Below are 144,179 nucleotides of genomic sequence, written 5' to 3' on the forward strand. Positions count from 1 at the left end.
AGGACTCCAATCCTTCTTGCTTCTAAGGCACTAGCCCCAAGGGTTCCGACCCAATCTCGTCAAGGCACGTTTGATAGTAACGTTCTGCTCTCATAACTCTTCATTACTGAGTTTTGTCTATTTACAACTTCATTGTAGTCTCCATGCTACAACATCAATGACAACCAGTCTTCTCATGAAGGAGTCTTTACAACTCTTCATACAGTCCACACAGAGTCTCCAATAGTTGACCTCTGATCATATCTCCACACAACTTTAGTGAGTCCACTATAGCTGCACTAAACTCTGCATAAGAACCTGCTTTCTGTTCAAGCATATGTTCTTATTGTCACAGTGAATGCTTCAGCATGACTGTTTCTCTTCTGGCTACTTCTGCCTTCAAACAATGTTAGATAAAACTCTATTCATTACATCACAGAATTATACTTCAGAATACATTGTATACCTGATTAATTCTTTCACAGGGTAACACAATTAACTGAGAAGCTCACCCTTTGAATGCCTCCTGTCCTGTTGGTCCTTCGGCCCCCTTTTTTTTTGTTCTGCTAGACCCTGTTGCTGCCTTTGTTTCCTCCAGCTTATTTTAACAACATAGCTACTACACTTAACACCCCTTATTCTCTGTTTTTGTTGTTGTATACGCTCCTGATTCCTCCAACTCTCGGTTTCCTCTTTTCGCTGGCTCTTTGGCTTCCTCAACACTCGCTTCAGCTCCCTCTGTGTTGGCTTACCCTTCGGCTTCCTGGCTTCTTGGTCGCTGTAGCTTCCTCTGTCTCTTCATGCTCACAGGACACATTCATTCATGAGAGAGGACCAAACACACAGAGCAAAACTGTTGCCTGTTCAAACTGTAACAGAGCCTCGTTTTTCCAATGATAATAGGCATACACAGAGACAGTTTTGTTTAACGGACGTGCCACATCCCAATCGCAATCGCAATCGGCTTGATTCAGCCTACTGAACTATCGTCTAGGCCTCCTGAACTATCGGGAGCGTTATTATAGGCTTTTGGCCTAAAAACCCCGCGCAATACAAATGTTTAAATACATAGGAAATATATGAAAAACCACGAGCGAAGCGCTAAGGGCGGACTTCAAAAAAATATTACTCCCGCATCTATACTGCATCAGGTCCGCAGTGAAATCGCAATCGGCAGTCGCAGCATGTTGCACCATCCCTTTATAACTTGCAATGGTCACTTCTGACATGGCAGACACGATATAGCATTAATTCAATTGTAATGTTGCATCGGGTCCACAACATTCATCGCAATCGGTGCTTGCCCTTGGCGGAGGTCCGATGCGATATCGCTAATCGCTATCAGCGATTGCAATGGGCCGCTTAGCACTTTATAACTCCCGCTCCCAAAGTGCCGATGCGATATACGTCGGCAATCACAAATCACAAAGGTTCAGGTCTAGACCTTAATGTAGACCACTCCCTTATAGCGATGCGATAATATGTGTTGGACCCGATAGGACTCAACACTCCCATGCATAAAATTTCAAGTCCGCTTTCCCGAATCCGCTAAGTGTTTTAGCGTGATTTCTCTGTGTAAAAGGCATTCGGCGATAAACAAGTAAATACACAGGGGTGATGCTATATGGGTTCTACGGACCCGATAGCATTAAAACTTCTGCCTCCGATAGTGTATTTACAATACACCCAAGTCTTCTGCCTCCGATAGAGTATTCTGCGCATACTTATATAAACTCTGCCTTTTCCGCTCCGATAGTGTATTTGCATATATGTATGGTTTTTTGCCGCGATAGTGTTAAATGCATATATATCTGGGTTTTGGCCTCCGATAGCGTTAAACGCATATATATATGGGTTTTGGCCTCTGATAGCTTTGTTTTGCTCTTTGCTCCTCCGATAGCTCTGTTTTGCTCTCTCCGATGGCTCTGATAGCTCTGTTTGCTTCCTCCATTGGCTTTGTCTGCTCTTTGCTCTGTTTGCTCCTCTAGTGGCTTTGTCTGCTCCTCTTGGCTCCTCTGATGGCTCTGTTTGCTCCTCTTGTTGCCCTGTTCTTCTTTGGCATATATATATGGCACCTCCTGTAGCTCTGTTATTCTGTAGTAGGTTTGATATGCCTCCTTTGTTAACTTCTCCGTCAACAAACTCTTGCTTATGGCATGGCTATCCTAATGGCCTTGCTCCTGTCTCTTCATGGATCTGCTCTGCTTCCCCTTGGCTTCATATCATCATCTAATATCTAGAATATTTCCATATTGACATCAATGACAACCTAGGTCAACATGTTTTTGCATGAATCTCTCATTTTCTTCTATGGCACTAATCAATAGTTCATCCATATTTCCTTCTGCTTCTTCTGGATTTTCATCTTCTTCTTTTGGATAATCTATTTCATTTGTGAAGGCCATGAATAATACTTCTTTGCTTCCTACATATTCTTCTTCTTCATCAAAGTTGTCACTATCTTGCTTGGACAAGAAATTATTTTTGCTTGAGCCTCTCTTCTTGAAAGTTCTTTTCTTGGGTTCGTTTTCATCATCATTGTCATCTTTGAAGGGACACTTGGCTGCATAATGTCCTATTTTACCACATCTAAAACAAATGAGAGGTAACTTACCTTTGAGTTTGGATTCTTTCTTCAGCGTCCTAACAAATTGTGTTATTTTAGTATCAGAATCATCACTGTTGCAATCACAGTTTTCCCCTTTCTTGATGAGTTTGATGCCTTGAATGTAGCTTCCTTGTGAGTTGAAACCTCATCTCATATGTTGTGAGGATTCCATCAAGTTAATCATTGATAAGTTATCCAAACCTTTTGGTTCTTCTATGGCACAAAATATAGCATCAAAACGATTTGGAAGAGATCTTAAAATGTTTTGGGAAAATATATTTTCCTTAACATATTCACCTAACCCTCTAAGATAGTTAACCACTTCATCTACTCGAAGAAAGATAGTCATCCACTTCATCTTCTTCATCATTCATCTTGAGACTTTCAAACCGGCTTCTAGAGGTTTGGACCTTTTCCATTTTGACCTTTTCATCTCCTTCATAGATGTTGATAAGCTTGTCCCACATTTCTTTGGTCAATTCATAATTCCCAACCTTGGTGAACTCTAAATTTGACAAACCACTTGTTTTAGAGTTCAAGGCCTTAGAATTTTCCACATATGTTTTCTTTCCATTTGTGTCTATTGGTAGAGGAGATGGGATTTTATATCCATCTGTAACTGATTGCCATACTTCCACTCCAAGAGACATCAAATAGAACTTCATCCTGATTTTCCAAAAAGCAAAATTTGTTCCATCAAAGAGGGGAGCCTTAGTTTCTTCCTTACTGCCCATTGTGAAACTAAAATCCTTCTTCCAATTGTTAGGTTGATTTGAAGAAGCTAGCTCTGATTCCAATTGTTGGAAATACTGAGAGGGTGGGTGAATCAGTATTTATTTCAATTGTTATATTATGTCAGTTAATATTTTTTTCACAATAGGAAGCACAAGATATACTAGAACACAAGAAACAAAATAAAAATAGTTTATATTGAAATAATTCAAATGATGAGGAAAATAATCCTCAATTTCAAGCTCCAACCTTTACAAAAACTTCAATTCTTACCAGTCTCCAACCTTTACTATTGCTTTAGTTCTTCAAGGCTCCAACCTTCAATGAGGACACCAATTCTCTTAATCAAATCTAGGCACCAACCTGGTCTATATGAGGACACCAATCCTCTTAGGCTTCAACCTATACAAACACTTCAAATATACTTCGAGAACTTTACCAAAACAGTGCTTCAAGATGTTATCCAAGTTGTTTCAATTTTGCTCGAAAAGATTCTCCAAAATCTACTCCAAATATGCTTGACAAGTGGTTCAAGGATTATTCAAATTCAAGTCCAAAAATTTTGCTCCAAAACTCTCCAAGTTTGCTCAAAATAATGTCTCCAAATTTGCTTCAAGTCTGCTACAAATATGACCTCAAGAATGCTTCAACAAGAGCTCCAAAAGTTTGCTTTAAGTCTACTCAAGAAGTGTCTCCAAGTTTGCTTCAACAAGCTTGTTCCAAGGCTTCTTCAAGTGTACTCAAATTCTAATCCAAAATCTAATCAAAGTTTTCTCAAGAATTTGATCCAAAGACTACTCAAGATTTGAACCTAAAATTGATCCAAAGTCTTCTCATAAATTGGTACAAGGTCTGCTCAAAACTCATCCAAGGTAAGCTCCAAGTATGGCCAAAACTCAGACCTGAATACCCTTCTTTCCGTCAGGGTTGAGGTTTGTCATAAGAGGTCAAAACTCTTGCCTCAAGGTTGAATTACCATATGGTACATAGGGGTCGAAACTCTTGCCTCAAGGCTGAATTTTGCTTGTCATAGAAGGGTTGAATTACGTCAAGCATTAGGCCAAAACACAGATATGGAATAAGTCAACCCATAGGCCGAAATTTTGTGCAAATGATGAGTTGAGATTAGGCTGATATCAAGCCTACAAGGGTGACGAGACTCTACTCCAATGATAGGCTCCAAGAAATTATCAAAGAATCACCAAAATACCATAACCCAAGAACCACAAAAACCAGAAACCAAATCCCAAGTGCTTCTTCTTCACTTTGCACAAGGTTCATGAGATATGAACCTATAAATCTCCTTCTACATACCCAAACTTGTCTCTTTTTCTTGCTTGGACGAGTTGGAGGTCAAATGGAGGAGAGGGATCGCTTATTTATACTTGTTCAATTACATGAATTTGACTATAAGATGGTCGACTTGACAAAAGGAGCAAAATAAGTGTGTTTGACTTTAAAAAAATCAATTTCTACTCAATGGGGAGGAGTTAGAAGGCATGCAATAGCTAATAGAAAGGTCTTAAAGTGTTATTTAAGCGTATCATGTTCTCCTTTTCAGCTAATCATCCTTTGACATCAATAACAATTATTTTCTCAACAAAAACTAGATAGCTTAGGGGAATCGATGGAGTTTATGGAAGCTTCTTTTAGAGAAGTGTGGACTTACCTTATGTAGCCACATCATTTTAAAGCCCTTATTGTATACAACATCATCATGGAACATGACATGTGTACTTTGGAGTGAAGCATTTCACTTGTGTTGGTCTACATGAGCTTATTGTAAGTTGTTTGTAAAGGCTTAGGTGCACATTGTATTATTGGCCTTCCTTACCCCTCATATATATAGGAAGAAGAATCTCTCATATCACATGTATATCATGCACTTATTCTTACTTTTGCTCGTATAGAGATGTGAACATGGAGAAAAGTGTGCCCTAAATCTCTATCTCTCCCTCTAATTGATAGGGTTTGTTTTCTTGTTGTGTCTTGGAAGTATAAGGTTAGGGCTTATTCCTTGGAGGTTAAAGATTAAGATTTTGTGGTAAAACTCTATAAAATATTTGGTGAAGAAAAATACAAGAAAATAATGTGTTGCCTTGGAAGAATTTTTGCATGTTGGAGCTCCTTGATTGAACCAAGGTTTTTATTTTTTCTCCACCTAGGGTTTTAAAGAGCTAGCAGCTTTTACTAACATTGAAAGAAAGCTATATGGTATGTCATGAATGTTGAAAAGTGTAACTAGGTTCGTTCTTCATAATGACATGTGTAAGTGTAATTTTTATGTAAGTAATGAAAAAAAGAAACTAAAATTATTTTGTGGATACTTGAATCATGGGTTTCATGATCAAGAAAATTTATTTTAGTTAAGGTTCCCATTGTGAACCTTTAGGATTTGTCAACTAGTCATAAAAATCAATTTGAGTCAATGTCATGTATGAAGGACCCTTCTTGGGCATGTTACATTTGTATATGAGTCAATGAAAGTGTCAAATATCCCTCCAAGACAAGCACAAGTTACCTCCTTCAAGTTGGCTTCAAAGAATAATGAAATCTCTAAAAAGGACACGTCGGCTCACCCTCAGTTCATGTCGGCTCATCATGGAGGCTCCAACGACTATAAATAGGCAGCTCAGCCTCATTTCAAGACACACAATTTTGGTGAAGCAAGTATGAAATCAAAAGGTGTGAAGATCCCTTAGGAAGGAGACTTATCATCAACAAAGAAGGGAGAGAAGGAGAGTGAGGTCTGGGGTATCATTTGGATCTTTTTTTGGCTATGTTTTATGACACATGTACGAAGAAGGAAGAGGATATTTGCTGCAAAAAGAGTCGAGAGAAATTACAGTCCTCTTAGGTAGCCGAGTTGGAAGTAGGGCAAGTTTAAGAGGAATTTGAGGCAAGCTAGGAGTTCCTATGCAAAGAAGGCCTAATTCAAGGAGGTCGAAACTAGTAAAGTTCTAAAGCATAAGGTAGTCAAAGTTGAAGAGAAGCTGAGAAGAAGGAAGGAGCAGAAGGTTGACTATCGTTGACTAAGGATCTCATCAAGGAGGCTTTATGTCTTGGTCTTGGAGTGGAAAATAGGTCAAGGGTCTTGGTCTTGGTATTCGTCAATTGAAGTCTCTATAAGAAGAATAATTTGTTTGAGTTTTCTTCTTAAGTGGGAGAGGTTTTGGCCCTGGATGATAGTCTATATTCTATGTCTCTTGTCTCTTTATGGTTATGCATTGGTAGTTGTTTGATGAAGAATAACACTATAATAACATAAGTAAAAGAAGATCCTAATCTAAGAAGTAAAAAGCATTCACAAGCAGTTATCAATAGAAGAGAAATCACTTAATCTCGATGCCTTAGATTTCTCAACATGGTATCGGAGCTAAGGAAACAAAGTTAAGGAAGGGAATCTTATCAAGGGACACTCAAGGATCAAATCTCGAGAAAGGAATCAAAGGTAAGATCATCTTGAAGTCAAGATATACAAAGGAAGCATCAAACCCTAGATCGAAGAAGAAATCTACACCAAAAGGGAAGCCTTGGGATCATCATCTACTCAAGTTGAAGATATCTACAAATCAAGGTAGCTTGAAGTTTATTCATCCAAGAGAAGCACTTCAAGATCAAGATCAAATCACCAATCAAAGAAGCATTCTTAGCATTCACTCTCAATCAATTTGAAGTTGAAGTGCCTTGAAGACTATTCATCTAAAGGAATTTAGATCAAAAGGTGTTGTCATCAATATTCTAAGGTGATCTCTCTCTTCTGTTGGGAAAAATATTGAGAGGGGGGGTTGAATCAGTATTTAAACTTTCACAACAATAATTCTTTTTCAAACTATATGTTAGTGCCTAAATCTATCTCAGGATGAGAAAGGTAGGATCTAGGGTAACATCAAACCACGCTTAACCTGGTAGCTAGCCCTACCAGGTCGGGAGAGGGCTCTCTCATTGTCAATCTCAGCAAAATATGATCAATGAGGGCTTGAGATGACTGATTTGAATACTGATCTTAGGCTAGGTATGTGTGCAGAAGAGCTTGACTAAATATGATGATGTTTTGTTGGCTCAAATGGAAAGGCAGATTTGGGTCTGGGGAATGAGGCTCAGTTTTGCAGAGATCTCTGTGGGGCAAGGTAGGCAACTGATTTGGCACTTCAAATTGAATGAAATGGAGAGATTTAGACAATTGAGGGGTTGAAAAGGGCAAGAAAACCTCAGGGATCCTCTTCAAACAGCTGAAAACATCAATAACTAAGCAAACCCTAGGTAGAGCACTGCAAATTCAATGGATTCTACCTTTATCCTTGTTTGTTTTAGTTAAGAAGAAACAAGAGAGATAATGGCATACATAAACACATATAAACTTACAATTTACAGAAGGAAACACAATAACAAAGCAAGATGCCACATGAATCCCATAAAGTGCTACAAACCCTGGTCTATTCCTTAGCCAAAACTGCTAATATGAATATACAATGAAGCTCCAAGCTTTCTCAAAAGTCCAACCATGCTAATGACTGTAAAATCACAAGATATAAGCAAACCATAACTCATCCTAACCTCTAGGGGTCGAGCTCATAATTTTAGGAGTTGTTCCAACTAATTCTAAACTGAGAACTAAAAATTAGGCAGTGGAACAGCTTGCCTCTAGAAACTAGGGAACTGATTCATTCAGTTGCAAACTACTTTTTGATAGATGAATCTACCTCCATGAGTGAAAATTTGACATAATTACATCAAGATCCATCAATTTACATTAAATTACATCATAAGTTTGACATTAAGAAGGAGAAAAGTCAAATTGTCAAGAAACTAGGCAAAAAACAAAGTATTCTTGGTCAAACTGGGCAAAATTTCCCCAATGTGTCGCGTTAATTTCCCTATGTGTAGTGCCTGTTTGCAGCCACTTTTGGAGGCCTTCTCGGTGTCCAAATCTGCTCCAAGTGTGCTTGTTGGAAAGGTCTGCTTGTTTACTTTCCAGAACAAGTGAAATTTTTGAATTTGGCCTCCATTTGCCCCTCCAAAACTGAGTTCTCCCAACACTGCTTCATGTGTGTCAAAATAGGGGCAGTAAGGTCATTTTTTGGGTGTTTTTGACCTTTTTGGGGGTTGAAAACCTGTCAAAATTTCTTGGCCATTGGTAGGCATGCATATTTTTCCAAGACAAATCCAAAGACTCTGTGTTTTTGTCATTTGGAGGCCTCCATCAAAAGCAAGCGCTAGGTGGCGCGGTGCATTGGGCAGAAAATTATGTGTTTTAGCCCAAAAATTTCAAAAATGCACAAAGTGTCCCAAATTTTTTGAAATTTAGGCTAAGTTTTCTCCATCAAGTGTTCTGTTGGGCCAAGGAAGCCTCAGCCAATATCTGAAATCTATCTTGCTCCTTTCGCCTCCTCGATGCCCTTTTCAACTTTGCCTTCAAGCTTCTGATTCTTGCCTTGTAACTTTTATTTCTCGCCATGTAATGATAGGCCATATGCCTCAACATTGTTTTCTCCCTGTTGGCCTTCTCTAACAACTTTTCCAAGTGGATATTAGCTCTCTCAAGCCAAGATTCTCAATCAACATTGATTTCCTGCTCAAGTGATGTGAACTTCACCTTCCTCCTTTTGGAAGCTTGCGGGTTTTCTCGTATGTTTTGAAGCTCCATAATCGTTTGTTGATCCTCTAGCTTCTTGTTTCTTTGCTCCAGGTACTTTATTATCCACTTAGCTCTTTCTAAGTTGAGGGACAAAGCATTGATGTCTGCATGTTGCTCTTGGATGACCTCCTTGAGCTTTGAGCTTTGTGGACCCAAATCCGTGTCATCATCCTGAATGAGAATGAAATCGGTCTCCTGCTCACCTGAAGGACCCTCATCATGTAAGAGCCTCTTACCCTTGTCCTAAACCTGTTGTGCTGATGAAGGAAGTGAGACCCCTTCCACCCCGGGTGGAGATAATACTCACTTTGCTACTGCAAACAACCTTCTAGTGCCCTTTTGATAGGTGACAAACACCGGCACACTAGTGATCTCTGTCTCATGTCCCTCCTGCTGATGTGAATGTCCACCTATCTCATGAAAAGCTTCTGGAGGTCCCTGAGGAGCCGTGAAGAACTCATGAGAAATGAAATCCTCCCATGAGATGCCCTGCAAACCAAGTTGATGCATGACCACAATTTTGATGAGTGCAAAATGATATATACTGTTAAACTACTGCTGAGGAGTCTTCTGTTGTACTAGGGTGGTCATCTTCTCAATATTTTGGCACATGAAGTAGGGGAGATTCATCATTCTCACCCTGATAAAGTGCATCAACAATCTGATATGATAGGCATATAGGCGAGAAAACCGGCCCTCGCAGCTGAAATACTTCATTATGAGTTTCATCAAGGGAGCATATGAGTCTTTCAGGTACCGAAAAGGAAAAACTCTGCTAAGCTGTCTCAAATAACCAGGCTTGATGTATGGCTCATAATGTTCCCTGTCAATTTGCTGCCTTTTATTCCACTACTCTCTGACATTTGGAATACCGGTTGCTAGAGAAATAGACTCTGGTGTCAAGGTGAATGTCACACCAGCTAGAGTGGTTTGGCCATTATGTAGATGAAGCACAAACAACTGGGCTAAATCATGATGATACTGGACTCTAGCAACCATCTCACATAACTAATAACAGGATTGGTGTTGGAAGCATGTGATAGCAAGAGGGCAGGCCTGCAGCTCGGCAAGTGAAGTAGGCTCCTCTCGTATATGTTTGCCACCCTTGTGAGGTCTCCTTGGTGCATGCATTTCTGTAGGAGAGTCACTGTGTGTCTCTTCATCTCGGTCATATGAAGGATCAGATTCCATGCTTGCTAATGTGTGAGTTTTCTTGATGAGTATGAAGAGATTTATGGTGATTTTAGTTTTCTGCCACCAAGGGTAAGAATGTATGAGGGACTGTGAAGGGAGAGGGTATGAGGGGTTTTGGGAATATTATGACAAGTTTTTTGGGAAATAGGGGGTTTAGGGAATAGTGTGTAAGCTTAGGGACAGCAATTAGGGTTTAGGGATTTTGGAATTAGGATTTGGGAAAATGAGATTTGGGGATAGGGGTGAATGATTTTTTAGGAATATGGGAGTTAGGGAGTGAGTGGATGAACTGGAAAATAAATGGAGTCAAAGAGCAAGGGAGTGGTGGAGTGAACTTGGCGGAAAAATCACAAATGCAAACCCTAGGCAATTCTTTTTGAGAAATTGCAAAGAGGTAGGGTTTGAGTTTTTTCACACTAAACCACCATAAATTTTAAGAAGAACTCTTTCACTAGCAAGGGAAGAGCTGTAGACTTACTTGTACACCATTGGATTGATCAACTTTGGAAATTTGAGGGAGTTTATGATGAAATCGGGCTTGGCAGCGCTATGTGTCGCGCCACAAACTCAACGTGCCACGCCTCCTGTATGCGTCGCGCCAGTATAATTTTAACACTGTGGAGGGTGGCCCAATGCGCCGCGCCACTTGTATGCGCTGCGCCTCTCACCCAATGCGCCACACCCACAAACTTGCACAGTTTTACTCCAAGCTTGCTTCCTTTGCTTGACACGACCTCCACTTGCTCAGTCTTTCTTCTTTAAATGCAATGAGCTTTTTGAATTGTGAAAAATGATTTATATACAAGATTTTTTTATTTGTCATTCATAAAACCCACTTTTATAATGTTTTCATTGTGACTTACTTTTTCAACTCTATTTTTTGGGTAGTTTACTTTATTTGTGCCTTTGATGAATTGAATGACTTGATTTTTTGTTTGCCTTGCAGGGGATGGAGCTGCTGAAGCTTGGCAAGGTGACCAGGGTTGCCACTGAAGTTATTACATATGGAAAAACTGAAATTACATCAAACTTATACAACAAAAACCTAAAATACTCTGTTTTTCCTCAAAACAGGGTTTCGAGGAAAAATACATTTCTGAGCATGAGATTGTGAAATTTATTGGTACTGGAACTTTATTCAACCTCCTCATGCGCCTGCTGACCATTATTGGACATTTTGAAGACCTTTTTGATGAAACCCTAGACCTAATGAAACTGAAACCCTAGAACTGACTCTTGCAAATTTAAAGACAAAAGGTGACTGTAGATAATCTTGATGAATGGAAATGGGCCAGCAGGTAAAGGACATGAGGGAAAATGTACAACAAGCCACTACCGTTAGATGATCCATGCTCCTAATGGAATGCATGACTGAACGAGACACCTAATATGCAATGCAACAAGAGAATTTGATCTCTGACGGAGGGATGAAGATACCAACTCTAACATTTCTCAACATGGTATCGAAGCTAAGGCAACAAAGTCAAGGAAGGGAATCTTATCAAGGGACACTCAAGGATCAAATCTCGAGAAAGGAATCAAAGGTAAGATCATCTTGAAGTCAATATATACAAAGGAAGCATCAAAACCCTAGATCGAAGAAGAAATCTACACCAAAAGGGAAGCCTTGGGATCATCATCTACTCAAGTTGAAGATATCTACAAATCAAGGTAGCTTGAAGTTTATTCATCCAAGAGAAGCACTTCAAGATCAAGATCAAATCATCAATAAAAGAAGCATTCTTGGCATTCATTCTCAATCAATTTGAAGTTGAAATGCCTTGAAGACTATTCATCCAAAGGAATTTAGATCAAAAGGTGTTGTCATCAAGATTCTAAGGTGATCCCTCTCTTCTATTGGGAAAAATATTGAGAGGGGGGGTTGAATCAGTATTTAAAATTTCACAATAATAATTATTTTTCAAACTGTATATGCAATTTTACAGAAACCAAACAGCGTATGTTCACGACTATAAAGAATTAAACCAGCGTATAGATAATAAACTTGTAAAACAACTAATTCATTATCTATTGAACTTAAATCAAAGTGTGATGCATTTACTAAGAAGTAAACAAATGCAGTAAAAACATAATCAACACACATAAGCAGCACACATGAACACCAGGATTTTTCAGGTGGAAACCTAATGTGGGAAAAAACCACTGATGTTATCATCTCAGTCTTCAATCCTCTTATTATAAAAAGTGTTTACAAGTTTTGTACTAGAGCGTACTTTTTCCAGTACGTACACATCTACCTGCTGAAGGCTACAACCTTCACTCGTTTTCCAGCTTCTATTGGAAGGGAGCTCCAACCCCCTAGCTCTTGTGATGGCTAATATGTTTATCAGTACGTAGGCGCTGACCTACAGAAGGCTTCCATCTTCACTCTTTCTCCAGGGACCACGTTTCATAAATTTTCAGACTGGATACTCCTGCTATACATCAACACAATATGTAGGCCGCGTTTCATCAAATTTTCATACTGGACCCATCAATAACATTGAAGCTCAAAATCAATCACCACTGCAATACAACCATTAAATACAACTGCATCAACCAATCACAGAAACCCATCAACTCTGAAGCAAAATACAATCAATCAACCTGAACAGTCAAATCACTGTAACCAAAACACTGCATCAATAACCAGAACCCACTGCAACGTCAAAAACCATATGTCAGAATGTACACGCTACTTCAATGACGACAACCTGCGTGTATACGCAACTTTCTATAACCCAACCTGCGTATACCTCTAAAGATACTAAATCATAAAACTTCTGAACCAAAAATTGTAGTAACCAAATACATTCTAAAGATCTATTGTCATATTAGAGGGTTCTAAACAAATAACAGCAAAGATCACCCTTCTTACTCAATCAATCAGTCATCCAGACTCAATCTCCTTATACAATCAGTTTTACTTCAGATCTAATGAAGACATCATTGGCAAATAGCAGTAAATCAGCGACATTGATCAAATAGATCAGTCATTTCTGAACAACAAGCCCTTCCTATGCATACGCTACTTGGAAGTCCCGAACCTGCATGTATACACGCCTTCACTGAGGCAAACCTGCGTATAGATCTGCAAATAATGACTTATAACTTCGCAGTATTTCAAGACTTTAGATATACCCAAATCATAGCATTTAAATGATAAAACATGCATTAGCACTTAGATCTAGCCTATCCATTATCAGATCATACAATGATAATTCATTTCAGGTCTCATGATCCTGATCCAACATTGTATCCAAGGGTGCACAAGATGTTTCAGATCTATACCATAACCATAACCCTTACAACACAAAACATGATTCAGATAGAAGTGTTCATGAAAAACTCTTTCACTTTCACACCTAGCCCTTTGATCTTCTCCTCCTTATATACTAGAGCCTTTGTCAATACCATGCACCAAAACAACACTTAGAAGCTATGGTATTCTTAGACAAGATCAAATAACCGTTATTCTGCTCAATATTGTGGGCTAATACCATGGAATGGACCATTGGTATTCTTTAGCCTTAATTTTCCATCCCATATGCGCTTTTCCTTCTGTGAAAATGCGTGCATATGTATATGCTACTTTTATTCTATGTAGCTGCATGTATGCACTACTTGGACTAGGGTAAACAGCGTATACAACTTAAACCATTCTCTTTCCTTAATTTCTTGATTATGATCTGTAATCATTTGTCCCATCATCATGTTCTTCTATACCATTACTTTGTTACCTCTGAATAGACTTGTTACAATGTGAGTTTCCCTTTATCATTTCTGAACTGACTTGTATGTGGGTTGCCATCAAAGACAACACATGTACCATAATGCCAACAATATCCTGCTTTGTACTTGATGGCAACCATATTGGTGTTGATCACTTCAAGTTGTCGAACATGTTATATATATCAAACAAAACCAAGATACTCTCCCCTTTTGACATCAAGGGAAAAGGGCGGACCAAGATATTCTCCCCCTTAGTACTTGCTGAGATGCACTACACTGTCCATGCTCCCCCTGAGCATATGCAGAGTCTGAATAAATACTTTTCAAAAGAATAACATGACTCTATAACTCAACTATGTGAGTATGACCTTCCTATCACCAATGACTCATACATACATCAATCACCCAACCAAGTGGGGATACACCAAATGTTCATACATGACTGAAAATTGCAATTATTACATCATCCTTCCCATGCATAGTGGGGGTACAAATTACATCATATGTCCAAAAGGACTCATTCATAATAAACTATGACAGAAAGAGACATATTATTACACCATAGATTTATACATGACCTTTTCAACAAATGACATTAATAACTGAGACCATAAATAAATTTAGCAACCATGATGCCAACAATGCATAATATTTTGACGGCTAATGCTCCCCCTGAACCTATGCTACCTGTGCATTGTCAACAATTCATTCATCAAGGCATCTTCATAAATAAACATCAATGAGAAAAGCATATCAACGGACTGTATCCATCAACTTCGCACTGAATAGTCATGTCATAAACTGATTTTTTAGTTTGACCAACTGTTTTTCTATCAAAAAAACATATGCGCTATTGCTAGCACAGAAACTCGCGTATATATGCAACTCTGCTTCATGAAATCTGTGTATAGGAAACAATCCTTTGAATCTGAATAAACTGGTTTTAATAGCAGGATGACGCAGAAACAACTCCCAGCTTTTGTCTGAGATATTAAAATGCTTCTCTAGGAAGAGGTTTTGTAAATATATCATCAACGTGATCTCTGGAGGGAACATACTCTAATTTAACCTTGTGTTCAAGCACTTGTTCACATAGAAAGTGGTACTTAATTGGTATGTGCTTGGTCTTGGAGTGCATAACAAGATTTTTCAAGATACTAATCGCACTTGTATTGTCACATCAGATGGAGATGGGTGGAGAACATGTAATTTGAATATCTTGTAATGTCTACATCATCCAGAGAAGTTGTGTGCAACAAGATGCAGCAGCCACATATTCTACTTCCATTATAGATAAGGCAATCAAACTTTGTTTCTTGTTGAACCAAGATACTAATCGTGATCCCATATAAAATGCACCTCCACTAGTGCTTTTTCGGTCATCAACATTTCCAGCCCAATCCACATCTGTATATGCATGAAGAGTGAGATCTGTATCTTTAGGATACCATAGACCAAAGTCTTGAGTTCCTTGGAGATATTTGAATATTCTTTTTACTGCCTGAAGATGTGATTCCTTCGGATTGGCTTGGAATCTTCCAACAATTCCTACTGCATGCATGATATATGGTCTAGTACCTATTAGATAAAGTAGACTTCCAATCATAGATCTGTACTCTGGTTGATTCACTATAGGAGATTCATCATTAGAACTGAGACTACATCATGTTACCATTGGAGTACATACTGGTTTAGAATCTTCCATTCCGTACTTCTTCAGAATCTGCTTGAGATATTTAGTTTGTGAAAGAAAGATGCCATCTTTTGTTTGTTGCACTTATAGACCAAGAAAATAGGTTAGTTCTTCACGTAAAGACATTTCAAATTCTTGCTGCATAACAGAAGCAAAGTTTTGACTCATAGATTTTCCATTACTGCCAAACATGATATCATCAACATAAACAACAATAATTAGTAGTTTAAATTTTCATTTTTTGTATATAATTTGTTGTCAGTAGATCCTTTTGTGAAGCCTTGTTGTTGAAGATATTTATCAAGACGATAATACCATGCCCTCGGAGCTTGTTTCAATCCATATAAAGCTTTTTTGAGTTTGCATACAATATTTGCATCATTTCCCATAATGAATCGTTCTGGTTGTTCAACGTATACTTCTTCTTCTAAATCTCCATTAAGAAATGCATATTTTAAATCCATTTGATAAACTTTGAATTTTCGAAAACTTGAAAGAGTAAGAAACATTCTTATGGCTTCAAGTCTAGCTACAGGTGCAAAAGTTTCTTCAAAGTCTATGCCTTCTTGTTGTGCATACCCTTTACAAACAAGCCTTTCTTTATTCCTAATTACCTCTCCATTTTCATTCAACTTATTCTTGAATATCCATTTTGTTCGTGTAACATTTTTATCACGAGGTCTAGGAACTAATTCCCAAGTATCATTCTTTTCTTTTTGGTCAAGTTCTTCATCCATGGCCTTAACCCAACATTCATCTTTGCTAGCTTCATTTACATTTTGTGGTTTTATGGAGGATAATAAGGCTATATAACTAGAAGATCCTACAAGAGTTCTTCTTGTTTGTACTCCAGACCATTTTTCTCCTAGAATTTGAGATTCTAGATTATTCTTTTGAACATAACTGGATGGAGCCTTTTCCCTGTCAGATGTATCTTCTTCTGATTTTCTTCCTTTATATCATTTCGATTTGATACGGGAGATAATTCACCGTCTTCATTATCATCATCTTTTGTTGATGTCACCTATTTTGAATTTCTACATGCTTCATCGATTACAACATCAAAGCATTCAACAATTTTTCGAAGTCTTTTATTATAACATTTGTATCCTTTACTTCTAGATGAATAACCAATAAATATTCCTTCATCTGTTTTGGGTTCAAACTTACCAAGTTTTTCATCAGTCTTTTTGATGAAACATTTGCTTCCAAAAACTCTAAAGTGTTTTACAGTGGGAGGCTTATCATACCAAAGTTCATATGGATTTTGATCATTATTTACATGTACATAAGATTTGTTGAGAATATTTACCGTAATATGTGCAGCTTCACCCCAGAAGGTGTCATAAGTTCCAGACTCATCAAGCATAGCTCAAGCCATTTGTTGAATTGTTCTATTCATTCTTTCCACCACACCATTTTGTTGAGGAGTTATGGCAACAAAGAACTATCTCTTTATTCCATGTTGTTCACAAAATTTAAAAAATTCATCTGATATGAATTCTCCTCCCCGATCAGATCTGAGACATTTGAATTTTAGATCTAATTCATTTTCAACTAAAGCTTTAAAGACTTTAAATTTTTCAAATGCTTCATCTTTATGTTTTAGTAAACCAATCCAGCACATTCTAGAAAAATCATCAATGAATAAAATGTAATATTTTTCTCCACGAGGTGACTTTTTCCTTGTTGGTCCACACAAATCAATATGAATGAGTTCAAGAGGCTTACTTGATGATCCTTCTTTGGCATTGAATTGAACTTTGGTTTGCTTACCAAATTGACATGGTTTGCAGATAGTATTTTCTGGGATGATGATATTTGGAAGATCACGAACAGCCTTGAGCCTGCATGATTTTCTTATTTGAGAAAATCTTAGATGCCCCAATCTTCTGTGCCATAACCAACGCTCTTCTGTTTTGTTTAGATAACTTTGTTCTTGACATTCTTTTAGTATATATAGATTGCTTAGAGTTCTTGTAGCTTTGATTATGGTCTTCCCTGTGTCAAGCTCACGAACCACACATTCTTTTGATTGAAACACAACTTCATTTCCTTTATCACACATTTGACTAACACTCAATAAGTTATGCTTTAAACCATCAACATACATAACATTTCCAGTTTTAACCTTCTCTTTTAGATAAACAGAACCTTTACCCTTAATGACAGTTGGTGTGTCATTTCCAAAAGAGACATTATTTTCATTTTCTAAAGCATTGTATGAAATGAATTTATCTTTATCACCTGTCATGTGTTTTGAGCATCTGCTATCAATGTACCACTGATTTTCTTGTCCTTCTACAAACAAAGCTATGCCACATCTTTCTTATTGTAGTTCCTTCTTTTTCCATACCTTGGATTTTGATGATGTTTGCTCCTTTTGATATGTTGGCCAAAATTTGCTCCTACATTCAGATTCTTCATGACCAAAGTTATTGCAAAATGAACATTCAATTTCATCTTCAAGAGGAGAAAAGTTATTATAAGAGCTCTTCTTGATTCTGGTCACACTCCTTTGTTTTCTTGCTTCTCTAGTCATGATAGTTTTGTAAGCAACACATTGAGCAGCCTTATGACCAAAGTTATGGCATGAAAAACATTGTCCATTAAAGAAGTTTTTGTGATCATAAAATCTTTTGGTATTGTTCACCTTTTGGTTGGTGCTTCTAATTGATGTTCGCCCTTAGAGTAAAATGAGCATGATTTGCCCGGATGCGGGTGCCACCAAGCATAACGTGTTAAGGCCACTTGGCACGGTCGACAGGACACGCGACGGACAGAGAGCATTAAGGCTCCTCGCCGCCACCTCCCATCAACCTGCAAGGCAGCATTCGAGCCTTAATGAAGGCGCAGGGTTCACAGCGAAGGCGGATGGCCGCATTCAATGCGGGGACATTCCGACGGAATGCAGAGGTCGTTAAATTTGCTAATTTGGACGCGGACGAAGCCCACAGTGATGGTGCTCCTGCTCTGTGTCCTGAGAATTCTGGAGTCTTTGTGGAATTGGGGGAGACTGGTCGACTGCTGGTCCTCCCTGGTTCATGCCTACAGTCTTTCGTCTGCCATAGTGAGCCGAATTGGGAGAAAGCTTCGTCGGAGGAAGTGGAATTTGGGAAAATGGTGCGTGATAGAATGCCATGCCGTCGGGGCAGAGGCTCAGGGAGAGCCAGATCCGCTCGCGGGCCTGCAACTGACCAACACCACCATTGTTGTTGCATTTACTGCCACCGACGAGGAGGTGCACCTCAGGTGCAGGCAAGTCAAGTTGTGGAGGTTGGAGGGTCCAACAATGGCGAGCAAACTCTACCAGCATTCGGCTCTGTCATCTTCTCGCTGTGCAATCCCAGAGAAAATCTGGGCATCAATGCTCATATTTCAGTCTTGTTTACCAGAATACCGGAAGAATTGGAAGAAGGCATGCCTCGGCCTTCTGCAATGGAGCACCCCGCGGTCACTGAAGAGAGACTCCACCCGGAGCGAGAGGAAAATCTGCCTCAGGCTATGGAGGCAGAGTGTAGGCTCGTGGATAAAGGCAAAAGGCCTGTGGGGGAGGCCTCAAGCTCAAGGGAGGCAGAATTGCGGGAGAACGAACCTGTGCTGCCGGCTTTCATGGACGGACTACCGGAAGGACATGGCTGGGCGTGGATTCGGGAAGCTAAACCAGGGGAGGGCGAGCCCGGGGATGACGAGAGAGAGGGCTAAGCCCAGATGGCTCTCATGCATGAAGACTGGACGCGTGTTGGGCTCGTGGTTGGTTCTCTCTCCTGCTGTCTTTAGTGGTTCTAGTATGTTTTTTCTGTTATATGTCGGTCATTCTCGGTCATATGAATCATCTACTGTTTCTGTGTCACTCTTCCGTTATGGAATTGAGTTTTGTTTGGCTTGGGCTATCTCCACAAGCTCTGGTACTATGTGACAATCTCTGCCCCTGCGAGGGCTTTACAGAGATGGTTTTTGTCTTTTTGTTGAAGGTATTAGGGAACAATTCAGGTATCTTCAGGTGGGTTTCTCAGAAATGTAATGGGTTGGGGGACTTTGCTACAGCTGCCATAGGGCAGCATGACACACTGCATGTAATTTTCCGCTGTAAATATTAATACATAGTAGATAATGTTGCTTAGAAAAAAAAAAAAAATGAGCATGATTTACTTGGGGAGTACCTTTAGGATTTTGTTGAGAATTGACGCATTGTTGACTGGTTTTCGCTGCATCAAGATAGCTTATGGTGACGGTTGAAGACTTTTCTGGTTGGGATGTTTCTCCAATGTATCCAAGACCGGTCTTTATAAAAGGAGAACATTGAACTTTGATGATTTCATCTAAGGTTTCTGATCCTTTAGCAAATCTAAGATTCAGAGATTTTGTCTTCTCAAGTTCTTTTCTTAGACTCACTACTTCACACTCTAATTTTTCATTGTGCTTTTCCCTTTCAGTGAGTTGATGTGTCAAAGTGTCTATGACCATATTCTTTTCTTCTAAGTAGATTTTGAGTTGAGCGATTTCTTCAAGAAAATCTTCTTCTTCTAAGGCATCCATAAACTTATCATTTTCATAAGCCGTGAGTAGTTTGATATCTTGTTGAGATTCATCTTCATCACTATTAAATAGGCCATCATTATCTTCATGAGTAATAATAACTTCTTCTATTAACAAATTGTTTCATATTACCTTTCGCAAAATTCTTTCCTTTGTCATGATTATCTTTATGGGGACATTTAGCAGCATAATGACCAACTCTACCACAAGCAAAACATTTGAAGGGAAGCTCACCTTTGAATCTTCTGGAACCCCGTTGAAGTTTCTTCACAAAGTTTACCTCCTATTCTTCTTATATATATCATGATTCCTTGAGGCCTTCCTTTTCTTTTCCCTTTGCAGAGGCTTTGAAAGCGGCTTCTCTGATTTTTTATGGACCTCCTTTCCTCATTTCAAAGGCAATTAAAATTCCATGAAGTTGAACAACAGTAACAGATTGTAGATCATGCTTCTCTTCAATGGCTGATACTTTTGACTCAAATTTAGAAGATAGAGATCTCAAAATTTTCTCCACTAAAGTAGCCTCCTTTATTTCTTCACTCAAATTCTTCATACAATTTACAATCTCATCTACTCGTAAAAAGTAACTAGCAATACTTTCATCTCTATGCATCTTGAGAGTTTCATATTGAATTCTGAGAGTTTGTAGTTTAGTACGTTTTACCTGGGAGTCTTTTTCGTAGCTCTGAATGATTTTGTCCCATATTGCTTTGGCTGTGTTGAGCTGCATGACTTTGACGAATTCTGATTCTGATAGACTTCCCAATAATGCATTGACGGCTTTGGCATTGGTTTCATATAATTTCTTTTATGCTGGATTTGTGGGGACTGCTGCCGGATATTGGTATCCTCCTTCCACAATTGCCCAAATATCAGCTCCAAGTAACTGAAGATAGGATCTCATTCTTATCTTCCAATATGCTAAGTTATTTCCGTTAAAAATTGGTGGTCTGATAGATCCCATTCCTTTGTGATTGCTCACCTTGAGAGATCTTCCTTGAAGCGATGAAGCTTCTTCTGAAGAACCAACTCCGATACCAATTGTTGGGAAAAATATTAAGAGGGGGGGTGAATCAGTATTTAAACTTTCACAATAATAATTCTTTTTCAAACTGTATACGCAATTTTACAAAAACCAAACAGCTTATGTCCATGACTATAACGAATGAAACCAATGTATAGATAATAAACTTGTAAAACAGCTAATTCATGTATGTTGAACTTAAATCAGGTTGATACATTTACTAAGCAGTAAACAGATGCAGTAAGAACAGAATCAACACACATAAACAGAACACATGAACACCAGGATTTTTCAGGTGGAAACCTAATGTGGGAAAAAACCACCGTTGTTGTCATCTCAGTCTTCAATCTTCTTATTATAAAAAGTGTTTACAAGTCTTGTATTGGTGCAAACTTTTTCCAATACGCAGGCATCTACCTGCTGAAGGCTGCAACCTTCACTCGTTTTTCAGCTTCTACTGGAATGGAGCTCCAACCCCCTAGCTCTTGTGCTGGCTAACATGTTTACCAATACGTAAGCGTCGACCTACAAAAGGCTACCACCATCACTCTTTCTCCAGGGACCATGTTTCATAAATTTTTAGACTGGATACTCCTGGTATACATCAACACAATATGTAGGCCACGTTTCATCAAAATTTCATACTGAACCCATCAGTGACATTGAAGCTCAAAATCAATCACCACTGTAATACAACCATTAAATACAATTGTATCAACCAATCACAGAAACCCATCAACTTTGAAGCAAAATACAATCAATCAATCTGAGTAGTCAAATCACTGTTACCAGAACACAAAGTTGAAACCAAAACACTGCATCAACAACTAGAACCCACTGCAACCTCAAAAACCATATGCCAGAATGTATATGCTACTTCAATGAGGACAACCTGCGTGTATATGCAATTTTCTGTAACCCAACCTGCGTGTATATGCAATTTTCTGTAACCCAACCTGCGTATACATCTAAAGATACTTAATCATAACACTTCTGAACCAAAAATTGTAGTAACCAAAGACATTCTGAAGATCTACTATCATATTACAAAGTTCTAAACAGATAACAACAAAGATCACCCTTCTTACTCAATCAATCAGTCAGCCATACTCAATATCCTTATACAATCAATTTTGCTTCAGATTTAATAAAGACGTCATTGACAAACAGCGGTAAAACAACGGCATTGATTAGATAGATAAGTCATTTCTGAACAACAAACCCTTCCTCTGCATACGCTACTTAGAAGTGCTGAACCCGCGTGTATACACGCCTTCACCGAGGCGAACCTGCGTATAGATCTGCAAATAATGACTTATAACTTCACAGCTTTTCAAGACTTCAGATATACCTAGATCATAGCATTTAAATGATAAAACATGCATTAGCACTTAGATCTAGCCTATCCATTATCAGATCATACAATGATAAGTCATTTCAGGTCTCATGATCCTGATCCAACATTGTATCCAAGGGTGCACAAGATGTTTCATATCTATATCATAACCATAACCCTTACAACACAAAATATACTTTAGATAGAAGTATTCATGAAAAACCCTTTCACTTGCACACCTAACCCTTTGATCTTCTCCTCCTTATATACTAGAGTCTTTGTCAATACCATGCACCAAAACAACACTTAGAACCTATGGTATTTTTAGACGGGATCAAGTAATCGTTATTTCGCTCAATATTGTGAGCTAATACCATGGTATGAACCCTTGATATTCTTTAACCTTAATTTTCCATCCCATACGTGCTTTTTCTTCTGTGAAACTGTGTGCATACGTATACGCTACTTTTATTCTGTGTACCTGTGTGTATATGCTACTTGGACTAGGGTAAACAGCGTATACAACTTAAATCATTATCTTTCTTTAATTTCTTGATTCTGATTTGTAATCTTTTGTCTTATCATCCTATTCTTCTGTACCATTACTATGTTACCTCTGAATAAAGCTGTTACAATGTGAGTTTCCCTTTATCATTTCTGAACTAACCTGTATGTGGGTTTCCATCAAGGACAACACATGTACCATAATGCCAACATCTTGTTGAAGCAAGGTCCTTACCATTGAATACATCACCATCAAAGGATCCAAAAAGATCTCACTCTCTATGGGATCAAGGATCATTCTTGAAGAAAACTACCTTTATCAAGTAGAAGTTTTATATCCTCTATATAAACATCAACATCAAGGAAGAAGCAAGAAGAAGGAGCATCCTATTAAGTAAGTATATTTATGTCCACATCTAAATTTGTCAAAATGACTTTTTGCAAGGAAAGCAACAAATTGGTTGGCGCTTCAAACTCTCTTGCATGGAAGAACATAACAGATTTGAATCTCATTGAAAATGAAGTTATAGAACATGTCAAAGGATCTATCACTAAACCAGGAAATGAAGATGCTCAAGCTTTTGCCAAGTATATGAAAGGGGAAGTTATGGCTCAAATGATTCTCATAGAATCCATAAAGGATCTCCTCATCCCATATGTATAAAAACTCGAAACTTCAAAAGTAATCTATGACAAACTAGTAGAGTTGTATTTTGTAATCATTGCTCGAGAAGTCATGTCATTATGGAAAGAACTCTATGAGTTGAAGATGTCAAGGGAATAATGGAATAGCCTCATACTTTATGAGGATATCTGAAATTCGAGATCAACTACAAAATCTGGGAAAAGTCATGTCTAATAGAGAAATGACTATAGTTGTACTAAATGCACTATCGGAGGAGTGGGGTAACTTTACTCCAAGTATTTATGGGAAGAAAGAAGATACTCCATTCCAGGATCTATGGTCATTGTGCAAGATTGAAAAATCTAGACTAAAGGCCAAATCTGATGTGGGAGTAGGTGAGCAAAATCAAGATTATGCTACAATGACAAGAAGAAAAGAAAATTTTGGAAAGTTTGGTTCTCGGGAAAATAAAAGGGACATGGCTAAGATTCAATTCTATGGGTGTCAAGAATATGGACACTATAAGAGAGATTACCCTAAGCTCAATAAAGACAATATCAAGAGGAAGAGAAGAAGCCCATACCACCGAAGAAGTGGAGGAAGTTGAAAAGAAAAAGTCCAAGAAAAAAGAAGTAAGAGATCTCTACTATGACTGAGATAGTCTTCCTCAAATAAGTTATTTTCAAGTTCCTAAGTCTTTTGTTGTAAGACATGGCTATCATGATTTATTAAAAAAAATGATAAGATGCATCATAACATCATAGAAGCATTGAAAACCAGAGCCCGAGACATCATCACAGAGAAGCATGAAAGATGGTTGAAATTGAAATCTATGGCAGTCATCTATGAAGGATAAAGCTCTTGGGAACCTCATTGGAAACATAAGTGGCACTTATGGAAAGAAAAAAAGTCATCTAGTACAAGGCTCATCATACATCTGTCAAAAGGAAACATCTGTTGGATGGGGATACTCTAGATCCTCAAGATTCTCTGATGGAATCTTTATCTAAAGGTTCACCAATCAAGAGGGGAAGCAAGTGTTTCATCAAGAATTATAAAATTGTAGAATTCATGGGATAATGGTATGATGACATAAAAGGTGAAGCAGATCAAGGGATTGAAGCTCTTTCAATCAAGGAAATTGCTATAAGAAGTCTGGATGACTCAAAGGAAAATGAGGTATGTATGCTTATATTCAATATTGAAGAGTCATGTCATATGGTTGCACATAACATGGATCAATGCTCTATCTTGAGAGCATGGTCAAAATAAAAAGGATCTCCTCCTCTGAAAGGATGCAAGAAGGCATGAGTCACACATTGTCTAGATGAAATCAACATAATATGTCCTCATATGTAATATAAGGTGGTTGACAACAACTGGAAGAATTATGATTGGAAGTTCCTGGAAATGAAATGTGTAAAGGGAAGGAAGGAAGAGATCGTGGAATGTGCAACCATGGAAAAGGAAATCAACATTTGAGAAACCAAGAGATCTTACTAGGATATCTCCAAGAAAGATATGTGGACTCCAATGAAGTCTGAAAAAGAAAGAGACCCTTGCCAATATATATCTTTGGGAGATGTGTCGATATGTATATAGAATGCTAATGCAAACTAGAAGATGTCATGATGAAAGACCATCAACAAAGGTAATTTTGACACAATGTTCAGTTCTTTATTTTTTAACAATATTTGGATGATCATATGTAAGGATGTCGAGGGAAGAGCTATGGATGTCTTCCACCATTGTTAACCATGTCGCAGGAAGGAAGTTACTTCAGGAAACATGGCATGGAAGTAGGCAACATGGCATGAAGGAAGGCCAGATATCGACTGATGGATCACTTTCTGATGATGACATGACTAACTCATAGATGAAAGTGATGGATGGTTTGTGCCCTATGAAGATGTGCCAAACATGAAGACCCCTGAATAACAAATATAAGTTCATGACATTGTGAGAAGGATTTCTTCAAGCAGCTAGTTGTCCTAACATCTCCGCCTAAGGAGATAATGTAGATCCCTAATTAAGAGGGAGAGATAGACACATCATTCTTGTCTTCACTTGGGAAGACAAAATGGAGGATTGGATAAACATTTGGCATTTGATGCTCTTTGAGGATGAGTTAGGGCATCCAAGATAAAAGTAGTTGTAGAGGACCACTATTCTTTGAGGACTGGGAATCCAAGATAAGAATAGTCTTGGTGGAACACATCCTGAAAACCCGGTAGGGTATGTTTTGAGAGAGACAATGATGAAGGTGTCTATACATCATTAGTCTCGCTAGCATTGTGCTCATATCTCGTGGAGAGATAGAGTTGTTAGTCAAGGCCTTGCCATATGACAATGATGGTTGATATGATGCTATACAGATGGGTTACCAATCTGACTTTTCTTATGAAAAATTCTTCAGATTGAGAATGATCAAGTACCATTATGAATACCTCCCTAGTTAAGAGGGAGTGTTGAAAAGTGTAATTAGATTCGCTTTTCATAATGACGTGTGTAATTTTTATGTAATTGATGAAAATAAAAATAAAAAAATTATTTTGTGAATACTTGAATCATCGGTTTCATGATCAAGAAATTTTATTTTAGTTAAGGTTCCCATTGTGAACCTTTAGGATTTACCATCTAGTCATAAAAGTCAATTTGATTCAATGTCATGTATGGACCCTTCTTGGGCATGTTACATTTGTATATGAGTCAATGAAAGTGTCAAATAGCCCTCCAAGACAAGCACAAGTTACCTCCTTCAAGTTGGCTTCAAAAGAATAATGAATTCTCTCAGAAGGACACGTCGGCTCACCCTCAATTCATGTTGGCTCATTATGGAGGCTCCAATGACTATAAATATGCAGTTCGGCCTCATTTCAGGGCACACAATTTCGGTGAAGCAAGTTAGAAATCAAAAGATGCGAAGGTCACTTAGGAAGGAGACTCATCATTCGCGAAGAAGGGAGAGAAGGAGAGCGAGGTCTGGGGTATTATTTGGATCTGTTCTTGGGTCTGTTTTTGGACACACATGCGAAGAAGGAAGAGGGGATTTTCTACAGAAAGAGTCGAGAGGAATTACATTAAATTATAATAAAGAGTCTAAGCCAATTAAATTATAATAAATTCACCTATAACATACTTCTAATTTTCATTTTGAGGACCATCATATTTTAACATAAAACACATTGAATTTCAACCAACATAGATCCATCTTAACTCTAGATCTACCAAACCTAAAGAAGGATCAAAAAAAATTCACTTTAAAAGAGCTTTCCATCTCAAGAAATTTGATATAATTATTATTTATATTTAATTATAAATATTAATATTAATTTCATGTTTTTTATTTTATGTTATTAATTTTTTTTCAAGTCAAAATGTTAAAGATTACATGTCTACCATAGTGGGATCAAATGTTTATATAAGAGTTGAGTTTACTTGTGAACCTCAAATATAAAGAAAAATTTTACTAAGATTACATCTCTATTCACATGTATGTCTAAGCCAATTAAATTATAATAAATTCACATATAACATACTTCTAATTTTCATTTTGAGGGCCATCATATTGTAACATAAAACACATTGCATTTCAACCAACCTAGACCCATCTTAACTCTGGATCTACCAATCTTGGAGAGGGATCAAAAAAATTTCGCTTTAAAAGAGCTTTCCATCTCAAGAAATTTGATATAATTATTATTTATATTTAATTATAAATAATAATATAAATTTTATGTTTTTTATTTTATTTTATTATTTTATTTTTATCTAGTCAAAATGTTAAAGATTACATCTCTACTATAGTGGGATCAAATGTTTATATAAGAGTTAAGTTTACTTGTGAACCTCAAATATAAAGAAAAAATTTACTAATAAGTGAATAGGGTGATGGGAAATCTTGGATAATATATAATATTACAATATTATGTTACCCAATATTTATTACCACCCACACCCAATAAAAAAATGTACATTTTACTCAATATTCCCCTCCAATCCTGCTAATTTTATAGTTGAGTATTTTTACTTTTAAACTTCAAATATAAAGAAAAACTGCATAATTGGACCAGTTCAGGAGAAATATTGGATAAAATGTAATATTATGTATTATATTTTACCCAATATAACCTAGTAAAAAGTGGTTGGAGATATGTATTAGATAAAATGCAATAATTACATTTTTACTAATATTTCCCCCACATCTGATCATATCCTACATACATCCACACAACTATGCCTCACGAAAACATTGCTCTCGCAAAAAGAGATTAACAATTAAAAAAACATACAGATATGATACAAATAGCCATGTGAAGGACATAAAAAACCGTCTGAAAGTACTAATGAACACAATGCCAATCACTTTCCCTAAAATCTCCTTTTAAATTGCCACTACTAGTCTATCGTAATTCTATTCACTAGAAAGTATGAAAATTTAAAGAAACAAAATATGTGACCCTACAAAATAAATATAAATCGCTAGATTTATAACCTACCAAACGTGAAATCGGGGATGCTTTATTTAAGAAAATGTTGGACAGCAGAATCTTGGGGATGCTTTATTAAGAAAATGTAGGACAGCAGAATCCTTTGATAGATAACCTGAATGAGAATGTAAGAGTGTAGTTGGGAATTTATAAAACGTCTTCACAAGAATATATAGAAAATTCTTCCATGTTTATTTATTTGGCATAGTAAATAAGGTTATTATGGTTTCACACCATCCTGACTACTGAATATGCAAGTAATGTGCACTAATACAGAATATCCATTAAATCCACTTACAATTTGCAAGATAGCCCAAAAATTTTAACCAGATTTCTTGGTACTATCAATAAAATGCACCCAGCTTAATATGTCTCCACACTGATTCCATCTCTACGCACTTCATATGCATCTCTTGATCGTGACTTTTTCATGCCGGCAGTAAAATAGACCTTGCTTGATTGCGGACCATCAACAGAGACAGAGGTAACTTTGGCCCAGATTACAACTTTAGTTTTCATTCCTTCAATATCTGTAAGTTTCCCTTTCTCTAGGTAGCCTATGACTGTCGTAGCATATCTTAAGACAGAAGAATCCTTAAAGCCTACCTCACAGATAGATGGAATAAATACTGTGAGCTTGCCTGTCTCTTCATCAAATTCATAATTTGTAGCATTTTGGGGAAATAGACCTTTAGGTAGATGATACTCCTGTAAGAGATCAGGTAGTGGCTTTTGCATCGATCCTACAAAAAAGTACCATCAGCTACTTTTAACTCACAAACTGTTTATCAAAAGATCTAAAAATTTCTGGACAATCCAAATAAAATGCATAAATCTCCAGAAAGACCAAATTTATAGATGCAGCTTTCCTGACAATCATTTCAAAAGAAGTAATAAATTTGACATGACTGGTTGGTGGTCAATAAGGGGATGCCATATGAGAAGATTACTACATCTGAAGTTTGGACACCTACAGGTAGTTTTGGTCGTACAGTTTTGATGTCACAAGACAACATGCCATTTAAACCAGCATACCCATTATGGTCACCAAATAAAAATCATTTATGTTATTTACAATGTTCCAAGTTTCCGGGACAGGAAGACGCACAGGGGGTAGGTGAGTGTGGGTGTGGGTGTGGGTGTGTGTGTATTTATATACACTATGTTGCACTAGTTTTCGGGACAGGGGAACCGTGGGGGCTAGGGGATGGCAATTATATATATATATATATATAAAGAATATTAAAAATTCAGAATTAACCCCAATCTGCTTAGCCACCATGGAGTTTGAAGGTTTTAGGAAAACCCTACACTGTCTAAAGGTCACCTCGTACCCCTTATCCTCCAATGCTGAAACTGAAACAAGGTTCTTCTTGAGCCCAGGTACGTAAAGGACATCTCTGAGATACAAAGGGTTTCCAGACTCCCTCTCAAATCAAACTGTACCAATACCCTCAACCCAGTATTTCCCATCATCTCCCATCTTAATGTTGAACTACATGTCCCTTTTTTGACAGTTTTCTGAAATACTTCTTATTTCCCATCATATGACAGGACACACCACTGTCCACATACCATAAACTGGTAGCCACTGAGCTTGCCATGCAAGCAATGAGTGAAAACTCCTCAAAATGAGAAGAGAACTCATCTATCTCTGCAGAGGCTGCTACTTGGTCCTTCTTGGACCCTTTCTTCCTGTTAGGGCATTTAGTAGCATAATGCCCAAACTGGTGGCACGAAAAGCACTTGATTTCGCTAAGATCATTTTTCTTCTTCTCGGCCTTGGAGCTCGGCTCTCCACCAACACTACTCTTTTTGCCTTTGGATCTGCCCTCTTTGCTAGCGAGGGCAAAGTTCTCTTCATCTTCTTCGATCTTAACACAACACCCAGACTGTCTGCAAATCTCCTCTTGGAAGCAGTCACCCCATAATCGCTCCCAATCTAGAAGCTTTTCTTTGGCACAAATACCATAAGTAAAGGCTTGTCGTGATTTGGTGAAACCCAACAGGGCAAAAACTTACCAAATCTCTATCTGGAATTGCCTCGCCCACACCAACCAACTTTTCCCTTACTTGGGTAAACTTGGTGAGGTAAGACACCACAAAATCTCATTTGGACATTTTAATGTTCCTAAGCTTGTCCTTCAATCCTAGCTTTCTGGTCTCCCTTGAACCCTGATAAAGCCCAATGTTGGTTATCCACATGGCTTTGGTTGTCTTCTTCCCAGTCAGGTGAGGAATAATGTGGTCTTTGACTCCTTCCAAGATAATTCTTCTTGCCTTAGCATCTTTCTTGTTATGTTGAGCCAATTATTGAGTGTCAATAGGTGCAACTGGGACATTATCAACAAACTCCCATATCCCTTGCTCCTCCAACACCATTGTTATCCTTTCACGCCATGAATAGAAGTTGGATGCTCTGTCTAATCTGTCTTCAAATCTAAGACCTAATACGCCATATTGCCAATTAGCACTACTCAAAACAAATCACATTGCCTAGAAGCAATGTGAGCTGCTCAGAAACCCTAGTGGCCAAATCGATCTAATAAACTCGCTCCCTCTAAATCGCAAAACCTGCTCCTAAAGATAAAATTGTGTTTGGTCTTCAACCAGAGGCTACGCTCTTCATTCACAATTTTTTAAGTGTAAAAACCATAAATACAAACAATAGTTGTTCCAGAAATTTAAATTGCAAATACACTCAGTTTTCTAACTTAGCATGCACAGCGGAAAATAAATAATAAATCTGAAGATAAAGCCATTCAACACATAGAACACAAGATATACTCTAAGTCACCTGACACGGGGATTCGGGATTCGTAGGATTCGGGGATTCGAGTGTCGGATTCGGACACGTTGACCCCCTGGAACAGGACACGTAGGATTCGTTATATATTATTTTATTAAATATATATATATATATATATATATATATTAAAAATTAGATATTTCTTACACAAATTTTAATTAATGATACAAATTTATTGATTTCAAACATAGATCTTCATCTATAGCATGCATAGTACATACAAAATTCAAATACATGTCAGTGGTCACATAAATCATGATTCATAATTCATAAATGAAAGACAACTTACAACTACAAGATAGTAAGATAAACACACTGACAACTGTAGTTTTCTCATTAAGTCATCAAATCAAAATGTGTTACATAGGTAGTGCTGGTGCAATGCCAATGGCAAATAGAAATAGAAAATATAAAACAACTACAGGTATACAAGCCTCAAGGCATCAATCCTCATCATCAGCATCAGAATCAGCATCAATGTCCTCATCATCATGGTCCCCACTACTCTCCTCTGCATCCTCCTCCTCCCCTGTATCCATAGTCGCCTCTGCTTTTGCTGGTGTGAAGGATGACCCCTCTAAGTCATCAAATCTAACAGGCTCTAGCACTGGATCATTGAGATCCATGTTGGCCAATGCCAACTCAACCCTACTGTCCAGATCCATATCATCAGGAAAGACATCCCACATCTTTGTCTTTCCCCTCAACCACTCTTCCCTCTGCCTGTAAATAAGACAAAGGTTGGTGTGCACATACACCATTGTCTCTGCCCTGGACTGCTCAAGCCTACTCTTCTTCACACTATTCTTCACACTATACAAATTCCCATGTGAGCTCCAATTCCTCTCGCAACAAGAGGATGAAGTCACCTGAGAGAGGAGCCTCATGGCTAACTGTTGAAGAGGAGGGCTTGTTGCCCCATGATTTGCCCACCAAGAATAGGGCTTCTTAGCCCCCCTATCTCTAATCACATCATAACCTCCAAATCGACCACTGCCACTGGAAAACTCTGCAAAGGCATCCTCCACCTCATCAAGCAATGCACTATCCTGAAAAATCCGCCTAAATGCCTCTTTCCTCCCCTGTGAGATTTCCCCATCCATGTGAGGAGGGAATCTGCGGGAAGGTCCACCTTTCAGCCAATCATGGCTGTAGTATTTGGGGTTCAATGAGTGAGCCAAACAATGTAAAGGTGTACAATTCTTGTCCCATCTGCTGACAAGAATATCCTGTATAGTATCACAGAAGGCCTCTGGTGATGTCTCATACTCGGGGCACTCACTCTGTAGAATAATGCTCCTCACAGACTCAACCATGGAATCCCATCCCTCATAAACCTCTCCTAGGATGGGTTTGTCTGTGTCTGCAAATCGAAGCAAAAAAATGATAGGGTCCATGATCTGAATAATTAGATCTACCCTCTCCCACCAAGCATCATTTAGCACTGTGTCATTCACTCTTTTAGAGGCTACCTGATCTATCTTTCTCCAAAAAGACCAAAACTCAGAAATACCATGGACCCAAGAGCGGTCTTGACCTCCCTCAACCTGTTCAACATCATGAATGAAGAGGCAAACCGTGTATCAATAATCTTCAACAATGATAGATTGGTGTACTCCTTGTAGATAGTGAGGGCATTTGTATGATTTTGCACAAAGTTACGGATATGTCGTGCATCCTCAATAATGTTACCAATCCAAAGCACATCAGAAGCAATGGATTTCAGTGCTAAGTTCAATGAATGGCAACGCAAGGTGTCCAAAACGCTTGTGGATATTTAGCTTCCACAATCATGCCAGCAGCCTTGCAAACAGGTGCATTATCTGTAATGATTTGCACACAAGAATCAACACCTACATCTTCAATAACTTTAATAAATAACTCACCAATAAATTGTGCATCCTTGTATTCTCCTAGTGTATCCACTGCTTTCATGAAAACTAGACCATTTAAGGAAGACACCATGAAGTTGATGATTGCGTGTCGTGTTGGATCTATCCATCCATCAAAAACAATGCTAACCCCAGATGCTGGCCATGATGCTACAATAGGCTCAAGCATTTTTTGCACCTCTTTTTTTGCCTTTGTCAACAATGTGGTTCTAAGCTTCTCTGAACCAGGAGGCACATACCATGATGGACACCCGTGAATTAGAGCTCGACACATCTCAATAAATAAAGGTGAGCATGCAACATTAAATGATATGAAGTTTTGATAGAAAAAGAAGGCAATGGTGAGATCAAGCTCTTCCCGTTTCTCTTTCTGAAAAATTTTGTCCATTGGACCAAGTGTAATTGCTCTTCTTTTTGTTGTTTGTCCCCCAATAGAACTCTCAAATGGAAATTTGGTGGTGGCTTTCTTCAAAAATGGAAGGCGGTCTTCATTCTTGGGTTTTCTTGATTTTGAAGCCACATTTTCCATACCAACAGTGGACTCCTTTTCCAATTCTTTTCTCTTTTGTAAAGGAACAGCTTTACAAGCTCCAATCCCACAACCCGGTAAAGCCAACAAATGGGCTTTCACACGGAAATATGTGCTTTTGAAAGCAATGTGACAAAAGTTGCATATCCATTGCACATTGCCTCCTCCCTTCCCCTTGGTGCTTGTCCCATCCTCTCTTGTAACAAATTTTCAAAAGGGATATTTCTCAATGTTGTCTTGAGGTCCTCCTCTTCCCTCAACATTACTTGCAGTAGACTCTGATGATATTGGGGGAGGAGGGGCATCTCCAATGGAGACATTTTTGCCCTTCCTTTGCCCCCTAACTGCTGCCTTTGATTGAGCCATGAATATTGTAAAAAAAAATGAACAAAACATGCACAAATTTGTAAACAAAAAATCATATACAAACTGCTGTAATAGAATAAGAAATGCAAAAAAATGGAGCTGAAATGCACTTACCTGGTGCTTGAATCTCCTTGCCGAATGCTCTACTCCCTTAGCTCCTTGCTCCAAACCCTTATCTCCTTGCAAATAGCTCAAACAATGCAAATACAAATGACAAACAGCGTGAAACAATAAAGGAAATGCGTTATTTTAACCCGCGGGGGGCACTTTTCTGGGATACGAATCCTAAAATCGTGATTCGCTGAGCATGTATGGGATTCGTACAGGATTCGTACAAATCCTAGTCGGACTCGTCGAATCCGGTTTTGCGATAAGATTTTCCAGCAAATCGTATCGGATATGCGGGATTCGGATTCGCCGGGGTATATTAACGAATCCAATTACTTAGGATATACCCAAGAAACCCCAACTTTGAGGAAAACCTGCAACTTTGTGTGTCTTTTATTATCTTTAGCAAAAGGCTTTTCTTCATAAAATTACAGCAAGGGAGAACTTCCCTTTCACCATAGGAAAACAATTGATCAACCTCCAAGGTAACTCGATCTTCCTTTTGCGCACTCAATCTACTAAAATACCACGCAAATCTGCCTATCTCAACACACGTACAAGAACAAATCTCTCCTCCTTGCGCACACGTGTGAATTGGAGACTACGCAAATGTTGTTTGCGTTGAGGCAATTCAGCCCTCACTTAATCTCTTCCTCCTGGAAGTTGAACCACTGCAATCTGTTGAACCCTAGTCTTTTCCTCTCGTTGATCTGACACACTGCTTGTGCTCAACTGACTTGCCACTTGCTCTATCTCCTCTTATAATTTTGACCTCAACCCTGTTGAAAAGTATAACTAGGTTCGGTCTTCATAATGACATGTAATTATGATTTTATGTAATGAGATGTAAAGAAGAAAAATAAAAATAATTATATTGACTTGCTTCATGGGTTTCATGAGCAAGAGATTTTATTTTTGAGCCAAGACTCCCATTGAGAGTCTGTTAATTTTGTGGTATGTTCTATGCTTAGAGCAGTTTACTTATCTTTCTTATTATTATCCACAGATTAGCAATCACATGTACATAAGTAAAGTGCAGATAGAACATTAAATGATCAACAGAAAACAAGCCAAGACAAGAGACACAAGATGTGGCGGCTAGCCAGGGACAAACCCCAATATGGGGAAACCCTTTGATCAAATCTTCTTTTATCTTCAATAATTCAGCAGAGAGAAATAGTACATAAATCTGATTTACATCAGCAGCAGCAAACCCTAGATCAGCGGCATCAGCATCATCGACATCAACGGCATCAGTATCATCAGCATCAGCCGACATCATCATCATCGGCATCACCGGCATCATCGACATCACCGACATCAACATCATTAGCTTCACCGGCATCAGCATCATCGGCATCATCGGCTTCACCGGCATCATCATCATCGGCATCACCAGCATCATCGGCTTCACCAGCATCAGCATCATCGGCATCACCGGCATCATCGGCTTCAGCGGCATCGTCATCATCAGTATCATCAGTATCACCGGCATCATCAGCTTCACCAGCATCATCGGCTTCAACTTAGAATCTCTCCTCCTACTAAAACCCAAAGACAATAGAGAGAGGAAGAGATCCAAGTGTGTGTAGAAATGACTTGAAGTCCTCTTCTATTTATACTAAAATGTAGAGGTTGAATAGACATGACGTTTGGGCTTCTTGAGCCTACATAAATTGTAGGTTGGCTTGATAATAATTCCATAATCAAAATAAATTCATATATCCATGAATACTTATCAGAATCGGATGATCTCTAGATCAATCCTACACCTCTCAACGAGAGAAATCTAATAAAAATATTATCAGCCATGAATAAGATGACCCACATGAAGTTTGGCCCTAGTTGCCAATTTTAACACTCCCTCTCAACTAGGGAGAACTTCATCTGCAATCTGTCTGTCAGTCGCTACTACTCATCCATCAAATTCACTGCCCTATACAGCTTGACCCTTGCCCTGCTCTGCTCTATTCTGCATTTTCTGCTTTGTCTTGTTCTGCCTTGTATTGATCTGTACTGATCTGCTCTGCTCTGCTTTGTTATGCTCTGCTTTGCTTTTGTCCGAATTATGAAGATGAAATGATCAAGGATGTATCATACTGACTCAAAGTCAGTCTCAGAGTATGTACCACTGGTCCCAAACCAGTCTCAACCAACCCAAAGTCAGTGACATAGTAAGTACAACTCCTACCACTGGTCCCAGACCAGTATCATCCTCCACTGACTCAAAGTTAGTCTCAGAGTGCGTACCACTGGTCCTAGACCAGTCTCAACCAACCCGAAGTCAGCATCATAGTGAGTACAACTCCTACCACTGGTCCTAGACCAATCTCAACCAACTCAAAGTCAGCGTCATAGTAGGTACCACTCCTACCACTGGTCCCAGACCAGTATCGCAGTCTCAGAGAGTGTACCACTGGTCCCAAACCAGTCTCAACCGACCTAAAGTCAATGTCATAGTATGTACCACTCTCACTAGTCCTAGACCAGTACTGCACTGACCAGAGGTCAGTCTCAGAGTATGTACCACTGGTCCTAAACCAGTCTCAACCGACCCAAAGTCAGCGTCATAGTGGGTACAACTCCTACCACTGGTCCCAGACCAGTATCGTAGTCTCAGAGAGTGTACCACTAGTCCCAGACCAATCTCAACCGACCCAAAGTCAGCGTCATAGTATGTACCACTCTCACTGGTCCCAAACCAGTACTGCACTGACCAAAGGTCAGTCTTAGAGTATGTACCACTGGTCCCAGACCAGTCTCAACCGACCCGAAGTCAACATCATAGTAGGTACAACTCCTACCACTGGTCCCAAACCAGTATCGTAGTCTGAGAGAGTGTACCACTGGTCCCGAACCAATCTCAACCGACCCGAAGTCAGCGTCATAGTATGTACCACTCTCACTGGTCCCAGACCAGTACTGCACTGACTAGAGGTCAGTCTCAGAGTATGTACCCCTGGTCCTATACCAGTCTCAATGACCCGAAGTCAGCATCATAGTAGGTACAATTCCTACCACTGATTCCAGACCAGTATCATTGATCCCAAATCAATGAAGGTGATCCTAGTATAGGGAGTACAGTAGATATAGCGATGCGTCTATCGGTACTACTATGGTCCCTATCCTCATTTCCCTGCTCATTGATCATATGAGAGGTACTTCCCATGAGTCCCAGACTGCATGAGTAGGATGCCTTGACTGGGAAACTTAATCAATCCTGTCCTCATAGGAGAACTAATCATCCTGCTACACAATCGCCATGGAAAACACATCATCCAAGCCTCACAGGAGAGCTAATCATCCTACTACATAATCATCATGGAGAACACATCATCCGGACCTCACAGGAGAACTAATCATCCTGCTACATAGTCGTCCTGGAGAACACATCATCCAGACCTCACAGGAGAACTAATCATCCTGCTACACAATTGTCATGGAGAACACATCATCCACACCTCACAAGAGAACTAATCATCCTGCTACACAAGAGAGCGAATCATCCTGTCCCACAAGAGAGCGAATCATCTTGTTCCACAAGAGAGCGAATCATCTTGTTCACAGTGCGCACCACCAGGAGAGGGTGAGTCACCCTGTGGTCATATGTTGCCCCAGTAAGAACCGCAAGCCCCCAAAGCTCCCAGAGCTCAATGTATGCAACATGTAGGACCCTTTTACAAGGGTCTCTCGACGACTCCAAGTCGTTTGGGAAAATTACAAATTTGATCTTTCCCCAGGGCTTTGACATGTACATCATCTCAGTGTGATGGAGCCTCCTTGCTCATCGACTTACCAGATCCCAGATAAGGCAGTATCTGATGTCTATCGGCTGGAGCAATCATTGAATACAGGATTCCTCAATAATCGAATCCCACCTCTGGTTGTCACAGAGAATCACAGTGGTATTCATCATGTGTACTCACTGAAGAGTTTCCACAACCAGGCAACTTCATATGAGGTCACACTCGTAGTTGTGTATCCAATCTCGGCGGTACTTATAACAACCGATTTTTTCTTCTTGCTCATCCATGATATCGAAGCAGAATCCAAAGAGAACCAGCACTGAGAAGTGCTCTAATGATCCTCCACAATGTCTGCCCAATCAGCATTCAAATAATCATGCAATTTTCATATTTCGGCGATATATCTCAATCCGTGAGAGATTGTGCCCCAAAGATATCTCAGAGGATTCTTGGCACCAATCCAGTGAGGCTCAACCAAATATGAGCTCACCATGCTAACTGCAAAACATATGTCCAGACGGAAGTTCACCAAGAACATCAACGTGATTGAGTTTATGAAACTCAGAGGCATTTCCCAAATCTGGTCCGACATCACTACCATATAACTTCTAAAAGTTAATATCCTTGAGGTAGTCACAGGCTTGCAGTTTATCATTCCACATTCGGAATCCAACTCCCTCTTACTTCTTCAAATGAGAGGGTCTGCACCTGTCAGAAATAGGTCATCCTTATGAGGTGCCAGTATGAGAGGTCTATCATCCACAACCTTCGGGTAATGGTTGGGATCGGTTGCACAAGTTCTTTAACATGTCTTGACTCTTGACCCTTACTGTATTCATCTCTGCAGCTAGCTACACTCATGTAACGTTGCTATTTCATATGAGTTGGTTTTCCTGGGGGAGTTCTCTTTAAAATGTGGCTTCTCTAGCAGTAGCCAGTAGTACTGGTGACTAGTGATGTTTTACAGTTTACTTTTGTTGTAGAGACCATTTAGAGCCTCCTTGGTTATGTGTTTTTATTTTGATCTCTATATCATGTATGTATTGGACAGTGCACTAGGTGCCATTTTGATATAATGGATATATTCATGAGCCTACTTTGATCATATGTTGTCTTCTCTCTATATTTTAATGCTTTGTGTGTGAAAACATGAATGAAAATTTAAAAATATGTTTTTTCATAAATAATAAAACTAATTTAAAGTATTTTTTACAATGACGGAGTCATTGAAATCAAACCGGCCGAGTCGATACAGAGTCGGAGTCGGAGCTGACCCTCGGCCGGTTCCTAACCCGATTCGAAGTTTTAAAACATTGTAATATAGAAGAGATTGTCCTAAACATAGTAGGTACTAAGGACAAGAGGAATAGGGAAAAAGACCACATTACTAAAGAAGTGAAAGACCCTGAGTCAAAGAAGTGTAAGACTAAAGAAGTAAAAGATATCTACTATGACTGAGATGATCTTCTTCACTAGAAGGTATTTTTCACTTGTAATTTCTATATAGGAATCAATAAAGATAGGATGCATCAGATTAGAAAATAGCATCATGATAAAAGCATTAGAAGTAAGAGCTCTTGACATGGGAAGCAAAAAGAATGTCTAGAATAAATTCTATTGAATATGTGCTCTTGGAAACCTCATTGAAACCTAAAGTAATACTTATAGAAAGAAGTAGAGGTCATCATCGACTGGGATCATCATACAAATAGCCAATAAGGAAACATTTGTCGAGTGAGGATATGAAAAATCCTCAAAGTCTCTCTGATGGAATCCTCATCAAAGGATTCACCGATCAAAAAAGAAAGCGAGAGTTTTATCAGAAATTCCAACTTGTGGGATTCAAGAGATGATGGTATGATGACATATCAGGAAAGCAGGTCTAAAGGATAAAGTTCTTTCGTTCAAATGAAGTTGCTACAAGAAGTCTAGATGACTGAAAGGAAAGATGAGGTATGTATGCTCACATAGATTATTATGAAAATCATGTCATATGGTTGCAAATAATATGGATCTCAATTTCCATCTTGGGAAATATGATCAAGAGAAGAAGGGATCTCCTCCTCCGAAAGATTGCAAGAAGGCATAAATCATACTAGATGAAATCAACATAATATGTTCTCATATGAATCACGAGGAAGTTGACTACAATTAAAGAACTCTGATTGAAAGCTCCTGGGAATGAAGTGTGAGAAGAAAGGAAGAGATCGTGAAAATATACAACAAAGGTAGAAGGCATTCAACATTCGAATTCCAAGAAGAATTGACTAGAATATCTCCCAGAAAGATATGAAGACTTTGATAGGAGTCAGAAAAAGATGGAGACCCTTGACAATGGATATCTTTGGGAAATGTGTCAATCTACATGCAGGATGCTGATACCTACAGGAAGATGTCATTATGAAAGATCATCACAAAGGTAATTTTGATTTAAGTGTTCATCTCTTATTTTTGAACTAATATCTGGATGGGCTTATGTAGCACTGCCAAAAGGAGAGTCTGTGGATGACTTCCAAGAGGATCATATTGAGGGACGTAAGATCCTTCCAGAAAATATGGCATGAAAGCAAAATGGCATAAAGCAAATCCAGATGAAAATCTGATGGATCACTTTTCTGATAAAATGAGGACATGACTAACTCATGGATGAAAGTGATGGATGGTCTGTGCCATATGAAGAAGTCCCCAAAAGGTGAGGACTCCATGACAAAAGAAATTGATGACATCGAAGAAGAGAGGAGTTCTTCAAGCAGTTTTGTTGTTCCACATAAAGAGTTGTTGGAGGTCCCTAGTTAAGAGGTAGCCTGAAAAGAAGTTTCTTACTTGGAAGAAACTTGGAAATTCCTAAGCCAAGAGGTAGCTTAGATACATTCCTTTTCGGTAGGAATGAGTATATTCCTTTATTGGAATATGTCCTCCTAGTTTGAGAGGGAGAGATAGACATGTCATTTTGATTTTCACCTCGGAAGACAAAATGGAGGGTTGGGTAATCATTTGGCATCTGATACTCTTTGGGGATGAGATAAGGCATCCAATGGAAGAGTAGTCGTGGAGGACCAATATTCTTTGAGGACTGGGGAGTCCAAGATAAGAATAGTCCTCATGGAAGACACCCTAAGTACCCAGGCAGGGATGTTCTGAGAGAGACAATGATGAGGGTGTCTATAAATCATTAGTCTCGCCAGCATTGAGCTCAGATCTTGTGGAGATAAGTAGTTGTTAGTCAAGGCCTTGCTATGTAACAATGTTGATTGATATGATGCTATACAAATGAGTTACCAACCTGAATTCTTCTTATGAGAATTTTTTCTGAATTCTTCTTATGAGAAATTCTTCTGATTGAGAAAGTCCAAGTACCATTATAAATACCTCCCTAGTTAAGGGGGAGCGTTGAAAAGTGTAACTAGGTTCAGTCTTCATAATGACATGTAATTATGATTTTATGTAATGAGATGTAAAGAAGAAAAAAAATATATATTGACTTGCTTCATGGGTTTCATGAGCAAGAGATTTTATTTTTGAGCCAAGACTCCCATTGAGAGTCTTTAGGATTTATTTGTCATCTAGTCATAAAATGATAGTCATTGTCATGTAATGAAGTCATGTTAGACTTTGTAAAAGGTCAAATTTGTCTATGTAAAGTATCCTCCAAGGCCTTGTCACTTATCCTCTTCAAGTCGGCCTACAACGATGAAAGAAACTGCTAGAAGAAGTCGGCCTAACCACAAGGGATCATGTCGGCCTAAAGGACATAAGGAAAGGTGTATATATAAGCCACACTCGGTCTCACTTAGAGAAATAAAAACTCGACTTGCATTCGATCAAGCAAAAGTGTGAAGAAAGCAAAAGTGCGAATAAGAGGTGAAACAGAGGTACAAAGAAGAGGTGAAACAGAAGTGTGAAAAAGAGGTCAAGAAAAAGTGCGAAGAAGTGATAAGAAGTTTCTTCTAGGCAAGCGAAGTTTCTTCTAGGCAAGCAAAGGAGAGGTTTCTTCTGCGCAAGCGAAGGAGAGGTTTCTTCTCGGGCAACAAAGGAAGCTTTCTTCGGGGATACTTGTTCTGGGTAACCAAGATTCTCTAGAGGAAGCAAGAGACCGAGTTTCTCTAGGAGAAGTCGAGAAGAAGCAGTGTGAAGTATAGAGACCGAGTTTCTCTAAAAGGAGCGAAGGAAAGCAGTTCGAGATCGAGAAGAAAGTTGAGGAAGGATAGAGGCAGAGCATCAAGGTTAGTGACAAGGTTCTTGGGAGGATACTAGAGTCAAGGGTCTGTGTCATGGTCTTGGTACTCGTCAATTGAAGATCTAGAAGAAGAATTTTGATCGGGTTTTCCTCTCAAGAGGTGAGAGATTTTGGCCCTGGCTGACAAGCCTACATACTGTGTCACTTGTCTTTTATTGTGCATATTGGTAATTGTCTTGATGAAAAGAACACAATAATAACATAACGAAGAACAAACTGTAAGCCAAGAATTAAAAGTATACCATAAACAATTATCAGGCAGAGAAATATTTTAACTATTCATGCCCTAGATTTCTCAACAAACCCTAACATCTCTCTCAACAGCTGAGATTAAATCATGATGAAGGGGTAAGATTAAATCATAAGTTAACTTAGGAATTTTTAATTTTCCCTAAGTCCAAATTTAGAAAATAGTTAAATAAATTAATATTATGCTAAAGTGGTTGTCTTGTGGGACCCCCTGCTAGCCTTAGCACTTAAGCAAGCAGAACCCTTACTTCTCTACTCCAATCAACACATGTGCCAAGTCTGAAAGGCACTCAATGAATCATCGATGTAGCGTGAGTAGACTGACAAACCAATCCACCTGTTAATATATCCACAAATCACAGATGTCCAATGGTGAACTCTGTAACAATGAACTCACCCCAAATGATATCCATGAATATGTATTGTAGATTACCACTCGAATTTACAAGGTCAAATTCAATGTTAACACTACCTATGGTGTTCATATTCTCAGATCCCAGGTATTTCTTCAAATTCCACCCTCTTAACTTGTTTGTTTACTAGATTTACTAAAGGTTTTCAAAATCCATGTTACTTGCCTCATCATTTTTCATGGCTCAAAAACATTTAAAGGTTCTTTTTTTACCAACACATTGTTTTTTCTTAGTATTGTTTGATGTTCTTTTTTTTCATTTTCTTTTTACCTAGAGCGTTGAAGGTGAAAGTTTAGTATTGCCTTGCCAATACGTCGAAGCCTTCAAACCCATTTTGGTAGTATGGTGAATCTAAATATGGGAAAAACTGACAAAGATTGTCTTGTAAATTATGTGGGCAACCCATGATAGGAGGGAGTAGCTAGTTCAAGTACCACTTGGCTAAAATCCCCAAGCACGATGTTGGGATTTGTACGACTAAACCCCAAAGATTATGCAAGTTTCCTAAAACGTTATTTATAAGAAAGATAAAAAAAAGGAAGATGCAACCCCTACCAAAGTTGAACATGTCACCAATGGAAGGACTAGATCCTCGAGAACCACAACCATATATGGGACTCAGGGCAATGACGAAAACTCCATGGATTCACCTTCCATGAGTATCTCACCTTTCTCTGTTCCAAGAACTAAAGATGGGGCACAACCTTCCATCCAATTAGTGGTAACAAAAGAAGCAACAAGCGGATAAGGTTAAGGGGAGGTGCCTTTGCCTACAGAGATAACTTTCAACATTACACAAATTAGTCCATTTTTCAATCAATATGTGATGTTATCGCTATTATTGTATGAGGGTATGAGTGCCCTACTTACAAAAAGTTGCAAGAGCCAATTCTTCAAGCAAAAAAGAATAAGATGAATACTATGAGAAGTCGTTGGATGAATGGTGATATCCAATGGTTCAACAAATGGGAAGGGTAGGACTCTTCTTAATTTTTTGGTACATTATCGCCCCCGATCGGGGTGGAAGAGGTGGCGACGTGTGGGAACATAATGAAGGCAGGAAGGTGGCAGTGCAGGCCACCACGAAATAGCATAATTATACAGGACGCTGTGACGGTTTGCAGGTTCGGCAGACTCCCGAGGAATAGAAGGGACAGAGTAATGAAGGAGGAAGGTGGCAAGAACGGCGGTGATCAAATGATGAAGGAGGATGGTAAGATCGGCGGCGATCAAATGATGGGGCGTCGAGTAGCTGGCACAGGATTAGTAAGGGTAGGAGAGGGCGATCCTAAGGACTGCATGCGCCAAAGAAAGGAGAAGCAGGGATTTAAAGGCTGGGTGGCACGTTCTGCAACCTGCCTTGGGAGTAGGAACGTATACGTGAATCAGTCCACTACCTATACTGAGATTACAGGCAGGAGTATAGAAACGGAAAGAGGTTTATTAGCTGCTGAAGACCGTCGAAAGGAGAAGGACTGGGAGCTCACCTATTTCAATATCAGTCAGAAGACAGAGTGTGAGAGCGTGGGGAAGGCAGAGGCCGACACGAGCAAGGGAGGAAGCCGGACAGGTCAGGATAAAACCATGCAAGGAATGTGGGTGGACATAGATCAGGGCCAGGCAGAGACAGAAGAACAGATGTTTAGGGAGGAAGAGAAGACCACAGAGAAGCTTCACCAAATCCACTCGAGGAAAGGAGGAGTAGGGAAAGTCAGAAACCTCGGGAGAGACCAGCAAGAGGAGAAAACGAACCTGGAAAAGAAAACTCGAGGGCCTGGAGGTGAGGAATTTACAGGGAATATATCCTTCGAAGTTGGACAGGGAAGCAGGACAGCCGCCCGGAACAAACCCACGCGCCCAGGTCGAGGAAGAGGACGCAGGGGCAAAGATAGAGGTCGTCAACTTGGCAGACAAGAACAGAGACCAGCATCTCCAGTTGGCCAGAGACGTGGCCAGAAAACCATGAAGCATATGGTACAGGAGGCCGAAAAAGCATATAACGAAGGCACCGACGCTGATATCTGCAGGATAATCCAAGAATTAGAGGCCAATGCACTGCATGAGGACTCAGGACCAGAGATGGAGGACTGGGGTAACTTGATTCCAAACCCGGGTAATACCAAGGGACGCTTGTCTCTTTACAAGCAGGCCCTTCATGTATACTGGGTATTAAAGAGATTACTGGCAAAAGCTATGGAACAGGTGGCAATGGAAATGGCAGAGATGGCTCAGGGCATCCCAAACTTAAGGAGAGAAATGAAGAACCTCCAGATCACTCTACTCATGCAGGACAGCAAGTTAGAAGAGATTCAACAACAACTGAAGAAGATAGTTCCAGTAACAAAAGATGAAGACATCCCTCCTGAAAACATGGTAGATTAATCCTTCAAGTTGTGCTCATGGTTTCCTTGATAGTTAGTCAAGAAGTAGCTCTCCTTTTGTTTATAGTTTCTAATGATGATAGGAAATCAATTTAGTATTTTTGGCAGTATAGTTCACCTGACATGGATAGACAGACTTATTCTTTTTTGCTATTGGTCGGCTTATAAAGACTTAAGGTGGCCAATAGATTTGGTTTCCCTGCCAAGCGGGTTGAGGCCACCAAATGCTTGTACTTATTTCAACCTGGTTCAATAGAAAATTAAAGGTCCTACTTTAGCTTACAAAAAAAAAAATTGCTACATTGTCCTAAGGGTACAATGTTTATTAAATTCATCGATGCATCAACACATGTTAAAGATGCAACGTTGTTATGTGAATTTATGGATGGGTCCATCCTAGAGATTGGTTTACAACATGTTGTGCAAATAAAAACAAATAATGCAACTAATTATGTGGATGTCAACAAATTGCTGATGTAGAGGCACCCCATAGTGTTTTAGTCTAGTCTCCACGTGTTGTCATTCCCTTCAGGATGTGGTAAAGATATCTTGTTGAGGAGACCATTGATTGAGCTAGGAGCGTCAAAAAATTGATATATAACCATACATTTGTTCTTAACCTCATCATGAAATTCACAAGAAACTAAGGAGTTGTTGCATCCTACAATCAAAGTTTTGCTAGTAGCTTCATTTCTCTTCAATCTATGCTCCAATGACAACTTGAGCTAAAAAACATCTTTGTTTGTGATGAGTGGCCTCCATGTCATGTCTCCAAGGTCACCTTGTCCTGCGTCAAACACTCATATTTCCATGTCTTTTGTGTCTTGCATCATCATGTCAAGTGACTTTGCTACTAAGTTGTAAACCCAACACCCATAAAAGGGGGAGAGCTATTGATACTAGATAGCTAGCTGCTAGATTTTTTATTGTAGATGACTTATGATGGTGAATTGCATTTATTTATTTGATGTCCATTTGTATTGGTTGTCCATTTTTTAGTCCTTGATCAAACAATTATCAAGGTTCAAGATTAGTGTCAACTTTGATGTATCATTTTTGCACTCGTAAAAGGGGGAGATGTCAATTATACTTGATAGCTAGCTGCTACATTTGTCATTGGATGACTCATGATGGCGAGATACAGTTACATATTTGATGTCATATTGTGAGGCTCAATTCCAGCTAGAAATGTTCAATAATGTTTTGGTATAACATATAAACAGATGTGCTACTAATAAAGTTGACAACCTTTTAAAAGAAGGCACAAATTTGAATGACAACCATCACTTAAGGTATAAAGGACACTTGAAAGAGTCCACCGATTTTGAGTGACCAAACCCAATTGAGAGTAGTCAAAGTATAACTACATCAAAGTAAGTTCGTCCTTATCCAGATGGAGGACATAAGTAGAAAACTTTGAATTTTAAATTTTAAAAGGATTCCATCAAGACAAGGAAGTGCAAGAAATGTGAGGCACAATCATGCAATATTGATCTTTAATAGAACTGTCAAGACATTTTCCCTTGCTAAGAGATTATGTTTTTCTTTTGATTTATCCCAAAAAGTTTGCTTGGCTTTAAGGATTGGAGCAAAACAAGCCTTTTAAGGAATGTAAAGGAGATGATTTCTTGTTCAAGAAGGGAAGAATCGATATAAGTTTGTTGGACATATATATGGAGGACTTCAATGAGGATTTAAAAGAGGCTTGTCTAGGAGCCCAAAAATAGATCAAAGAGAATATATCATGGTTCAACATAACCAAATGACCTTTAGCTATAATCTTCAAAATACTTCAAAGACAAAACATCCATTATAGGACAAGTAATTGTATATTGAATATTACATAAGAGAATTGATGAAATATGAGATGATTTGATTACAACTGAGGGTCTTGTATATATACCTAGGCAGGTACCCTTTCACGATTGGCCACGTCTTTAGAGACATGCCTCTTCATTACCTAATTACTAGCTAATTAATTATTAATTATGATTATTATTGTTTACATTAATTTTTATTATTTTTATATAAATTATATTCATAACATTTCTTCCTCTTCAAAAAGCTTTGTCCTCAAAGCTTATTGATGAAAGGGCTTGATCTCTTTTCCTGTTTCGAATATCTTCTCGTCTCAGAACTTTCATCTTCGTTGATACAAGACGATATGATCCTCTGAGTGATAAACAAAATTGTCGGACTGAGAATGGATCTGACCATCCTAGATTAATCTTTTGTGGAATCTTCCAATCACTAGAATTTTGTAATGAATTGTTATCATAGGACTAGATTTTGCAAACTTCAATATTCCTTGGAACATAAATCTATTGTTTCTGTTCTGAATGGTTCAAATATATAGATTGACTTAGTTGTCTGCTCTTATGGTTCGGATGTCGATAAGGAGTTCTTCTAGTTGGATTTTCCCTTATCATGTGTGTGGCAATTTCCTTATTTACTTCAGGTATTGTTGTTGTTGAGTTGGCTATGGAATCATCACTTGGAATTTCCATTGTTTGAACTGCAACATCTGAATATGTTTTAACTTTTGTTGGTTTCTCATCTTCTTGAGTTATGATATTGATTGGATCGGTATTTGTTCTTTTATCTTCAACTTGGACTATTACGACTAGAGACTTCAATACTTCTCCTTGAGTAAGTTGTTCTAACTTATCATTTAGTGACTTATTGTCACTTTTAAGCTTCTTTATTTGCGTAAGAAGGTTTTGGTTATGATTACTTAGACGTAAAAGTTCCTCGATTTCTGGATTGTTGACTTTATTCTTGGTATCCTCCTCATCTTTTAAATTTTTTATTTTTTCTAATAAACTTGATTAAGGGTTTTTAAATGCAAATTTTCTTCTTCTTTTTTCCTTGTATCTTTGGACTTCTTGACCTTCTCAAGTAATTTTTTTATTATGGTCCTGTTGACCACTACGTGTGAACGACCCATAGCAGTACACCCCCATTTTTCGCAAAACGGATAGTACTTGATCAATGTGTCCATGCCGTCCAGCTATTATCATCAGCTTGACTTCCAGGATGTTATGTAAACCCTTTCTGCATGTTTATAATGTAAATAATCTCAACAGATCCGTGTCATGTATGTAACGACCTTGGTAAACCTATTTTTCTAGTGACAATCTCCATTCTAGAAGGTTTTTTGTCTCACCGATCCATTCTTGGATGGTCGGCAGAGTTTTCCTCCAGTTTTTCCCCAAAGCTGCAATGGATTTTGTGGCTAGGATCTTAGGCGAGTCCTAGTGTTCGAGATCGAGTATATGTAAAAGTAATTTGGGAATAATCCTACCTATTTGGTTAGGTTATTTTATTACAAATTTCTTGGTCTGCTGGATTATATTTGTGTCACAGAAATAGGTAGTCTGTGAGGGTCTATTACAACTAGGTTTTACCCCTTATGATGTAAAAATAATATGAAAATCATGATGTAAAGTGTCTTGAGGGTTGGAAAAATAATTTATCCCCTCATAAGTTAATTAATTAATTAATTTTTCTGGGCAAAAAGTAATTAAAATCCTACGCCAGAAATTTAATTAATTATAGGTCGTAGGTAAATTTAAATTTTGCAAAGGCAAAATTCGTCGATTCTAAAAAATTAAATTTTAAAAGGTCCCGGGACTAAAGTAAATTAATTATTTTGTTAAATTTTAAACCTTTGATCCCTGGGGGTTAATTCAGAGTCAAATTTTTTGGGAAATTAACTCAAAAAAATTTATTTTTTAGTTAATTAAAATGCATTTAATGAAAACTTTCGAATTTCCCCATATATTTAAATATTTCGATAGATGAGATTAAAAGAAATTTTAATATTCATCAACGGTCAAAATTGCTTTGACGAGGATCACTCGAAGTAGCCGTTGAAGGATTTATCTTTAAATAGGAAGTCATTTGTCAGTCAATCCATCCGATCTTTGAGTCGTGCTTAGCAAGAAGCTCTTGTGTAATCTTTTTCTAGATAATAAAGAAAGACTTTGGGGTTAAGTTCTGTTGATGTTACTCTTCATGGGAACACTTTAAGATGTGTTGTTTTCATGCATAAATTTTTTTTCTAAAGCCATTGATGATAGCTTCTAAAGAGTGATTTGAGTACAGGTATCTTTCTTAGTCGTTGGGATTTGAATAATAATCTAAATTTTGAATGTAATAACAGGTATATCTATTTGACTGAGTTCTATTTTTATTTTCTCGCTCTATTTTTAATGGTTGGATCGAGTTTTGCAGGGAAATCTTGCCTTTAGATGCTCTGGTGTTAGGGGAAGTTTTCAGTTGGACCAGCCAACTCCCGGTCTGTGTTTTATGAAGAGCTCAATTAAATTAGCTTCGGACTTATCATAAGATTTTATTGGTGATACACGAAGGGTTTCGAGTTAGCACCTCCTTTAAAATTTAAATTTATTTTCTTTTGTGCAGTATAATGATAGTTCTGGCTTATTAGAGCCTGCAATTTGTAAATTTTGTAATTAGTTTTTAGCGTGCGTTTTTCTGGGTTTTAGTTTTTATCATTGTATCTATCATTTAGGTGTTTTCTTGTTGTTGTGCAACGACAGATCTAAGAAAGAAATTTGTGTAGAGTCTAGGTCTAGGCCCTGGAGGGTAAGATCTGAATCTTTGTGGTCTATCAACATAATTTTCCAGGGATATTATTCAAATTTTTTGCAGTCCAAGGGTTTTGAAAATTTTAAATCTGAAAATTTGTATAAGGGTTTCAAGGAAATCTGAAGCAAAAGGATTCAACATTTTAATCAGAATTTCTGGAAATGTTTTAAAGGGTTTTTTGGGTACCAATTATTTGTTGAATGAGTTTACCGAATTGCTGCGTGGGGTTTTTATTTCTTGCTGCAGAAAACTTCGAATTTTTTAGAGAACCCTCTATTCCCCCATCCTCTGCCATTCTCCATCTGTTGCACCTACAAATCGACATCCAAAGCGCTGCGTGCAAAACCCATCACAGCTCTATTGCTGCACTCCTCCGCGTAGACTCCTCCCTTAGCTCCTGCTGTCATATCCCTGTGTGCTTCCTCTCAAACTTGAAAACCCGCAGTTTCCTCATCACACATATCTCCAGCTCTCACTGTTGTCATCCCTTACACCTCTTTTTTGCGCTGCCTGCAGCCTTTTCCGCCTACAAAACCATCCTACTACGACTCCCTATCCTCCTCATTGCACCCTCAAACCTTTCCGCTCACAATTCTTCTCAACCCGCAGCTCCCTTCCTTTGCGTGCCGTACCCTACCTCCACGCTCCATAGCTTTTGTCCTTGCTGCCCGAGCTTGCATCCTTAACCTACATCCCTTTCCGCCACTGCCAACTCTCTCTCGACCCTACATTCCTGTCATCTCCCCCGCAGATCCCTCTTCCGAGTCTCATTGAGCTCCTCACCCATCCAAGTCCCTTCGCCCTCCATCGCTACCTTCATCAATTCAACTTTTCCTCCCTACCGCTCCAAGCATTGTTCATTTCTCCATCCGTCGTCCACCTGCACACACAATAAACTTTCGTTTTTTTCTTTATGCATTAGGTTTAGGTTTCGTTTTTTTATGTTAGGTTGGTTTAGTTAGATATATCGATTAGTTCTTTTTTTCTTTTTTTTAATGTTGGTCAGCTTCTATATTCACTTTTTTTATTTTAAATTCGATTTTTTTGTTTTGTTTTTCCTTTTTTTTAGTTCTTTTTATGACTTTGGTTTTGTTTATGTTTTGATTTTTATTTTTTTCTGATTTTGTCAAAAAAAAAATCTAAAAAATTTTAAAAACATTAAGAAAATCTAAAAAAAATTCATTTATGTGACTTTAAAATTCCTAGAAGAATTAAATCAAAAGAGGATTTACGCTTAAAATTTCAATTTATTAACCCTTTTGATTTGTTTTACTTTTGGCACATTAAAAATTTAATTTCTTCATTTACCACATTAAATTAATTGCCTAACGAATAATTAAATTGTTAATCTAAAGTTCCTTGGTGTCCTTTCGTGGTAGTGATTTCTCTATTGTCAGGTGCGATTAATGTTTTAAAATCATTGACTATTGGAGAATGATAAATTATTCTAGATCTAGGTTATTAATGAAAATCATTTTAAATCTAGAATCATTGTTTAGCATTTAAATTTCATAATTCTTAACAGGATTTAATTGCTAGAATATCTTGCATGATAAGGTTTTGGGCATTAACATTTAATTGTTCATGATCGTCGCTTTGCCATATTTATAAATTGCTTAGGATAACTTGTTTCTGTTTAGTCTATGGTTAATTGAATTTAAAGGCTGTTCTATAATTATTTTTATCTTGTGGTTGTGTCTTATTTTAATCTATCCATCTCAGTGGACCAAGACTTGGTCTAAATTCATCAAGTTGTCCATCTTTAAGTCTCCTAGAGCCTGTGTTTCACAAGCTATCATCATCTATTCACCTTAGGGACTACCCCCCTTGACTTGTCTAGGATAGAGTCTAAACGGAGTAAGGATTAGAGTGAGAGCCCTTCCTCTAAGCATTGTCGCATTGCCTAAACACTTGTGCAACAACAGGTCCCTTAGACGCCAAATTTCATTACTTTTTGTTAATTCTTCATAAAACCGGTCTTCGAGACCTTTATATTTCTTTTCTGATGCTTCGTTCTTTTGTTGAAGTTCTGCAATTTCTTCTTTTAATCTTTTAATTTGTGTCCGTGTATTACCTTGATAGTCCTTCAAAGTAAACAATCTTCGACATGTTGGACAAAGTATCGTGTGATTTTTAAAACTTGATGAAAACTCAAATTCTGTTCGACAAAGACATCTCATCCAAAACGTAGAATTTTGTACAGAATCCACAGCTCTTTCATTCATCTTCGAATTAGACTCCATCTTTTCTTCTTGAGAAATTGACCCCATTCTATTTTTAATTTGTTTCTTTTTTTAATATTCTTTCAACAATAAAAGCTTTAATTCCTTGGCTCTTAAAACTCCTTTATGTAAACTCTAATATAATTTCGTAGATAATCCTTCTATTAACCACCTTTTTTATAATTTCATATTAAATGACCTTTTAATAAACTTTCTTTTATATATATTTTTTATACCCTGATATAACACTTTAATCAAATTCGTTGGTTGTACAGTTCATTCACGAATAATCAAGGTTCAAAATAAAAATCACATTTAATGCTAGCGACAACGAAGGATTAATTGTTCGATGGTATTTTCTACAGTATCGCTGCTTACTGGTAGTTGGTTAGGAATGACGGGTTAATATAATTACTAAATTAGTTAATTAGAATCACAATTGAAATGTAGGGTTATGTCCTTACACAAGTAAAACTCTAAATTTTTAAATTGTTAATTCGTAATGTATCAAAATGGAGCCGTATGGTAGTTGATGGCTATTGGATTGCAAGTTCATTTGTACAGACATAAGCAGAGGTCATTTTACTTGATCGGGCCAGCATATGGTTGCAACGACGAAGGAGTGGCCATGCGGATTATGTGCGACAAAAGAAGAGAAAGTCTAGGCAGTGTAGCGATGGCGTGTTGACTGAACTTATAGTGTTGGCATATGGTACAGCGGAATAGTCAAGATTGTCGTCAACCAGGATTGGTTGCAGGGAATAGACGGTCGCTAGAGAGGGTAGCTTGATGCGATGGCTAGGTAGTCGACCATGCAGACAACAAACTTAGGTGGTTGCAGCGACAGCAATCACTGTGGTGACAAGCGGCCGATTGGGTGTGGATGCAGTGGGTTGGACGACAATGGGCGGAGCATGGATCCAATGACGGCTGTTGTGACAAAGGGCAGAAGCGACTACAACCTTTTTTTTTCTTTTTACAATTGTTCTTTTTTTCTTTATAATCTCTTTTTTTTATTTTTTTATTTATCTTTGTTTTATATATATATATAGAAATTAAAACAAAAAATAGCCCTAAGGGTTAGCTCAACTGGTCAAATCAATGCCTCGCCGATCGGGAGGTCACAAGGTCAATTCTCCCCGAAGCCCTTGGGGTTAGGCCTAGTTATTGGCCACGGGGCTTGATTCCCTTCGGGGTTGATCAGCCCAGATATTTCTGTGGACGTAGCAGCCACCCAATGACCAGGGTGTCCGTGAACCACACAGCCAAGAAAAAAAAATTATATATATATATATATAGATTTTCTTTTTAAATATATTTTGACTTTTTTTTATAACCATTCTTTTCTTTATGTCCTTTTGCTTTCTAATATATTCTTTCTTTTTTCTCCATTTTTTTCCTCTTTTTTATTTATGTATGGCCAAAGGCCTATATCACGAGTTGGCAGTATGGAGAAACTCCAGAAGCTCTATAATGAACGCTTTAATCACAACAACAACATTAATGGAGACTTTAATGGCCAATGGCCTAATGAGAAAATTGGAGAACCTCCAAAAGCTTGTGTAGCGAAAGCAATGAAGATGATGAAGAGTTGATGGCCAAAGGCCAGATCAAACTGGCTCTGTGCAACGGATGAGTAGCAGGAGGATCGAACAGCTCTGATGTCAATGTAACGAACAATGTTCATATACTTAGAGGGATGCTCTAATACCAATGTAATGAACAAAGTTCGTATACGCAACTATAATCTTCATAATACTTCGAAGGCAAAGACATCCATTGTAGGACAAGTAATTGTATATTGAATATTATATAAAAGAGTTGATGAGATATGAGATGATTTGATTACAACTGAGAGTCTTGTATATATACTTAGGCAGAGATACCCTTTCACGATGGGCCACGTCTTTAGAGACATGTCTCTTCATTAAATAATTACTAGCTAATTAATCATTAATTATGATTATTGCTGTTTACATTAGTTTTTATTATTTTTATATAAATTATATTCGTAACAATCTCATAGAGACCAATTCAAAGGTACCAATCTGTACATCCAACCATACATTCTCAAAGCATTAGAGAGACCAGCTCCAGATGGATCCAAAGTAGAGCACCTCTTGCCTGTCAAATTACCTCCCAAGTTCAAAGAAGCAACTAGAGGTTCATTCGGAATTTCCTTCTTTCAACCTCGGATGCTAGGAGTATCCCTCACTCATACATTGCCCCCAAGATCATACAACCAAGATCCCCAATGGTTCTATAGGACTCCAATAGCGAACCTGTGCCCAATTCGCCCCCCACACCCTCGGCCATCAAAGTCAAGAGACCCTGGCATCAATGGCCTCATCATCAGATCTCTCTCTCTCACTCTCTCTTTCTTGACAGGTTCTTTGGGTTGGGTTGTCCACCTTTTCAGTCTTGGACAAACTCACTTAGTGTTTAGTATCACCATATCTTTGACATCATCTTTCACATATGTTATGATGATATACTTACGTAGGTATCTTTTTTTGTATTATTTTCAAAATTTTCTAGAAAATGTGCTTGCACTCCCAAATTGTATTGATACTAGCTATACTCTTCAGTCACATTGACCTACCTTTGTGGTCACTAGTTGGACATTAATAAAAATTATCTTAGCATATTAAGAAAAAACATACATGTCCAGCGAGTTTGAAAAGTATGAGTGCTTTAAATCATCTTCTCTGATTGGTCTTCAAGCTTCTATGTAATACAGTAATAGCATTGAATTCCACAAAATTGTGCTCCACATAAAAGGCTCAATACTGTGTTAGGAAGGATGATTGCTTCCCTCTTTGATAAGTGAAGTTATTTTGGAACATCTAGAGAATTTAAATATAATGCATCCCATATTCCATACCAAAAATTCCATAAATAAGTGATGAACGAAAAGTCTAGGAACCTTTCAGTTTGTTGATCAGCCATTTTGTTCCTCCTTCAACACTGTTTGAAAAAGACTGCAAGAGAAACACAGAAAGCACAATCAAGTCAAGAAATTTATGAGATAAAACCAGGACTGAAAAATGTATCACAAACTATGTCACAAATTGCAATCAAAAAGTGCAGGGAAAATTCGGTTTCCAGCAAGTAAAGCAGACTGCCCAGGGGTATAATGACCCAGGTTTTGCATATAGTAATTGAGGTAGACTATTACAAGGCCAAACAAACCATAATGATATGAATCCATCAGAATAACTTATTTCAGCTCCAGCAGAAATTCAAACCCTAGCTAGTGTTCTATTGGTGTAAAAGCCACATAGAGGTCCACAGGTATCTTGCCTTGGTCACAGGGTTTATTTGATCAAAAGTGAATATAAACAATCATATAAAACTTAAATAGGGTCTATGATAGTTCAGTAACCACAGAACCTCCCAATCCATTGTATTAAGTGTAGTTTGATCTACTCTAATCAGGCTCAGAATACATTTATTGGGAGTTCATTGGCTGATTTCCTTGTCCGAGGAAACATGACATTTCCTAACCTTTGCTGAGAAATTCCGTAGATTCATGTGCCCAGAAAAGGACAAGATTGATATCTTTGTTGACTGCTCATGTCCTTTAAAACAGTTGTAAACTATTGTTAAAACATAGTTAATATTTGGGTCTATCATAAATGATAAAAATCAGAGTTAAATTCAATCTTTGTGCCTACAACATTTTCTTTGATGTACGTTGTAACTCAAGATTTCAAAAAGATTTGGAACAAATAGTAAATTTGGAACAAGAATTGGCTCAGCATAAGAAAAGAGAGCAAAAGCCAAAGTCAGAACTGATTATAACAGAAAATGTGTTTCTAAACAGAACATGCAGAATCCTACAAAGAGATGTCTTATAGAAACTCACTTAAAAAAGGGAAATTGGTTCCTAAAACAGGAGGATAAATCATGAAAAAAAATAGCTTTGATGGTAATAATGACCAATTCAATAAGTAACATGTCATATAGCTTAAGGTCAAAGATCAAAATCTAAGCAAGGAAAATGGAAAAAGTTGCATGACACTAAGCAATTTAGACCTATAAGACTTCCAGAATTGAAACAGCATTGGAGATAGCTGCAAGACAAGATACAGTACAGTTGGATGCTACTTTAAGACTTTTGATATCAACAAGAAGGAACAAATAAAACTTATTTCTCTTAAAATGATCCATGTCTGGTTGCATGGATCGCTTCCAAAAAATGGTTAAAGAAGACCAAAAAGATCCAATGATATAAAATGAAGACCTGAGGTAATTAGCTTAGATAAAGCCATATTTTGAAGCAACAAATTAGAATGAAATATTAACAGCATTTATGTTCATGCTGCTGATATGCCAATAAGGTTACATATATTATCTTTTCCAATTGTTGCAAATATCAGTGATATATCACAAACATTGTGATATATTGCGATTTGTTGGGTTGGAAATAATATCACTGAAAAAAATCACAATTTCTTATATTGCCAAAAAACACTATTAATGAAAAAGATCACTAGGTCAGTGGAAGATCCGCAATAAAACAGAAATTTTGACTTCTTTAACTCATTTTGAAAAGCAATTGAAGGGGATTGAGAGCAAAAGAGATATCCACCATCTTCCATCAAGCTAAGGAGTGGAAATAATAAATATATTATATAGTGTTTTCTTTATTTTCCATCAACAATTTATTATGGAGGAATTGATTCCCAACAACCATTTCCATATTTGCAGATACATATAATAATTTAACCATGGTTTTTGTTCATTTTTTGAGGTTTTTCATAATTTTTGCAATGTCCATTAATTTTCCCTCTTCTCGTCAGTTTTTCATGGAATATCTATCATTTATTTAGAGCTGATTCTATATTTGCAGCATTATTGTGTGCTGATTTCCATTTTCTTTTTTCCCCTAGGTTTAATCACTGCCATACAAAAATGTCTTTGGACTGATTGGGGAAATATGGTGAGCCCATTGAGCCTCGTAATCAACAAAAGTTATCTTGCGAGTTGTGTCTGAAGGAAACGATGGGGGTGTATCAGCTAGATGAAATACCACCTTGCCAAAATTCCAGTGCATAAAGTGGGATATTTGTGAGGCTTTAACCCTGGAAATTGTTCATATGCCAACAGTTACTTATTGCAATGGGTAAAATGAAGGATAAAAGGGAAGCATTCAGACTTGAAATTGTAGCACAAAGAGTTGCAAGATCCAGAGCAGTCTCAAACAATTTACGGGCGGAGGGAAGTGAGAGCTTCTCATTTACCTCACCTACCACATATGCCCTCAACAAGCACACATTTCATTGTTTCAAGAACTACAACTGGCTCACAGCCTTCTATTAGGTCAATGGTTGAAATGAAGCAAAAAAGGTTGAGGGTGGATGTTTTATATGGAGTGACATTCTTTTCAAGCTTCAACAATGTCAAGCACAACACTTTCTATTAGTCTATGTTTGAAGTTGTTTTTGTTGTTGGCCCAGGGTATAAGGCCCTTACCTATGACAGGTTGAGACTCAAGAGGGGTTGTAATCCAAAATTGAAGCTCGATTACATTCACAGATCAGAGGAGCTTAAGAAATCGTAAGAAGTCACTAGGTGCAATGTGATGTCAAACAATTGGATCGATGAGAAGGACAGGAACCTTATTAAGTTTTTGGTTAATGGTCCCAAAGAGACAATGTTTAGTAAATCTATCAATGCATCCACACATGTTAAAGATGCAGCATTATCATGTGAGTTGTTGGATGGGTTCATCCAAGCGATAGGTCTGCAAAAGTGTTGCCCAAGTCATAACAAATAACACTGCTAATTATGTGGTTACAGGCAAGTGATTTTGGACTCCAGCCACCCATTTTATTTATTTGATTTTAGAGGATATGGTCAAAATTCCTTATATCAAAGATATCATTGAATTGACTAGGAGAATCACAAATATTATATATAATCATGCATCTATTCTTAGTTTGATAAGAAAATCCATAGGTAAGAAGGATTTAGTGCATCCTGCAATCACACAATTTGCCACTAGCTTTATTAATCTTCAATGTGTCTTGACATGTATGTTGGAAGTGAAGAGAATGTTCCTTTCAAATGAGTGGTATGCTTTACATTTAGCGCTAAAACAAAGAGGCAAGCCATATCCAAGCTAGTGTCATAACAAGATAGTTTTTGGGGGAGGAGGTGTGTTCCATTAGTGAACCCTTAGAAAACATTCTTTGCTTAGTTTGATGGGGACAAGCTTGTTATGGGCTACTTGTATGAGGCCATGGATAGGACCAAACAAGCCATCTATTCCTATCATGAGGACAAGGGCAATGAGGGATGTGAAAAATATTTATTGATATGGAAGATGGTCAATCAAAAATGGAACAATACACTCCATTACCCCATTCATGCCATGAGAATCTACCAACACCACTATTCTCTTACCCATGTAAGTTTTGATTTGACACTAAGCTTATGAATGGATTCCTCTCAAGAAAGAGTAATATATAGGATGGCTACTGGAATATGACTTTGACATGGTTGTTCAAGGAAAGAATACCAAAATGCCAAGTAAACTTCATTTTGTTTCAAATTTCAATGTCTCTTCTTTCTTTAGTGTATTTTCTTATGTTTTTATTCCTCGTTGTATATGCTTCATGGGTAAACTATGGCACAAGAGAACCCAATTTACAAAAACTCACCATTCAAGTGCTTAGCCAAACTTGTAGCTCTTCACATTGCAAACACAACTAGAGTGTATTTGAAAAATACACACCAAATGGAAAAAAGCACAACTAGTTAAAAAGCTTCAAATTGAATTTTAAATTAATTCTAAATTATAATTTGTGCCTCATCACCCTTAAATTATGTACTATAATTTATGACCCTCATATAGGTTAATATCCCAATGCCTTGATGACATGGTCTAACTCTACTACGATCTTCGGCTATGGGTAAGTAGCTTGAGAAAGAACTTGAAGTGGAAGCCACTTTTCTGGATGGGATTGACACCACTGCTAAGGAGATGGTGGAAACTAAGATGCCTATCATGGAGTTGACCCTTGAGTGGTTGCAAGATTATGTGCCTCAGAAGGTGGCAAGGGGGAGTGTGTTGGGGAAGATTCTCTGAAGCGGACACCTTTATAGGATGTGGATATTGACACTAGGCATTCACAACCACCTTCACAAAGAGTGACAAAGACATGAACATAACCACAGACATAGGGAGTTAAACTTAGCACTAGCAAAGGACGTCAAAGTCGAACTCCATCCTGAGGACTTTCGTCTTCTAGATAAGAAAAGATAAGGTGACTTTACTAATGTCTGACAAATGACCACAAATAGGTCAATGGGACTGCTAAGTACATTCAAAAGAACACAATGTGGGAATGCTAAAGCAACTACTGAAAAATCATGATATAAGCAACTCTATCATATGCAGAGAAGAATCCAAAACCTATGTCTCAACCCTCCCAGAGGGGATGTCTCAGGGGATGTCTCACCTAGGGGGAAATCAACATCCTTTGGTAAGGTTGAAGTGAAGAAACTCTCAATAAATGACTAGTCAGATCATCTGGAAGAGCTAAGAGATAAGGTATGAGATATGTCTCTCTCTAGATGCAGAAGCTCGTAGACAAGACCTGGATAAATTACCTATTATTGCAAAATATAGCACCTTAGTAGTGCAAAGCCTCATTAAGTTGTTGGAATATTCAGTAATACTGAGAGGGGGGTAAATCAGCATTGTCAATTTTTAACAATCAAAAACTTGCAAATGTATCCCAAGATATAAAGCAAAGCACATAATAATAAAAATAACAATACACAGATTTTTAAGTGGAAACCTAAAGCGGGAGAAAACCATTGAATGCTTTTCTTGATATAATAAAGAGTACATCCAAATTTATCAGCACCAACTCCCTAGTGAACACCAGCTCACGCTTCTCAAGCACCAACCTGAAAGGAGACTACAGTCTCCTGCCTAGCATCACCCCATCACCCACACAAATCTGTTCTTAATCTACAGTTTGGTTTGCAACACAAATACCCTCCAAAGACTCGGCATTACTCTACTTTGATAGGCCTACTCACACCAGCGAATATACTCTTCTTCTCTGTCTGTACACCTGGCAGCTTTTACCCAACACTATACTTGTGCCAACACTTAGTTACACTTATCAGCTCACATTTGTTTAGGCAACCTTGATGAATTAGGTCTTGGCCTTAGAGACAGGCCTGAATTTGACCTTAATAGCACCTCAAAGCAAGACTGAAACTTGGCCCTGAAATTTGAAGCTAAACCTTGGTCTGCAAAACAGAATTTGGTCCTGCAATACAGCCTTGAGACTCAGCCCTAATAGAATACGGCCCTGCAACTTAGCCCAGAATTTGGCCCTACAACTTAGCTCAGAATTTGGCCCTCAAGTTTTGCCAAAACTCGGCCTCCCTTTGCCTAGAATTCGGACATGGGATAGGCCTGAAATTCAGCCTTAAATACACCAGCATTCAACTCCCAGAATTCAGCCCTCTAAATCAATTATCAAACCTCAGCCTCCTTGGATATAGCTCTCAAGACAGGTTTGAAACCAGCAATATGTCCATAACCCAGACCTCAAACAAACCAGAAACCATTCCCAAGAAAAGTGCCAAGAACCCTTCAAATAACGGGCCAAAATCCTTCCACAGAATGCGGTTTCAAACTCAACTTTACTTCACTCCCCGGTTCATGAGGTATGAACCTCAGAACCACTCCTTCGCTGCCATAGAACAGAAAAATGTATGCTTGAGCGAATTGCCTAGGTGCCTTCTCAATGCTTTTTTATATACTAATCTGTGGGGTGTGACTTTTCAATTGTGGCGCCAACTTGTCAGCAAGACAAAATATTCAATGAATAACTTCAAAAATTCATATCTTCTCAATCGTGAGGAGTTAGGAGGCATGCCATATATTGTCGGAAAGGCCTCGGAATGTACTATATGGATATGTAATCTTCTACTTCATTTGAACGCCCTTTATGCAATAGAAGGGTCTTCTAAAGTGGGCACCTCTGAAGGGTAAGGCACCTTTCTCCTGGGTGTAAAACACCATCCTTCTATGTTTGACATCTTTTGCATGCTCCTCATGGCTTTCACATCAATGATAACATTGGTCCAACATAAGAAACCTAGATTGAGAGCAACGATGGGGGAGGTGCCACTGTCACCTCAACAACTACTCCCCTCATTTCTATGGTTGGATACAATCCCCACAAGGGAGACTTCCCTAGTATAACTTAGGAATCATATAACCCAATTAGACTAAACCTAAATGTCTCCTAATGGTTCTACAAGATTCACCCAAGACAAATATGCAACAATTAGCATTTGGGTGATTTAAGGTATAATTTCAAGAGAGTGAATTCAAATGTCCCTATGGGGAAATCTAGAGAGTCTAGGTTAAGTTGTTAACCAATACAAAATCAAATAGATTCCATAGCACATGCAATCAACAAATTATACTTTGTTGTTATAAACGAGGGTTTCAACCAACATGCAAAGTTGATAATTTAGGCATGATAAATGGGTAAACAATAAAATAAATCACAACGATTTTCAATGGATGAAAAAACATATAATAGCACAATAAACCCTAGGAAGAAAAATGCATGTAAAATGATATTTTTACTTTTTCAAATGAATGCTACAAGTCCTAGCCTTAAGACAACAATATTCAAGGAAAATAATGATGAAAACAAATGATTATGTTGTAACTTAAAACTAATTTATCGTTAAAAAACATAATAATAAAGATATTTAGGACTTTTGAAGGATTGGCATAAGAGGTAAGACTTGTGTCTTTCTCAATTTAGTACTAATGGAGTGTATGAGTAAATATATAATTATATTACATAAGAAAAGAAAGGGATGTGGATTCAAAGAAATTGAGGAAGAAAAACTTACGTTCCTCAAATCTTTAACCCCAATGTATTTCTATCTTCTTTGGAGATTGGGAGGGAGGGGGCTAAACCTAGGTCACCTCAAGAGAAACTTGATGAAAATCTTGTGCAAAATATTTTAGAGCCATAAAACATCAACAAAACCTTGATGAAAATTTCATTACACCCTAATTCACCAATAAGAACAAGATGGAAGAAGAAAACTTGCATTAAAATAGCATGTATCATCAAAGAATAACCAATAATCATCCAAGAGAGAAATCATCAATGTAAATATCCTCCATAAGAAATTTGTTACACCAATGCTCCATAGCGCACAAGAGAGAAGAGATTAATATGCTAGTGCAAGTTATCTCCAAGTGCGGCAATGAATCAGGAGAAATTGACTTTCCTCTATTTATATGAGGGAAAACAAGTTGATTTACTCTAATTTAGCCCAAAAGCCCTAAAATAATAGTAATTCATGATTAGAAGTCGGATAAGTAACAAGTCGACTTCCCAAAGATAGTTGAATCAATGATATAACATAAAATTATGCCTCAAAAGGGTCCACATGTGTAAGCAAATTCCCTCTAAGGGTGACATCATCCTCCAAAACGTGTGTCTCTCCACAAAAGATGCAACAAATGGCTCCAAGGGGTGCATCTCATCTCAAAAGTCATCTCCTTAACAAATGGATGCCCAATCATCAAGCAAGGCTCCCTCAACCAAATATCATCCATATATGTGCCCATGCTATCTGTCCAAGCATCAAGAAGGGGATGTCAGACTGTTAGTGCATGATGTCATCATGAAGAACTATGTAACATCAATGTCAAAGGGATCCCATGTCATCATGATCATCAAATATCCTCAAAATAGGGCAACATCCATCGAGTAGGTGCAATTCCATCCAAGGGGATCCTATCATTTTTGGGGTACATCTACTCTCATGGTAACATCTTGGCTCTAGAGGGCAGCATCCAAGATACAAGAGGAAGGCGAGGGTATCATCAACTATGCTATATATATATATATATAGAGAGAGAGAGAGAGAGAGATATTGATTCATAATGATGTATGTAATACATATTTTGATTCATACATCATACACACACACACACACACACAGTGTAGGAATCTATAGAATTGTCTATCATATATAAATCAATATATATTATATATATTTTTTGATTCATACATGATGTATGTAATATGCATTTTGATTCATGATATATATATATATATGGGAGGTTGGAGTGGGAGGGGTTATATTTTGCCTCGACGAAAAAGCAAAGATTAAATATGCTTGGGGGCTAGGTATCTCAACCAACAATTAGGTCGAGTTCTTGGCCCTTTGGCAAGGGTTAGAGTTGGCTCTAGAAAAGAAAATCTGACAATTGATGGTTTTCGATGACTCGAAGTTAGTAATCCAGCAGGTTATTAAAGCTCAAGAGGACCCAATGCATATGCAATCTCCCATGTTGCATCGAATTTGTTTGTAAATCTCCAAGTTTCAAACAACTTCCATATCGAAAGGAAACACAATGTGGAAGTTGCTTTGTTGGCTAATCGTGGTGTCCATCTAGGAGCAAGAGTGTTGAAAATAGACAGCTCTCTATTATCCAAATATATTCCATGAGCTCACAAATTCTAAAGTTATTGAAATGGGTTCTTGCTCTTAAAGAGGGCATTAAAGAGAATTGGCAATGGGTGCAATCCCATAGGCAGATCATTAAATATCAAAAGGGGGATGTCGAAGCTCCAATCCTTGAATTAACGATCTTCAATTAAACTGAAATGACAAATTCATGGGTTGGCGTCCAAAGATCACATGGCAAAGGTTTGGAGGATAGCCAGGTAGAAGCAGATCCACAGTGTTGTTAGATATAAAAGGATGTGGAAATCAGTCAGTCATAACCTTGGAGCCACAACATCTCATGCCAAGCCCTGTGCATTTATGGATCCAATTTGCAATGGCAATTTACTCGAGTGCATGGGGCAAGAACTGACGTTGAGGAGGTGCATTGATGAAGGCAAGAATAAATCCATTATATCCGGGGGTATGTGATTAATCACAATTCCCACTTTCGAGACACAACAATCTAGAACTAAGATCCAGGAATTAATGGTGAGAGGCATTCATGACATAGGAATTAATACAAGGAATAATTGTTTGAGGAAAAGCTTGTACAAGGACCATCGGCATCCAGTCCCAGAACGAGACATATGCCCAGCAGGACTAGCCTTGTATTGCTATAAAAAGGATGTGAGCTCCATTGTTAATACAAAGCTAAGGTTGAAGAATTTCAATAGAGCAAAGGCTAGAAAGGTATATTGCAATTGCAAGATGGAGTCGTCGTGCGCAGAGGACAACGAATTAGCTTAGCACCTAATCCATCTAGAACTGAGATCCAGGAATTAACGGTGACAGACATTCATGGCAGAGGAATTAAGACAAGGAATAATTGTTTGAGGAAAAGCTTGTACAAGGACCGTCGGCATCCAATCCTAGAACAAGACATACACCCAGCAAGACCGGCCTTGTATTGCTATAAAAAGGATGCGAGATCCATTATTAATACAAAGCTAAGCTTCAAGAATTTCAATAGAGCAAAGGCTAGAAGACAACGAATTAGCTTAGCACCTAATCCATCTAACAGCGACTATGGAGTTCATAATAAATTTGATGTTTAAACAAGGGGAAATGAAACAAGAACATGAGCAAGCCCAACTTGTGTTACTGCACCAGAAAATTGGTTGGTTGCAGGAAAAAATGGAGCATATGCAAGTAGCTTTCAACCAGTTGATTTTCAAACTCGACCAAATTTTTACAGACTTGGCAATGTCAATGGCTGATGATAAGGAAGGGATGCTTGAAGCGAGTGAGAGACCCAACGTGAAGGCATTGGAGAAGCAGGCAACACAAGTCAACGAAGTGAGCAAGGACTTGGCCAATGTCCTGCAACTCCAACGCTCAGATGTGATTGAAAATGTTGATGTCTTTGTGTCAGGAGCAATGGTGGAAGGTTAATCTCCTCTTTTAGTTTTCTATTGTATGTAGAAATATTAGGGGTTTTCTAGAAGGTTTATAAGTTCAGTTGTGTTAGACTTTCAGTATGTAATCTAGTGTTTTAAGAGCGTTTTGGACTTTTGAGCAAAGCAGAAGAAGATTTGGTGTCAACTGCAAAAAGTTATGGCCTTCAAACCAACTTTATATAATGGAAAGAACCTACTCATCTCTTTAAAAAAAGATTCATACATGATATATATATATATATATATATCATGTGTGTGTGTATGTTGATTCATTATGTTGAAACTTACATTATGTTTTCTTTACCAAAAACCAGTGATAACCGAAAAAAGATCAAACAAAAAACCGACCAACCAAAAACACATAAATATTCCAACATTAAATAAAAACATGTGTGTGTGTACATCCATACAAATCAAAACCATTTATATGTGAAAATTTCTGAATTGAACAAGTCAGAAATCCTACTGTAGTAACCTGATTTGCATTACCTACTTGTGTTTTTCATTTAACAAGTTATTTTCAGAAATATTCAGAAAATATTAAATGCAAATACATTGCAGCCTACACCAACATACAAATCAAGTACTGAAAAATAAATGAGAAAATCATGCAAATGACACACTTATTTTTGGACTAAACGTCCCCAGAAAAACCCAATGCGAGAAAATCGGTGCAACAGCTCTAAGGGTTTTCTATTATTAAGCAGAAGTTTTGAATACAAATGTTGGTTGCCCTCCCAGCAAACCAGTGACAGAGAAATACAATGGCGGAAAACCAGAGTGAGTTTTACCTCACTTCACCTAGCAGATTCCAGCTGACCTGGCAGCAAAACTAGCTGGCCTCGACTACAACTGTGTTGCCCCTTTCCAGTAATTGTGTGGGCCTGCATGGAGCTCTCTGAGACTCTGCGTCAACTCTTCTGCCCACTACGTCAGCTTTCCCAACAATTCCGACACTCTGCGTGGAAGGCAGCGCTCTCCCTCTACACTAGCTTTGTGTCAAGGCTGCGTGGGCCCAAACTGGCCCAACATCAGCTCTCCTAGCTACTGCGCTGCCTCCACAAGCTTCTCTCCGCCTCTCTGTCTGTATTCCCGAACTATCACTGCCCCTCAGCTGTAAGATCTCCCCAATCAATTTCTCTCCTGAGAACTTCTCACCTCAGAAAATCGGTTTCCTCAATCTCTCTGTGTGTTCTCCAACTGACCCCAAGCCTCCCTTTATACTTTTCCTGTTGAGAAATCAACGGTTGTGATCTAATATCTAATCAACGACTAAGATTAAATTAGACTTGATCCTCGTCTGTTAAAAGCTTCTCACCCATATTTTCAATAATACCCATTAATATTTTAATTTTCCTAAGTTAAGACTTAGGAACCCCATTAAAAATATTAATTATTTTGATAAAATACAATCCGGGTGGAATATCACCAAACGATTTCTGGGTCTTGGAGATCTCATCTGCTCTAGCCCCTCCACAAAATTTCGAAGCTAGAGCACATCCGATGCTATCCAAAAATCAACATTATACACAAATATACAAAAGTTCTCATTTATATAGCAAATAAGAGTGCATATAAGCAAAATAGCACTTAGTGCAATACATTTTTGTTAAAATTGGCAACTAGGGCCAACTTCCACCTTAGGACAGCTCATATGATGGAGATGATTATTGCATTGGGTTCTTCTTTCCGATAGGTACAATTTTGATATAAAGATCATCTTATTTTGACAAGCAAAAATGGAATTTTGAATTTATTCTCATGGTCAAATTATCAAGGTCGGCCTCAGTCAAATGTAGGCTCATGGAGCCTATTGGATGTGTCTCCTCACCCTCAATGAATTGTATAAATAGGAGAGACCCTTCTCTCATTTGGACATCACTCATCTCATCACATCATCTTCTCTCTCCTCTCTTGATTGGTTTGTACAACTTTGAGGCTCTCTTCTTCGCACGTGTGGAAGGGTGGCAAATTTCTAGACTGGTTTTGGAGGCCGAAAAATTTTAGAGATTAGGGCAGCATTGACTTGGGCAGTTTGACCTTGTGTTGACTTCTGTTTTGGGGGCATAATTTCGATCTTTTCAGTCTGCATTCTTTAGCACGAAATTCAAGGTGATTGGGGACTATTTGACCGTGTTCACTACAACGTTGACTTTCTTATTTGACCACAGAGTTACAACAAACTTTGATTGGGTTGACCAAGCTTTTTTTGGGTTGACTTTGCCCCTCTTTGGAGGCTGCATTCTCCTATTGACCAAGCTAATTAAACGACGTTTTGGGGCAGCTTTGACCACCCTTGACTTTCTGGTTAGGGTTGCATTGACTGTTGACTTGGCAGATCTGTTTTGGGCATGTATTTCAGATTTTTGTACTCTCTCTCTCTACTGAACTATTGAAGAATAATAAGAAGATTTGATCAAAGGGTTTCCCCACATTGGGGTTTGTCCCTGGCATCCGCCACATCTTGTGTCCTCTTGTCTTGGCTTGTCTTTTGCATATGTTTTTATGTTCTATCTGCATTTACAGTCAATGTGTAAAAGTTAATGTGATTGCTACTAAAGATAATTGAATATTGTCATTGGGCTAATAAGAAACATTGAAGTAAATTGTGCTAAAGCATAGAACATACCATTGTTATCTAAGTATCAGAGCTCAGGTGAAGACAAAGCCCAAGCAAGAGTCAAACAAAGCAATCACTAAGGGAATCTGTTGAACAAGGACTTGGAACTAATCACAATGACAACTACATCTTTCTTCAAAACTGAGGACAAGCTTAAGGATAAATTTGACTATCATGCATGGAAGATGACTTTGGATTTGACTTTGGAAGAAAATGATGCCATGGCCAATGTCAAAGGAAGAATAGCAGAGCCTCCTTCAAATGCATCCGCTGCTACACAAACCAAGTACAAGAAAGGTGAGGTAAAAGCTACGTAGATTATTGTTGATTCCAATCATAAGCCTTTGGTTGCCTATATTTCTAATTTGCAAACATCTAAGGATATGTATGAAAAGATGGTTCGGATGTTCAAAGTAAACAATGCAAATCAAATTCTCTTTCTCAAGAACAAGCTGAAAGATATCAAGATGGATAGAGGAGAATCCATCCAATCCTACTTCATGAGGATTACCGAGATCAAGAATGATCTCCTATCTATTGGTGAAGTCACTGGTGACCGAGAGCTCTCCCTTATTGCACTTGGGGGCCTTACAAGAGATTGGGATGTGTTCAACACTACCATTCTCAACAATGACAGGATTTTGGGATTTGATGAACTATTGGCCAGATGCACTCAAGAAGAAATAAGGATGATGGAAAGAGACAAGCCCTCAAATGGAAATAATCCTACCGCCTTCTTCGCTCATTCTAAGAGAAGGAACAATGTTGGTCCAAGGAATCAAGGACAAGGGTTCAAGTCGGGATTCAAAGAAGGAAGAAAAGGAAGGTGCTTCAATTGTAACAGGTTTGGCCACTTCGCTAGAGAGTGTCCTCACAAGAAGGATACTCCAAGAGATGATGACAAAATAACAACAACTTCAAGGGCAATGGAAATCAAAGAAACAACAGGTTCAATAATAAAGGAAAGAGGAATGCCCTTGCTACTCGAAATGGAAGTGGTCGTCCTCCCAAGAAGTTGAGAAACTCTAGGTATGATGAAATTAATGTTGTAAAGCAAAAAGAATTTTATCTTATTTCTTCCCTCTCCATCACCTCTCCTCCGAATACATTGGACCACTGGTTGATTGATAGTGATGCCTCAAGGCACTTCACTAGGCACAAGGAATCCCTCTCTAACTTGGTTGAAAAGAAGCCGAATATGGAAATTATACGTGGGGATAATGCCACTTATCTCGTGAAAGGAATTGGGACTGTTACTCTTACTTGAATCAAGGTCAAACCCACCACTTACAAGAAGTACTATATGTACCTGATCTGAAAAAGAACTTGGTCTCTATTTCTGCAATGGAAGATAAAGGCTTCAAGGTGTCATTCATTGATGGGAAGGTTCGTCTTTGGCAAAGGAACCCAAGAGATGCATTCACTCTTGGATTCAGGGTTGAAGGTCTCTATCAGGTTGAAGGAAGTATGTTGGGAGCTATGACTTGTGATACTTCTCTTCAATCTGAATTATGGCACCAAAGATTTGCTCACCTTCATTTCAAATCTTACCTGATGTAAGGAAGATGATCACAGGGAAGCCCGAATTCAACTTAAATCATGAAGGTGTTTGTCAGGGTTGTGACACTGGAAAACATACAAGGGGACCATTCCCCTCAAGTGAGACTCAAACCACTGATATTCTTTAATTGGTTCATTCTGATCTATCAAGTATGTTGCATGTGACATCTTTGGGTGAATATTTGTACTATGTTATTTTTGTGGATGACTTCTCTCGCAAAACATGGATGGGTGAATAAGTGTTCAAATGGTTCCGCTCCTTCAAAGCCTTGGTCGAGAATCAAACAAGGAAGAAAATCAAAATATTGAGGACCGATAATGGGATCGAATATGAGTCAAATGAATTCAAAGACTATATACTCCTGAACAAAATGTCGTCGAAAGGAAGAATCGTACTATCATAGAATCCACCCATGTTATGCTACATGATCAATGATCAAGGCCTTCTGAAGTTCTTATGGGGAGACGCTGCCAACACCAACGTGTATGTCCAAAACCGATGCCCATGTCAAGCTTTGGACTTCAAGACACCCGAAGAAGTTTTCACCCAGTAAGAAACTTGATGTTTCTCATTTTAGAATTTTTGGTTGTCCCATATATTTTCATGTGCCAAAAGAGAAAAGAAACAAACTATATGCATCTGGGAAGAAAGGAACGTTTGTGGGCTACAGTGAAACTTTGAAGGCATATAGAATCTATGTGCCTGGCCAAAGGGAAGTAGAATTAAGTCATGATGTCACTTTCGATGAAGATTATGCTCTTAGAAAGATCCAAGATCTTCCTATTCCTAGGAAGGACAATGAAGATGTTGATGCAAAAACGCAGGATGAACCTCCATCTGATGAATCGATGCCCAATGTTGAAGATCTAATGGATCCCATTGATCCACCTCCTAGTGAGCCCTCTACTTCAATAAAAAGACCTTTGTGGCTCAAAGATACCCTTGAAGATGCCGAGAAACATATTGCACCGAGGGGGACATTTCGTGAAAGCAAGAAGCCAATTAGGTACTAAGGGTACTTAGCTGCCATGAGTACCATTATACAATTTCAGCCTTGTACATTCAAAGAAGTCATGAAGCAACAGGTTTGGAAGGATGCGATGAACGAGGAATATGAGTTGATCATGAAGAATGATGTTTAGGATGTGGTCCCTAGACCCAAGGACAAGCCAGTCTTCACTTTGAAATGGCTCTACAAGATCAAACACGGAGCTGATGGACGTGTTGAGAAATTCAAGGCCAAATTTGTAGCTCGAGGCTTCTCTCAAAAGGAAGGAGTAGACTATGATGTGATATTTGCACCAATTGCCCGATATACCACCATCCGTTCGATCATATCCCTTGCTACCTCGTAAGGATAGAACCTATATCAAATGGATGTCAAAACTGCCGTATTGCATGGTTCGCTTAAGGAGGAAGTGTATGTGGAACAACCGAGGGGTTCAAGGTTCAAGATTGTGAGAAACATGTATGCAGGTTGAAGAAAGCCCTTTATGGGTTGAAGCAAACCCCTAGGGCTTGGTATGAGAGGATCGATAGCTATCTTATGTAGCTAGGATTTACAAGAAGCGATGTTGACTTGAACCTATACTTCAAGGTTGAAAAGGACAGACCTCTCATTTTGGTCCTTTATGTGGATGATCTCTTTCTGACAAGTGATGACCCTCTCATTCATAAGAATGTAAGAGGGAGTTGGGTTCTGAGTTTGATATGAAGGACCTAGGACTAATGCATTATTTCCTAGGGTTGGAAGTCTGGCAAAAGCCAGGTGAGATTTTCCTTTCTTAAGGAAAATACATTGTGAAGCTACTTGAGAGATGTGGGATGGTGGATTGCAAGTCTGTGACTACTCCGATGGAACTCAACTTTAGAACTATGTGGAAGTGCTATTAGGCCCGGATTAGCAAACCCTACTAAGTATCGTCAACTTGTGGGGGCCCTTATGTTTTTGGTCAACTCTCGTCCTGACATATGCTTCGTTGTGAACACGTTGAGTCAATATATGGTCGAGGCTCATCACATTCATTGGATTGCTGCCAAGAATCTCTTGAGATATCTTCGGGGCACAATCCACTATGGACTGAGATACATTAGGGTGACCATATGGTGAGTGGTTCACCTTCCCCTAGTGATGTATTGGATACAAGATGAGTGGTCCACCTTCCCCTATGATACCCCATTATGGTTGACATGTGTGTAGGGTGAGTGGTTCACCTTCCCCTACCCGGACACATGCATGTAGGGTGAGTGGTTCACCTTCCCCTACGATTGACATATGCATAGGATGAGTGGTTCACCTTTTCCTATGGCATATGAGCAGGATGAGTGGTTCACCTTCTCCTGTTGATGCCCCGACACACATCCTACCCATAAAGTTCGGGACTCATGGGAAGTACCTCTCATCTGGCCAATGAGTTGGGAAAAGATGGTTAGGGACCATAGCACTACCGATGGACGCATCATGTACTGTCGTACTCCCTATGACTAGGATACTTGGTGTTCAACAACTTGATCTGGGATCAAGGACTAACTTTAGTCAGTGGAGAGTGGTATGATCTTATGACTCATTCACAATCAATTTTTCTTCATTATTACTTCATGGTTCAGCAAAGCAGAGCATGGCAGTGATGGTAGGATGGTACAGGACGACAGGTTGGCATGATGATGTCAGATGGATTGGCAAGTGGAATTCTCCCTAGTTGAGAGGGAGTGTTAAAATTGGCAACTAGGGCCAACTTCCACCTTATGACAGCTCATATGATGGAGATGATTATTGCATTGGATTCCTCATTCCGAGAGGTACAATTTTGATATAAAGATCATCTCATTCTGAGAAGCAAAAATGGAATTTTGAATTTCCATTTCTCATGGTCAAGTTATCAAGGTCGGCCTCAGTGAAATGTACGCTCATGAAGCCCAACGGATGTGTCTCGTCACCCTCAACGAATTATATAAACAGTAGAGACCTTTCTCTCATTTGGACATCACATCATCTTCTCTCTCCTCTCTTGATTGGTTCGTACAACTTAGAGGCTCTCTTCTTCGCACGTGTCGAAGGAAGGCAGATTTCTGGACTGGTTTTGGAGGCCGAAAAATTTCAAAGATTAGAGCAGTGTTGACTTGGGCAATTTGACCTTGCGTTGACTTCTTTTTTGGGGACTATTTAACCGTGTTGACTGTAGCATTGACTTTTTGATTTGAACGCAGAGTTACAAAAGTCTTTGACTGGGTTGACTAATCTTGTTTTGGGTTGACTTTGACCCTCTTTGGAAGCTGCATTCTTCTGCTATTGACCGCACTGATTAAAGGACGTTTTGGGGCAGCTTTGACCACCTGTTGACGGTGTTGGACTTGCCATTCAGGGGATCACCGCGGTATGAAGTCCCAACTAGACCTCACACCATTTGGTGTGGAAGTCCCATCCGGTATGATGGCCTGGTTGCCATTGTCTTAAGGATTTGCCTCAACTCTTGCTTGTCAGCACAGGAGAGTGGTTCGCTTTGTCTTTGAGAAGTGGCATGCCTGGTGAGTGTAAGTGTACTTGTGTCAATGGTTCTTTCACTGTGAGGGGAAGAAGGTGAAGGTGAGTTCCAGGTTGAAAGGGATCAGTCCCAACTCGGCTAGGAACACACAACACAAATGGACATACACAGCTTCCGACAGAGCAGTCCACTCAGATGCAGCAGTCACAACATACAAGGTAAGATAACATGTACATCACTCACGAATCACTCTGAACGAGTGCAACGGTTGTTACAGCGAGGTTCATGTGAAAGGTCTATCTGATGTCCAGCAGAGTAGTCGACACGGACGGGACAGCATTAACAACATATACAACACATTTCCATTAATAGATTATGCATTACAAAAAATGAATCAGTTCAGATGTAGAACACAGGTTAAAGCAACATGCATTACAAGTGTTAAAGATCAGTCTTACAACAAATACAATACATGTGTGAAAACGTGTTGGCCTATTAACAGGCTTCTGAATTAAGTGAAAGTTTCAAGACACATCATTACACCATACATCACTAACCCCGTTAGCGGGGCATTGGAGCCACTACTTACTCCTCAAAGAAAAGATTACAAACTCTCTTGGCTATGTGGGAGGAGCTGAGGTGAAAAGTCCTTTCATGTACAAATGAGGGGGGTATTTATAGCCAAGGGTGAAACTGACCCTTGTGGTTGTTCAACTACCCTCATGACTGTTCGACTTACATGACTCTATGTTCAACAAGTGGGTCTCTTGGACTTCCACGTTACATCACATTGATTGACAACAAGCCCATAGTGGAGATGTGGGCAACATGACTCATGACTTGACTCGACATGACTTGACAAGACAATGTTGGTACATTTGTGTTGTCGCTGGAGTGTGTGTCGAGCTATAGTGTTGTTGAGTGATGGATGTCTTCATGGTGTATCATAGCTTCACCTCCGCATGGCGAAGTGTGCAAAGTCTTCGATGGTCCTTGGTTCGCTTGATGAAGCTTTAGCATGTTGTTCCTTTTTTTCACGCTAGAAGGCTTGACAGGCTCACTTGTTTGCGAAGATGCATGTTCGTCGCATTCATCCTCTTCACATGCTTCATTTGTTCGTCCATTGGTGAACCTGTCCATCTGCATGTACTCCATTCATTCATCACGTTCGTCTTCTTGACATGTTTGTTGGTGTAGTCGCATTCGTCCGCTTCACATGCTTCATTCGTTCGTCCATTGGTGAACCTGTCCATCTGCATGTACTCCCTTCGTTCATCCCGTTCGTCATCTTGACATGTTTGTTGGTGTACCTGTACCTGCAGTCACTCATGACGAGACGACATCAAATCCAAAACCTCCTAGTCTACCATGACACATGATCATTCAGATGCAAGTGATAGGGAGAGGCAGCATGGCTGTGATGCAAGATGATGGCTCGGGCAACTGCTAACGAAAATTGAGCAAGAGTCACTGAGAGATGGAGACAAACAATCTGAGTCGACAGTGGCTGTCTGCAAGGTTTGGCTCGACTGGGAGGCAAAATTGCGCAAATTTTGGAAGGGATAGTCCGAGCTGCTGGAGGGCAAGGCAGGCATGCTCTGCGCAATTTCCAAAGTGAACAGTAAGCAACGGCTAGATAGCCAAATTTGCACAATTTTCTAGAGGAACAGGCTGGGTTACATGTGATCCGGATTTAAACAGGAACACAAAAAATTACAGAGATAACCATAAACACAGAGATGTAGTGGAAATAATATGCCATTTCATTAATGTAAAATACTGAAATATGCTTACAAACAGAAATGGAAATAAACTAGCTAGGGCGATGGTAGCTTATCTCTGAAAAGAGATGTGGCAGCTACATACCTCTGAACTATGTTACAATGAGGCTCGAAGGCCTATTTATTGTTGAGAAACAATGGAAAACCCTAAACATCCAAAAACCTAACCCTAGAAGATGAAACGCAAACTGAGAGCCCCGTTTAGGTAAATTGGTACATCAACTTCCCGGGGTCTTAACTTTGGCATACGATCTTTGTTTGACGCGCATAATATCTCGTTAGAAAGATCTATCCGATAACTACAACTTTGGGAAGAGCAACATCGGTATAGGTCCATGGACCGATGTTGCTCCCAATTTTCCCAAAAAACGTCGTTTAGGGCCTCAAAACGGCTCTGGAAGTTCAGGACCCGAAAAACAGCTAAAAATAGTAAATTGTGCTACAATTAAGGAAACTGAAACGCTAAAAGAAACAATGGTGGGGGTCCAAGTGGACTTGGCGGGTGGCCACCAATATCCACCTAGATCAGCATGAAGGGTCAGCAGGCAGGGATTGCATAGTTTTTCTGGGGAACTGCCCAGGAAACTGGCAGCCAAAATTCCGCAATTCCCAGAGGGAACTTCCAGTTGGTTATTGCGGTCAATGGCAGCCAAGACTGCACAATTCCCAGAGGGAACTGGCAGTTGGATGCTCAGTCAATGGCAGCAGAAACTGCGCAATTCCTGGAGGGAACAGGTAGTCTGCTGCTAGGAGTTGCTGGCTCGGAAAACTTCACTGAGGCTGAGAGGCCGGCCAGCTGATCATCTCTGCACAATTTCTGAGCTGAGCTGATTGATGGGCAGCAGAAGGCCTACTCATGAGCACTGCGCAATTTCTGAGATGAATAGTCAATCGACTGTCCGAATGACTGACTGGGAAAACTGCGCAATTTTCTGAAGGAGACAGGGACAGGCACTTGATGTTGTCCAGCCTGTCTGCGCAATTTCCTCAGTCAATTGAGTGGGTAAGGTCAATGGCCTCTGCACAATTTTTGAGGGGAGTCAATCCCGGGGTGACTGTTGGGTCCGACTGTCCGGGTGGCCAACATGAGTGTTGATTGAGTTGCTTGCGGGCAGCGCAGCTTGAAGGACTAGCTTGGTGCTTCTGCGCTGTTTTGGTTGACAGTCGATCGAATCGAAAGTAGGGTGATGGTCCGGATGTCAGTGAGGAGTTTGGTCGTCAGAACTACAGCGAAAATTATTAAGTGTGTGAACATTCGAAAGATGCATAGGTGATCATACAAACACACACTCGCATGACTTGACAACGAAACGACCAAACCATCCAGACACACATGTTCAACATGACTGACCGACGGTGCAAGCAACAAGCGCGACACTCGTGATTGATCATTCATGATCGAGATGACGCTTGCGCGACAGTGAATGTGACTCCATGTGTGAGTGCGACAGATGCTTTCATGGCGAACACAACAAACACATACGAAGCAAAGACTTTGAGCATAACCAAAACACGGTCACAAGCATGACTTAGACATCAGCATGCAGAGACTTGGATGCAATGAACAAGCAAGGCGAATGTAAAGACTCACACGAGCTCACGGAGTGAACCCGAGTGTGTGCAGTCATCAAGTGAAACTCTTCAAGGGAGGCTCCGAAATTGGTGCAGGCCAAAATTTTGGAGGGTGGTTGTAGCCGCTACAACACCACCCTTGACTTTCTGGTTAGCGCTGCATTGAATGTTGATTTGGAAAATCTGTTTTGGGCATGTATTTCACATTTTTGTACTCTATCTCTCTGCTGAACTATTGAAGAATAATAAGAAGATTTGATCAAAGGGTTTCCCCACATTGGGGTTTGTCCCTAGCATCCGCCACATCTTATGTCCTCTTGTCTTGGCTTGTCTTTTGCATATGTTTTTATGTTCGATCTGCATTTATCGTCAATGTGTATAAGTTAATGTGATTGCTACTGAAGATAATTGGAAACTGGAAATTAGGCTGATAAGAAACATTGAATTAAATTGTGCTAAAGCATAGAACATACCATTGTAATCTAAAATTAACAATTTCTAAACCAAAAATACATCAACATAGAGGCTCTAGATGGCCTCTACTGTAAAAAAAAATATGCTACAACAAATACCTACATATCATCAAATCATTGCCTATATTGGGATCTTCATCATCAATATCATCCTTTAAGCATTAAAATAAGATAGAAAAAGCTTCACATGTCAGATCGAGAATTTGTTTGAGTGATGGATACATTTTTACTAGGGTTATGATAAAGGAGTTCAATGGTCAATGCCACTAACACCAAGGTACATTGGGGGCTTAGTGCTCTTAATTAAATGTTAGTTCCATACCCTCGTACACCACAAAATCCAATGGAAACGTTGCAATCCCCCCAATCCTTGTTGGAAATATTAAGAGGGGGGTGAATCAGTATTTCTTTACAACTGTTGTATTATTGAGGTCTTAGTGCCCTTGATTAAATGTTAGTTCCATACCCTCGTACACCACAAAATCCAATGGAAACGTTGCAATCCCCCCAATCCTTGTTGGAAATATTGAGAGGGGGATGAATCATTGTTTCTTTATAATTGTTGTATTATACAAGATGTACAGCAAGAAAATAATTTTATTAATGTAAATAATGAGGACCCCAATTCTCTACAACAATTCAGGCTCCAACCAGTACAACAGAATTCTAACTACTTCAAGGCTCCAACCTTGAATGAAGACTCCTATCCTCAAATATCAACCCAGACTCCAACCTAGTCTCAACGAGACTCCAACCTCTTTGTGAGGACTCCAATCCTCAAAAATCAATCCAGGCTCTACCCTGGTTTCTTACAGGATTCCAATCTTGTATGAGGACTCCAATCCTTTAGGGCTCCAACCCTCTCAATTTACTTCAATCTTTCAAGGTGACTTCAACACTGCTTCAAGTCTTCTGAAAGCTTCTTCAACAATACTTGAAAGATGTCTCCAACAATACTCCAACAATGCTTCAAGGATGTCTCCAATACTGCTCCAACAATGCTTCACATACTACTCCAAAATTTACTTCAACAAATATCTCCAAAGCGCTGCTCCATGATCTCTAACAACTGCTACAATGTTCTTGATCTGAGGTCACTCCAAAATACTTCAAGGGCTATTAAAGATAACTACAAGGTCTGCGTCAAGGCTTGTCTCAATCCATAGAATTTTTCAAGTGTTGGACCATAATCTGCTTCAAGAGCTAGTTCAAAGTGTGCTTCAATAAAGCTTCTTCACTCCTCAAGAACTGCTCAAATGATGTTCCAAGTCTGCTACAACAAAGACCTTCAAAGGCTACTCCAAATGATTTACTACAAAAAAAACTCTTCAAAAATTGGTCTTGGTCAAAGTCACAATCAACTAGGATTTTATGACAATCTTGACTTTACAATAAACTGATTTTATAACTTCATACCATGGTCAATTCGGATGTTGCTACATGAGTCTTCAAAACTACATAAGTACAATGGAGAGGCTTCAAAGAACCATCCAACACTAGTCAAGACTTCGCTCGTAATCCTCTATTCCCAAGGAGATTATAGATGTGTTTAATCCAACTTTTCTCTCAAAATAAGACCAAGACACATGTCTGAAATATAATAGTTAGGAATTCCTCTTTACTCCAAGTTCCTCTATTGTTTTCTGTGTTCATCATAGTAATCAAAGAAAGCATTGAATCCATCATCCTCCTCTCTTTGATCCACATATTATGAATTCAAGAAAACCATCATCAAGTTAATGTCTTCCTAGGGATTAGCATTAACTTCCTCCCCAACCTTCAATTTTTGGCATGGGTGGCTTGCTCTGAGGAGATGATATATCATTAGTTTTTCCTCTACGTTATGTGGCAAAATTGTTTTAAGCACAAGATTGTTGATAATATGTCTCATTGGAATAAGATCAACATACATTAGATCCCATTAGGTACCACACCACCAATCTTGAGCTTTAGTTGTACAAAATGCATATGTAGATCTAAGCACAATCCACCCATGATCTAATGTGTAGTAATGGGGCTTGCATAGATAAAAAATAAGAATAATTCCTTCTAGTCTTTAGGTAGACTCTTAATCTCTAAAAGATCTCTTTTAAGTAATAACTTGTGTCATTTCGATAACAAGAGATCTAAAAATGAGAAGGTGTGTTCTTAGAGCGTTTGAGAGATCAATTCCAAATGGATGCAAAAGTAGAGTGTCTCTTGCCCATCAGACTACCTCCTAGTTCCAATGTTAATTTTAGACAACAACAGTATGTTCTATGCTTTAGAGCAATTTTACTTCAATTTCTTAAGAGCCCAATATCAATTTCAATTTAGCAATCACATAAACATGTAAGTAAAATGTTGATAGAACATAAACATAAACAGTAGAAGACAAGCCAAGACAAGAGGACACAAGATGTGGCACCAGCCAGGGACAAACCCCAATGTGGGGAAACCCTTGATCAAATCTTCTTTTAGTCTTCAATAGTTCAGCAGAGAGAGATAGTACAATTTACAAATTCTAATAATTTATAACAGCAGCAAAAGAGCCCTAACCAGAAAAGTTAACGCTGGTTAGCAAGGCAAAATGCTTCCTCAATTCAGCTTGGTCAAACCCAGTCAACTTCAACCTTCAATAGCAAGTCTAATCAGTGCAAAATGGTCCAAAAAAGTCCAGTCAAAATTGGTCAACAAAATTCAACCCTGCGACCAGCCCTAGTACAGTCAACGCTAGTCAAACTGGAGGTCAGATTGCCTCGGTTCTTGTGCCCAAATCTGCGGCCTGCTAGGACAGAATTCCTCCACCCAAAAGCAGGTCAAAGCGGTCAAAACAACCTATGAAATTTTTTATCAAATCTGGTCAATGTTGAAACAGAAAAACCCTTCCTTCCCTTCGCACGTGTGGAGAGCAGCTTCTGATTTTTGTACCCAATCAAAGTAGGAGAGAGAAGATGAGTGAGTGAAGTGTGTCCAAATGAGGAGGCATCATGTATTTATAGGCTAACGTTGAGGATGAATAGACGTGACTATTGGGCTTCTGAGCCTACATGAGTTTGTTGGCCGACCTTGACAATTTGTCCATAATCAAAATAAATTCATAACTTCATTTGTACATGTCAGAATGGGATGATCTTTAGATCAATCCTACACCTCTCAGAGAGAGGAATCCAAGAGAAATGAGTTGTCATAAATAAGATGACCCATGTGGAGTTTGACCCTAGTTGCCAATTTTAACATCCAACGAAGGAGCTAAAGATCCGTTCGAAGTTTCCTTCTTTGGACCTTGGATGCTAGGAGTATCCCTTGCTCATATCCCCCCCCCAAGATCATTCAATAAGACCCCTCAATGGTTCCAAAGGACTCCAAACGACCCAATGCCCTCTTAGCCATCGGCCTCATTGCTCTCTCTCTCTCTCTAGTCAGGGTTTTGAGTTTTCCAACTTTCCAATCTCTGATAAACTCGTTTAGTATTTTGTATGAATGTACCTTTGTAATGGATTTATACAAAAGTTCGAATTTTATACTTGCGTATGTTTCTTTCTTCATATTATTTTCAACATTTTCTATGGGTTGTGCTTGCACTCCCACATTGAATTCATACTTGTTGTGCTCTTCAATCCCATTGACCTACTTTTGAGGTCAATAGTCAAACATTAATAAAGTTATGTTATCTTATCTAGCAATGTTAGCTAAAACATAAAGTTCTATGGTTCCATTTTTGCAATAATTATAAGTTTTCACTTCTTGAAATTCATATCCATTTAAATGTTCCTTCTAACATTCTATCACACCTAAACCCTCATGAATTTGTTTTACAAAGCAATCTTCATACACATTTTCCATTGAACTTAAGAGAAATACATTCTTATTGCATTATCATAGCAATCTCCTAAGCAAAATGTTTGCCATGACTATCATTCTATCCTTTGTTACAACATGGATGATTTCAAATCCACAATGCAATACCATTTGCCTTTCTTTAGTTCTAATAGAAAATACAACATCTAGCTCTTCATCAATCAATATACATGTACATCACTACTGTCACGTCTAAGAACCAAAGAATGATCAAACGTGATCCCTTCACTACATAAGCAAGACAAATTAGTATATATGCTTAGGCTCCATATCCTCCATCAAAATGGCATCCTTTCTTACTCTTAGTGATGCCTATTTGTGAATATATAACCAAAAAGGAGACCTAGCAAAGAGGATTTGTGTATGTGCAAAGACTCTAAAGGACGTTGAGAGAAAAAGGAACACCTTCAAAATTTCCAACAAGTAACTCCAAATATGTCCAATTAAATTTTTTCTTTATTGGTACATATCGACATTTCTTTTATTTAAAAATTCATGTCACTTGGGGTTGTTTTTTAATTATAAAACCTCCAAAACTTTTATCCACCTCCCCTAACACAGACCCCAAAAAGTAAAAAAAAAAAAGCATAGAAAAGTTATTCCAAGGCTTTAATTTCAATGCCAGTATGAGTAGGTCAAGCCTTTAATTCAAGTAGGTAAAGGAAAGATAATGAGCTTTTACCAATCATCAGGGTCCACGGCTCAAATGGTGAGGAGGTAGGCTTTACATTTTCACACACAAGTTCAAACATTAGCCCTTCGTGACAAGATTAGAAGGATAGATACACACTTGGATACAAGTGTGCCTCAGACATCTTGGTCCTAGCTAAATCAAATTATTTGCATATTTGATTTGTTGGCTTTTAAATATATTCTTGGGTTATAATGGCAGTTAGTCAATTTGATCCCAGGCCTAAACTAGGTCACTCTTACCAGTTTCCAATTCCTATGGTCAAGCTTTTACCAATCACCCCCATCTTAGAGGTGAGCGCATTTAGAAAATGCCCTTTCTCACCCAGATCGCTATAAGAGAAATTATGAGTGTGAGAACCATGACGATTAAAAATGAACTAGGTTGATAAGAATTCAATTCTAATAGTAAGCGTATGAGGCCAATGTAAGAAAGTAACTGACCATGATTTTGAGACACTAGAGGAAAAAAAACACCCAATTCAAAACTATATATTTTCGTCAACCAAGAGTGTACCAAGAAATAGCAAACTAATTTCATATGTCATAAACAACCAACTATCATTGTCGTCTAAGAGCAATTTCCAAATTGAAAGTACATCAGTATCAAAAACCCTAGCATTTGAACAATTTTCAAATGATGAGATCTCCTTATAAATTTGAATTGTTAATTATGCACATATAAGTCCAAAACTTGGGTCGAACAATTTAAAGATTTGGGGGTGCTCTCACACATCCCCCCATCCCTGAAACTTAGTGGAACATCGTTTGCAACATTGCTTACCATACCTCAAAGAAAACATGTCCATAAAGGACCTCATTATAGTTGGTAGATTAAGGGGATATGGTGCCAAATAATGATATTATAAGCTGAAATTATGTCTTTACAACTAAAATAAGAAAGATCCAACTATAGTCCATGTCAGTGTCAGTCTTGTTGGCCTGTCACTTGGATCAAATACGCTTTTACTATGTTTGTCTAGACTATCAAAATCAAATTTTTTATGTTACTAGGTTTACACAACAAAATTTGGTCATTATTTGGTCAGTCTAAAGATGAAGTCAATCTTTTGGAAATTCACTCATGCTGGTCACCTATCACACTTTATGGAGGTGTCACAATAAAAATGGGTAAGTCATCATCATCATTCCATTTGGTCTCAATGCATCCATTAGGTCGCTAGGGTTTCCAAGGTCCATCATTTTCATGAATAAAACCAGCAGTGAATAAAACATGACAAAGAACTCTTGGGAGTCGATTTTTGAATTTTCACACACTCCTCATACTCTAATGTTCATAAAGTTCCAAAAAAAGAAGATCCAACACTCAAGAAAGTAAAAGGCATCTCAAGTTTTTAGTGGTAAAGGTAACTCTGTTTTCATAAAGTGAAAAATCAGTTTTTAAAGGAGGGTGGGTCCCATTTCTTTTTGAAAAAATGAAGTAACTTTCCCTATATAAACTCAAAATCCCCCAAACTCCTTCATTTACCTCCTATTCAGTCTTTGTTATCAAGCTATCCCGTCCAAGAGAGCAAAAAAGTCTATTTTCTAGGTAAATTTGGCAAAAAAATTCAAGCGTTGCGCTTAGGAACACTGCACTGCGCTCAGGAACACTACGCTGCGCTCAGGAACACTGCGCTGCGCGCAAAACAGAGTGCCCCGAAATCCTTCAAAACTCTCCCAAATTTCATTTTTTCACTTGCAAGCTTGATTTTATTGACTTCCAAGCTAGGGAACAAGTACACCATCATTATCCCTCTTTTGCTTTTCCAAATTCATCTCATGTCAATGATTCTTCAAGTTAGGGTCTGTAGTGAAATTTGCATGGGAAATGATAGGGTGAAAATGGCCATCTTTATTTTTGGTTTCTAAAACATGTGAAATGATATCCTACACCTACATACATGTTTAATAAGCCATTTTAACCAGTTTACCCACCTCAAAATAAAGTTTTAACACTCAAAAAGCAAAACCCTAGCTCATTCCTAGAGGTTTTTGAGCAAGTTTCATTATAAACCTTGTTGTTTCCACTTGCAAGCAAATAATTCTTCCACTATTTCTCCACTCACTTTCATCAGCTTCCAAAGTCCATTTCACCTTTTTCCCAAGACCCCTCCATCATTTTGTCAAAAACCACCTTCAGATCACTTCATTTCCATTCACACCTCACATTTTATTTTTTGCTGCCTGTTGCTAGGACTTTGTGTCATCATGGAGGCAGAATCTTCGCCAGAGAGAAAAAGACAACATAAAGGAGGGAAGATCCTCAGATACGAACAATCAGACTGTAATGCAATCAACTCCTATCCCTTCATCAAACAATGCTTTAAGGATGTCCATTGCCAGGAATTTTGCAAAAGGGTGAGTGAGGTGGGATTTCATGAACAATTAATAGATTGGATGGCAACTCAGCTAAAAGGAGAAACTGTTGTCAATGCTGGTGTTGAGTTCGGTTTTTCAGTGACCTCCATCTCACTTGCAACAGGGTTACTGGACAATGGCAAATATTGGTTCAAAGGAATGAGCCTAGATCTTGAATACTACAAGCCTTTCTTAAAGATGCCATACAGAGAAACACATACTCACCTCATGCCTTTCAGATATTTATTGGAGAAATATGCCCCTTTGATGAACACTGTCATGAGGTTCTTTACTTGTGAAGGTAGATTCCCCAGGTTGTATGCTTATCACATTCGCCTCCTAATGCATTTCACCTCTCAAAAGCCACTCAACATGTGTAACTATCTATTCAAGAGCATTTCCAAGATGTCTGAAAAAATACAATTGAAGGACAAAGAGCACTCCCCAAGCTTGTTTCGTCACAGTCTAATCAAAACCATTGTCCTTTACCAGCTAGCAGCGAAAGGTATGGCTTGGGAATCCTTTTTGAAAAGAGCCCTGAAATGGCGTGAAGCAAATGCAACATCTCAATCTCCTAGTGTACCAAAACAGCAAACAGAGGTGGGGTCCTCTAGCAAAATAGTGGAGAAGTCTCAGCTACCCAAATCTGAGGTGACTAAAGTATATAAGAAAGGACATAAGCTAGTGTTTTCTTCTCATAGAGAGAAAGGGGCCAAGCCTTCTTCATCGACAAAGCAGGAACCGACAGCAAAAGAGAAAGACACAGTTGAGCATGAGTTTGAACTAGTTGATTCAGAGGCTGAGGATCAGACTTCAAACATGCAACAGACAATCAGGGATAAGGACTATCAAATCAAGGAGCTAGCAATCAATTTGGAAAGAGAAAAATATGTCATATCATTCCTTGAACAGGAAAATAGTCAGCTCAAAGCAAAGGAGTTGATCCTAGAAAAGGAAAAAGCCAAGTTATTGCAGCAAGTTGGCAAAGGTAAGGAGATCATGGAATCAAGCGAGCCTGAAGCATCAAAGGGGAAAGGAAAGAGGAAAATACCAAGAACAAGAGGCCTCAAGAAAGCTTTGCAAGAAGAGCAAGAACAAATTCTGTTGAATGAGGACCTTGACCTAGAGGATAGGATTGCCCTTGAGGTTCATCAAGATAAGGAATATTGGCTAAATAGGGTAAATGAACACTTGGAGAAGCTCCTTGAGAAGGCAAACAGGGATAATCAGTTGCTTAGACACATGCACCACTACCAAGCTCAAAACATGATTGCCATAAGCTCAAGGAGGCCAAAAAAGACTAAAAGGATGAGGGAAACTTGGAGATGCTTGCCGAAGCATCTATGAAGGTTTAACAAACATATTTTTACACCTTCCCTCCAATTTTGAGCAAATTCTGAGCATTTTGAGTTTTTTGAGAAATTTTGGTCTAAATTCAGAAAATCAATTGCTCCAGAAGTGCAACGCCTTTCCTCAGGCCTCCATTTGAGGAAAGGTCTACATTTTTGGAAAGCTCTTGCCATCCTCTAAAAACCCATTTGCTCAGATTTTGTAGAGGTGGCTCAGTTTTGGAGAAAAGGGAAAAAAAGGTGGCAAAAAATAGCATTCAGGACCATTTTTTGACAAGCATTGTGCTTCTGGAGTGACCTTGGGAGAATGGATATTTGAAGGCCTTCCCATGGTCCAAATTCAGAAATTCAAACTATTCTGGAAACTAGACTTGAAGGGCTAGTTGACCATTCTCTCAGTTTTGCATTTTGACCCCTAAAAGGCACCTCAAAATCATCTCAAAGTCGGCACTGCACTTCTGCACTTTTCTGTGTTTTAACTTGTAAATTTCACTATGTAAAATTTCTAGTTTCTACTTTGACTTAGTCTTAGTCAAGATTCTCTATGTAATGGCACTAGTTTCGAGGCTAGGTGATGTAGGCATGAATAAATGTACATCATATGTTGTTTTTTATGATTACTAGGCCTCATAAAAGAAGCAAACTCCTAAACAAACACTCCATTAAGTGTTTGAGTTTCACCTTCTCACTCTCAACTATTGGTTGAGAAAATCTTGGAGTCAGTTCCTCCACCAAGGAATTCGACTCCTAAAGGTGGGCAGGTGGGCAAGTGGTCTAGGAAGTCTATATGTATCATTTCTCTTGAGGAGAATAAGGTTGAACTTTTTGTGAAGGAAGCTTGCATGTAATCATCTTTTCAGCGAATACAGAGACAGGTTGCAGCTATTTTCAAGGAACTTTAGCCCAGTGAGTTCATGGTGCTTGTACTTCATTCTTTTTGTTTTCTAATGGTCTAAACATCTTTGTCTACACTATATCTCTTCTTTCTATGGATGCCTTACAGTAAAATACACAGAATTCTTGTTTTTCAAGCTTTGTTATCTGGTTTTCATAGTTATGTGTATGTCTTCCTAAGCTAATGAAATCATGTTTATTTATGCTCATTAGTTTCTTCCACACTATATCCTCTATACTACACTGACACTATTCAAAATACACCATGGCTTCTGATATCTAGCTCCTCATATTTGCTCCTGCACTCCCACAGCCTAAGACCTACTTGTGGCTCCAAACCCTAAGTTCAACAAACCCAAAAACCCAAATTTTCACAAACAAATACATATATCTAGCCTAAAATACATTTGCTTTAAAGTCATATCACTAATAAGAGACTTAGAGAGATCCCTCTCATGCTCAGTAGGGCTAGCTACTGAGATGAAGTGGTTTGAGGTTACCCTTCTCGATTTCCTTTTCAACCTAGGAGATTGTAAGGACTAACATTTTTGGTGCCGCTACCGGGGACACGACTATTAAATCATTCCTGGGAAATATCTAAAGAGCTTTCAAAGAACTAGTTTTGTACTTCTCAATTTCCAGTATTCAAAGATAGGCTGAATTCATAAATTTCATCAATTTAGGGTGTATACATTCTGGCTTCCAAAAGGCATACCAAGTCAAACCCTGACCCAAATCCACCCTTTATTGTTGAAGATCCAGAAAGACTGCTCAGAAAACTTAGATTACCCATCACTAAAAGTGCAGTTCGAAAAATTAAAAGAACAACCTCTCTGCCTAAAAATCTGTTTGCCTTTGAGCAAATTCCTTTTGATGAGCAGATAGAATTATCTCTTTCAAGGTCGAAGTCTGAGTCCTGTATTTCTGAAGTAACATTAGAACCTTTAAAGGTTGAAACTCACTCTATCTCTTCAGAATCTTTGTCTGCTAAAACTGATCATGAACTGTGGTTGAATTTTGATAAGCTTCAAAGCCTTGCTGACCAACACCAATCACTACTGAAAAAGCTTTTGTTCAATATCAACTTGAATATCTGACCACAGCTTCATCTTCTGTTTCGCCTCCAAGGACATTTGCTACATCTCCCAAAGTTTCAGTTTCATCATCTTTCATACCTCCCCCATTCGTCCCATCTTTTCCTTTACAACCAATTGTAGTAGTTCCATCATCCCCATCAGTATCATCACCCTTCCTTACACAATCCATTGTAGCACCTCCACTATCTCCAGCAGTCATGGCGAGATTTGCACCTCTTTTACTGCCTACTCAACTTGTTGCTTTGCCTCAAAATTATGGTCAAAGACTCCCTTTGTTTGATGGAAGTTTAGAAATTACAGCTTAGCAGCATGTTGACAAGTTAATAGATTTCATTGATTTAGAAGAAATTGATGAAGAGAATGCCAAGATGAGGATTATAGCTCAGAGTTTCTCAGGAGATGTTAAGAAATGGTTTTGAAGTATGGCTGCTAATTCTATTAACAGTTCTCAAAGATTGATTGAATTATTCTTATAGCTCGTTGGCAAGAGAAGAAATATGGCTGCTAATTCTTCTAACAGTGCTCAAAGATTGACTGAATTATTCTTAGCTCGTTGGCAAGAGAAGAAAAACCCATTCCAGATATTGGTTGAATATAATTCAATGAAAAGGAACCCAAATGAAACAGTTCAAGAATTTACAGCAAGATTCAATACAGTGTACAATTCCATACCTGATGATATGAAGCCTCCTCCTGGTTTGGCTCTTCTTCATTATCCTGATGCTTTCGATCCGACATGGCCTACCAGCTCAAAGAAAGAGATCCCACTACTCTTGAAGAGATGCAGCGGAATGCGATCAGTGTCGAAGCCAATTTGCTCATTAAGAAGTCAAAATCAAAGCCAGAGAGGGCGGAGAAGAAAGTTGTCTTCAAAGAAGAGCCTGCATCATCTTCTGATGCAAAGCTTGACAATCTAATAAAAACTATGGAGAGGATGATGGATAGAATATCCATAACTAATCGACAAGCTGAACCTTCAGTGAGGAATCCTAACTTTCACGCAGAGCAACAATAGCAGTTCAGAAATCGATAGAAAGAGCAGCGAAACCAAGATCCTCAAGGTCAAGTAAGAGCTCCATTTCAGCAAAATTAAACTGAACGTCGGGAAGAAGATGGAGAAGAAATTGTAGAAGCAAATCACTTCTTTTAGGAAGATGAACTGCCTACTTTCGTAACAGAAGAAGATCAGTTTTCCGAAGACTCTCATACCAAGTGATCAGCAATTTGTGTTTGCAAGTGAAGATCTGTGGGCTGTTTAGACTGAAGAGTACCAAAGAGGATATCAGAATGCCCTCAGTCATCTCCAAAAGCAGTACAATTTGAGGAATAGAAATGTACCTGTCACTCTAACTCAGAAAAGACAAAATCTACAAAAGGACGCACCAAGCAAAGAAACTGCTCCTGCAAGCCAGAATAAAGACAAGGACATTGTCATACTGAATCAGGATAGAACAAATGAAGCCTCCACTAGCAATGTGAGGAAAGACAAAGAATTGCAAACTGAAAGTCACAAGAAGGAATCTCAAGCTAAAGGCCAAACAGAAAGGAAGGACATCGCTGCAAAAGAGGTAGAAAAGCAATCTAATCTTTTTAGTTTGGAGAATGAAATTTCTAAATTGAAAATTGCTATTCCCCTCACCGAATTGGTAAGGAATGACAAATATAAATTTCAGATTGCAAAGATGCTTAAGGTTGACCAGATGTTTGATACAGTTAATGTGGTTGATGATGAGCCAGCAATCCTTTTTGGTCCAGCCTTAGAAGGAGCTCCTGAAGATAGTGAAATCCCTCCTTTTTATCTGAGTCTTAAACTTCATGATTTTATCCTTCATAATGCTATGCTAGATTCTGGCGCCTCCCATAATCTGATGCTTAAAGCCATCATGGATAAACTAGGACTGAGCATCACCCGACCTTACCATGATCTTTATTCCTTTGATTCTGCAAGAGTGAAATGCCTTGGCCTAATTAAAGACTTGGTAGTGTCTTGGACCAAATCCCAGCGAAAACTGTATTGATGGATGTCGTAGTTGCCGATAGGTTTGGCATGTTGCTTTCAAGGTCTTGGGGAGCAAAATTAAAGGGCATTCTGCAGCTTGACTTCTCATATGCCACTATCCCTATTTTTGGACAGCTCCGAAAACTTTATAGGGAAAAGAAGATGAAATTTATGATCAGCAGTAAGGAGAAGCCAGTTAATCATCCTATACATGTTGTCCATATTGATCTTGATTCTTTCATTCTGTTTAGTGATATAAATTTTGTTGATGATGAAAGTCAGCTAGTGGAAATTTCAGAAGTTCCCAAGGTTATGAGCAGCATACATGAAGCTATTACAACAGAAGGTAAAGAGGTTGGTGAAGAATGTTTGCAGCCTACAAATCCTATTGAGGAAATTCAAAGAATAGTGCAGAAAACATAATGTTTTGAGATAGATGGTCAAAATCCTAAAAAGAAAAAAGTTCAGTCTTCAGAAATCCTTTTTCCGAATGAAGAAAATGGTCTTTGGACCATGGAGTTTGACGGTGCATTGGGAAGAGAAGGAGCAGGAATTGGTGTCTGGATACATGGTCCATTACATCAGTGAAATAAAATCCCTCGAAATGTGAGAATGAGCTCTTACAAGTTGGTTTTTGAATGTTCGAACAATGAGGCGGAGTATGAGGCATTGATTGTTGGCCTCAAAATTCTGAAAAAGTTGGGAGCAAAAAGGATTTATGTTTATGGCTACTCTGAATTAGTAATCAAGCAAGTCAAAGGGGAATACCATGCCAAGCACCCAAGAATGAGAGCTTATCGCAATGTTGTACTTGATATCCTCAAGACTTTTTCAGAATATACTTTATCTCTTATTCCTAGAACTCAGAATGTCATAGCTGACTCACTCGCCACTGCAGCAAGTATGGTGAAGATCCCTATTCATCCTAATCAGAAGTACTCCATCCATGTCAAACATCGCCCAACCGTCCCAGATAACATGATATTTTGGCAAGTGTTTGGAGATGATAAACAAATAAACAATTTTCTGCAATTGGAGGGAGAATTTTAGAATTCTCATACTAATGATGCATACAACTTTGATGATCCGAACATCCACTCAGCTGATATTGAAGTATTAAAGCTCAAGGACAACAACATTCCAAGAGGCTTGGTGCCTTTGGAAGAGTTATTTGACTGTGATGATGTCGCCAAGAAGCCCACCATGGTTCCTACAAAAAAAGGAGTTGAAGATGTAAACATTGGCACAGCTCAAAATCCTAAAATGGTCAAGTTATCAAAGTCCTTATCTCCTAAAACAAAAGGTAAGTACATGTCTTTAATGAAGGAATTTGTTGATGTATTTGCTTGGGACTATTCAGATCTGAAAGTTTATGACAAAAGTATCATTCAGCACACCATTCCTATTAAGCCCAATCACAAGCCATTTCGCCAAAAATTGAGGAGGATCAATCCCAAGTTGCTGCCATCGATTGAGAAAGAGGTAAATAGACTTTATAAGTCTGGAATCATAGTCCCAATTCGATTTTCTGAATGGATGTCTAATCTAGTACCTGTAAGAAAGAAGACCGGGGAAATTCGTCTATGTATTGATTTCAGAAATCTGAACAAGGTGTCCTTGAAAGATAACTATCCCTTGCCCAAGATGGATCACATACTACAGAGGGTGGTTGGATCCTCTAGGATGTCATTGTTAGATGGATACTCTGGATACAATCAAATTTTGGTACACAAGGACGACCAGCTCAAGACAGCCTTCACAACGCCATGGGGTACATTCATGTATGCTAAGATGCCTTTTGGGTTGAAGAATGCAGGAGCTACTTTTCAGTGGGCTATGGACATAGCTTTTGCAAATGAAAAATATGTATTTATGGTTATCTATCTAGATGATCTTACAGTGTTTTCAAAATCTGATGAAGATCATTTGCATCATTTAAGAATTGTTTTTCAGAAATGCAAAAAATTTGGCATCTCACTTAACCCAAAGAAGAGTTTGTTCGCCATGGAAGAAGGTAAGCTACTAGGACACATCATCTCTAAAGATGGCATTCGCATTGATCCTGCAAGAGTGGAGGCCATTCAGCAACTAGACTTCCCTAGGAACAAGAAAGAGATTCAGTCTTTCAATGGGAAAATTAATTTTCTGAGAAGATTCATTCCTAATCTAGCTGAGCACTTGAAAGAAATGACAAACATGTTGAAGAAAGATCATACGTTAGCAGCAGTCCTAATGCAGAAGAAAGATCAGAAAAATGAGCAGCCTATAGCATTTTTCAGTCGCACTATAAGAGATGCAGCACTGAGATACAATATCATTGAAAAGCAGGCATTGGTGTTGGTAAAAGCCCTCAAGGATTTCCGAGTTTATATTCTACATTCTCATACCATTGCTTATGTTCCTACTACAGCAGTAAAAGAAATTCTTGTGCAGACAGATCCTAAAGGCAGAAGAGGAAAGTGGATTGCAACCATGTTGGAGTATGACTTGGAGATAAAGCCTACAAAACTCATCAAAGGACAAGGTTTAGCCAAACTCATGGCCGAATCAAATCTACATGCACTCAACATCAATTTGATTGTTGCACTGTCTAAGGAACAAGAAGAAGATGATCCTTTCCTACAAGTGTCAGATATGTTCATGTCCTCACCTTGGTATTCCGACATTGTCTATGTCTTGCAACACTTGAATCCCCCTCCAGAAGTCCCCAAAGGTAAAGCTAGATCACTGAAACTGAAAGCTTCAAAATATTGTATTCTAGATGGTGTTTTATTTTGGAAAGATCCTGGGGTGTGTTGTTGAATTGTTTGGTAGAAAATGAAGCTAAAGATGTAATGAAGGATTTTCATAAAGGAGATTGTGGCGGTCATCACTTTTGGAAAACTACAGCAAATAAGATCTTAAGCGTTGGCTTCTATTCGCCCACCCTCTTTTCTAATGCATACAAACAATCATGAGCTGCCATGAATGTCAAATTTTTCAAGGAAAGAGGAAACTTTTGCCATTACCACTACAGCCCATTTTAATTTCAGCTCCTTTCCAGCAGCGGGGTCTTGATTTCATTGGTGAAATCCATCCTTCATCTTCAGCACAACATAAATGGATATTGACAACCACGAACTACTTCACAAAGTGGATTGAAGCAATCCCAACTGGGCAAGCTACTGATTATGTCATCATTCAATTCCTGGAGTCTAATATTTTGTCTAGATTTGGCTGCCCACAGAAAATAATTACAGACAATGTTGCTGCTTTCAAGTCAAAAAGAATGGTGCACTTTTGTGCCAAATATCATATTGTGCTAGAACATTCTACTGCTTATCATCCGCAAGGGAATAGTCTTGCTAAATCTTTCAATAAATCCTTGGTTAATATCATCAAGAAGGTCCTAGAGGTAAACAAGAAGAATGGCATCAAAAACTCATCAATGCCTTGTGGGCGGACAAGGTCAACACTAAAAAATCAATAGGTATGTCTCCTTTTCAGCTGGTATATGCAGTCAATACAGTATTTCCTTCATCTCTTGCTGTCCCAATAATGAAAATTCTACAGGAATTGGATAATGAAACAAATGACATACAAAGGAGAATAAATCAGATGATTCATTTACAGCAAACAATGGAAGAGGTTTTTCAAAACACATCCAAACTCCAGGAGAAGATTAAAAAGATTTATGACCGCAAGACCAAGGAAGACAATTTCAATCTGGGAGATGTGGTTCTTAGGTGGGATGCTAGAAATGAAGAAAAGGGCAAACATGGTAAGTTTGAAAACTTATGGAAGGGGCCCTACAGAATTTCTGCCTTCAGAGGAAAGAATGCTTTCTTGTTGGAAGAAATGGATGGAAGAGATTATTCAGGAGGGGCGACCAATGGTAGGCTTCTCAAGCACTACTATGTCTAAAAAGGTCCTGAAAATTCATCATCATTGTATATACCGGTGTGTATTTTACTTCCAGCATTTTAGATGGCTGTCATAGGAGTTTGAAGCCCAAAGTGAAGGCCCTAAGGCTCTTTAGGTCAGCACTGTTTTGATTTTTATTTTTTAGTTTTTCTGTCATGTCAAAAGGTCAATCAGTGTTAAGTCCAAAGTCTGTTTTTATGCATGTTGACTCCATTGCCCAATGAATAAAGCTACTTGGTCTACGGTGTTCTTGACACCTCCAAGGAGCTACCATCCCCAGTTGGAGCCAATGTTAGTGTCAGTCTTGTTAGCCTGTCACCTGGATCAAATATGCTTTTACGATGTTTGTCCAGACTATCAAAATCAAATTTTTTATGTTACTAGGTTTACATAACAAAATTTGGTCATTATTTGGTGAGTCTAAAGATGAAGTCAATCTTTTGGAAATTCACTCATGCGGGTCACCCATCACACTTTATGGAGGTGTCACAATAAAAATGGGTAAGTCATCATCATCATTCCATTTGGTCTCACGTTATCCATTAGGTCACTAGGGTTTCCAAGGTCCATCATTTTCATGAATAAAACCAGCAGTGAATAAAACATGACAAAGAACTCTTGGGAGTCGATTTTTGAATTTTCAAACTCTCATGTTCAAAAAGTTCCAAAAAAAGAAGATCCAGCCCTCAGGAAAGTAAAAGGCATCTCAAATTTTCAATGGTAAAGGTAACTCTGTTTTCATAAAGTGAAAAATCAATGTTTAAAGGAGGGTGGGTCCCATTTCTTTTTGAAAAAGTGAAGTAACTTTCCCTATATAAACTCAAAAGCCCCAAAACTCCTTCATTTACCTCATATTCACTCTTTGTTATCAAGCTATCCCGTCCAAGAGAGCAAAAAAGTCGATTTCCTAGGTAAATTTGGCAAAAAACTCCAAGTGTTGTGCTCAGAAGAACTGTGCTGCGCTCAGGAGGCTGGCACTGCGCTGAGAAACACTGCGCTGCGGGCAGGACAGAGTGCCCCGAAATCCTTCAAAACTCTCCCAAATTTCATTTTTTCACTTGCAAGCTAGATTTTATTGACTTCTAAGCTAAGGAAGAAGTACACCATCATTATCCCTCTTTTGCTTTTCCAAATTCATCTCATGTCAATGATTCTTCAAGTTAGGGTCTGTAGTGAAATTTGCATGGGAAATTACAAGGTGAAAATGGCCATCTTTATTTTTGGTTTTTAAAAGATGTAAAATGATATCCTACACCTGCATACATGTTTAATAAGCCATTTTAACCATTTTACCCACCTCAAAACAAAGTTTTAACACTCAAAAAGCAAAACCCTAGCTCATTCCTAGAGGTTTTTGAGCAAGTTTCATTATAAACCCTGTTGTTTCCACTTGCAAGCAAATCATTCTTCCATTGTTTCTCCACTCACTTTCATCAGCTTCCAAAGTCCATTTCACCTTTCCCAAGACCCCTCCATCATTTTGTCAAAAACCACCTTCATATCACTTCATTTCCATTCACACCTCACATTTTATTTTTCGCTGCCTGCTGCTAGGACTTTGTGTCATCATGGAGGCAGAATCTTCGCCAGAGAGAAAAAGACAACATAAAGGAGGGAAGATCCTCAGATACGAACCATCAGACTGTAATGCAATCAACTCCTATCCTTTCATCAAACAATGCTTTGAGGATGTCCATTGCCTAGAATTTTGCAAAAGGGTGAGCGAGGTGGGATTTCATGAGCAATTAACAGATTGGGTGGCAACTCAGCTAAAAGGAGAAATTGTTGTCATTGCTAGTGTTGAGTTCAGTTTTTCAGTGACCTCCATCTCACTTGCAACAAGGTTACCGGACAATGGCAAATATTGGTTCAAAGGAATGAGCCTAGATCTTGAATACTACAAGCCTTTCTTAAAGATGCCATACAGAGAAACACATACTCACCTCATGCCTTTCAGATATTTATTGGAGAAATATGCCCCTTTGATGAAGACTGTCATGAGGTTCTTCACTTGTGAAGGTAGATTCTCCAGGTTGTATGCTTATCACATTCGCCTCCTGATGCATTTCACCTCTCAAAAGCCACTCAACATGTGTAACTATCTATTCAGGAGCATTTCCAAAATGTCTGAAAAAATACAATTGAAGGACAAAGAGCACTCCCCAAGCTTGTTTCGTCACAATCTAATCAAAACCATTGTCCTTTACCAGTTGGCAAAGAAAGGTATGGCTTGGGAAGCCTTTTTGGAAACAGCCCTGAAATGGCGTGAAGCAAATGCAGCATCTCAGTCTCCTAGTGTACCAAAACAGCAAACAGAGGTGGGGTCCTCTAGCAAAACAGTGGAGAAGTCTCAGCTACCGAAACCTGAGGTGACTAAAGTATATAAGAAAGGACAGAAGCTAGTGTTTTCTTCTCATAGAGAGAAAGAAGCCAAGCCTTCTTCATCAACAACGCAAGAACCACCAGCAAAAGAGAAAGACACAGTTGAGCATGAGTTTGAACTAGTTGATTTAGAGGTTGAGGATCAGACTTCAAACATGCGACAGACAATCAGGGATAAGGACTATCAAATCAAGGAGCTAGCAATCAATTTGGAAAGAGCAAAATATGTCATATCATTCCTTGAACACAAAAATAGTCAGCTCAAAGCAAAGGAGTTGATCCTAGAAAAGGAGAAAGCCAAGTTATTACAGCAAGTTGGCAAAGGTAAGGAGATCATGGAATCAAGTGATCCTAGAGGAAAAGACAAAGAACAAGAGGCCTCAAGAAAGCTTTGCAAGAAGAGCAAGAACAAATTCTGTTGAATGAGGACCTTGACCTAGAGGATAGGATTGCCCTTAAGGTTCATCAAGATAAAGAATATTGGCTAAATAGGGTAAATGAACACTTGGAGAAGCTCCTTGAGAAGGCAAACAAGGATAATCAGTTGCTCAGACACATGGCGCACCACTACCAAGCTCAAAACATGATCGCCAATGTCAAAGTAAAGCAACTTGAAAATAAGCTCAAGGAGGCCAAAAAAGACCAAAAGGATGAGGGAAACTTGGAGATGCTTGCTAAAGCATCTATGAAGGTTTAACAAACATATTTTTACACCTTCCCTCCAATTTTGAGCAAATTCTGAGCATTTTTAGTTTTTTGAGAAATTTTGGTCTAAATTCAGAAAATCAGCTGCTCCAAAAGCGCAGCGCCTTGGCGCTGTGCTTTTTCCTTAGGCCTCCATTTGAGGAAAGGTCTACATTTTTGGAAAGCTCTTGCCATCCTCTAAAAACCCATTTGCTCAGATTTTGCAGAGGTGGCTCAATTTTGGAGAAAAAGGCAAAAAAGTGGCAAAAAACTAGCATTCTGGACCATTTTTTGACAGGCGCTGCACTTTTGGAGCGACCTTGGGAGAATGGATATTTGAAGGCCTTCCCATGGTCCAAATTTAGAAATTCAAATTGTTCTGGAAACTAGACTTGAAGGGCTAGTTGACCGTTCTCTCAGTTTTGCATTTTGACCCTTGGAAGGCACCTCAAAATCAGCTCAAAGTTGGCGCTGCGCTTCTGCACTTTTCTGTGTTTTAACTTGTAAATTTCACTATGTAAAATTTCTAGTTTCTAGTTTGACTTAGTCAAATTCAAGATTCTCTATGTAATGGCACTAGTTTCGAGGCTAGGTGATGTAGGCATGAATAAATGTACATCATAGGTTGTTTTTTGATGTTTATTAGGCCTCATAAAAGAAGCAAACTCCTAAACAAACTCTCCATGAAGTGTTTGAGTTTCACCTTCTCACTCTCACCTGTTGGTTGAGAGAATCTTGGAGAACCTCCACCAAGGAATTTGACTCCTGAAGGTGGGCAAGTGGTCTAGAAGAGTCTATATGTATCATTTCTCTTGAGGAGAAGAAGGTTGAACTTTTTGTGAAGGAAGCTTGCATGTAATCATCTTTTCAATGAATATAGAGACATGTTGCAGCTATTTTCAAGGAACTCTAGCCCAATGAGTTCATGGTGCTTGTACTTAATTCTTTTTGTTTTCTAATGGTCTAAACATCTTTATCTACATTATATCTCTTCTTTCTATGGATGCCTTACAATAAAATACACAGAATTCTTGTTTTTCAAGCTCTGTTATCTAGTTTTCATAGTTATGTGTATGTCTTCCTAAGCCAATGAAATCATGTTTATTTATGCTCATTAGTTTTTTCCACACTATATCCTCTATACCACACTGACAATATTCAAAATACACCATGGCTTCTGATATCTAGCTCCTCATATTTGCTCCTGCACTCCCACAGCCTAGACCTACTTGTGGCTCCAAACCCTAAGTTCAGCAAACCCTAAAACCCAAATTTTCACAAACAAATACATATATCTAGCCTAAAATTCATTTGCTTTAAAGTCATATCACTGATAAGAGACTTAGAGAGATTCCTCTCATGCTCAGTAGGGCTAGCTACTGAGTTGAAGTGGTTTGAGGTTACCCTTCTCGATTTCCTTTTCAGCCTAGGAGATTGTAAGGACTAACAATCCACATACCAAAACAAAAAATAAACATATAGTTACCACTTTGGAGTTAAAAGTAAACAATTGTATTGTGACCAAAGACACCATAAGAGTTATGGAAAATCAATATTACCTCCCAAATTATTATACATTATGGGATAAAGGCTTCTTCTTCTAGCATTTTTTGGAGGAAACAAAAAATAATTCCTCTTTGCTCCAAGTTCCTCTATTTCTTTTTGTATTCACGAGTCATCAAAGAAAACATTGAATCCATCATCCCCCTCTCTTTGATCGTCCTTAACTGAATTCAAGCAAACCATTATCAAGTTAATGTCTTCCTAGGGATCAGCAATAACTTCCTCCCTAACCTTCAATTTTTGGCATGGGTGGCTTGCTCTGAGGAGATTAAATATCATTAGTTTTTCCTCTACGTTATGTGGCAGAATTGTTTTAAGAACAACGTTGTTGATAATATGTCTCATTGGAATAAGATCAACATACATTAGATCCCATTAGCTACCACGCCACTAGTCTTGAGGTTTAGTTGTACAAAATGCATCTGTACATCTAAGCACAATCTACCCATGATCTGATGTGTAGCAATGGGACTTGCATAGATAATAAATAAGAATAATTGCTTCTAGTCTTTAGGTAGACTCTTAACTTCTAGAAGATCTCTTTTAAGTAACAAGTTGTGTCATATTGATAACAAGAGATCTAAAAATGAGCCGGCAGGTTCTTAGAGCATTAGAGAGATCAATTCCAAACAGATGCAAAAGTAGAGTTCCTCTTGCCCGTCAGACTACCTCCTAGTTCCAGCGAAGCAGCCAAAGATCCATTATGAGTTTCCTTCTTTCGACCTTGGATGCTAGGAGTATCCCTTGCTCATATATCCCCCCAATATCATTCAATCGAACCCCCCCGATGGTTCCAAAGGACTCGAACAATGAACCAATGCCCTCTTAGCCATCGACCTCATTGCGCAATCTCTCTCTCTCTCTCTCTCTCTCTAGTCAGTGTTTGAGTTGTCCAACTTTCCAATCTCAAACAAACTCATTTAGCATTTTGTATGGATGTACCTTGTCTAGGATTTATACATAGGTTTGAATGTTATATGTGTGTAGGTTTCTTTCTTCATATTATTTTCATCATTTTCTAGGAGTTGTGCTTGCACTCCCACATTATATTCATACTTGTGCTCTTCAATCCCATTGATTTTGAGGTGATTCGTCAAACATTAATAGAATTATCTTCTTTTATCTAACAATGTTAGCTAAAACATAAAGTCCTATGGTTCCATTTTTGCAATAATTATTAGTTTTCACTTCTCAAAATTAATATCCATTTAAATGTGCCTTCTAACATTCTATCACACCCAAACCCTCATGAATTTGTTTTACATAGCAATCCTCATACACAAATTCCCTTGAACTTAGGAGAAATACATTCTTATTGCATTATCATAGCAATCTCGTAAGCAAAATATTTGTCATTAGTGTCATTCTATACTTTGTTACAACATGGATGATTTCAAATCCACGAGGCAATACCATTTGCCTTTTAGGCATAGAAAAGTTAGTCCAAAGGTTTAATTTCAATGCCAGTATGAGTAGGTCAGGCCTTTAATTCAAGTAGGTAAAGGCAAGTTAATGAGCTTTTACCAATCATAGTCCACGGCTCAAATGGTAAGGAGGTAAGATTTCCATTTTGACACACAAGTTCAAATCCCTAATGAGACATTAGCCATTTATGATAACATTAGAAGGATAGATACACACTTGGATACAGGTGTGCCTCAGACATCTTGGTCCTAACTAAATCAAATTATTCATATATCTGATTTGCTAGCTTTTAAATATATTCTTGGGTTAAAATGACAGCCAGTCAGTTTGATCCCAGGCCCAGCCCAGGTCACTCTGACCAGTTGCCAATTCCTATTGTCAAGCTTTTACCAATCACTGCCATCTTAGAGGTGAGCACATTTAGAAAATGCCCTTGGTCACCCAGATCGCTATAAGAAAAATTATGAGCGAGAGAACCATGACGATTAAAAATGAACTAGGTTGATAAGAATCCAATTCTAATAGAAAGCGTACCAGGCCAATGTAATGAAGTAACTGACCATGATTTCGCGACACCGGGAAGAAGGAAAAAAAAAAACACCCAATTCAAAACCGTATATTTTCATCAGCCAAAATCGCACCAAGAAATAGCAAGCTAATTTCATATATCATAAACAGCCAATTACCATTGTCCTCTAAAAGCATTTCCAAATTGAAGGTAAATCAGAACCAAAAACACTCCTATTCGAACAATTATGGGATCTACTTATAAATTTGAACCGTAAATTATGCACGTATAAGCTCCAAAACTTGGCTCGAACAATTTCCGAATGATGAGATCCCATTAAAAATTTGAGCCGTTAATTATGCACGTACAAGCTCCAGAACTTGGTTCGGGAAACCATGAATAGCTGTCAACCTCGTCAATTAATGAAATTTTCCATAAAAATGAAAAAACATGTAACTAGAAAGCCCGAGCAATAACCCCTCGATGAATCGCCCTAACAATGATCACTCAATTAATCTGAACAATTCATTAAGAAGCCATCATTAACACACCAATTTGAAATATAATCAGCACGTATAATTCACATGATAAACTCATCATTAAACAATATCATGCATTAAAAACCCTAGCATCCATCCCTCAATGGATTCGAACAATTAACTTTGAAGCCATCATTAACAGGTCAATTTGACATATAATGAGCTCCAATTGACATCAAAATTCACAAATAAACAATGCCTTACATTGATATCGTCCCCGAAAGATGAGATCTCCTTGTTAGCACGACGACTAAACCAGAAAGACCCAGCTTTTGCCATAAATGCATCCATTCTGTGTCCTCGATGTGGTCGGATGATCCTCCCTGGTCTGTTTGACACCTGATCTCTGAATTGAAATCCCTTGAACTTTGAATTGGCCCACCTCCTTTAAGCAGATACCCGCGCTGCTTTGCACGTGCTGAGTTCTGGGAGGAACGAAGCGCGCGGAGAACCTGTCGGCTTCAGCCAGACTAAAATAGATAAATAATATCTAGAGTCATATATATATCCCTGGCTCCGGCAGCGTATATAGGGATCGACCAAACCCTAAACTGCGGTGACTTTGGTTAATTTTTTTCGGTTTCTAAGGTTTTTATAATCTTTTAAATAAGAGAAGTTTTCTTCAAATATAATTCAAATTTTAAAATTAGATACTTCTTTTTTTATTATGAAGAATTTTTATTTTAGATATATTCTAGGCTAGCTCGTAAAACTTTTTAAAATTATATATATATATAATTATATATAATTTTAAAATTAGATATTCTAATATATTTTTTTAATGAGTGAAGAGTTTTTTTGGAAAATATTCTAGGTGGGATCGGTATTTGTATAAATTCAGACGAAAAAAATATGAAATTAAAAATAACTAGCATTTGCACCTAGTGTTGCAAAGGAAACGCCGTAAGGCATAGTGTGTGGAAGAATATTGAAATGTGTATAGGTTTTTGTGGGCTTTTTTGGAAGCAAGGGTCGATGAATGCGAGCTTTTATTTGGGGGAGCGATGCCGGAAACCGTTGAAATAGAATGCAAGCAGCCATAAATATGCATTGAACCTGTTTAGAGACCTTTGTTTGTTGTTGGAAAAACTGTGGAGTTAAAGGTGAAGATAAATGAATGAGTCCATGTGAACAACAAAAGGGCAACCATATTGATTTGGAAAGGGCTATTTAAGAAATCATTATTCAAATGGGAAATTAAATTAATATGCGAACAACAACCGAGCAACCATATTGATTTGGAAAGGGCTATTTAAGAAACCATTACTGAAATTGAAAATTAAATTAATATGAAGATATTTTGAAAACATGTATTATAATCATTAAAGTCAAATGATTTTGTAAACAAAATATGTTAAAACCCATTGACAATGAAATGGTTGTGAGGAAATAAACTATCAAAATGGCATTGATGTCGAAACATCCCTTTTTTAAGTTTGAAACGGGAAACACAAATAGTTGGGAGGACATGAACTATCAAAATGGTATTTGATGTTGAAACATCCTTTTTTAAGTGTGAAATGGAAAATACAAATATTGTATTGTAACATCCTTTTTAAAGTTTGAAATGGAAAATACAAAGTGTGTTGTAACATCCTTTTTAAAGACTGGAATGGAAAACACAAATAGTTGTGAGGAAACAAACAATGAAAACGGTATTCGATCTTGAAACATATTTTTTCAAGTTTGAAATGGAAAATACAAACAGTGAATTGTAACAAAAGAGGTTCAAGAAGGAATGTAATAGTCTAAAGAACATTGTGCTTGTCATTCCATATTTGAAGTTGTATGAAAACATGGCGGAGGCAGCGAAGGCCTTGAAGATGCAGCAATGGGCCTGCAAAATTTATATTTTGTTAGAATTAGTAATATGTAAACCAGTTGCAGAAATGTATTAGTAATACTCTGCAGGTGAGTTGTGTTAAAATGAATCTGGAATGAATGGTAATGAAGTTACCTTTGCTATGGGGATCCATATATTGTTAGTGGAAGATGCATGGTGAATAACGGCATATTGAACACAATTGGAGGTCAATGCACAGCTGGAGATGCAGTTTTTTTGCTTGCCAATCTACATGTAGTTGTGTAGGTATGTTATTTCTGAGCCCATGTGGCCTGCTGCAAAAGAAAGAAAAGGTAAGAATGAGATGTATAGACAATATAAAGACATCCTAATATTTGCTTATTTACTAATAATGATTAAAGTTTGTTGTTGTTGAAAGATATGAAAAGTATGTTAATAAAGAGAATGAGGTAAATAAATGGAGGAAACCTTTTGGCGATGTCAAAGTACGGGTTGGAGCAGATTATCCGGAGGCGGCATTGAACGGAGAATTTCCTCCGCGTGTTTTCTGCGAGCAATGTTTTTGTTGTCCTTCATTTTACCGTAACGATCGAAACTGAATGTGGGGTTAATCCGGAGATCTTGCAGAGAAGGCACTCTTGAAATAGCTGTGAATGTGAGACCTTGACGTTCTGTTTTTCCAATGTCAATTGTTGCTTTTGGAAGGGTCATACCTTGAGATTTATGTATGGTTAAAGCCCAAGCCATCTTCAGTGGAATTTGTGCACGACCATTTCTTTTTACTGCTGGAATAGGCAAGTGAGTGGGGTTTCTTTCATCCCAAGGAGGCCCAATGTACTTGGGGAAATCTACGACAACAAATGTTGGAATTTGTGGTGGTGCAGTTGATTCTTTGTAAAAGATGGTTACAATTTTTCCAAGGGAACCATTAACAAGACCGGCTGAAACCCAAAGGTTGGAAGTCAACATAACTTTTTCGCCATTGCATAGCAATACAATTCGCTCAAGTTGCTCATCTTCAGAGTAAAGACTGGAATATGTGGTGTCATCTTCAGCAATGGATCGTGCGATAGGAGTGTTAAGAGATTTCATCATTTGCTTATTATGGACCGTTGTTTGAGCATTTGTTGGAAATAAATGCATGGAATCATGGAATGAACGTATTTCTTCTTCTGATAAAAAGGAATCTGTGCGCGACATGAGTATGTTGTAGTCATCGATTGTTGGATTTGCATCTCTAATGTTCTGTAGAATGTTCCTGAAAGTAACCTGTGCGATGTCGTCGCCTTGTTGACGAAATATTGTGTCCAATGTGATGACTGTGTCGAAGGCGCCCCACAGTGCGCTTCCGTGGCTCGTCCCTGCATACAGAGGTATGTCTTTGACGGGTGGTAGCTGACCGAGATCACCAACTAATATTATGGAACAACCACCAAAAGGAGTGTTTCTTTGGTGGGGAAATGCCTCGTGAAGACGTGCATCAATATGGCTGAGAAGCTTTGGCCCAATGAAGCTCATTTCATCGATCAGTATGTATCTTATATGCTTGAGTTCTTCCTGGAATTTTGCAAGAGCACCACCTTCTAAAGGCATAAGATCCTTTATAGGAAGGTGCAAAGCAGAATGGATTGTCGATGCTTGTATGTTGAAGGCAGCAACCCCTGTAGGGGCGAGGAGCATGATCGGTGAAGGTTCCAGGCTTGCAAGGCCTATGAGCATATCTTTGATGCAATTAATAAGGAGGGATTTTCCCGTACCAGCAGTGCCTTGTATTATCATTCTGAGAGCTGGTAAATAATCCTTCCTACCAAAATGATTAAAAATAATATTCAGAGCTTTTCTTTGCATTGGAGATAATGTAGTAAGGGTCGGCAGGGTATGTTGATGTGTTTGAAGAATGCGGTGGATGGAGCGGCTATTCTCAATGAATTGTATTGCATTATTTTGTAGATCCAATGGGATAGTGGTATGATTCCAGTTATGGGTGTCATCAAAGCCACGAAGACCAAGCATGTCAAGGTCATTTATGAGAAGCTCATTTGTAGGGTGTAATTGGGAAAGTAATTCCCATTCATTTATTTCCATGGCGTCTGCTGGATTGGCTTCATTCATAGTTGAGGTATCATTTGCGACAGATTCAATATCAGATAGTGTGCGGTGTTGATGCCAAGGATTGTAGAATGGGCGAAATGTTTGCCAATTTGCGATGAAATCTGCAGCAGAATCTCCTATATCTTGTACGATACGGCGAAAAGGTTTGTATAGCATAAGTTCAACCCTGCAAAAGTCAGCGTAGGAAGGTTCTGTTGTGGATGGTATGGAGGAGTAGCGTGGTATGACCCGAACAATTGCCTTTGTAGGCCTTTGTTTCCATTTGTTTGTTTTGCGACGAGGATCATATGACCAGGATCTTGCCAACTCTATTAGTGATGTGGACTCTAGGGTAGAAGGGCGTTGGATATATGTATCTATGAAGTGCGGGGATGTAGTGGAGGTGGCGTCCGTTTGTGGAAGGCGCATAAGAATTTTTTGGTTTACATTTAAAGAAATGAATGGCCGACTACATAATGTTAACGGTAATTTTTGCAGCATATGGCAGGTTTCCTGGGCTCCAATGTCACGATCAACAAGGGTTTCAGCAAGAAATTTTCGAAATGCGGATGTTGCTGGGTCAGCAATGGGTGAAGCAAGGACAATTCTACGTAGCATGTCGTGGAAGCTTTCAGATTTTTTTTCAGCTTTGGATGCATATTTGGCGATATATTTTTGTACAGCGTGTATGGAGAGAACTGGTTGGCAGTCAACATTTGCACGCCAAATAGATAGGATGGTAGGGTTATGGCTATTGAGTCGATCGTCGTTCCGAGCAGGGGTGTATGTTTTTTGGCCATTGGAATCAATGAATAAGGCCGATTTTGGATGTAATTCCCACGGTGCTTTATAACGACATTGGAGTGAGGATCCATTTTTTCTTAGGCACGTGCTTTCTGAGCATTTTGTGTGACGTTCAACACAATTGACGAGTTGTTCATAGTCACTGAAAGGATTGGTTCTGAAGATTTGCAGTGTGGACAACAGGCAAGGGTCTTCGGGATTTGTCCAAGCATTTGGTTGGTTTGAACTCGAAGGAGCACGAGGGTTCCAAGCGGAAATATATTTGTCGAAGAACTGCCTTGCAATATCGACTGCTTCTGTGTCTTCCCAGTTGAGATTCCCCATATCAGGTGCATTTTCTATCCAAAGGAAACCATGGATGTGCGCAGATCCCCTATGTTGCCATTCATACCTAACAAGAATGCGTTTTTGTAAGATAATTTTGCAATAGGTGAGGAATGATGTTTAGAGTTCTTGGAGGAAAAAAAAAATGCGGTAGAATGCGTACCTGTACCAGTAATCTTTTGTATTCAGGTGTTTCTCCAAGATAATCTCACGAAATGCTGTGAATCTATGGTGCATATATAGCGATGTTAAATGTGGGTTAGAGATAATGTTATCATTTCTCCACTTTTGTTGTTTTCCAATATCAGTAGGAAGACATCCAGGCATGACTGCATGAAGATCAGGCCATTTTGTATCAGCTGCACTTAATGTGAAGAAGAATGTCGGGCAACCGAGTTGAGATATCATGTCCATTAGCTCATTTTTAGCTTTGTGCCAAAATGACCTTGTTCCACGTAAAGAGCTACCGAATCGCATGACTTGCTCCGCCAATTGCTCATCTGGAAACTGTTCTAATCGAATGTTCAGATCTCGAATAGATATTGGAAAGTTATCTGTGATGCTTTTTTTCACAAAAATCGACGTTGTTGCTTGACTGCGATGCCGCATCATGAGATTATATATGTAATAACGAAAGCGTGGGTGGCTTCCAAATCTGTTATCGCAGTAACGTATGAGATGAAGTGCATATTCATGTAACTGCACTGCTTTCATTCTTGGCTGATTTGGCATTGCAGCGCCTGTCGGGAAAAGGGCGGGGAAAGCCATAGAGAGTAGACCTTCTGTGTTGTATTCATTGACTGGCGATAAACCAATTGTTGGCCACTCAATTGTAGCATCAGATTGGTGGTTGCAAGCATGCAAATAATGGCGGATTTCTTGAATTTCTGTATTTGTATTGGGTATGATGGGTACGAACGATGATGTTTGGGCAGCAGATGGGTCTGCGAAATCTTCGGTGAGCTCATGGGGTGGTTCAAGTGGAAGGTGAACAGTGGTTTCTGTAGTATTGGAATGGTGAAGCGAGGAGGAGACATCGGTGGGGATTGCTGGTAAGGATGCTAGTGCATTGGAATCAATACGAACATTCTTATAGTATGGGTCATTAGCCAATTTGTATTCCAATGCAGCGAGAACGCGATGTCTACTGACAATGAAATCATAAGCCTTATGGTCATTACTATGACGCGTGACAATTAGGATGTCCAAGTGCTCAACACGTCGTGGCAACATGTTTGCGATTTTTGTTATGTCTTGAGGAAAACAAATTGTGTGGCCACTGTATTTATACTGGCCACCACGTGCATGTGTTACCTGCAATATAGGGTTAACCCTAGCAATGAGCATTTCTTCTATTTGCGAAAGAGACGTAAGAGCAGTTGGTTGAGGGCCAGGGTCCATGTTGTTTGATAATGAGAAGCGATGACCATTTGTTTCAGAGGCGCATCTAGAGCAGCAATCCATGTGGTTGGAATTGCGGATATGTATTCCAGGATATGATTCAAGACAAATGGAGCATGGACATTTAGGTGGAAGTTTATCAAGCTTTGAACGGAAATCTCGATGTGCTTGATCGGTATAAACGTTGCTGAAAGCATGTGCAAAGGAGGGGTTAGGGCAATGAGGCATGGATGTATTTGTTTGAGAGGTTTGCTGAGAAGATAAAGAGCCTGATAATTGCAAGGGAGGATTGTTTTCAGGGTGGGGCATTTCAGACGAGGAAGGTTGGTCACCCTTTTGTTTTTTGTGTTTTTGACATTCTATGATGTTTTTTTTTGCTTGGTAAAGCTCACGGCGTCGTGCATTTATTCGTTCTTTATTTGTTGCATAGTATCTTCGAGCACGTTCATTATTAGAAGAAGAAGCCATTCGCAAAATTTATGGTACCTATAAGCAAGGGAGGGGAAAACAAGAATGTTATTTAGAGACAACAACCACATTATTGTATGAAAGCGAAAGAAGGGGAAAAAAATCTAAGTTATGAATAGTGCCATGTGATTTTTTTTATTTGAGAAATGTTTTTGAAAGAACGTATTAGTATTTTTGATGCATACATGTAGGTAGTTTCATGTGTAAAGTTGATAAAAGGAAAAAAAAATATGTGATTTTTTCTACTAACATAATGCTAGATACAATGGAGAACAAATATTTATTTCAATGGTATATAAGAAATTTTCATAAGAAGACATGCAACAATATATCTTGTAAAGTTGTATTTATAAAATTGGACAATAGGAATTGCCAAAAAGCAAGGAACACATTCTGCAATATTTATTTACAATGTCGAGATGCTCTGAATTTCTCGAAGGATGTTTTTGCATTCTGTCGTGAAATGTAGTTTTTCTTCTTTTATGATAACGCATTTCAATCGTGGGACTTCTTTAAAAGTTTCTGTCTTCACCGAAAGTGTGAAGATATGATCTGTCCATAGAGCTCTAGAGACAATTTCCTTGATTAGTTCTGGATCTGAAGATAATAGATAGAAGTCTTTGGCATTATTTCCAAGAATTGTAGAGCCTGCATCTTCGAAAGCAACAGTTGAAGTCAATCCACCAGTGTGATCTTGTATGTCGATTTTCAATAAGTATCTGTAATCACAGTCGCTTACTTCAGCGTTGCACTTTGGACAGAACCACACCCCTGTATTTTGTGGAACAAGTTTTTTCATGCATTTTTTCCCACCAACAATGGACGGGCAAGAAATGTAGTAAAAACTATCCATAGCAATTTTTGTTATTGTGCCCTTTAATTGGAAAAATGTTGGTTTCTCTAAGGAATCCATACTGTAAATGTCAGCAATTGTTATTTTTTTTTGTTGGGGGCAAAAAGGAGATCTTGTTGTCAAAGATGTTGAAGCAGCAGTGGAGCCTTCTTTTTTAAACCACGACTTTAGCGTATGGGCCTCTTCAATGTCAGGATCTACAAGAACAATGGATCTCGTTGTAGTGCCGATATTTTTCCCATTAAATTCTCCAACACGTGCAGATTTGATTGCAACGATGGGGTTATTGCCTGTAGCACATAGGGAGGAGATTTCCTGTGAAACGACTTTAAAATTATCGCCCCAAAAGATTGCATCTATGCTATACCCTGACATGTCTTGAAGCTGTACTGTTTGTTTATTGACTTCAGAGCCATCTCTTCTACGTATAGTGCATACACTGGAAATGTCTGTGACAACACCCAAAATATCAACAATGGAGTTGACGTTTGTTGTTCTGATATCATCAATTGATTTTATACTGAATTGAACTGCTGGATTATGTTTTTTTTCACTGGCAACATGTTCTATGGTAGATGTTGCATTCAACAAAATTTCCCAGTCATTGTTCAAGTGGTTGTATTGCTTATTAGCCATTTTCACATTCCCTTTAGAAACAATGTAGACATTTCCATTTTGGATTTTGTCGAAGAAATAATCTGCGACATTGTTGAAACATGTAATATGGATTTCTCCACCCTCTGTATCGAACAGGTCAAAGCCAAACACTTTACCGGGTCCGTATTGATTCTGAAATTGTCGAAGAGCTGTTTTCCTTTGGACGTATCCTTTTATGCACCAGTTTGAGTGGTAAGGGTTTAATGATTTGATGGGAATTTGAACCGGTTGAACGGACGGGGCTGGAGTAGTTGGAAGAGGGCAGGGCCTTTTTGATGGAGGATGTGGATCCGATGAGGATGGAGAGTTTTCATCAGATGTGATGGGGAAACTCATAGTTTTTGGATTGCCAATTAAGGGTGCAAATGAAGTAGATATTTCAAAGTCTAATAGCTTTATAGACCTACACGACAAATGAGAGTCAAAGGAATAACTGTTAGAAGTGGTTGTGTTATAAGTAAAAGAATGTTAAATTTGAAATAAGAATTTTATAACAAACTTACGTTGAAGGACCAATAGCTGAGGTAGTCCAACTTTTAACATTTATAATAGAACCCTTTTGTAGCAAGCCTGTTGCTACGAGATCATTGAAATCTTTTGGAAGCATGATGTGTTTCTTATGTGTTCCGTCTGAAATTGCAGTACGATATCGTGGAGTTGAGTTTTGCATTGGTTGTATTGGCTCAAGCTCAGCAATTTGCAGGTATGGTTGAATATGAGCTGATCCAGATAACATTGAGGAAATTGCATTTTCAGTGAGGTTTGATGTCATTTTCTGGTACAAAACAAAACACAAAAATGTTGTAAGAAGCATGTTTAGTTTTTTTCTAAATGAGTGGGCATCTAAGCTTATAAACATAATGAAGAAAGATATTTATTACAACATCTTTATACGTTCATTTTTTTTAAGCATACTTCCACGAAGCGCAGAGGAAGGAGAGGGAGAAACAAATGAAATAGAAGGTTTGGGGGTAACTCTAGTATCATCTGGTTGCTGATTTGATTGCCCAAAAATCATGGTGTTTTGAACGACAGAGGTCGAGAAAAGCCATACCAGCAGGCGAAGTGCAAGCCCTGGAAGGGACAATGTAGCCATATGAGGTACACCAACATCTCCCCTAGAGGAAAAGGGAGTAGGGGAAATCCTTAATTGGCGGACACCATTTTGTCAAACTGAGACCAACGAGGGAGCAGTGATGTTATTCCGATTTGAATAAATTGTATGACACTTTGACACAACTGCTTTTTCAATTTTTAAGAGACGAGAAAAAGCTAAAGACGACTCTAGTCGCCTTCGATCTGGGCAACTCTAGTAGCATCTGGTTGCTGAGTTGATTGATCGAGAATCAAGGTGTTTTGAACGGTAGAGGTGGAGAAAAAAGTATATTGGCAGGGCAATTGCAAGGCCTGGAAGGGTCAATGTAGCCATATGAGGTGCACCAACATCTCCCCTAGAGGAAAAGGGAGCAGGATTCCTCCATGGGGAAATCCTTGAATGGTGGACTCCATTTTCTTACCCTAAGACCAACGAGGGAACAGTGAGTTTATTCCAATTTAAATAAATTTTATGACACTTTGACACAAGTTGCTTTTTCATTTTTTAAGAGTCGAGAAAAAGCTAAAGATGACTCTAGTCGCCTTCGAGTTTTAATGAGCCTGAAGTGACAAGTGCTCAGATGGTCCTTTTCTTTTAAGGAGTCTGAAAAGGAATGAAAGTGACTACTCTGTGAGGTTATTCCGATTAAAATAAATTTTATGACACTTTGACACAATTTGCTTTTTCATTTTTTAAGAGTCGAGAAAAAGCTAAAGATGACTCTAGTCGCCTTCGATTTTTAATGAGCCTGAAGTGACAAGTGCTCAGATGGTCCTTTTCTTTTAAGGAGTCTGAAAAGGAATGAAAGTGACTACCCTGTGAGGTTATTCCGATTTAAATAAATTTTATGACACTTTGACACAATTTGCTTTTTCATTTTTTAAGAGTCGAGAAAAAGCTAAAGATGACTCTAGTCGCCTTCGATTTTTAATGAGCCTGAAGTGACAAGTGCTCAGATGGTCCTTTTCTTTTAAGGAGTCTGAAAAGGAACGAAAGTGACTACTCTGGATATCTAGACAGGGGGATTACCAAACCAATCACAAAACTGCAGAATACTTTTTATGGTACGGCAGTCAATCTTCCCGAATGCTGTGTTCAGTGCATTGCGATCGATAGGGCGGCAGACACGGCTTCCTAAGGATAAAGGATATAGCCTATTGTGGTCTCCCAATATATACTCGACGGTACGTGGGAGCACAAGTCCGTATTGGCACTTGTCATTTCAAAGAGGAGGAATCACCCAACCTACGATGAAAGTGATAGTTACCAGGTTTTACGACGCCGGAACACGTCTCTAGCCTAGACTTCTAAATGGTGTGCGTTAGGTTCCAAAGCGTTTTTATGTTTATTGAAATGTATTTTACAGTTGATCTTTCTTAAGAAGTTTGCCTTTAAGGTTGATCGCGTGATGTACAGATACAATTCCTAAATATGCAATCTAAGATGATAAACAATCGTTTACTTTCTTTTTTTTGCAATGAAAAGCCTAGCTACTAAGGAAAGAGAAGCGAAACTGTTTGAACATAGAGCAGAGAGCACACGCAAAGTCCTAAATCAATTACCACATGCATTCTAAATGTAAATGTACATGCATGTATTTGTTTTCCGCTTTCTTAATGTGTGGATGACAAAAAAAATGACAAGTGGAATATAATATCAACACACACTAAAAAACAAGACAGCCACGATGGCACCACTTTGCATTAGTTAAACACAAAGGAATAAAGTTTAAATTATCAAGAAAGCATATATATAACTGAATCATTTCAATCGGAAAATAATTTTGAATGAAATTTATAAGACTCTTTAGTTGCTCAGTGGCTAATGTACAATTGATGGAAGAGGATTTTGTATCATGGCCCATGGATGAAATAGAAATGGAGCAAAAGCTCGGAAAGGAGATTAAGGTTGTTACCAGAGATGAAGCAATATAGAAAACGCCCAGAAATGTCCGACAACGCTGAAAGTTGGATTGCCCAGTGACAAAACAAAGTAGGCCAAGGCAAAGTATCTGTATTTAACATTGTTGTGTGAGTAACCAAAACAAGCTGCACATTGCTATGCAAATTAATAGTCTTTGCGAGAAGAAAACCCAACATAATCCACACAATCTAATCCTCGCAAGGAAGGTTTTGCAGGGATTTAAAGGCTTTCTTATGCTATAAAATCCTAGGCAAATGTGGGTGCCCCAGCAAATAAAAATGTTTACCATAATACCCACTTACTATTAAGCATTGTCTCCAAAGGAACTTGAACAATATGATAAAAGACTGATCTTTTACTTCTATAATATACATAATGTTAAATATATGAAAAACACTTTCTGCTTGCAAGTAAGACTCTATAGTTGCTGAGTGGCTAATGTACAATTGATGGAAGAGGATTTTCTATCATGGTCCATGGATGAAATAGAAATGAAGCAAAAACTCGGAAAGGAGATTAAGGTTGTTACCGGAGTTGAAGCAATACAGAGAACGTCCAGAAATGTCCTTCAACGCTGAAAGTTGAACAGCAACTACAAATTAGTTTGCAACTGCTTCACACATAGTAAAAAATGGATATTGTCAGATAAAGGCAGGGAGAAATTCAATAACAAAGCAGAGATTAAACTACGTGCAAGATGATCCGAGAACAAGTAGTTTAATATCATCTTTTAATATAATTTGATGGTTAAATAAATATGTTGCATCATTCAAAAGTTATCAATTCAAATTTACAGATAGAATATGCATGACTTTGCACACTAAAAATAGAATATGCATAACTTTGCAAACTTAAATAGTGATTTCAGAAGTAAAATATATAAATACATTTTATGAGTCAAATTACTTCCAAAGTTAACAAGATTGGATCTCGTTACAAGAACTTCCAGCCACCTTGTTGTAAGACCTTCATATTTAAAAACATTTTACCCTACTTATACTCTGTAATTGAGAGTATAGCTAGAATATAAGGCTGTACTTCGTTACATGGGATATATAAATATGCACATCAAAGCCTGATCGAATAACATGAGAGCATAGTTCAAAACACCAAGTTGAAGCCTAGATTTATATTTAATGTTGCACAAAATTTGGCATAAAGCATAGGATAAACCACTGACAAAGTTAACAAAGCCTGATTGAATAACCTGAGAGCATAGTTCAAAACACCAAGTTGAAGCCTAGATTTATATTTAATGTTGCACAAATTTGCAAATGACAGATATGGTGGAAATTCATATATCTGTATTGTTCAGAGTTTTAAGAAGCACATGTATCTAAGAATCCAGGAACCTGAGGCTCTGGGCTTATGCTATCTTCATCAAGATTGCCGTCCTGCCATTGTACACAGAGATGTTAAGCCTAGCAATATATTGCTTGATTCTGACATGACTGCAAGGGTTGCAGATTTTGGAGTTGCAAAGCTGATTCGAACTGGTTCGGAGGCCATGTCTTCTGTTATTGGCTCCTATGGCTACATTGCTCCAGGTAAAGTAGTTTCAAACTTCAGAACTATAAGTGGTCATTCTTTTTATGGTAACATTAATTTTCTTTTCAGAAACCATATACATTCTAACATCTTAGGATATAGCTTGTTCTTGAATGATACTCTGTCCATCCATTTTATGTTACATGATTGTCTCTGATGTGAGCAATTTACTTACAAAGTGTCTAACATCTTAGGTTACTCCATCAATCCATTCTATGTCAACATGGTTGTCTCTGGTGTGAACAATATACTTGCAAAGTGTCTAACATCGTAGGTTATACTTTGTTCTTGAATGATACTCCATCAATCCATTTTATGTTAACATGATTGTCTCTGATGTGAATAATTTACTTACAAAGTGAGTTAGGATGGTCTAAGTGCATTTTTCTTTCAGTTTCATTATTGTTTACCCTGGAAAATCTAAGAATACAAAAGGAGAATCTTGTATTGGTTTTACATCCCTAAAGCATTAAGATTAGCTGAACACAAAAGTAAAAGGGAATCGGTTTTAGCTACTGTTTGGATTTGAAGAAGGAATTCAGAAATATGAGTATTCTCAGATCAGACAACCTTATGGAAAAGGTCTTATTATTTTTATGTATTTGTAAGTTAGTTTGTGTATCAGATTCTCAGTGATTGATGGGTATGGAGTTGTGTTTAGCCCAGCTTAGTTCAAAATCCTAAATTTGCTATAAGGTAGCATTCATTGTTTTCTACATAGCCAATCAAATTCTTACACAGATTTTCTCTTGTAATATATATCTGAAAGTTATATGTTAAACCTAGCAAAGACTTGTATTGTTTCATTAATTGAGGATGGTAGCAATCTATTAAGTCCATGAGTCTGGAAGGTTCCCATAGATGTAATTGCCTTCACTGCTATATCTCTTGGATTGATCTATGTTGGATCTTGCAATGATGAAGTGGCTCAGTCAATTATTATTGCCTTGATGGAGAGAAGTGATTCTGAGCTAGGAGAGCCACTTACTCGATTTCTTTGTTTAGGCCTTGGCCTCTTATATCTTGGAAAGCAGGTGAGTGGATTGATTCTGAACAGAGTCCATTAACTGCCATTATATCCTCCAGACATATATTGGTCAATGATTTGTGCTTACTTTGGGAATATGCTGTAAGAAAAAGAAACATAAGATATGCTGATTTTTTTTAAAAAGAGTGAAGAAAGAGGTATATTTAAAGGAAAATTAAAGAAGTGTTTCCAATATGTTGAAGAAGATTTATTGCCAATGATGCTATAGGTATTAAAGAAGTGTTTTGTTTGATTTTTGTGAGATGTTATGGCACTAGGTAGTGATGTATGCCTTGCATAATGTCTGTGCTAACAAGAATACAGGTTTTCCTTGCTTTTGCTCAAAGTCACAGGCTTTTAACTCTTCTCTTGAAATAAACAGGAAAAAGTTGATGCAACTTTGGAAGTAGCAAAGACATTCAATGAGAAAATATCAAGATATTGTCAAGTTACGCTGGAGTCTTGTGCATATGCAGGGACTGGAAATGTTCTCAAGGTAAGAAATGAATTGGCTGAAATGAGACCTGTTCTAGATGAAGCTATTAAAGCTAAAGAACAGATTACAAGAGATTTGAATGTTATAAGCTGGAGACATGTCCTACAATGGTTGAAAAAGAACAACTTGAGACAGAAGCTATGAGAACAAGGCAGCTGACTGATGAACTTAATGGTCAAATATCTCAACTTAGTGATGAAATGCATGAAATAAAGGCTGAAAAGGTTAAAGCGATGAATGATCTTGATGAATTCAAGGTCTTGGTCAAAAAATTAGAAAATGAGAAAGCAGAGCTATCTGAATATCTTCATGTAGTGAGAGCTGAGCTGGAGCAAATGAAAAAAGAAGCTGATTTCCACCAAAAACATGAAGAAGAAAGGAATCGATTCTCTGAGGAGAATGCCAAACTTTCTGCAGAGCTATATGATTGCAAGGAATATTTATCAAGGAGGCAAGATGAAAAATCAGAACGTGATAAGCAATTGAGAGATATGGTACTTGAGCTTCATAAAGCTACATCAGAAAATATGAATTTTGCAAGCAATGTGTGCAAGCATAGACATATGTTAACAGAGGTAGAGGGTGAATGCTTTCTACCTATCCCTGAGGCAAGATGCGACTCAGCTTTGTTGCAGAGACAACCTTATGGAAAAGGTCTTATTATTTTTATGTATTTGTAAGTTAGTTTGTGTATCAGATTCTCAGTGATTGATGGGTATGGAGTTGTGTTTTAGCCCAGCTTAGTTCAAAATCCTAAATTTGCTATAAGGTAGCATTCATTGTTTTCTACATAGCCAATCAAATTCTTACACAGATTTTCTCTTGTAATATATATCTGAAAGTTATATGTTAAACCTAGCACAGACTTGTACTGTTTCATTAATTGAGGATGGTAGCAATCTATTAAGTCCATGAGTCTGGAAGGTTCCCATAGATGTAATTGCCTTCACTGCTATATCTCTTGGATTGATCTATGTTGGATCTTGCAATGATGAAGTGGCTCAGTCAATTATTATTGCCTTGATGGAGAGAAGTGATTCTGAGCTAGGAGAGCCACTTACTCGATTTCTTTGTTTAGGCCTTGGCCTCTTATATCTTGGAAAGCAGGTGAGTGGATTGATTCTGAACAGAGTCCATTAACTGCCATTATATCCTCCAGACATATATTGGTCAATGATTTGTGCTTACTTTGGGAATATGCTGTAAGAAAAAGAAACATAAGATATGCTGATTTTTTTAAAAAGAGTGAAGAAAGAGGTATATTTAAAGGAAAATTAAAGAAGTGTTTCCAATATGTTGAAGAAGATTTATTGCCAATGATGCTATAGGTATTAAAGAAGTGTTTTGTTCGATTTTTGTGAGATGTTATGGCACTAGGTAGTGATGTATGCCTTGCATAATGTCTGTGCTAACAAGAATACAGGTTTTCCTTGCTTTTGCTCAAAGTCACAGGCTTTTAACTCTTCTCTTGAAATAAACAGGAAAAAGTTGATGCAACTTTGGAAGTAGCAGAGACATTCAATGAGAAAATATCAAGATATTGTCAAGTTACGCTGGAGTCCTGTGCATATGCAGGGACTGGAAATGTTCTCAAGGTAAGAAATGAATTGGCTGAAATGAGACCTGTTCTAGATGAAGCTATTAAAGCTAGAGAACAGATTACAAGAGATTTGAATGTTATAAGCTGGAGACATGTCCTACAATGGTTGAAAAAGAACAACTTGAGACAGAAGCTATGAGAACAAGGCAGCTGACTGATGAACTTAATGGTCAAATATCTCAACTTAGTGATGAAATGCATGAAATAAAGGCTGAAAAGGTTAAAGCGATGAATGATCTTGATGAATTCAAGGTCTTGGTCAAAAAATTAGAAAATGAGAGAGCAGAGCTATCTGAATATCTTCATGTAGTGAGAGCTGAGCTGGAGCAAATGAAAAAAGAAACTGATTTCCACCAAAAACATGAAGAAGAAAGGAATCGATTCTCTGAGGAGAATGCCAAACTTTCTGCAGAGCTATATGATTGCAAGGAATATTTATCAAGGAGGCAAGATGAAAAATCAGAACGTGATAAGCAATTGAGAGATATGGTACTTGAGCTTCATAAAGCTACATCAGAAAATATGAATTTTGCAAGCAATGTGTGCAAGCATAGACATATGTTAACAGAGGTAGAGGGTGAATGCTTTCTACCTATCCCTGAGGCAAGATGCGACTCAGCTTTGTTGCAGAGACAACCTTATGGAAAAGGTCTTGTTATTTTTATGTATTTGTAAGTTAGTTTGTGTATCAGATTCTCAGTGATTGATGGGTATGGAGTTGTGTTTTAGCCCAGCTTAGTTCAAAATCCTAAATTTGCTATAAGGTAGCATTCATTGTTTTCTACATAGCCAATCAAATTCTGACAATTTTCTCTTGTAATATATATCTGAAAGTTATATGTTAAACCTAGCACAGACTTGTACTGTTTCATTAATTGAGGATGGTAGCAATCTATTAAGTCCATGAGTCTGGAAGGTTCCCATAGATGTAATTGCCTTCACTGCTATATCTCTTGGATTGATCTATGTTGGATCTTGCAATGATGAAGTGGCTCAGTCAATTATTATTGCCTTGATGGAGAGAAGTGATTCTGAGCTAGGAGAGCCAATAGTGGAGCGTTTACCTGGAGTTCTTTGGTGAAAAAATAAAAACTATGAACAGGAAAAACCATATTAAAGATTTATCTGGCATAATCTTAGAAAATGTTTTTACAGACAAATTCAGTGCATGTGTCATTTTAATAGGGATTTTGGCCCTGTTTCCTCCATGACCTCACGTGCAGCACACTCCTCCCAAGTCTCTCATGCACATATGTGCGAATAAACAAGGATTTTGCATTCTACCCATTAATGAGTACAAGGGAAAACAATAAATTTGCAAGAGAGAAAGAACAAACAAAAAAGACCACTATTGACATTGTGGATGCAACATTCACTAGGCTTTGTAATTTGTATATGGATAAGTCCCTGAATCTATGTTAAGTTTGCAACTTAAAGCATGACCAAAAGCAGCACATTGGTAGAATTAAAGCTATTTTGCCACAATAGTTGAAGGGCACAAAAGCCTCTAAAGACACCAATGCAATGATTTTGAATCAGGTTTGATTTGGACATGGAAGGCTCCATTAAAGATATCCTTGTAAGGAGCTATGTTTGAAGCTCTCAACAGGCTTGATTTGTTTGGCCCCCTCCTCTTGTGAACAGCACTATTGGATCCATTGAGCGGAGGCAATTTGAAGAGTGCCCAAGGACCCAGGTCACTTCGACTGCCATGAACAAAATTATAAATGGATGCCGTACCCATTAGGCGTTGCCTATGGGCAGACCCTAACCCTGGGTTATATATGTTGTGACAGAAAGCAACACAGTTAAGTCCCTGAATCTATGTTAAGTTTGCAACTTAAAGCATGACCAAAAGCAGCACATTGGTAGAATTAAAGCTATTTTGCCACAATAGTTGCAGGGCACAAAAGCCTCTAAAGACACCAATGCAATGATTTTGAATGAGGTTTGATTTGAACATGGAAGGCTCCATTAAAGATATCCTTGTAAGGAGCTATGTTTGAAGCTCTCAACAGGCTTGATCTGTTTGGCCCCCTCCTCTTGTGAACAGCACTGTTGGATCCATTGAGCGGAGGCAATTTGAAGAGTGCCCAAGGACCCAGGTCACTTCGACTGCCATGAACAAAATTATAAATGGATGCCGCACTCATTAGGCATTGTCTATGGGCAGACCCTAACCCTGGGTTATATATGTTGTGACAGAAAGCAACACAGTTATACAAAATTAGAGCTATTTTGATGCAAAAGTTGCAAGGTGCACCAACCTATAAAGATACCAATGGCCTGATTTTGAATCGATTTAATTTGGATAAGGAAAGATTCATTTGGGATAAGCTTGCAAGGAAAGTGTGATGCTGTTAACATGATAGTATTTATCAAAACGCTTTCAGAAATGAAAGGAGAGTGTGATGCTGTAAACATGCTAGTATTTATCAAAACCCATGGACAAATGAATTTTGAAACATGATAGTATTTATCAAAACCCATGGACAAATGAATTCATGTATTAGTTGGCCTGCACACAAATATGTATAAAACCATATGACATAAAAGAAGCCCTCTGCTAAAATAGATTCAGTGAAGGTTACTCCCTATAGCAAACCAATATTGGATAACTTGTGTCCGGAAGGGAGTTTGACATGCACTTTACACAGTTTAGCAAACCAATATTGGATAACTTTGTGTCCGGAAGGGAGTTTGACATGCACTTTACACAGTTTCTTCCCAAGAAGAAAGTAAAATAAAGGATGATACCAATGGGATCATGGTTCAGCAGTGAGATCGTTGGTGTGTTGGCCAGCCACCAAGATTCAATTCTTTGAGAGGGACACATCAATATATTCTCTATTTATCTATTGGGGTTCTGATGTGTAATAAAATGATGGTCATTAATCATTGATAATAAATCCGAGGAGTCATTGAACATGTACCCTAATTCCGGGTTCTGATGTGTAATTAAATGATGGTCATTAATCATTGATAATGAATCCGAGGAGTCATTGAACATGTACCCTAATTCTGGGTTCTGATGTGTAATTAAATGATGGTGATTAATCATTGATAATAAATCCGAGGAATCATTGAACATGTACCCTAATTCTGCATAACCTAGTTGCAGGATTATTTCATGTATTAGTTGGCCTGCACACAAATATGTATAAAACCATATGACATAAAAGAAGCCCTCTGCTAAAATAGATTCAGTGAAGGTTACTCCCTATAGCAAACCAATATTGGATAACCTTTGTCCGGAAGGGAGTTTGACATGCACTTTACACAGTTTAGCAAACCAATATTGGATAACTTTGTGTCCGGAAGGGAGTTTGACATGCACTTTACACAGTTTCTTCCCAAGGAGAAAGTAAAATAAAGGATGATACCAATGGGATCATGATTCAGCAGTGAGATCGTTGGTGTGTTGGCCAGCCACCAAGATTCAATTCTTTGAGAGGCACACATAAGTTGTTGGAGATTCCAGGTTATTTAAAAAAAGCAATAAGCCCACTGCTCCATTAAAGATATCCTTGTAAGGAGCTATGTTTGAAGCTCTCAACAGGCTTGAGCTGTTTGGCCCCCTCCTCTTGTGAACAGCACTGTTGGATCCATTGAGCGGAGGCAATTTGAAGAGTGCCCAAGGACCCAGGTCACTTCGACTGCCATGAACAAAATTATAAATGGATGCCGTACTCATTAGGCGTTGTCTATGGGCAGACCCTAACCCTGGGTTATATATGTTGCGACAGAAAGCAACACAGTTAAGTCCCTGAATCTATGTTAAGTTTGTTAAGCATGGCAAAGAGTTAGTCCTAAACGGTCTGAACAGCAAGCCTCAATTTTTTTTTAAATTACCAATCATATTGAAATACCGCAAGAGAAATCATGAAGACTATATAGCCAAAATGACCCCTTATTAAAATTGCCAATAGTGGAGCGTTTACCTGGAGTTCTTTGGTGAAAAAATAAAAACTATGAACAGGAAAAACCATATTAAAGATTTATCTGGCATAATCTTAGCAAATGTTTTTACAGACAAATTCAGTGCATGTGTCATTTTAATAGGGATTTTGGCCCTGTTTCCTCCATGGCCTCACGTGCAGCACACTCCTCCCAAGTCTCTCATGCACATATGTGCGAATAAACAAGGATTTTGCATTCTACCCATTAATGAGTACAAGGGAAAACAATAAATTTGCAAGAGAGAAAGAACAAACAAAAAAGACCACTATTGACATTGTGGATGCAACATTCACTAGGCTTTGTAATTTGTATATGGATACGTCCCTGAATCTATGTTAAGTTTGCAACTTAAAGCGTGACCAAAAGCAGCACATGGGTAGAATTAAAGCTATTTTGCCACAATAGTTGCAGGGCACAAAAGCCTCTAAAGACACCAATGCAATGATTTTGAATGAGGTTTGATTTGGACATGGAAGGCTCCATTAAAGATATCCTTGTAAGGAGCTATGTTTGAAGCTCTCAACAGGCTTGATCTGTTTGGCCCCCTCCTCTTGTGAACAGCACTGTTGGATCCATTGAGCGGAGGCAATTTGAAGAGTGCCCAAGGACCCAGGTCACTTCGACTGCCATGAACAAAATTATAAATGGATGCCGTACTCATTAGGCGTTGTCTATGCGCAGACCCTAACCCTGGGTTATATATGTTGTGACAGAAAGCAACACAGTTAAGTCCCTGAATCTATGTTAAGTTTGCAACTTAAAGCATGACCAAAAGCAGCACATTGGTAGAATTAAAGCTATTTTGCCACAATAGTTGCAGGGCACAAAAGCCTCTAAAGACACCAATGCAATGATTTTGAATGAGGTTTGATTTGGACATGGAAGGCTCCATTAAAGATATCCTTGTAAGGAGCTATGTTTGAAGCTCTCAACAGGCTTCCTTGTTTGGAGCTATGTTGTGACAGAAAGCAACACAGTTATACAAAATTAGAGCTATTTTGATGCAAAACTTGCAAGGTGCACCAGCCTATAAAGATACCAATGGCCTGATTTTGAATCGATTTAATTTGGATAAGGAAAGATTCATTTGGGATAAGCTTGCAAGGAAAGTGTGATGCTGTTAACATGATAGTATTTATCAAAACGCTTTCAGAAATGAAAGGAGAGTGTGATGCTGTAAACATGCTAGTATTTATCAAAACCCATGGACAAATGAATTTTGAAACATGATAGTATTTATCAAAACCCATGGACAAATGAATTCATGTATTAGTTGGCCTGCACACAAATATGTATAAAACCATATGACATAAAAGAAGCCCTCTGCTAAAATAGATTCAGTGAAGGTTACTCCCTATAGCAAACCAATATTGGATAACTTGTGTCCGGAAGGGAGTTTGACATGCACTTTACACAGTTTAGCAAACCAATATTGGATAACTTTGTGTCCGGAAGGGAGTTTGACATGCACTTTACACAGTTTCTTCCCAAGAAGAAAGTAAAATAAAGGATGATACCAATGGGATCATGGTTCAGCAGTGAGATCGTTGGTGTGTTGGCCAGCCACCAAGATTCAATTCTTTGAGAGGGACACATCAATATATTCTCTATTTATCTATTGGGGTTCTGATGTGTAATAAAATGATGGTCATTAATCATTGATAATAAATCCGAGGAGTCATTGAACATGTACCCTAATTCCGGGTTCTGATGTGTAATTAAATGATGGTCATTAATCATTGATAATGAATCCGAGGAGTCATTGAACATGTACCCTAATTCTGGGTTCTGATGTGTAATTAAATGATGGTGATTAATCATTGATAATAAATCCGAGGAATCATTGAACATGTACCCTAATTCTGCATAACCTAGTTGCAGGATTATTTCATGTATTAGTTGGCCTGCACACAAATATGTATAAAACCATATGACATAAAAGAAGCCCTCTGCTAAAATAGATTCAGTGAAGGTTACTCCCTATAGCAAACCAATATTGGATAACCTTTGTCCGGAAGGGAGTTTGACATGCACTTTACACAGTTTAGCAAACCAATATTGGATAACTTTGTGTCCGGAAGGGAGTTTGACATGCACTTTACACAGTTTCTTCCCAAGGAGAAAGTAAAATAAAGGATGATACCAATGGGATCATGATTCAGCAGTGAGATCGTTGGTGTGTTGGCCAGCCACCAAGATTCAATTCTTTGAGAGGCACACATAAGTTGTTGGAGATTCCAGGTTATTTAAAAAAAGCAATAAGCCCACTGCTCCATTAAAGATATCCTTGTAAGGAGCTATGTTTGAAGCTCTCAACAGGCTTGAGCTGTTTGGCCCCCTCCTCTTGTGAACAGCACTGTTGGATCCATTGAGCGGAGGCAATTTGAAGAGTGCCCAAGGACCCAGGTCACTTCGACTGCCATGAACAAAATTATAAATGGATGCCGTACTCATTAGGCGTTGTCTATGGGCAGACCCTAACCCTGGGTTATATATGTTGCGACAGAAAGCAACACAGTTAAGTCCCTGAATCTATGTTAAGTTTGTTAAGCATGGCAAAGAGTTAGTCCTAAACGGTCTGAACAGCAAGCCTCAATTTTTTTTTAAATTACCAATCATATTGAAATACCGCAAGAGAAATCATGAAGACTATATAGCCAAAATGACCCCTTATTAAAATTGCCAATAGTGGAGCGTTTACCTGGAGTTCTTTGGTGAAAAAATAAAAACTATGAACAGGAAAAACCATATTAAAGATTTATCTGGCATAATCTTAGCAAATGTTTTTACAGACAAATTCAGTGCATGTGTCATTTTAATAGGGATTTTGGCCCTGTTTCCTCCATGGCCTCACGTGCAGCACACTCCTCCCAAGTCTCTCATGCACATATGTGCGAATAAACAAGGATTTTGCATTCTACCCATTAATGAGTACAAGGGAAAACAATAAATTTGCAAGAGAGAAAGAACAAACAAAAAAGACCACTATTGACATTGTGGATGCAACATTCACTAGGCTTTGTAATTTGTATATGGATACGTCCCTGAATCTATGTTAAGTTTGCAACTTAAAGCGTGACCAAAAGCAGCACATGGGTAGAATTAAAGCTATTTTGCCACAATAGTTGCAGGGCACAAAAGCCTCTAAAGACACCAATGCAATGATTTTGAATGAGGTTTGATTTGGACATGGAAGGCTCCATTAAAGATATCCTTGTAAGGAGCTATGTTTGAAGCTCTCAACAGGCTTGATCTGTTTGGCCCCCTCCTCTTGTGAACAGCACTGTTGGATCCATTGAGCGGAGGCAATTTGAAGAGTGCCCAAGGACCCAGGTCACTTCGACTGCCATGAACAAAATTATAAATGGATGCCGTACTCATTAGGCGTTGTCTATGCGCAGACCCTAACCCTGGGTTATATATGTTGTGACAGAAAGCAACACAGTTAAGTCCCTGAATCTATGTTAAGTTTGCAACTTAAAGCATGACCAAAAGCAGCACATTGGTAGAATTAAAGCTATTTTGCCACAATAGTTGCAGGGCACAAAAGCCTCTAAAGACACCAATGCAATGATTTTGAATGAGGTTTGATTTGGACATGGAAGGCTCCATTAAAGATATCCTTGTAAGGAGCTATGTTTGAAGCTCTCAACAGGCTTCCTTGTTTGGAGCTATGTTGTGACAGAAAGCAACACAGTTATACAAAATTAGAGCTATTTTGATGCAAAACTTGCAAGGTGCACCAGCCTATAAAGATACCAATGGCCTGATTTTGAATCGATTTAATTTGGATAAGGAAAGATTCATTTGGGATAAGCTTGCAAGGAAAGTGTGATGCTGTTAACATGATAGTATTTATCAAAACGCTTTCAGAAATGAAAGGAGAGTGTGATGCTGTAAACATGCTAGTATTTATCAAAACCCATGGACAAATGAATTTTGAAACATGATAGTATTTATCAAAACCCATGGACAAATGAATTCATGTATTAGTTGGCCTGCACACAAATATGTATAAAACCATATGACATAAAAGAAGCCCTCTGCTAAAATAGATTCAGTGAAGGTTCAGCAGTTGGTGTGTTGGCCAGCCACCAAGATTCAATTCTTTGAGAGGCACACATAAGTTGTTGGAGATTTCAGGTTATTTAAAAAAAGCAATAAGCCCACTGCTCCATTAAAGATATCCTTGTAAGGAGCTATGTTTGAAGCTCTCAACAGGCTTGATCTGTTTGGCCCCCCCCTCTTGTGAACAACACTGTTGGATCCATTGAGCGGAGGCAATTTGAAGAGTGCCCAAGGACCCAGGTCACTTCGACTGCCATGAACAAAATTATAAATGGATGCCGTACTCATTAGGCGTTGTCTATGGGCAGACCCTAACCCTGGGTTAAATTTTAGAATTGGATTTTTTTTAATTAGTGAAGAATTTTGATTTGAGATGTATTAAATATGGGTTTGTAAAAAAAATTATAATATTTTATATAAGAGTGTATATATATAAAAAGTCATATAACATGGAAATTAAGAGGTTTTTTAAAATTGTTTTTAACTCTACTCAAATCATCTCCACTTTCAGGGGAAGTGAGGATGGCATAAGGATACCCAATATTGGCTAGATCATTGGCAAATAAAGGAGGAGATCATTTTGCAAAATAGGGATAATATTAAAAATATTATGACTTCCAAATTTAAGGAGGAGCTATGGAGCAATAAAAGAAAGTTGGGTTTCTTGAGATTGAGCAACAATCGCTCAAACAATTACCCCATGTTACAAAAATTTCAATCTCATTTCAACTAAAAAAAATTCAAAACACTCCCAAGATCAAAATGCATTTACATTCCATTTTAATTGTTTGATTTAATTATGATTTAATTACCAAGCAAGTTTACAGTGCAATAATTGGAAGATGTCATCAATTTGAGATTGACTTCCAAGTTTTTTGTTTAACTCTATTTATGTGATTTCCTTCTTAGAGTATCTCCCTTATCCTCTTTTAAAACTTCCCATTTCTTAGCTACCTCTTTCATCTCTCGAATTCATCATCTTTTTTTTCTTACCTATCTAGTCAATACTTTATAGATGTTTACCTCTGAATCCTTTAGTGATTTGGATCTTATGTAGGAACGCAATAGAATACAAATATAAACATAAACATAGAGATGCAGCAGAAATAAATCTTCATGTCATTAATATTAAAGATCTGAAAGATGTTTACATATAGAATGGAAATAAACTAACTCGGGCGATGGTAGCTTATCTCTGAGAACAGATGTGGCCGCTACATGTCTTTGAATTGTGTTACAATCAGGCTCAAGGGCCTTTTTATTATTGAACAACAAAGGGAAACCCTAAACAACCAAAACTCTAACCCTAGCAGATGGAACTCCAAGAGTTTGTGGGCCCTGTTGGAGTTAGTTGGAAAACCATCTACCCAGGGTCGTAACTTGGTCATATGATCTATGTTTGGCATGTACGATACCTTCTTAGAAATATCTCTCTGAGTACTACAATATGTGTTTATTGCGGACCTCAAAAAGAATGTCGTTTAGGGGGTCAAAACAGCTTCGGAAGTTCAGGACCCGAAAAAACTACTAAAAATAGTAAATTGTATTATAATCAAGGAAACTTATGAAACTAAATGGAGGTCCAGGTGGAATAGGCATATGGCCACCAATATCCACCTGGATCAGTCCTCCCCCCTTAGGAAGCAATGGTCCCCATTGCATGCAGAGTCTCCATGAGGTGAGGAATTTTTTGTTGAACCTGGTCCCTGGTGAGCCACTTGCCTTGGTGAAGGAGTTGGTCTGCTTTGACAACTCGATATAGTTGGATCCTCTATTGGTGACTGTTCTTGATCTATGTGTCCATGATCCTATCAATCGTGGCCTATTCGATACAACTTATGTTGAACTCTGTTGGTGTCAGTTGCTCAACAATGTCTAATGTGTCCAGCAATGGGGGAAAGTATGGCCACAGTCGATCCACATTGAATATTGGGTGCAGGCCAAGGAATGGTGGAATGTTGAACTCGAAAGAATTATCTCCTACAGCCTTAGTGATGGTGTAAAGCCCATATCGGAGTGGTCAAAGCTTACGGTGGGCTCCAGCGAGGCGCTCCTTCTACAAATGTAACCAAACTTTGTCGCCCACTTGGAACTTGTGTGTTACCCAATGTTGATCATGATGTTGTTTGTACTTAGCATTTGCTCTGTCTAATATGTCATGGACTTGCTAGCGGATGTGTTGAATGCATTCAATGAAGTTGGTAACTCTGTCAGCTTCAGACTGGACATGAGCCAAATCTGCCTGAGTAGCTGCAAGTGATACCGCAACATCAATGGGACATAATGGCTAGAATCCCAACCCCACCTAAAAGGGGTTGTGGCCAGTTGAGCCATGGAGAGCTTCGTTATATTTGTGTTGGACACAGGGGAGGCTTTCATCCGATGTGCATGGATGCTTCGAGTTGCACATGCGCAGGATGTGCACGATCATCCTATTGACAACCTCTGTTTCGTCATCAGTTTCGGGATGGAAGGTCGTGGACTTAGTGAGCTTGGTATCCAACAAAGAATAGAGGCTTGACCAGAATGTACTTAGGAAACTGTTATCCTTATATGATATAATGGACTCTGGGATCCCAAATTGTAACCAAACTCGTTCAAAGAAGAGTTTGGCAGTGGCTTCTACAGTGATATTCTCCTTGCAAGCTGCCAGAATGCCCATCTTAGAGAATCTGCTGACGACCACGAAAATGCGGTCGTTGTCATGCTTGGTAGAAGGAAGGCCTGACATGTAATCCATGGAGATGGATTCCTAGGGTCGGCTAGGAGTAGGTAGAGGAGTATACAGGCCTTGCTTCTTAATTGTAGGTTTGGCAATGGCATAGGAAGCGCAGGATCTGATGTACTTCCCAGCATCCTGCCAAAGGTTTGGCCAATTAAAATACTTCTACAATACTACCACTATTTTTTTTACCCCAAAATATCCAACAAACCGACTATAGTGTGCCTCACAAATCATCTTGGCACACTCACTTGAAGGAACACAGAGGTGTCCAAGGTGGCATAACAGTGTGCCCTAAAGGTGAAAGTCTAGAACTTAGTTGCCTTCTAGGAGCATCTACTATGAGGTGCCAAATTCTGGATCACTCTTATAAAGATGCGGCCATCCTGAAGTCTTGTGTCCACAAGAGTTGAGCACAGTGGTCAATGCCATAACTAGCGGTCGACTGAGGCAGTCTGCGACATTATTGGTGTTGCCCTTCATGTACTTAATGTTCCAAAGAAACTGCTGCAAATATGTGGGCCATTTCTTATGGTGATCGTTCTACAACTTTCCTTGTGTCTATGTGAACTGCAAGGGTTAGTCTGTGTGGATGACCATTTCCTTCCCCATAATGTAGTGCTTCAATTGTCGGCAGGCCTGCACAATGGAATACATCTCTTTGTCATAAGTGGGATACTTTCAAACTGTATCTAAAAGTGTCTCACTGTGATATGCCACCGGATACCCCTGCTAGGTAAGAACCACACTAATAGCATAGTCGAAAGCGTCTGTCTCAATTTCAAATGGTTGTTGCAGGTCTGGTAATGTGAGTACTGGTGTAGAGCAAAGGCAATGCTTCAACTCAATAAACGTCTTCTGTTGGGATTTGGACCAAAAGAACTTTGCTTTAGCTCCGCCCTTGGTGACTTGACTCAAAGGCGAAATCATATGAGAGAATCCCAACACGAACCTGCGATAGAAATTGGTAAGGCCCAAAAAGTTGTGGAGCTCTATTGGAGTGGTTGCGGCTAGCCAATCTCGAATAACTTGTATCTTAGTTGGGTCCACATACACACCCCACTCATCAATAATTTACCCCATATATTGAACATGGGACATACCAAAAGTGTATTTCTCCAAATTAGCACACAATTTGTGTTTCCGCGGGGTTTGGAGGACCTGTCGAATATGGTGTAGGTGTTCTTCCTGACTATGGTTGAAGATCAAGGTATCGTCTAAACACACTACCACAAACGAGTTGGTGAAGGGCTGTAAGATGTCGTCCATCAGCCTCATGAAGGTTGTGGGGGCATTCGTTAACCCGAAAGGCATGACCATCCATTCAAAAAGGCCCTCCTTGGATTTGCATGCAGTCTTCCACACATCGGAGGGTTCGATTGGTACCTGGTAATAACCAGACTTCAAGTCAATCTTGCTGAAATATTTGGTCCCCTTGAGTTGGCCCAAACATCATCAATCCATGGGAATGGATACCTATTCCGGACAATGATCTTATTCAGCGCCTGATAGTTAATACAGAGCCTCCAGGTTTTGTCCTTGTTTTGTACCAACACGATCGAGCTCCCACAATGTGATGAACTTGGCCTGATGTGCCCTTTCTGTAACAACTCCTGAATCTACCTCTTGATTTCATCGTTCTCCATAACAAAGCATCGGTAGATCGATCCATTAGGCAACAGCATGCCCAGGGTCAGATCGATGGAGTGCTTGACCTGACAGTGTAGGGGTACCCTTGTGGGTGAAGTGAAGATGTCCCTATACTCTTCCATGACCTTGTCCATTTGTTGCTGTCATGCGAAGGAGCCTTGTCTGAAGGTTATGGATGTGGCCACAATCTTCCTCTTATTGTGAGACGGAGTCAAAAGGAAGACAAATTTCCTGAACTGGGAAATGAACTCACTGCATTGTTTAGCAGAGATCAAAGAAAATGAGGTAGGCGGCACTACCTTTGGTATCCTCTACAATTTATGAACCAAAGTAATAATAACAAAACGAGGTCTAGATTCATATACAACATGACACTTCCATAGGTATGGTTGACCCAATAAAACATCACAGACTTCTAGAGGGGCAACATCGCACAATAGCTCATTTTCAAAGGGTTTGATGCTATAAGGTAGGTGACACTGTTGGTTGACACACGGATCTCACCCTTGGTGGAGCCACCTGATGATGTATGGTTGTGGGTGTAGCGTTGTTGGCAGCTTCAATCTCTTAATGACCTCGGTTGAGATCAAGTTCTTCTAGCATCTACTGTCAACGATGAACTGCATCGACAAACCCTTTACTCACATTTGTGAGTGGAAGAGGTGCTCCCCCTCTTATGAATCGTTGAGTTCTACCTTTTGGATCTTGGTGGTGACTATTGTCACAATGGGTTCTACATTAATGATCTGCTTTCCCTTGTTGGGTTTCGACTCGGAATCAAAGCATGCATTTGTCTCTGAGTCTTTTAGTTCGGCCACCAGCGCCTGCTTTGCGCGATATTTGTTCATGTTGTGAGTGCGAGTTTTATGGAACCCACACCACTTGTTGATGTCCTTCTTTGCCTTCCCATTATTCTTGGCTTGTGGATTCGAAGAGTTGTCATGGGGGGTAGCGGCTTGGCTTTTCCCTTTTCTCTATGGCTTGGGGGTGCCTTTGCTCTGCTTTGGGTTCGCAAATCCAAAGTCCGGCTTCTTCTGCTCAATCTTGGCAGCATATCAGTATGTTGCACCAAGCAAGGAGATGTCCAGGAACTCCATTTCCTCCCGAATGTATTTGTGCAAACAACCATGGTACTTGAGCACTAGAGGTTTCTTGGAATCTTTGATACCCAACTTTGTGCGCAAGGTATGGAAAAGATTCGTCAGCTCATGTACATCTTGATCCCTTTGTTTCCACAGTGTAGTCCATTATATGTACTTATCGTCATAGCTCCGCACAGGGTAATATTGTTCCTTGATAGCGTCTCGAAAAGAATTCCAAGTGGGTGCAGCTAAAAACAGTGAGGGTTCCCTCTCATCCCTCTGCTCACAGTAGGTTTCGTACCAGTCCTTAAAATGGAGGTTGGCTTTGAGGAGTGTAAAAGTAATATTTTCCCTACTGGAAAAATCATGAACCGAAAAATATTCTTCCAAAATATTTAACCATCTATCTACGACACTTGCATCTATCTGGCCTTCAAATATGGGAATGTTAAAGTTTACTTGTACCTTAAAGGGAGTGGCGTGGATGTTGGGTGAAGATGCGTCGTTGGTGGGCATTCGTCGAAGGATCTGAGCAAAGTTGTCCATCATCATGTTCCTTTGTCGCTCAAGGGGTTCTTTGAGCAACATTTTAAAGGATCTCCTGCTCCCCATCTTTTTTTCCTCTGCCATGGGAGGTTATAGGGGTCAGCGAGGCTAGTCTTGCAAAGGTTCAACTAGTTTGAGCCCTAACTCCTCATACCCTGACCTCATTGGTGACGTGCATAGAAAGACAAAGAAATAGCAAACTGCTCTGATACCACTGATCCAGGTCTTATACATGAACGCAACAAAATACAATATAAACATAAACACAAAGATGCAGCAAAAATAAATCTTCATTTGATTAATATCAAAGAACTGAAATATGCTTACATACAGAATGGAAATAAACTAGCTCGGGTGATGGTAGCTTATCTCTGAGAAGAATGTGGCGACTACTTACCTTTGAATTGTGCTACAATGAGGCTCAAGGGCCTTTTTATTAATTAACAACAAAGGGGAACCCTAAGCAACCAAAATCTTAACCCTAGGATATGGAACACCAAGAGTTTGTGGGCCTCGTTGGGGTTAGTTTGACAACCAACTTCTCAAGGTCGTAACTGTTGGAATCACGATTGTCATTATAACCCGTAAGTGTTAGTCAACGATCGCATCGCCAGAGATAAGGATCCACGAGAGGAGGTTAGTCCATGTCGCAAAACACATGGAGAGCGTTGGTTTATCCAATGTCCAATAATCTCCCCCCAATGCGAGTATCAAACTCCTGAACTACGCTCTAATACGAATGGTTGGAATCACGATTGTTGTTAGACAAATACCTACAGGTGTTAGTCAACGATCGCATCACCAGAGATAAGGATCCACAATAGGCGGTTAGTCCATGTCGCGAAACACACGGGGAGCGTTGGTTTATCCAATGTCCAATAGTAACTTGGTCATATGATCTCTGTTTGGCACATATGTTACCTTGTTAGAAAGATATCTCCAAGTACTACAATATTTGTGCCATGCTTGTACCTATGGCTACGGGCCTGCTGCGAACCTCAAAAAATGCCATTTAGGGGGTCAAAATAGGTCCAGAAGTTCAAGACTCGAAAAACTGCTAAAAATAGTAAATTGTGCTATAATCAAGAAAACTAATGAAACCAATTGGAGGTCCAGGTGGAATAAGCGAATGGCCACCAATATCCACCTGGATCATTTGGTGCACTTCACAATTTCTGTCCCTTATTCCTTATGGGGTTTGTCAACTTATTCTGAAACTGATGAGTATTGATTATTGATATGAGCCATGGATAGGGGTTGCTACTCTACCTTTGAATTCATTTCTTTTACAAGTTATTTTTCATGGGTTTCCTCCTTCTCCACTTTTGGGGTTACTTCTTCCTCCTCCAAAACCTCTTTTCGCTTATTATTTTGTGGTGCTTCAAATATGATTTTTTCTTGTGGTTGTAGGATCTCCATTTTTGGCTCATTCTCTAGATTTCTGGTTTCCCCTTCTTCTATATCACAGTTTTTGACTTCTTCTTTTAGAGCCCATTTCCTACCATTTTATTCTTGAGTATGTAGGACCTCAAAAGGATTTTACGAGGTCGAGGCCATGATTTCACCAAGAGTGGGTTGGGGTTTGGTTGTTGTCATTTTTCCTTTATTCCTTCCCTTCGTTTATGTTTGTCATTGTTCTTCTTGACATGTTGTCAAAATGGCCCCTTTTCCTGCATGTGACTTCTTACAATCTCTTGCAAAATGGCCATAATCATGACAGAGTTTGCATCTGAAGGGTAATTGCTCGTAGTCAAGAGTATGACAATGAGGCTATTCACCCTGCATGAGATTTATTTCAAAGGGAAACCCCTTCTCTAAATCTACTTCAACACAAATTTTTGCACATGAAAACTAGAGTCCTTTACGTTCAGCCCTGTCCAAATATTTCCCCAACCCATTTTTTATTGCACGCAAACAAGCATCACTCCAGCATGAAAGAGAACGCTGGGGAAGCTTAACCCAGATAGGGACTACATTTAGAATGCCTTCATATGGATTAAAGTTCAAATACCATTTGTTTAGATACACACCTCTGGCCCCAAAGAAATATGGTCCATTTTGAAAAATTACATCTGATCTTCCGTAAATTCAAACAGAAAGGAAAAGAACCCTTTTCCTAAAAGAAAACAATCCAATATTTCCTTTTATAATTAGCTTCCAAGTTTTCTCCAGCCATAGCTCCATGGATCTTGGGGAAAACCAAATTCCTATAAAATTTTGCATTAAAGCTCGATTTGAAAATGCCAAGGTAGTTCTTTGAAACCCTGATGGAAGGGCCACTAATGGGGCATTCTCCTTCTTCTTCACAAATTTTACTTGTGCTTCATGTTGAAAAATGTCTAACTAGGTTCAGTCTTCATAAATATGAAATGTACTTTTGATTATTGTAAATTGTAAAATGAAAGAAAATTATTATTATTATTATTATTGGAGCATGGGTTTCATGCTCAAGGTCTTTTATTTTATAGGTAAAGCACCCATTGAGTGCTTTTAAGGTTGGTCCTAGGTCAATAAGTCAAAAGAGTCATTGTCATAAGTTGAAGACCCCATCGGGCACATTGTAACTTGTAAAGAAAATTATTTTTGTCCTTAAAAGTGTCAAAATACCCTTCAAGACCATGTCAGCCTAGCAGCTAGCAAGTCAACCTACTTTGAGGAGCAACGTTGACCTTGAGATGCCTATATAAAGGAGGAAACTAGACCTCCTTGGATCGCATTCGTCACACACATTCAAGTGAAGGAGGAAGAAGAAGAAGGCATCAAAGAAGGAAGAGGATGAAGGAGACTTATCTTTGGGCTATTTCTCTCTCACACGTGTGAAGGAAGGCTAAGGTTTCTACAACTAATATGGGGTTTTCTTCTATAGGTTCAATCTTGAATAAGGAAAGGAAAGAAGTTCAAGCGAAGGTCACAAGAATGCATCCTCAAGCTCTAGAAGGAAGATAAAGCCAAGCGAAGGTCTGAGGAAGTATTGGGAGGATAAAAGAAGCTCACATGTATGGCAACAACAACTGTAGGAGGGCCAAAAATTATAGGTTTGCAGTGAAGGCCAAACTTTTGTAGTTGGGGGTCGAAGTTGTGATATTGGAAGAGATTTGACTTGGTTTGACTTGAGCAAGGAAATCACATCATCCATAAGGTTTGGACTTGGTCTTGGAGGGTATTGGTCTTGGTCTAGAGGTCTTGGAATTCGTTAATTGAAGAATCTATAAGGAAGAAAAGAGATTTGCGGGTTTACCTCTCAAGTGGAGAGGTTTTGGCCCTGGCTTGCAGGCTATATTCTGTGTTCTTGTTCTTCTTGTTTTTGGTAGTTTTTTGATGATATACAAATATAATAATAAGTAAAGAAACTAATAAGTAAGAAAAAATAAAAATACATCACAAGCAGTGGTCAAGAAAAGAGAAATCACTCTAATCATTGCCCTATAGATTTCTCAACATGGAATCAGAGCTAAGGTTGGTAGAGGGCATTATGAAGATCTCTACTACATTGAAGAATTTTCTAAAGAAGTGTTCAAAGGTAGAAAGTCATCTCAAGAAGGGTATTAAAAAACATGGAATCTCATATTTACTAGAAAGAAGAAAGGAACCAAGACAAGGGACAAATTACTCTTCTCAACACTCACTGGCACATTTCAAAATGAGAACATTTGGGTAATCGATAGTGGAGCATCAAGGCACATGATCAAGCATCACAAGAAACTAAAAACATTGTCAAAAAGAAAGTATTCTTACTTTGTAGAGCTTGGAGATAATAAGAGTTATCCTGTGAGAGGAATTGGATCAACCTCAATAGAGCTAGAGAATGGAGGAAATATTCATCTCAACAACATCCTATTTGTTCCAAGTTTGCATAAGAACTTACTCTCCATTTCAAGTCTAGAAGATAAAGGTGATAGAATGGCTTTCATTGATGGAAAAGTTGTAGTATGGGGTAAAAACTCAAGCATAGAAAATGTTATAGTAATTGGGATTCGTGAAGGAAGACTTTACAGGTTTCTATCCCCTCTTGCTCAAGCTTTAGTTCACATTGAAATCAACCCATGTGAACTTTGGCGTAGAAGATTTGGTCATCTCCATTGATTTTATAATCTCCCTATGAGTGACCTCAGTTGAAGATTTATTAAACAAAAGGTATTACAGACTCATGTGTTGGTGTGTGTGTTCTGTGTTATTGAAACAACAAATCAATCAGATTGCCAATACACAGAAAATAAGTGGAAAGACAGTAGAGAAACACAGTAAGCAACACAAAGACACAAGAATTTTTAATAAGGAGTTCACCCTATTCTCCAGGGCTACATCTTCGGTCCAACTTCAGTGGTGGCCTTTTTTTATTGTGTCTTACAGCAGAGAAATTACAATACAAGGACTCAATATGAGTTCTCCCAAAGCAGATTTTGCTTGGCAGGGTGGTTCTTGGATTCCCCAAGCCACTCAGAGTTCACATACTCTTTTTCTTCCTACCAGATATGTGACCCTTGGTCTACATTGGAAAGAGCCAAATGTGATGCTCGATCCGGACAGATTCCTCTATGGGAAGGCTTGAATCTTCAAGCTCTCTGGTGCTCGATGTTGCATGTGGTCAGCTCGGCCCTCTGTCTCCTCTGCTTGTCTTTACTGCTCTTTGTGTTCACTATCTCTCTTAGTTATGTGTTCAATGTCTCTCTTAGTTGCTTGGACTCCTCTCAATTCAAGTTTCCAATTAACTCTTCTCTTCTCTCTATCTCTCTTTTCCGACTGTCTTTGTTCATGGCTTTAGTCATTCGATCCCTCTGCTTGTTCAGTTCCTTTCTTGCCTGCGTCGATTCACCTTCTACGGCTACGCTTGGAATTCCTTGTTCGGCGTCAGCACGAACACTCAGGCAGTGGCCACTTGTCTCCATCTAACTCGTGCCAGTACGCTCCATTGGTTCGTTTCTTCCGTTATGTCGTGTATGCGTTCTTTCTCCACCATGGCGGTCAAACGGACTCCAAATCTCTTTAGAACTCGGCTTGATCCCTTGTCGATTCCGCTTCCTCCATCGGGCGCAATCTCAGCTGTCCGATCTGGGCTCCTCCAGATCCAATGTCATACGCACATCGAGCGTGGTTGACTTGCTCGACCGATAGCGCGCGATCAACGACGGTTTTTCTCTCACCTCCGCTGCCACGCGTCGATCGCTGAGTGGGATCGCTTCGCTCTCCTCCAAAACCTCTTACTGTTCAAGGGCGCCCCGATCAATACCACTGGTTTTCCAGAGCGCAGGTCCTGCCTTTGTCCTTTACCGCTTTTTGTTTCTCCGCCCGCGGTTCTCCGGCTCCCAACACAATCGAGTGCTTAAGGCTCTTCCATTTTGGCCCTATTTGCCCAACGATGCGCAATTAGTGCTAATCGCGCATCAAAATCGCCTCCTTTTCCCGATCCTGGGCTCTCAGGGGTTGCTTTGACCTCCTGCGCAGTCTCCATGGGCCTCAGTCAGCGTGCTTTGACTGAGGTCCTCGTCATTCTACATTGGTGGCCATTGCCACTGGTTCAAGGCGTTTTTTATCGCTATTTTGGAATTTTCAAGGATTTGTTCAACTCGATACAGTCAAGGTTCTTGACAGTCTTTTGTGGATCCGATTCGGATCACGGCCTCCCTACTGAAAAAGCTTTTGGACCACCAAAAGTTGGTTTTCTTCAAGCATCGACTAAGTGAGGAAACTGCTATCTCACTTGTCCAATCTCAATCCACTTCGCACTGCTCGGCTTCGAACCCTTAATCCCAATCCTGAGGTATTCCACTTGTCCACTGCACGTCGTCCTTACCTTCCTGTCCAGCACTGTATCTTCCTACAACTCATTAAGATATTCAGGTAGCAGGTCGTCAACAGAAGGTAATTGACTCTGCTCTTCAGGGTCCTCAATCATTGAAGGTTCAAACAACCTCAAGCAATTTGCATTCACGACTGAGTAGATGTGCACGTAAGATGGCAGATCAAGGTGAAAAGCATTTTCACCAATCTTCTCAAGTATCCTGAAGGGTCCAAACCTGATAGGTTTTAGCTTTTTACCTTCACCTTGCATCATGTCCTTATTGATATACAGCCAGACTTGGTCTCGAACTTGAAAACTATGCTCCATCCGATGCTTATCATGCCTAGCCTTGTACTTGGCCTGGCTCTTTTCCAGTTGTTCCTGTATTGCCTTATGGATCTCCTAGATCTGTTCAATGAACCTAGTTTCCTTATCCACATCACTGTGTCTATCAACCATGGTATCTTTACCAAAGACAAAATCCAAGGGAGACCTTGGTATGAAACCAAAGCAGGTGTCAAAAAGAGATCTCTGGGTAGAAGAGTGTTTGGCTCTATTGTAAGCCTGCTGCACATAACACAAGTGTTCATCCCAAAGCTTAGGGTGTTTGCTGCAATATCCTCTCAGTAACTAGATCACCGTCCTGTTAACTACTTCTGTCTGGCCATCTGTTTGTGGATGAAAAGCTGTGCTTTTCTTTAACTTGGTGTCCATTAGTTCCCACATACTTGACCAAAACTTCCCCACAAATCGGGTGTCTCGATCAGATACAATAGAAGTGGGTAATCCAAAATGAACCCATACATGTTCAAAGAATAATTTTGCAGTTTGTTCAGTTGTAATCTGTTTACTACAGGGTATCAAAATACACATTTTGCTAAACCTATCCACAACAACATACAGATAATCATGACCTTTCCTAGATTTGGGCAGTCCTCCAACAAAATCCATGGAAATGCTTTCCCAAGGGTGAGAAGTAACAGGAAATGGAGTGTACAAGCCTAGTTTTCTATTGCTGGGCTTGCTTTTAGCACACATAGCACATCCCTTCACATATCTAGAAACTGTTTCATTCATTTTCGACCAATAGCAGAACCTTTGCAGCTGTGCAACTGTTTTACCTACCCAAAGTGACCTGATATCAGAGAAGTGTGTGCTTCCCTAATTATATTTACTCTCTCAGTTTGTGGAATGTAGAGTTTCCCACAATGATATAAGAGTCGGTCCTTCACATGATAGTCCAATTCTTCTACTCTTTTGCCTTGACTCAAAGTTGCATATACATCTTGAAAGTCCATGTCCTGAGCATATTGTTCTATGTAGCTTTCATGCAGCACAAAATTATGCTTAAGTATGATAGATGCATTTATAATGGGTCTAGATAACATATCTGCAACCTTGTTATGTATGCCCTTTTTATATCTGATGACTAAATGAAACTGTTGTAGAAAACCCATCCATCTGTAATGTCTTGACTGTTGCAACTTAGTTTGGGAGTGTAGATATTGAAGTGGTTGATGATCAATTTGTATTACTGTTTCTTTGCCCATTAAGTAATGTTTCCACTTTTTCACACTCTGAACTAATGCATACAATTCTTTATCATATGTAGGATAGTTAACTACTGCAGGATCAAAAGTCTCAGAATGATAACATATGGGTTTACCGCGCTGTATCAACACTGCTCCCATGGCATAGTCACTAGCATCAGTTTGGATCTCAAATGGTCTTTGTAGATTTGGTGGTGCTAGTACAGGTGTTGTACTAATTTTTTCTTTCAAGGTGTCGAAGGCTTTCTGCTGTTTGCCTCCCCACTGAAACACCTTGTTCAATCCTGTCAAAGCATGTAAGGGAGCTGCAATTGAGGAAAAATTTGAAATGAACTTCCTCCAATATTGTGTTGCTCCTAAGAAGCTTCGTACTTCTGTAGCAGACTGGGGTTTAGGCCAGTTTACAATAACTGCCACTTTAGAGGGATCTATTTTCAATTTACCTCCCCTTACTATGTGACCCAAATAATTTAGAGAGGTTTTGCCAAATTCACATTTGGAGAGTTTAACATAAAGTTTTTCTCTTTTCAAAACATTTAATGTCTACCTAACATGCTTTAAATGTTCTTCCCACGTTTTACTAAAAATCCTAATGTCATCCAGATACACAATAACAAAATCATCAAGCAAAGGTTTGATTACACCATTCATTAATCTCATGAAAGTAGCAGGAGCATTAGTTACGCCAAAAGGCATAACCAACCATTCATACAATCCCTGCTTTGTTTTGAAAGCAGTCTTCCATGCATCTTGCTTTGCAACTCTGACCTGATGGTATCCACTGTGCAAATCCAACTTGGGGAAATAAACAGCTTCCTTCAATTGATCTAAAAGATCATCTATGCGAGGAAGGGGATAACGATTTTTTATTGTTATCTTATTTAGTGCTTGGTAGTCAATTCACATTCTCCATGAGCCATCTTTCTTTCTCACCAAAATGATTGGTGACCCACATGGTGATGTGCTAGGCCTGATGAACCCTTTCTCGAGCAACTCCTGCACCTGCTTCTTGATTTCAGCATTCTCTAAAGCAAACAACCTGTACATCCCAATGTTAGGCAAAGGAACATCTTGCTGCAAAATAATATCATGTACTATTCCATTTTTGGGTGACAGACCTTTAGGTTCTTGAAATAAGACATCATACTCCGAAACAATCTTTTCTATATCAGCTTGTTGATTAGCATTACAGCCCTCAAATACATTGGTTTTTTCAGGTGTCTTTTCCTTTACAACCATCAGTAAGAACTGTTTGCATGAATTTATGAACCTTTTCATCTGTCCTGAGTTTATGAGAGTATAATTATTCTTAAGCTTATGAGCTCTTACAAAGTATTCGATTCCATATTTAACAAGTAGATACTTGTTCTCAGCTCTATAGAAAATAGCCTTTCTATCATACTGGGTAAGGAGTTCCTAAAACAATTCCACATATATCCAAAGGAATTACATCTAACTCAACCTCATCTACAAATGCTAACCCAAAAGAAAACTTGAGTTTGCACTGTCTAGTCACTTATAGTTGTGCTTTATCATTCAACCATCCTAATGGGTATGGCTTCTTATGAGGTGTAGTTTCTAATCCCAATTTCTTTACAATTGGTTCAGAAATCAGATTTACTTGTGAGCCACTATCAAACAAAGTATCAATCTTTTGATTTTTGGAAGCAACTCGAATATGGAAAAGCTCATGTCTTATTCTCTCATGTTCTTCATCAATAACAGGTCGAGCAGAATTACTAGTAGATGCTTTAGAATTCTTACCTTTTATACCTGTGGCTGCAATGATTGTTTCATCTCCTGAATCTGACCCCAAATCTTTCTGAATAGCTGCAGTATTCTTCTTCTTCTTGCCCTCGGACTTCTTAGGTCTCAGCTCTGGATGCAGAATCCAACAGTGCTCATCATCATGCCCCTCCTTTTTGCAGTGAGTGCATGAAGCTTTGCCTTTTTGTGCAATGTTATCCTTCCTTGCTTTCCACTTATGCTTCCTTTTCTTCTTGCTCTTGCTTACAATGGGTTGGGATGGTCCCCCAACTTCTGGATTTCCATTCTTTCCTTTGGCTTCTAGATGAGTAGCTTGTACAGATACCTCATCTATACTAGTGGGATTAAACATGAGGATGGTATGCCTCATGTAGCTGTGTAGACCACCAATGTACTTCAAAAGAGTTTCTGGTGAGTCTAATGAGATACCCAACATCAATGCTCTCTGTCTGAACTCTTGAGTATACGCTTGCACACTTTGCCCTTTCAACTGCCAAAGAGTTTGCCAACTCATCATGGCTTGTTGCATGTAGGCCAATGGATAGAACTGCTTTTTGATTGCAGCAACAAATTCACTCTAGACAGAGATGGTCTCTGCATATTAGCTTGGGTTCTGCCTTCCCACCAAAGCAAGGCAGTGCCTCCTAGGCGTAGGCTTGCCAACTCAATCTTACTCTTGTCTGAGTCTATGTTTTGTACCCTGCAATACACATCAATTTGTCTTATCCAATTGTCCAACTTTTCAGCATTTGGCTCTCCATCATATATAGGCAAATCAAATTTAACATCTAACTTAATCAAAGATGCTTTCTTATTATGCACACGGCTATTAGGAGGTGTGAGAAAGCTTTCCTCTTTCCCCTTTCCTTTGGAGTGGTCATGGAAATGAGACTCATCTTTTTCTTTATCTTGTTTAGAACCTGATGAATCTTCATCCCTATGATTTCTAAAGTCCCTATACATTTCTTCTACCATAGACTTTATAGCTAGGAAACTTTCTATGAATTGAGGGTCTGGCCCTATAGAACCTTCCTCTGACATTGTCTTCCGAGAATAGACTCTCCCAATTTCAGGATTAGTTTCCACCAACTCTCCTTCTCTTAACTTGAGCTTTGATCTAGTGAGCATTCACAGCTAAACCAACACAAGCTTGTCTAACCTTACAGCCTAGTGCTCTGATACCACTTGATCTGATAATCACCCTATGAGTGAACTCAGTTGAAGATTTATTAAACAAAAGGTATTACATACTCATGCGATGGTGTGTGTGTTCTATGTTATTGAAACAACGGATTGATCAGATTGCCAATACACGGAAAATAAATGGAAAGACAGCAGAGAAACACAGTAAGCAACACAAAGACACAAGAATTTTTAATAAGGAGTTCACCTTATTCTCCAGGGATACATCTCAGGTCCAGCTTCAGTGGTGGCCTTGTTTGATTGTGTCTTACAACAGAGAAATTACAATACAGGGACTCAATATGAGTTCTCCCAAAGCAGATTTTGCTTGGCAGGGTGGTTCTTGGATTCCCCAAGCCACTCAGAGTTCACAAACTCTTTTTCTTCCTACCAGCTCTGTGACCCTTGGTCTACATTGGAAAGAGCCAAATGTGATGCTCGATCCGGACAGATTCCTCTATGGGAAGGCTTGAATCTTCAAGCTCTCTGGTGCTCGATGCTGCCTGTGGTCAGCTCGGCCCTTTGTCTCCTCTGCTTGGCTTTACTGCTCTCTGTGTTCACTATCTCTCTTAGTTGCTTGGACTCCTCTCAATTCAGGTTTCCAATTAACTCTTCTCTTCTCTTTGTCTCTCTTTTCCGATTGTCTCTGTTCATGGCTTTAGTCATTCGATCTCTATGCCTGTTCGGTTCCTTTCTTGCTTGCGTCGATTCACCTTCTGCAACTGCGCTTGGAATTCCTTGTTCGGCGTCAGCACAAACACTGAGGCAGTGGCCACGTGTCTCCATCTAACTGGTGCCAGTACGCTCCGTCAATTCGTTTCTTCCGTTACGTTATGTCATGTATGCGTTCTTTCTCCACTGTGGCGGTCAAACGGACTCCAAATCTCTTTAGAACTCAGCTTGATCCCATGTCGATTCCGCTTCCTCCATCGGGCGCAATCTCAGCCATCCGATTTGGGCTCCTCTAGATCCAACATCATACACACGTCGAGTGCGGCTGACTTGCTCGACTGATAGCGTGCGATCAACGGCGATTTTTCTCTCACCTCCACTGCCATGCATCGATTGCTGAGTGGGATCGCTTCGCTCTCCTCCAAAACCTCTTACCGTTCAAGGGAGCCCCGATCAATACCGTTGGTTTTCCAGAGTGTGGGTCCCGCCTTTGTCCTTTAGCGCTTTTTGTTTCTCTGCCCGCGGTTCTCCAGCTCCCAACGCGACCAAGTGCTTAAGGCTTTTCCATTTTGGCCCTATTTGCCCAGCAATGCGCGATTAGCGCTAATCGCGCATCAAAATCGCCTCCTTTTCCTGATCTAGGGTTCCTAGGGGCTGCTTTGACCTCCTGCGCAGTCTCCATGGGCCTCGGTCAACGCGCTTTGACCGAGGTCCTCGTCGTTCTACGTTGGCGGCCATTGCCACTAGTTCAAGGCGTTTTTGATCGCTGTTTTGGAATTTTCAAGGATTTGTTCAACTTGATATAGTCAAGGTTCTTGACAGTCTTTTGTGGATCCAATTCGTATCATCCATTTCAAAATTCTTCCAACTTTGAGTTCTATAGTAGATGGAATCTCTAAACTGAAAGAAGATCACAAAGGAGTATGCAAGTGATGTGCATCGGGTAAGAACACCAAGAGACCATTTGGAAGCAATGTTTCACGGTCAAAAGAAATCTTAGATCTTATTCATTCCGATGTTTATGATCCCATGAATCCTAAATCACTTAGAGGTCATTTATATTATGTCACATTTATTGATGATCATTCAAGGAAGACTTGGGTTTACTTAATGAAATCCAAGGATGGAGTATTTACTAAATTTCAAGAATTCAAAGTTGAAGTAGAGAACCTTATAGAAAGAAGAAGGAAGAATCAAGATATTGATATTCGATAATGGAGGAGAATATACATCCAAGGAAATCATAGCTTTTTGAAAGGAGTTTGGTATTAAGAGGGAGTTGATAGTCCCATGTAATACCGAACAAAATGGAGTTGCAAAATGAAATAATCAATCCATTGAAGAAAGTGTAAAATCAATGTATACATACAAAATCGAAGTCCCCACAGGTCTATAGATAACAAGACTCTCGAAGAGGTGTTCACTGGGAAGAAACCAACTGTAGATCATCTCTGAATTTTTGGTTGTCCTATTTGTATACATATACCTAAGAACAAAAGAAATAAGTTGGATCCATCTGGCATGAAAGGAACACTTGCGGGCTACAGTAACTCTTCTAAGGCCTATAGGATCTACATAAAGGGAGCACGCTGAATAGAAGTCAGCTGAGATGTGATATTTTACGAAAGTAGTGCATTGAAGAAATCAAAGGATCTCTGTATGGACTCTGATGATGAAGAACTTTTGATATTCGAAGAAGAAGTTACCAGGGAAGAAGAAGAATCAAACCATTAAGAAGAAGGTCCCTGTGAACCAATACAATCTATGGTAATTCATAAAACTAGAAAAAGACCTAACTGGTTGAATTCTACACTTCTAGATACAGAAGGTCATGGAGAAACCCAAAGTACATTCAGGGAAAGCAATAAGCCCAAATGATATTTTGGGTATGCAACCTACATGACAAAACCAATTGAAGCAGAGCCATCCACTTTTGAAGAAGTTGTCAATCACTAAGAATGGAAGGATGCCATGAATGAAGAATATCAATCTATAATGAAGAATGGAGTTTGGGAGATCGTACCTAGGTCTGAAGACAAATTTGTGGTAACTTCCAAGTGGCTCTACAAGTCAAACATGCAATAGTTGGAAGTATTGATAAATATAAGGCAAGATTTGTGGCTAGGGGATTCTCTCAACAAGAAGGCATCGATTATGAAGAAACATTTGCTTCAACAATAAGGTATACAACTATTCATCCGTTGGTCTCTTTGGAAGCATATATGGGATGGAGCATCCACCAAATGGATGTCAAGACTTCATTACTAAATGGCACAATTTATGAGGAAGTATATATAGAGAAACCCTTGGGATTTGAAGTTAAAGACACAAAGACATATGTTTGTAGATTGAAGAAGGCATTACGACCTCAAGCAAGCACTAAGGGCATGGTATGCTAGGATATATGAATACCTACAAAGATTAGGCTTCTCAAATAGTTTTGTTGATCCAAACCTTTATACTAAGGTATTAAGGGAGCGTCGGTAATCATTCTTCTGTATGTAGGTGATCTTCTCTTGACAGGTATGGAAGGTCAAATTAAATAACGTAAGAAGTAACTAGCAACATAATTTGACATGAAGGATCTAGGGTTGATGCACTATTATTTGGGACTGAAAATTTGGCAAGGACCTGATGAGATCCATTCAGGTCAAGGAAAGTATCTGATCAAGATGTTGAAGAGGTTTGACATGATGGATTACAAACCATTGACAACCCCGATGATCATAAACTTAAAAAGGCTAAGGAGTTTTGAATCAAGCCATGTGGATCCTTCTAGGTATAGGATATTGATTGGCACACTGATGTACTTGGTTAATACTCAACCAGACATATGTTTTGCAGTATATATTCTCAATCAATTCCAAGTGGAGCCAAAGCATGATCATTGGATAGCAGCAAACATATAATGAGATATCTGCAAGGAACAATCCACTATTGCTTAAAGTATGATAGGAGGAATGATGTCCACTTGATTGGATATATAGATTCCGACTGGGGAATGCTCCATGATCTCATGGATGAGCATAAAGAAAGATATGATTGCTTTGACTAGTGTTGAGGTTGAGTACTTTGCAACCTGTGAAGTAAGCAGAGAAGTTGTTTGGTTAAGGAAGTCGTTATCGAACCTATTTGAAGGACAAATGGACCTTACAGTGATACATTATGATAACACCAGGTTTATACGATTGTCTGAAGACCCAATATTTCATGGAAAGAAAAAGCATATCAACAACAAGTATCACTACATTTAGAATCTAGTACAAGATGGCGTGATGCAGCTACAATATATCTCCATTGGTGAGCAGATAGCTAACATATTGATAAAATCTCTTCCTAATGAGAAGCTTGTATATCTATACAAGCTTGGTTTGGTTGATGTAAGTGAGAGGGAGAGATAGGCACATCATTCTTGTCTTCACTTGGGAAGACAAAATGGAGGATCATGTAAGCATCTAACATCCGATACTCTTTAAGGATGTGGTAGGGCATCCAAGATAAGAGTAGTCGTGGACTAATATTCTTTGAGGACCAGCTATCCAAGATAATAATAGGCGAAAGAAAGTAATACTTTGTGAACACCCGAGTGGGGTATGTACCTTGAGAGACAATGATGATGGTGCCTATAAATCATTAGTCTCGCCAGCATTGTGGTCTGATCTTGTGAAGAGATAGAGTCATTAGTAAAGGCGTTACTATATGACAATGTTGGTTGATATGATGCTAAACAAATGGGTTACCAATTCGACTCTTCTTATGAGTTCTCTTCAGATTGAGAATGTCCATATACTATTTATGAATACCTCCCT

At 38.8% G+C, this 144,179-nt stretch overlaps 3 protein-coding genes and 1 long non-coding RNA gene across 5 annotated transcripts; 1 reads left to right on the top strand and 3 right to left on the bottom strand.

Annotated features, from left to right (window-relative positions):
* Positions 1–28,214: 28,214 nt before the first annotated feature.
* LOC149162883 (uncharacterized protein At5g01610-like) lies at positions 28,215–99,860 on the bottom strand. Its single transcript, XM_089437433.1, has 3 exons — positions 99,505–99,860; positions 54,584–54,638; positions 28,215–28,837 (listed from the first exon to the last, which is right to left on the bottom strand). The coding sequence occupies exons 1-3, from the start codon at positions 99,589–99,591 to the stop codon at positions 28,458–28,460; spliced, it is 522 nt and encodes a 173-aa protein (XP_089293559.1). The 5' UTR covers positions 99,592–99,860; the 3' UTR covers positions 28,215–28,457.
* Positions 99,861–100,450: 590 nt separating this feature from the next.
* LOC149162884 (uncharacterized) lies at positions 100,451–111,381 on the bottom strand. Of its 2 annotated transcripts, XR_016261612.1 has the most exons (4): positions 111,251–111,381; positions 110,714–110,809; positions 101,258–101,418; positions 100,451–101,137 (listed from the first exon to the last, which is right to left on the bottom strand). It is a non-coding gene; the product is annotated as an uncharacterized LOC149162884 (long non-coding RNA). The 2 variants fall into 2 exon arrangements; XR_016261613.1 differs by lacking the exon at positions 110,714–110,809 and having other exon boundaries at positions 100,452–101,137; positions 111,251–111,353.
* LOC149162885 (replication protein A 70 kDa DNA-binding subunit E-like) lies at positions 106,471–109,214 on the bottom strand. Its single transcript, XM_089435827.1, has 2 exons — positions 108,206–109,214; positions 106,471–108,105 (listed from the first exon to the last, which is right to left on the bottom strand). Exons 1-2 carry the CDS (start codon positions 108,559–108,561, stop codon positions 106,599–106,601), a joined length of 1,863 nt encoding a protein of 620 aa, XP_089291953.1. The 5' UTR covers positions 108,562–109,214; the 3' UTR covers positions 106,471–106,598.
* Positions 111,382–113,094: 1,713 nt separating the features above from the next.
* On the top strand, positions 113,095–114,900 carry LOC149162886 (uncharacterized). The gene is made up of 2 exons (XM_089435828.1): positions 113,095–113,303; positions 113,679–114,900. The coding sequence occupies exon 2, from the start codon at positions 113,900–113,902 to the stop codon at positions 114,470–114,472; it is 573 nt and encodes a 190-aa protein (XP_089291954.1). The 5' UTR covers positions 113,095–113,303; positions 113,679–113,899; the 3' UTR covers positions 114,473–114,900.
* Positions 114,901–144,179: the final 29,279 nt, after the last annotated feature.

Source organism: Pinus tabuliformis, chromosome 5_2 (assembly GCF_031772625.1).
Source record: "Pinus tabuliformis cultivar Carrire ecotype Pingquan chromosome 5_2, CPIR1, whole genome shotgun sequence".
NCBI lineage: Eukaryota > Viridiplantae > Streptophyta > Pinopsida > Pinales > Pinaceae > Pinus > Pinus tabuliformis.

Coding starts and splice junctions, on each gene's coding strand:
- LOC149162883 (XM_089437433.1), bottom strand. CDS start 99,591: ATGGATGCATTTATGGCAAAAGCTGGGTCTTTCTGGTTTAGTCGTCGT. Junction 54,639..99,504: donor CTTTCGGGGACGATATCAAT/GTAAGGCATTGT, acceptor TTTCTCTTGCAG/TCTTTTTCAAACAGTGTTGA. Junction 28,838..54,583: donor GCTGATCAACAAACTGAAAG/GTTCCTAGACTT, acceptor ACTTTTTTGTAG/GATCGATGCAAAAGCCACTA.
- LOC149162885 (XM_089435827.1), bottom strand. CDS start 108,561: ATGTTTATAAGCTTAGATGCCCACTCATTTAGAAAAAAACTAAACATG. Junction 108,106..108,205: donor TCAGCTATTGGTCCTTCAAC/GTAAGTTTGTTA, acceptor TTTGTCGTGTAG/GTCTATAAAGCTATTAGACT.
- LOC149162886 (XM_089435828.1), top strand. CDS start 113,900: ATGGTTGAAAAAGAACAACTTGAGACAGAAGCTATGAGAACAAGGCAG.